The sequence below is a fragment of the Schistocerca cancellata genome, chromosome 2 (genome assembly GCF_023864275.1).
Source record: "Schistocerca cancellata isolate TAMUIC-IGC-003103 chromosome 2, iqSchCanc2.1, whole genome shotgun sequence".
NCBI classification, from domain to species: domain Eukaryota; kingdom Metazoa; phylum Arthropoda; class Insecta; order Orthoptera; family Acrididae; genus Schistocerca; species Schistocerca cancellata.
The window spans coordinates 239181936-239326114 of NC_064627.1; the positions used below are offsets into that span (position 1 = coordinate 239181936).

Sequence of the window (144179 nt, forward strand, 5' to 3'; positions counted from 1 at the left end):
TCGGGGAGAGGCTACAACCCTGTCTCACTCCCTTCCCAACCACTGCTTACCTTTCATGTCCCTCGACTCTTATAACTGCCATCTGCTTTCTGTACAAATTGTAAATAGCCTTTCGCTCCCTGTTTTTTACCCCTGCCACCTTCAGAATTTTAAAGAGAGTGTTCCAGTCAACATTGTCAAAAGCTTTCTCTAAGTCTACAAATGCTAGAAACGTAGATTTGCCTTTCCTTAATCTTTCTTCTAAGACAAGTCGTAGGGGCAGTATTGCCTCACGCGTTCCAACATTTCTACGGAAGCCAAACTGATCTTCCCCGAGGTCGGCTTCTACCATTTTTCCCATTCGTCTGTAAAGAATTTTGCAGCCGTGATTTATTAAACTGACAGTTCTGTAATTTTCACACCTGTTCGGTAGTTTTGACATCTGCTTCCTTTGGGATTGGAATTATTATATTCTTCTTGAAGTCTGAGGGTATTTCGTCTGTCTCATATACGAGTATCTTACAAACCAGATGGAAGAGTTTTTTCGCGGCTGGCTCTCCCAAGTCTATCAATAGGTCTGAAGGAATGTTGTTTACTCCCAGGGCCTTATTTCCACTTAGGTCTTTCAGTACTCTGTCAAATTCTTCTCGCAGTATCATGTCTTCCACCTCCTCTTGATCTATGTCCTCTTCCATTCCTCTAATATTGCCTGCAATTTCATGTCCGTTGTACATATCTTGTAAATACTCCTTCCACATTTCAGCTTTCCCTTCTTCGGTTAGGACTAGTTTTCCATCTGAACCCTTAATATTCATACAGCTCCAGCTGATTCCCTTTTCTCCAAAGCCCTCTTTAATTTTGCTGTAGGCAGTATCTATCTTTCCCTTCGTGATATATGCTTCTGTATCCTTACATTTGTCTTCCAGCCATACCTGCTTAGTTATTTTGCACTTCCTGTCAATCTCATTTTTTTGGGCATTTGTACACCCTTCCACCTGCTTCGTTTTCTCCATTTTTATATGTTCTCCTTTCATCAATTAAATTCAATGTCTTCAGTGTTTTCCAAGGATTTCTGCTAGGTCTTGTTCTTTTTACTTATTTCATACTCTGCTGCCTTCACTGTTTCATCTCTTAAAGCTACACATTCGTCTTCTACCGTATTCCTTTCTCCTGTTCTTGTCAATCGTTGCCCAATGCTTACTTTAAAATTCTCAACAGCCTCTGGTTCTTTCAACTTATCCAGGTCTCATCTCCTTAATTTCCCACCGTTGTGCAATTTCTTTAGTTTCTGTTCTACCAGGCGGCTTCCTCTTACATTCCTTTCCCCCATTGCATATTCATGTGCAATTTTTCCTCCTCTTCCTTTCTCATCCCTCCCCTTTCTCTTCCTCTTCCAGCCACCTATCACTATTTAATTTCATTTCCCTTGACTATCTGAATAATTTATTTTATATCATCATAAATTTCTTCCATTTCTTCATCACCTGCAGAGCTAGGTGGCATATAAACTTGTGTTACTGTGGTGGGTGTCGGCTTCGTGTCTGTCTTTGCTGTAATAGTGGGCCTGTCTATGCTGTTCATAGTAGCTTATCCGCGTTCCTATTTATTTATTCGTTATTGAATTCACCTGACCAGAAGTCCCGCTCCTGCTGCCACCGAACTGCACTAATTCCCGCTAAATCTGACTTAAACCTAACCGTTTGCGGATTTAAATTTTCTAACCTACCTGCTCGATTAATGAATCTAACATTCCATGCTCCGATGCGAAGAACGCCAGTTCAGTTTCTCCTGAGGACGTGAGTAGTCCCCGCCGAAGATTTTACCTCTGGAATATTTTACCCAAGACGTCATCCATCTTCTCTGCAAATGCATTGAAAATGCCCGTATAAACTGTAGTGTAGTATTAGTATTTTATCCACCTTCAGCAACTACGGTTGCTGAAGACGATGGATAACATAATAAACTTAATGTTAATCCAGACGCAAAGAACCATCTATCTGTACCAGAAAAACACAGTGAAGACTCTCAAGATCTCCAACCACATTAATTATAATAAGGAATGTATCGCCAATCAGGTAATACCCAAATATGTTTTTGCGTACATGAAAGAGCCTCCAAGTGGTCATTATGACAAGTAGACTCTGAAACTTATGAATTTCGTCATTAATATCAGGATAAAATATTGATTCATTGGAAAAAAGGAACTGAATATTAGAACTTACAATTTGTACAATAACATCACTAGTGAGTAACCAAGTGCCTGAAACTGGTTAAGAAATTAAATTTCTCTTAAGCAACTGGATGCTGGTTATTTCCATATTTAAACTGCAGTGTCTACAGTTGTATGGAAGAAAATGCGGCCAACAATCCTGAAAGCTGATGCCACGCATCACACTCCAAGCTTTTCACCATGCGGTGGTGTTTCGTGGATGATAGGGGGTTTACACTACCCCAGTATCTGTTGTTTTGGGTGTTGATGTTACCTGACAGATGGAACCTTGTCTCATCTGTAAACCAAGTTATGTAGATAACGTCTGGACGATGAATAAGAAACCTCTGAAATCACTGACAGTAACGCATTCTTTTCTCGTGATCTGTTTCTTGCAATGCTGCATGTGTGTGCACTCTGTGTGGTCGCAATGCCGATTTCTTCGGAGCTCTCTGATACGTGCCATATGAAATGCCAGTCTCGTGGGTCAATCGAAGCAACGATTGCCTTGGAAAGTTCCCCTGGCGTCTTGATTTTCATTAACCACTGCACTCAATGATGGTCTACGTTTGCCACCATCACTGTTTAGTACACTACTATTCTCCAGCTTTCTTACAATCAATAAAATTGGTGCCTGTTTTGGAACATCGTGCATACTGATTTCTCTCCGAAATGTCCGTTGTGTCGTAACCAGTGAGTTTCTGCCAGTACGTTTTCACATTAAAAACCCGCTCTCGAAATGTGTACTGCATGTTTCTGTCAGCTAAAGACTACGAACGAATCACTAATTTGCTCTTTGTTGTCACGCAGCCCGAACTACACACCACAGACTTCACAAGAGGCTACCGGCGGGGCTACGAACGAACTAACACGAGTCGGGGAAGGGTAAAGGACCTCATGCGTAGAAACAATAATCAACTTGCCAAAAAGGGAAGGTATTTCTGATTCTCCCAGAGTTACTGATATCATTAAAACAACTTTCCCGTTTCTGCTATCTTTCGGAGGGAAATTATGACCCTTTGAAGCAGTTCAGATTTACTGTAAGCATCATTCTGTAGTTTTCTCTTATTCCACTGATTATCTGATGAAGATTTAGTGCTTTACAATAGCAGACCTTATGGCTTACATGAGTCGAGCGCAGCGTTGACGTTGTCAGAAATGATCTCCCAGAATGTATGTAGTCTGATCAGAGATGGGTATTATTCGAATAAATTGCTATGTAGATTATCATCTGAATAAAGAGATCATTCAAATGAATTGATTCACAAATAAATTATTGACAGATAAAGGGAGCCGGCTGTTGTGGCCGAGCGGTTCTAGGCGCATCAGTCCGGAGCCGCGCTGCTGCTACGGTCGCAGGTTCGAATCCTGCCTCGGGCATGGGTGTGTGTGGTGTCCTTAGGTAAGTTACGTTTAAGCAGCTCTAAGTTCTAGGGGACTAATGACCTCAGATGTTAAGTCCCATATTGCTCAGAGCCATTTGAACCATTTTTGATAAAGGGATTATTCCTCTCTGTCAATACAAATAATTATCTGTTATTCATTATTCGTAGCTTAAATAACGAAAGACGTACAATGCCACCTCATTTTGTTTGTTTATTTCTAGTACTAGTGTTTGCTTCCTTACCTCAGTGAAAGTTCTATTTCAAAAAAATGGGTCAAATGGCTCTGAGCACTATGGGACTTAACATCTGAAGTCATCAGTCCCCTAGAACTTATAACTACTTAAACCTAACTAACCTAAGGACGTCACACACATCCATGCCCGAGGCAGGATTTGAACCTGCGACCGTAGCAGTCGCGCGGTTCCGGACTGAAGCGCCTAGAACCGCTTGGCCACCGCGGCCGGCTCAAGTTCTATTTGCTAAATAAGTTATTAATGATTTTTACATTAGCGTGCCCCGGTGGCTCAGTGCGTTACGTTCCAGACTGTCAGGTCAAGTTGCACCGTGTTTCGGAGTACATGTTGAGCTATAGGTCTCCTGTTGGGTAAGACGGATGAAGGAGCAAGAGCACCTTTTCTGTAACAGAACAATGTGCAATAAAGCACTGCAGTGTTAAAGCAACCTTCGGGTTGATCACAGCTTTACTTGCTTTACGGCTTAACAAAATAATGCAACATAAAATCGCTTTGTAGGCGGAAGGACTTCGCAGCTACACTACCGCCGCGGCCCAGCTCAGTTAACGCTGCTCTTTACCCACTGGCTCTGCTAACACGCGAAAGTACGCTACAGCAGCAGCGAAAGGAACAATGCAGCAAATAAAACCTATACATTCCTCCATTATACGAAGATTGCCAATGCTATCAGATAAATATATAATATAACGGAGCATTTCGTTGTGGTTTTTAGTGCTACAAGATGAATGAACAAAGTGAGAGCTCAGTGGTTGTTAATGTCTGATAGCAATAGACTTTAAATCTAAAATCTGAAACTGTTTATTAAATACTTCTGATTTCCGCAGTTAGAAGAGGGAGTAATTTCCTGTGAGACTGGTCTGTGCAGTTCCACCGAGCTTCCGGACTGAAAATTTTCGGAAGAGGCACTAGATTCGATTACATGAGAGCTCATGTAATTGCAGCACAATGGCGATTTTTTATGGAGAAAATGTCAAGAGATAACTTAAAGATTTTTTCGCCTTCAACACCAACCTTAAGTATCGAAGCAACGTTGTACCCACTTAAAAATATTTCTCATGTATTGCTATTCATAGTGGTTCATGGTGTGGGTTCCTGTAGTCATGTCCTAGTTCATGAACCACGGGCAACGTATGAGTGGCCGAGTAAGTGGTCCCGACAGTCGGGATACCAGTTACTTTGGAATAAGGCTGGGCATCTCGGACATATTCTGAGTCGTGGCCACTTTTGTGCTCATACGGCAAAGACTACCAAATCCACCGGTTAGTCCCTCAGCCGTTAGGGGTAAAACCCAATGGGACTCGGGGCAAGTAAGGCTAGAAACCTGCTTCCCTGGTACTTTAAATATGATGCTGGCAACAATCAGAGAAAAATGCCTCGGACCTTTGGAGGTGACGGAGTCCCACCTCTAACTGACAAACCAGGGACTCCTAAGATACGACTTGGCAAACAAATGGTAATGAGATGGGGAGCTATTAATATCAATGGGGGCTACTCTGGGAAGAAGGTAGAGCTGGCAGACGCTGCAAGTAAGATGGGGCTGGACGTTTTAGCTGTTAGTGACATTCGGGTAAGGGGTGAGAAAGAAGAGGAAGTGGGAGAATACAAGGTCTACCTGTCAGGAGTCAAAGCAGGAATAGCACAATGGGGTGTAGGGCTTTACATCAGGAAAGAAATGGAACCCAACGTAGTTGCAATAAGGTATGTAAACGAACGACTGATGTGGATAGATTTGACAGTGTCTAGCAAGAAAATTAGGATTGTGTCAGTATATTCGCATTGTGAAGGGACAGATCAAGATAAGATGGATAGTTTTTATGAGGCACTCAGTGATGTAGTTGTTAGAGTAAAGGACAAGGACAGTGTTCTGCTCATGGGTGATTTTAACGCCAGGATTGGAAATCGAACAGAAGGGTATGAAAAGGTTATGGGTAAATTTGGAGAGGATATGGAGGCCACAGGAACGGGAAACAGCTCTTGGATTTCTGTGCCAGTATGGGCTTAGTAACCACAAAATCCTTTTTTAAACATAAGAACATTCACCGGTATAGTTGGGAAGGCAGGGGAACCAGATCTGTCATTGACTATATAATAACAGATCAGGAATTCAGGAAGGCTGTGAGGGACACACGTGTATTCAGGGGATTCTTTGATGACACTGATCATTATTTAATCTGCAGTGAAATTGAGATTGTGAGGCCGAAAGTGCAGGAGGTCAGGTCCATATGTAGGAGGATAAGAGTGGAGAAACTTCAGGATAAGGAAATCAGGCACAAGTACATAACAGCGATCTCAGAAAGGTACCAGTTAGTTGAATGTAGTCAATTACAGTCATTGGAAAAGGAATGGACAAGGTACAGGGACACAGTACTAGAAGTGGCTAAAGAATGTCTTGGAACAGTAGTGTGTAAAAGTAGAATGAAGCAAACAGCTTGGTGGAATGATACAGGCAAGGCAGCCTGTAAAAGGAAAAAGAAGGCGTATCAAAAATGGCTACATGCCAGATCCCAGGTAGACAGAGAAAGTTATGTTGAAGAAAGAAACAAAGCCAAACAGATAATTGCAGCATCCAAGAAGAAATCGTGGGAAGACTTTGGAAACAGGTCGGAGACTATGGGTCAAGCTGCTGGAAAACCATTCTGGAGTGTAATTAGCAGTCTTCGAAAGGGAGGTAAGAAGGAAATGACAAGCATTTTGGACAGGTCAGGAAAACTGCTGGTGAATCCTGTGGATGCCTTGGGCAGATGGAGGGAATATTTTGAAGAGTTGCTCAATGTAGGTGAAAATGCGATCATGCGATCAGTAATGTTTCAGATTTCGAGGTAGAATGGGATAGGAATGATGATGGAAATAGGATCACATTTGAGGAAGTAGAAAAAATGGTCAATAGATTGCAGTGCAATAAAGCGGCTGGGGTGGATGAAATTAAGTCGGAACTCATCAAACACAGTGGAATGTCAGGTCTTAAATAGCTACACAGGATAATTGAAATGGCCTGGGAGTCGGGACAGGTTCCATCAGACTGGACAAAAGCAGTAATCACACCAATCATTAAACATGGAAACAGAAAAGATTGTAACAACTACAGAGGTATCTCTTTAATCAGCGTTGTGGGTAAAATCTTCTCAGGTATTGTTGAAAGGAAAGTGCGAGAATTAGTTGAGGACCAATTGGATGAAAATCAGTGTGGGTTTAGGCCTCTTAGAGGTTGTCAGGACCAGATCTTTAGCTTACGGCAAATAATGGAGAAGTGTTATGAGTGGAACAGGGAATTGTATCTATGCTTTATAGATCTGGAAAAGGCATATGACCGGGTTCCTAGGAGGAAGTTATTGTCTGTTCTACAAGATTATGGAATAGGGGGCAAACTTTTGCAAGCAATTAAAGGTCTTTACATGGATAGTCAGGCAGCAGTTAGAGTTGACGGTAACTTGAGTTCATGGTTCGGAGTAGTTTCAGGGGTAAGACAAGGCTGCAACCTGTCTCCACTGTTGTTTATATTATTTATGGATCATATGTTGAAAACAATAAATAGACTGGCTGGGTGAGATTAAGATATGTGAACACAAAATAAGCAGTCTTGCATATGCGGATGACTTAGTTGTGATGGCAGATTCGATTGAAAGTTTGCAAAGTAATATTTCAGAGCTAGATCAGGAATGTAAGGACTATGGTATGAAGATTAGCATCTCCAAAACGAAAGTAATGTCAGTGGGAAAGAAATATAAACGGATTGAGTGCCAAATACGAGGAACAAAGTTAGAACAGGTGGACGGTTTCAAGTACTTAGGACGCATATTCTCACAGGATGGCAACATAATGAAAGAACTGGAAGCGAGGTGTAGCAAAGCTAATGCAGTGAGCGCTCAGCTACGATCTACTCTCTTCTGCAAGAAGGAAGTCAGTACCAAGACTAAGTTATCTGTGCACCGTTCAATCTTTCGACCAACTTTGTTGTATGGGAGCGAAAGCTGGGTGGATTCAGGTTACCTTATCAACAAGGTTGAGGTTACGGATATGAAAGTAGCTAGGATGATCGCAGGTACTAGTAGATGGGAACAATGGCAGGAGGGTGTCCACAATGAGGAAATCAAAGAAAAACTGGGAATGAACTCTATAGATGTAGCAGTCAGGGCGAACAGGCTTAGATGGTGGGGTCATGTTACACGCATGGGAGAAGCAAGGTTACCCATGAGACTCATGGATTCAGCAGTAGAGGGTAGGAGGAGTCGGAGCAGACCGAGGAGAAGGTACCTGGATTCGGTTAAGAATGATTTTGAAGTAATAGGTTTAACATCAGAAGAGGCACCAATGTTAGCAGTGAATAGGGGATCATGGAGGAACTGTATAAGGGGGGGCTATGCTCCAGACTGAACGCTGAAAGGCATAATCAGTCTTAAATGATGATGATGATGATGATGATGATGCTATTCATAACCAAGGGACAAGGGCGCCAGTACAATAGTCTGTGGATGGGGGGTGGGGGAGCTCGGGGGGATGGGGTGGTATACCTGGAGATATTGAGTATTTTTAATATTTTGAGGCAACGGCCTTGCCGCAGTGGATACACCGGTTCCCGTCAGATCACCGTAGTTAAGCGCTGTCGGGCGTGGCCGGTGCTTGGATGGGTGACCATCCGGGCCGCCATGCGCTGTTGCCATTTTTCGGGGTGCACTCAGCCTCGTGATGCCAATTGAGGAGCTACTCGACCGAAGAGTAGCGGCTCCGGTCAAAGAGAACGACCGGGAGAGCAGTGTGCTGACCACACGCCCTCCCTACCCACATCCTCAGCTGCGGATGACACGGCGGTCAGATGGTCCCGGTGGGCCACTTGTGGCCTGAAGACGGAGTGCTTTAATATTTTGGAAGATGAGTGGCTATAAAAAGTTCCAGTTCTGCCCCTGTTAAAACCATACCGACTCTTTTAAAACATTTTCTTGAAAGAATAACACTTTATAACACCACATTTTTTTTTCCTTTTTCTGAGATCTAGCTAGAGGGAGCGGGCGGGAGAGTTCCCCCTTTCTCCCGAGTATGAGTAGTCTTATCAAGGGAGGCTTACAACGAACTACAGACACATAGCACCCAAAGAAATCACATCACGAGTTTCAAATGACGCTATGTCTCAAAAAGAAAATTTATATTTTCAATTTTGAACGTAATTTGAGAGGTGGTGCTAACATGAAATCACAATGAAGTCATCTGCCAAAAGCCAGAGCAAAATATAATACAACGTTACCCTCTTCGCATTTGTAGAACATATTTTTGTTTAGTGTGCCACAATCAAATAAACTTATTTATGAGATGTTGGAAAGAACAATTGCCGCGCGGGGTAGTCGTGCGGTCTAGGGCGCCTTGCCACGATTCGCGCGGCTGCCTCCGTCGGAGGTTCGAGTCCTCCCTTCGGCACGGGTGTTTGTGTTGCCCTTATCGTAAGTTAGTTTAAGTTAGATTAGGTAGTGTGTAAGTCTAGGGACCGATGACCTCAGCAGTTTGGTCCCATAAAACTTACCACAAATTTCCAATTTCGAAAGAAGAATTGTTTTGAAAACTGATTTAAAAGTATAAAGAGTACATTGTTCCGTACATTGCAAAGAGTTGGAGCAATACAGTGATGAGCCAAAACATTACGAGTACTGCCCGGTGCGAGATTGAATGCCTCGAGGTGATGCTGCGAGCTCGTGGCGCAGTGAGGAAAGAATGTGAGCGGAAGAGAGGCGAATGGGCAGTCATTATAGCGAAGTTACGGACCGCAAAGGCGGAAATACTCTGATATAAGAGGTTTTGATAAAGGGCACATTGTTAGGGCCCACCGGTTGGCAACTAGAATCTCTGAAACGGCGAAGCATCTATCGGAAGTACTTGAAGGATGGTGAAATAACGAGGAGGCCATGTGGTGTTGGACGACCACGTCTCATCACAAAATGTACGGGTCGGAGGATCCCACGCTGTGTAATCGAGGACAGGCTGCGATCTATGGTAGGCACGAGTGTACATCGTTCAAAGGCCATTGTTGAACATGAAGCTCCACGTCTCACGACACGTACGTGTTCCTGTCTTGACCCAACGACGTTGTCAGTTATGACTGCTGTGGACACAGCATCACTGAGTTTTCACCGTGGTTCAATAGAACCGTGTCACTTGTCGAATGAATCGCATTTCTTGTTATACCAAGTCGATGGCTGGTCCTCACACGCCGTCATTCAGACGAATACCTGCACGAAACACGGACCGCCCACAAGGTGCAGGCCGGTTAGGGCGGGATTACGCTGTGGGGTACGTTGAGCTGAGCTTCCATGGGATCTGTGGTGGTAATCGAAGGCATCGTGACAGCAGTGAACTACGTGGACATTATTGCCGCCCACCTGCATCGCTTCATGTTTGAAGTCTTCGCCTATAGCGATGACCTTTTCTAGCAGGATAGCCTTCCGTGTTGTAAGGTCAGAATCGTGCTACGTTTTAGGGGCATTATTGTGAACTCACACTGATATCTTGGCCAGCAACTGTGTCTCATCTGTACTCACTGGAACACATATCGGGCGCCAGCTTCGTTTCCGTAAACCACCGCCCCGTAATTTGCGGGAATTGCTTGACCTGTGCGTAGACATCTACTGCCACAAAGTTCTCGGATCCTGTCAAGGACTTGTAGAAACCATTCCAAGCAGAATCTCTGTTGTACTGTGTTTGAAAAAATGGAATAACACGCTATTAAACAGGCTGAAAAGATTTATGACTCATCGTCATCATTGTTTTCCAACTCCAGTTTCCTGGGTGTGGTGTGGAAGCGCTCGTCTTCATACATTATCTGTTCCAGGACATCTTCCCATTTGTGTCCTTTCTCCTCCACATCTGATCTTACATTCTCTATCCAGCGTATTCTTGGTCTTCCCCGTGGTCTTTTTCCTATGAGGTTCACGTTGAAACACTTTCGCTGTTCATTCTTATTATGTGCCTGCACTACTGTAGCGCCGGCCGTGGTGGCCGCACGGTTCTTGGCGCTTCAATCGGGAACCGCGTGACTGCTACGGTCGCAGGTTCGAATCCTGCCTTGGGCTTGGATGTGTGTGATGTCCTTAGGTTAGTTAGGTTTAAGTAGTTCTAAGTTCTAGGGGACTGATGACCTCAGATGTTAAGTCCCATAGTGCTCAGTCATTTTGAACGTTTCCTTATGTCAGTGGTACAGGAATCTCAATACCATCCACTTTTCTATTCACGGCATTTGTCCTTTCTAGTTGTTTCATACATATTTCTAATGAATCTCATTTCTGTTGCCTGAATTATGCTGAAGCCTTTGTTTAGTAGGCTACATGTTTCTAGACAAGATCTTTACGGTTTTCAAGCCGTGTCAATTCCACAAAATTCTCGAGGTTTCGATGGCTAGCTCCAAAATCGTCGTCAGTAGTAAAACTACTGACTGTCAGGGCTGTTTTTTTTCTTTTTTTGTTGTAGTTTCATTCCCCGGCATGTGCTGCGAATACATAAAAGAAAGATCCATTGTCATTTAGCTACAGTATAGCAGGTCAGCAACTGGAAGCAGTTAATTCCATGAATTATCTGGGAGTAGGCATTAGGATTGATTTAAAATGGAATGATCATATAAAGTTGATCGTCGGTAAAACAGATACCAGACTGAGATTCACTGGAATAATCCTAAGGAAATGCAATCCGAAAACAAAGGAAGTATGTTGTAGTACACTTGTTCGCCCACTGCTTGAATATTGCTCACCAGTGTGGGATCCGTACCAGATAGGGTTGATAGCAGAGATAGGGGGGATCCAACGGAGAGCAGCGCGCTTCGTTACATGATCATTTAGTAATCGCGAAAGCGTTACGGAGATGATAGATAAAGTCCAGTGGAAGACTCTGCAGGAGAGACGCTCAGTAGCTCGGTACGGGCTTTTGTTGAGGTTTCAGGAACATACCTTCGCCGAGGAGTCAAGCAGTATATTGCTCCCTCCTACATATATCTCGCGAAGAGACCATGAGGATAAAATCAGAGAGATTAGAGCTCACACAGAGGCATACCGACAATCTTCCTTTCCACGAACAATACGAGACTGGAATAGAAGGGAGAACCGATAGAGGTACTCAAAGTACCCTCCGCCGGAGTATGGACCTAGATGTAGATGTAGATGTAAAAGGGCAGGACAGGGCTGTCAGTGGCACAGCTGGGGCTATCACTATTTACCGCTTACATACCTACAATTACGCCGCTGGCACCAATCAGAGAGGGCCGAAACGACAGGTGCGGTGAAGGCGAGTAGGGCAGCTCATAGCAGCTCCTGTCCGCCATGGGACTGAGTGACAGGGTGGCGCAGGAGGCCAGCGTCACGTTTGGTACTGCTGCTCCCGCCTCCCTATAAGGGTCAAGCATCCGCCGTTGCTTCCTTTTGACATCCATCCAAAGCCCGTCCCCACGCCCTACCCAGGGTGTAGCCCCGGTCTCTGTTGAAATGATTGCTGTTCGTTCTGGTCTCAGCCGCCTCTTTTATAATGGTGTCCCAGTATCTTGACGCAGGAGCCAAGACTCTTGTGTTCTCAAACTGTATTTTGTGTCCGTTTTCGAGGCAACGCTCAGCTACGGTCGACTTGTTCAGCTTCCTTTCCTTAGTACATCGCTTGTGCTCGGTACAACGCTCTGCAACTGAGCGAATTGTGCGAGTACCCTGGTGTCAATCCGCGTCTCTGCTGTACATGTCCTTACTTGCTGCTCGTTGCCCCATAGTACGGCAGGAAAGCCGCTGGCTTGGCTTCTTCAGCCGATTCACAAGGCGTCCTTCTTCTGTGGCACGGGAAAGCATTCAGACTGTAGGTAGCCATCATCAGAAATATCTTTGGCTCTGTGTATTAACGTGTTTCAGGGCCGTTTTCTTGTGTACAGGGTGGTGAAAACTACCGGTGTTCAAATATCGATCAGCATGCATCGGTTTCCTGTACACTGCATGACAGAACCGGCCTCCTGCATTCCACTCCACTAAAACATCTGAGAATGGTAGCTTACCACCCTACTCAGTCTTAATGCTAAATCCTGAAATACTTCGGCCTCACTCTTGACACTCACCTCACCTAGACTCCCCATCTCCTTACGATCCAACACAACGCCCACTTTAGACTCCACCTCCCATAACTCCTGTCCAGCTGGACATTGAGACTGCATCCTTCCACATCCTCCACAACTAAAAATTTTTGATCCTCCCCATCCTTTGTTATGCCAGCGTCGCTTGAATTTCCTCTACCCTCAGATTCTATAAAGCCCTCCAAATCCTTGAACGCCAGTTACTCCGCCTAGCCTTCTGTATCTGCCTTCTGTCCCCATGCAGATCCTCTGTGACCTCATCCCTGATGAGCTTTGCTCCGATCTCTACCACTCCTACTAACTCTAACCCCACCTTCCTCCTTCCTACTCCTCAGAGCTCTCTCCCCCTCCTCTTCCCTTACCTGAGTGGTTTTCTTACCAACTACACCCCTTCCTTTTCCTGTGCCGCTCTGTGTCTCTGTGCTCCCTCCAGCCTTTCCTTTCCTTTCCTTTCCATCTCCGTCCCTACCCATCTCCTGCCCCTTGATGCGCCCCCCCCCTCCTCATCTCCCTTTCTTTTCAACCCTCACTCTCCAGTCCCCCTATACAAATACCCCCTCCACTTCCCTATTTTCCCTCCCCTCCAGCCTCCCCTATGTCGGTAGGTCCCTCCCGGCAGTTTTTACCCTTTATCATGTGTTCCCCATCCTGTGCAGTGATTTTTTAAAGTGTAATTGTTCTGGTGTGTTTTCACTGTGACCAACTTTTAACTTTTGTGTGTGACTTCAGTGTAATTTTATGTGATACACACACTGCTAAGTGTTTTTTATCTCTCTGTGGACCGTTTTTTTAACTGTCCTACAATCAACATTTCTGAGTAAGTGTATATTTTATCAGTCTTTCTCTCCCCTTATTTCTCTTCTTATGCCCCCCTCTTATCACCTTTTTTCTGTATTATTTCACCTTTTTGTTTTTTACTATCACTCAGCTGAAGCCCTCCCCTAACCATATGGGGCCAGGGAATGAAAACACAATAAAGTAAAAAATAATAAAATAAAAAAACCGGCCCTAGCTCCTCTCATTCCCCTGAGCAGGTTTTGCTCCTTCCCTCACCCCCGTGAGCCTCTGCATTCACGCATTGGCTGTTTTTCTCTCCTGTCATTTCCCTCCTTGGCCCTTTTGGTGCACCCCCCACCCCATCCCCCATCTGCCTTCTCTCCTGCTCTTCTAGCAACGCCCCTTCCCTCTCACCCTATTTGCCGGTCATTGTGGCCGAGCGGTTCTAGGCGCTTCAGTCTGGAACCGCGCGACAGCTATGGTCGCAGGTTCGAATCCTGCCTCGGGCATGGACGTGTGTGATGTCCTTAGGTTAGTTAGGTTTAATTAGTTCTAAGTTCTAGGGGACTGATGACCACAGATGTTAAGTCCCATAGTGCTCAGAGCCATTTGAAACATTTTTGAACCCTCCCCCTATTCCCTTCTCTCACTTATCTCCACTCCTGGAAGATCCTCCTAGATTTTATTCATCATCATGTGTGCTGTGTCGGTGTTCTGTTCTGTGCAGTGCTAAAGTGTCATCATGTGGTATGGTTCTCAGTCGTGTGCTCGACTTGTATATAGTTTTGATATCCGTTGTTTTTGAGTGGTGCACCACCCATCATGTGGCTGTTTTAATTGTTATGAGACTTTTCATGTTCCTTCTGTACTTTGACTTGTGTCTGGCTCTGCCTTTTAACTCTCACAGTGTGTGAGTTTTGTGCAAAAATTTTTACAGTCACACCTTTTTTTGTATACTTGCTCCCATTCTGTCCTCTCTTGTTTATATCTATGCTCCACATTGTTTCTCCTTTTTATTGTTTTAAATATCCTGCTGTCCCATTGTAAAATGTCTAAGCTGAAGATCAGTGCCCGCCCCTGATGGAGAGTGGAAATTACAATAAAGGAAAGAAAAATCAGCCCCAGCAGTCAATAGCTTTACTCCTGACTGCGATGGTGGAGCTAGCCATCGGAAGCTCGAAATTTTTTTGGAACTGATGCTGCTTGAAAACCGAGAAGATTTTATTCAGTCATGCTGCTGCGAAAGACTCCAAGGATATATGTCTCTTAACCGTATGTAAGGATTTGTTAAAATGGTTCAAATGGCTCTGAGCACTGTGGGACTTAACATCTGAGGTCATCAGTCCCATAGAACTTAGAACTACTCAAACCTAACTAACCTAAGGACATCACACACATCCATGCCCGAGGCAGAATTCGAACCTGCGACCGTAGCAGTCGCGCAGTTCTGGACTGAAGCGCCTAGAACCGCTCAGCGACAGCGGCCAGCCAAGGACTGGTACGAAATAGGTGTGGTACATGGTCGCTTTTGCTTTTCATGACATTTTATCGTCCCAGAAATATTTCTGACTTGTCTGTAAAAACTGAATTTTTGCTCTGTCCTGCTGAATACTTCTTGCTTAATGGTGTTCTCTTTCGAGATCTTGCTTCCTAGTTGCTTTAAATGGGGAACGGATTATACTTTGACTCCTTCTATAAATATATTTAAGCTTGTTCCTTGGCTGTTGATGGTCATTTCTACTGTCTTTGTTTTACATATTTTTATTCGGAAATTTTTTAATGTGTTCTTCCAATCACTAAGTTTATTCTGTGCATCAGATTCTGTCTCTCCCCACACTATCAGATCGTCAGCAAAACTCAGGGCATTTGGTTCGCTGCCTATTTTCTTCGTCGATTTAATGATCTTGTCCATTACTATTACAAACAGGAATGGTGATAGGGCACTTCCTTGTAGGACACCATTCTAATCGTCTGTTGCCTATCTGGACACAGCTGTAACACTGGTCCTAATGCCAGTATCCGAACGATACAAATATGCAGAATAATGTTACCCATAATCCTGCACATCTGAACTGCAATGGCAAACCACTAACCAGAGTTTGAGAATCGTAGATGTAACGGACAATATCCGTTCCGGAAAGTCTCAGTCATCAAACGAAGTTCGGCCGCAACAACATCTCCGTTTTTGGCCGTGAAATGGAGTGAGAGCAACATCGATGGAGCAGGTAGTAGTACTGTAGAGTTAAGATACAGCGAAGGTATCGAACTGCAACAGCAGCTGTTAAACGAACCTCGGTCTTGTCCACAGAAAGACAGTGAATTAGTGCAAACCGTGGTCGAAGTAAGTATTTGTGATGTACCACTGTACCTGATAATGGGTGTGGACTCTTCGGTTAATGTAATGAATCCAGAGTTCTTTAAGAGGATAAGTTAGGCCTATAAGTTACCAACATAGCCAATAAAAAATTGCAAGGTGACCGGTGCTATTGGCCGCTCAGTCACAAGCCATTAAGTATCTGGTACTGATGTAGGTTTTAATCCGAAAGGATATTACACACCTTTCTCGCAGTTAAAGGATTGTTGGTGGTCTGCGTACTGAATTGCGGGTTTCTCCGTGAGAGAAAAGCAAGTATTGACCTCTCTAATAGTGAACTCAACTTTTTGAATGAAGGTAGGAGAGTTTCAGTAAATGAGAAAGACGTACATGGTAAATAGTGTCAGCCTTTCAGGGTAACATGTAGGTGGCCACAAGTACAGTAAATTAGCAATAACTTATACGGTGGAGAATTCTGTTGTACTGATACGAAGGAAGACAATATTTCTGGTAGAACTGAATCGATTTCCTCAAAGATGAGGGACTCATTTGACCATTAGCCAGCAATCAGAGCGAAATCTGTTGTTAACTAAATATTTAAACGTATTTTCAAAGAAACCCGGTGTTGTCAAGGGCTGTATGAACCACACTGAGATAACACAACATGATACATTTTACCACACTACGTACTCTGTTCCGTGGACCAAAAAGGAGTCTGTTACTAACAGACAATGCGACAATGAACAGCTGACTGATTTTATTGTTCGGTCTGATGAGGCGACGTATAATTGAATGTGACTATCAATCGCCATATTGTATGTACTGGACAAGAGATAATCCCCATGTTACGGACGAACGAGCCGTTAATCTTCCTGGGTTATCAGTGTGGTGCAGTATATCTGCTACAGGACTTGCAGGACCATTCTTTTGTGAAGGGACAGTGACAGGTGTAATGGACCGTGCCACGTTGCAGAATTGTTCCACATGTTCAGCAACTGTACTGAGACGAAATTTTTTTTCAATAAGATGGTCCACCGTCATATTACCATCGTGACATGCCTCAATTCCTGGAAGAGACATTTGTAGAGAGGTGGATAGGCCGACAAGGCAGCATTGAGCTTCCACCCAGATCACCCGATCTAACGCCGCTACACTCTTTTCTGTGAGGGAAGAAGCTATTAGATTTGTTACCGGTATGGGGAATTATCGAGCCGTTCTTGTGGACCCACCATAAAGCGTCAGTCGTAAATAAGAGACATGAGAAGTCGCAGTTGCTACATGCAGGCCCTTCCATGGTAACCAGTATCCCACAAAGTGTGTAGTAATTTACTAGTAGACGTAGAAGGTAATAAAATCAATGGTTCCTACCCGCACAAGGATTTGAAGAAGTATTTATGATAATGACATGTACCTAGTAATTGTAAGTTAAAACATAGTACTTGTAAATAATGTTATTTTGCTCAAACCTTATTGTTGTCAATATATTTGAATAAACATGTGTTGTTTATGCAGACAAGTCAGCACTGCCTTCTGTAGTATACTACTAAATACTTAACTCAAGATAGTATACAACTTGGAGAGACATGACTAAACAAGTTTTAAAAGGAGTAATATTCTTAAAAATCAAATAACTTAAGTAATTAGATACATTTCTATTACAATTTTATGTTTCTATAACAAATATTTGTGGGTTATTTTGCATTTTATGTTATAATAGCAGAAAAATCTCAGCCTGCACTTGTGTCCCCGCCCCTTCCCCTCTCCCTCCCCACCACACCCCTCTCCATCCCCCAACCTACCCTTCTGGCAGAATTGTTGAATTTTGATGGGAATTTAGAATCTGGTGGGAATTTCGAATTTCGGACCGAATTTCTTTGTCTCAGGGCTGTGCTGACATCCCATCCCACTCCCCACCCGGGCATTGATGGGAAATTAAAACTGGCAGTGCCCTTTTTGGGACTCGAACCCGAGTGCTCCTGGATGGGAAGCCCAATTGCACTCCCCTGACACAATTATACTACAAGAGGCACTTCGAACTGATGGGAAATTAAAAATGGCGGTGACATTTCCGAGACTCAAACCCTGATTCTACTGGATTGAAAGCCCAAGTGCACCTCTGATAAATGGAAACTTTCCAGATGCGGGAGAGGAAGGTTATGTTAGTGTACTTTACTTATTTCGGTCGGAAAACTGGCGTAAACATCGATCCTAATTACATAATTACTCACAAAGATCGGGCCTAATTACCCAACCATATGCATAGTGCTACGCACGGATGAAATAACATGGCAATAAAGCTCAAAAAACGATGATACCATACAACTGGTGTTATCTCGATGGGAAACACCACTCGAAAGTAGCGACAGACACACTCAAACTATACCCTACACGTAAAAGCTGGTGGGGAAAAGGCAGGGGTGTAAAATACTATCTTTATTCTTTTTGATGATAAATACGTTCAACTGACGAGATGCTGGTGTTGGACACTGAGGACTTTAAAAAGTGTATTATCTGTAAGCATACAGTGTCTATCGTTTTTTGACGTCAGAGTTCGCTACAGATATCTGCTCAAAAACCACCCTGCAGCCCAGGTAATCGAAGCCAATGCACGATAGCACAACTGATGGAAAAAAATGCGTCACATATTTAATTGTACTTTGAAATTGTAAAAAAAAAGGGAGCATACATATGAACGAGTCATAATGCGTTAAATGTACTGGGGAAACTCGTCGTCCTTTTGACTGAAAAGGGAGCGGTAGTTGAATGTGAGTACTCCTCAATAGGCGTCCACAAACTGCCTAAAATGCAGGCCCTCTTCCTCCGTCCCTCTGTCCACACCCTTCCCTCCATCCACCTACAGGGGAGACACAGGATTCCTGAAAGAGCCGCTATCGGTACTCGGCTTTCCACCATCTGGCCGCCGCCTTAAGGCAACGGTATTAGACAACACAAATGGGAAATTTACAGGCATAACCCCACCCATCTGGAGAACAGTCCAGATGGCCACCGCCTTAAGGCAACACTCCTACACCAACACAGTAGTGTGTATAGTCAACTAAACAATAGGAGATAAAAGGACGGCCACCTCAAGTGCAACTTGTTGGTCTGAAGTATAGTGACACAGCCGCCCCTACTACTTCGTAACTGCGGCGGCGACCTGACACAGACTAGGCAGGCCTCCAACGCCTCCAATAGGCTTCTCGTTCTGCGAAGGAAAACACTTTCATTTGACTTCAATGGAGCTATAATCAAGCATGTATTGAAAAAATGAAAACACATTTGCGACCATTGTAAATGTTCTCCTTCCACGAAAATAGGCAAAGTCCACTTTCTTTTAGTTTTATGAGCAAAATCGGTACAGATTTTACATTCAACTGCAGCCGCATCTCATTACTTTGTGACGTGCAGCGATGTGTACCACCACCGATCACAAATAATCAGCAGAGACAAGACCATCCTGCGTAAAATCACGAAAAAAAATTACTTCAACTATTTTGATGCGAGAACTACCGATCACCACAGAATGTGCTTGCTGTTTCGAAACCGTCATCAGAGTAGAGAAAAAGCGAGAATTTAAACTCCAAAGAAAAAAACCTATATTAAGCAATTTCTCCCAGCTTGTTGTACAAATTACACGATCTGAGAACATCTCTTGCGTTCAGAGTCTGTAAATAAACGTATGCACATAAATAACATTAGAAATACGATCTTTAATGCCATTGGCTTACATGTAGGAAAAAAATTCATTTTACGTTCGAAAATAAGAAGCTGTAATTGAAGAGAACTTAGCTGTTTTGTACACTATGACAAGCCCCCTTTTACCAGTGCTATTCTATGTCGTACTAGCATTTACGAAACAAATCCTGACAGCTTGTCTCGCCATGTGTAGGTTGGAGATTAAAATTTTGTTAAAAGATATCGCCGCAACGAAAAAAAAGTAACACTTGCCAAGAATCATTCCATGCTGCCCTAGCAATCTCTTCCACCCGCCAAGTGGCACGTCATTGATATCAATTTGACAGACTAATTAATTAAATTGTCATGAGAGTCACTTTGCACGGCGAACAATTTTTTTTCAGCAGTCGGATTACACTCGCCAAATAGGACAACTGGGGATCCATGTCCTTTCGAGGAACACTGTTTTTTAGACAGTCCTTCTGCATTTTGTAACTGCTCCTAAGTCCTTCCCCCATCTTCCCTTCAGCTTAGGCCATGTGACCATTCTAGTTTATATCTGGCCTGTATGGATGTCAGAGAGCACTATATCTAAGACCTTCTGCATCCTGTGGGGCAACAGACGAGCTGATTTATTGCGACAGTTACGCGTTTTGACCATTCGGTGGAAATGGGAACATGTTGTCATAGCTCTGCCAATTGCGAACAGTGTGTAAGGTCAGCACCAAATGGAGCCTGCTCCTGCAATATAAGGTATTATAAAAGACAATACGAACAGTTACAGGGATGTTTCCTATTAGGAAAATTAGGAAGACTCAACCTCATACAGGTACTGCAGTCCGAAGCAGATCCGTGTCCCTCAGGATTCATTCCCGTCTATCACTCAAACATTCTATCACTGTTATTCTGGCCGGCCGGTGTGGCCGTGCAGTTCTAGGCGCTACAGTCTGGAACCGCGTGACCGCTACGGTCGCAGGTTCGAATCTTGCCTCGGGCATGGATGTGTGTGATGTCCTTAGGTTAGTTAGGTTTAAGTAGTTCTAAGTTCTAGGGGACTGATGACCTCAGAAGTTAAGTCCCATAGTGCTCAGAGCCATTTGAACCATTTTGAACTGTTGTTATGTACCATCCAGGACAGAAAAATTACGAACTATAAAAGCTCCGCTAATTTCATCCAATTGATTTTTACTGCATCTTCCCACTTGCATCCAACTTGCAACATAGAACACATCTCCGACGTAATGAGTGGTTGATCCACCTTGGATCCCTATCCCACATGTGATGTGTTATGGACCTGCATCCCAAAACCACTCTTGTTATAACGCTCGGCGAAATCCACACTCGAACTCTAAACCAGGTCAACTGTGAGGCCTGGGAACCATCCGTGACACATGCAGAATTACAGACATACAGAAAACAGAGCAAACGTGCTGCACCTGTAGAATATGCGGTTGGAGGTGACTGGTTGCTTTCGAGTAGAGTGCTATACTATGCACAATACGAACAGTTACAGTGATGTTTCCTATTAGGCCGCCCGACCAGAAAAATAGTGCGTTTGTGCTAGGTGTTGGCAGATGTACTACATTTACAAGCAAATTTAGAACACGGAACGAAACGTGATGGAAGTGCACAAAATCGATAAAATGACGGAAAATAGGTATAAATTGAGGGAAAATATGCCGAAATGTGGAGAAATTGAGGCAGTACTCGCATGTCATCTGACTGGTGCAGAAAAATTCTTGTACATGGGAACAAGTATACCACAGCAAGAGGAATACAGGATAACGTTGAGATTGAACCACCGGGAACTGGGGAAACAATCTTTTATTTTTCGTTGAGGTAGCATTGAACTGTATATGGATTGAGGTAATATTGACATGCGCGAGTTGATTGCTGTATTGGATGCTTTCCTGGAAAAAAGAGAACCATCTGCCTCTAGACTTACTTGCATATGCGTTAAAGCATGACAGAGAGTGGATGGAGTGAACGATTCGGATGGAGCTGTGATGAGATAGCATTTAATGGTAGACTCATGATGCATTCTAGAGAGAGAGAGGGACATGTTGCTGGTCATTTGAGCAGTTTTTTCAGTTGCTCTGTCGGGTTGCATCAGTTGTGTGACATAACCTGCGTTCGACTCGCATACAACTACGTTTTCTGTGTGTGACGTAGAGCACTGCCTACTTGCGATCGTTAACAGCAAACCTCTCGGCCATCATAGGACTTTCATCGTGTTTCGACACATTCCTCTAGACCAGGGCCGCACAAGGTGCATGCACCGGTGCATCGCACAGTGCAGAGTGCAGAAGACGGCTGCGCTATGTTGACGACGGTGCAGACCCCCCACTCCTCGGCTTTGCGCAACAGCGCTGCCTCTCACTTCCTTAGCTTGTGTCGCTCGCGCCGCCTGTCTCGACCTGTTTCAAAGCTTTTACCCTGTCGTCTTCGTCATTGCCAAATACTAATGTACACTAGGTGGAGAGCTTAGTTTGGTGTACCGGTACAAAAGAGATTTATATAATAACTGTAATGGTAACAATTTTAAATTTGGTTTCAACACAAATGTATCTTCCTATGTGCTCTTTATTTTGTTTGCAACTATGCTACTAAGATCTGGAACAAGAGATTGGCTGACAGCAGTTCTGAGAGAATTTTTAAATTACAATTAGAAATACTCGCACGAAATCTAGTTTTTTGTACGAGACAAAACAGAAAAAAACCTTTCACATATACAAGTGGAACCACACATAGAAATAATCGTCGCTGCTTCTCTGTATAACTTGGGAAATTCTGGTAGAGTTGGAGCAAACCTTTTGTATTGTAAAACACATCCTTTCGGTGAACATCGCTTTGCAAATCAATTAGATCGAAATGTAAATCTGAGACTGATGACCATAGATGTTAAGTCCCATACTGCTCGGAGCCATTTGAATTTGTAAATCTGAAGGCGCACTTTCAATATCCATCGAAAAAGGTTTCACAAAAACATCGAGAATTGGCTGCAGGTAGGTAATTTCCTGAAACAATACCAAAGCCAATGTTAATAAATGAAAGTAATGTAAGCCGTTGTTTCGAAGTACTAAAATGCGATAGATTTAAATAAACATGTAATGTGTACTATTGATTTTAATATAATGTTACACTTGCATATGTAACGCAATCTCCTTTATTTAGCTGTATGTCATATACCGGCACATTACCTGGAATCGGTCGTTAAACGCATTTTCAAGGAATTGTAGCACCTTGACGTATTTTTCAAAGCGCGCACAGATGCTGTCAAACAAAAACACAGTACCGTTTTGATTAGAGCGGTTATAAAAATCAGGCTGTTTTAATAAAGGTACAATTTATATCTCGATTACATAGTTCAGGAAAGTGTTGCGTATTTTTCTCTGAAAGGTTGTTTTTGAGGAGCTTCAGTTTATACTGGAAAGCGTTTATTTTGCTAATCATATCGTTGATGAGATTGCTTTCTTTTTGGAGTTTCAGACTTAAATCATTTAGGAGAGCCACAATGTCTGCTAAAAATCCTAAATCAGCTACCCATTCAGGGACATGAAAAATTGGCTCCGGACGTCCTTTGCTCTCCAAAAACTGAGCCACAGTGTGGCGTAGTCGAAAAATTCGGGAAATCACTTTCCCTTTGCTCAGCCAGCGCACATCAGCGTGGTAGGGAATATCTGGATACTCCTCTTCAAAGGAAATCAAAAATTCTTTGAACTGACGATGAGTGAATCCATGAGAACGAATGTAGTTCACGATACGCACCACTACCTTCATCGCATCTGAGGCCCGATAACTTTCGCACAAAGAGCCCCTTGGTGTGCAAAACAATGAACGGAAAGTAAATTCGGCATGTTAAGTTTTTTCCGCAATAGGCCAATAAACCCTTCTGCTTTACCGCACATTGCTGGTGCCCCGTCTGTGGTTACGGAAAACAGCTTTTCCCAAGGGAGTCCTATTCCTTCAGCTGCCATTTCAACAGCTGCTAAAATATCCGCCCCTGTAACAGTGTCCTTCAACGAAATAATATCCAGGAGCTCTTCCGTTACATGTAGGTCGTCGTCCACGCCACGCAAAAATATTGCTAACTGAGCCGTGTCGTTAATATCTCATCTAGTGCGATGGAGTACGCTAGGAAGTTTTCGGTTTTGGCTGCCAGTTGTTCATGCAAATTCTCAGCAATGTCGTTGATTCTCCGATGTATTGTCATTCTGGAAAGTGGTATTCTGCTGTACGCGGGAGCTAATGTGGGATTCATTGTCTCTACTACGTCCAACATAATGTTTTTTATTAATGGCCCGTCCATAAATGGCCTCCAAGCTCTTGCAACTTTGTAACTAGCTCTGAGAGTCCTTTCGCAACACCCCTCATCTTCTTCACCCTAAAGTAGAGAAAAACAGATATGTTAGAAATAATTTATGCGAAAACGAAAACTAAGGAATCCAAACAAATGTTTTTTCGTTTCGCATGACCTTTAACCAAAATAGACATGCTAAAGTACTTGCAACAAACCTCGTTTGTAGATACAGAATTCTCTTCTGCAAGAGTTTGCAACTTCCGTAATTCTTCCTCTCTGGCATCCCCTGTTATATCACTATACTTTTCTGAATGCAATTTGCTGTTGTGCCTTTCAATAGACGATTTTATGACACACGTAATTAGTGTACCGCAGATTAGACATTTGGCTTTATCGTCACAACGCACAAAAAAGTAGGAGAGTTTCCATTCCGGTTTAAATTGGCTTTCGACAATTTTCCCTTGTTTTGGAGCAGATAGTTCCAATATTCCGGTAATTGTCTTGCGCTTACGTATTCCAATGTTGACTAAGCCGTGTGGCAGCGCATTCGGCAGCGCACAGCGTCGGCCTCACCTGGCAAACCGAGTTGAGGCGAAGTATGCCGAGTTGAACCGATGTACTGTGCAGGCACTCGCTGCACCTCGCTTTGCACGCGTGGGGTTTTCCGTGTTTGTGCGGCCCTACTCTAAACGAACGAAGATTTGTGCGACGTACACCATTCCCCCGCCGCATCTTGGGCATAAAATCGAGTCTTCAGTTTCATAACTATGGTGATTCTAAGTTAGCGACAGGTATTTGTGAGGTATTATAGTCCTGTGTACATATCTGATTGACAGATGTCCTGTTTATGGAGTTAGTGGCGGAATGACATGCAGTTTCACACGTCAAACACCGATGCTATGCGTTTGTCCCTTTCTTCGTAAGAGGCATTCTCCGTTACTAACGATCATTTTATATAGGACTGACGTGAGCATAGTATAATTTCTGGACCGTGACCCGATGTGAATAGTGAGGGCTGTACACCCCTGGAAAGATATAGTGTATGTGCATCATAAGGAATCGATGTTTTAAGGAAATATTTTTTCATTTTACAGTTTGTCACCATAGTTTATCATAGAGAAACCTGCAAGGAGAATGTATGTCATGTGCTGAAAATATACTTCTTACATTGGGATAGTAACAGCGTTGCATTCAGTACGACTAACAGGTCAGAAGACGCAAACATCTGACACTATAGCGTGTTTCAAGTGCAGAGCATTGTAGCCTTAGGAGTGCATATGTTTGTGTTCTCTCTTATCAATACCTTCTTGGTAATGACCCCAGACACTAGAATAATGCTTTAGAATTGCTAGCGCAGTTCATTTACGTAACACGCAGCAGACTCCATCCATCTGGAACTCCATCATGCGTATAAACCACCGGTTTCTTGTTCTTAACCGTCTGTTATATCATCACAACAGTTTCATATCTATAGTACATCGATAAGGGGTGATAATCTCCATGACATTAACGTATCTGAAGAAATCAGGTGCTCTTGGATGGGTGCGGGACAGCAGTTGCAGTTTCATTTCGCGCTGTTCCTACACGAAACGTGGAATGTAGCGGTCTACTTCTGGTCAGCTGCAGGGAACTTTGGTTAAAGACAATGCGAGGAGATCTTTCAGTTTCTGACTTTATACTAATGCGTGAATGCTCTGTGAGTCCCATCCACATAGAGAAAGATCGAATATTATGCACTATGATAGAAGTGCCAGGTAGGTTGTTGTCTAGTATACTTTGACGACGTAGATGTTTGAGAATAAATAGTGAATGGACGTACTGCATAGTCATCTATTTGCATTCGCAATGGTACTCTCAAAGTAGTGGAGATGCTGATAAGCGATGATAAAGAAATTGCTAAGGATGCAGCTGCATCATTGGTGTGAAATTACGATAAAATTGCTAAAAGTGATCGCAGTATCAACTATAGTGCTTATTATTACAGTAAATCGATGGTGTGTTTTCCATCCCAATCGACCACTGGTATGCTATTGTTTACCACATAATGACTGATTGACATCTGTTGTTTGAGATGGAGAAAGAGTCTTGGTGGAGGGGAAACACCTTCCACGGATGGCTAAAATCGAAACAGTGATCGCATGCATGGCAGGAAATAAGGAATCAATTAAATGGAACACAGCGTCGTCAGCTATCCCGTCACTTTGAATGATGTGTTTAGATGTAGAGGTCGTCAATCACTTTCGGACAGCTGTTTGGAAATGCTCCACAATGACTCAAGACTCTTCCAGTTTCCTTACGTTGTGACTGTCTTTTACTTCAATCACCCAGTGCGTGGGTGTGTTGTGGAATCAGCAGCACCAACATGATTTACACCGTTTTATGTCTAGTTTTTTGGGGGAACCAATGGACCGAAACGTGTTAGTCAGTTTAGAACCAGACAAAGACATCGAAGTCATGGCGGAGAAAAACAAAATGTATGGCAGTACACAAAAGTGTGTTATAGCAGAAAAAGTGGCATATCAAACAACGAAACAGGGACCATCTACTGCGGCTGATAATGTATGGGAGGTGGTCCTCGTATAGCACAGGTGATGAAACCTCATACAGGTCTGTGCAAGCTGCGTCGATCACAGGCTGCCTTCTCCAATGAATTAACACTTGTAAATTTAATAGGGTCGCCACATATGCTCGATGCTGGCATATATGCAGGCTGAGGAAAACAGATGACCTTATCTGAGGCGTGTGGGTGGGCGTTGCCGGGGACGGGGATGGCCGGGGGTTGGCGGGGGTGGGGGTGATTAATTGATCTATTTAATTAATTGGCATATCAATTTGGTTTCAAAAGTGGAGTGACGACCCCGTGTCCCTACTACTCCTGTATACAGAAACGTGTTAATCGCTCTTTGATTGAGAATCTCCTAAGCAGACTTCCTTGTAAATAAGTGGTTATAGCATACACTAACATAAACTTTATAAGACAGTGTTTTGGGGGCTCAGAGCCGTGTTACACGTGCCAACTCAGACTGTCGAAATGGTGGTTAGTGAACATAGTGCGATGTTTAACTGTTTCTGGGACTGAGCTAAGACGATGTCGCCACGTCAGTATCAGCACAATACATGACCGTGACAATCAATGTTTCAAACTTAAGTGTGCGAAACTACTGTGAAGTGGCATTACATAGAGTATGGACAGAGGTTTATTGCATGAAGTCCATGATCAGTGCTTTTGGAATTGTTGCGAGTTTGGTGAAGTCAACGTCAGCCTTCCTTGCCAGCAACAGACTCGGCGGTGTGAGCAGTTCAAGGTCACGGCACTGAATATTTCCCAAACTGAGAATGGAAACGAACGCTTACAAGTAGACGGACTCAATGTGTGCCTACTTGTGTATAAACTGTTCAGTTATTTGTTTATTTACACAAGAAGTGCGCAAATGCTATAAAAAGCTGCGAGATATAATTACTACAGAATGTCAATATTCAAGGACTATGGACCAGTGATACCCAAGCCAAATAAAAATTTTCAGAACTGGTCCTGCGCCAGACAATAATACTGATAGCGCTGACGTCAGAGCTACTACTGGATGTAATGCTGTATTCTGGGTTTATTTAATGCATGCATCTGATGTAGTTGCCAAGCATAAGCAGAATACCATCAAGCGTGGATGTGACGAAGCAACACGAGAACTCCACGCTAGCAGCAAAGCAGACAGTTCCAGAAGGGGGTATCCCACGCCAACTGCAGTACACTCTAAAGACTGCTCAAACCAAACATAAACCCTAAAACTAGTAAAACTTTACAACAAGACAGTTTCTTTCTACAATATTTACGCAAACACTGTACCAATATGTTTTGAATGCATACTTCATGTAAACTACGTATTTCTAAAATTTTCAACATAATTCAAAGTAAAACCTAGAATAGACAGTAGTATGGATGCAGATGGGCACTGTCGTTTTTTTCTTGGGTATCCCATTGACCTTCGCTGGAATGGGGGAGCCATAGAGCAATATTTTGTTTCAAGCAGGTGAATAAAAATCTGTGCCCGTAAAACCTAGCACGTAAGATGAAGCCGCAATAAATGCGTCGTCGATCGACAATAATCTAATGTAACAACTGAACTTAAATGAATGTAAACGAGAATGCCAATAACAAACATTGAAAATGTGTGCCACTAGCATTCGAGGGGGCCATATAGCGATAGCCTCCCTGTACCAACATGAAATAATGTTTTCTTGGAAGTGAAGTGAGATATACAAAAACTATTAAAAAACTCGTCTGATATTGAAATGTATAAAGACAGAGTTTTATGCGAACAATTACGAAAATAATGATGTAAAAAACAAACACGATACTGATATATTTGAAAAATAGACGATTTAATTGTACTGACAAGTGTTCATCTGCGATCTTCAACGATTTCTAGATGTAAAGGTTCTCCTCCGGTTGTCTTAAGCATTACTACGCATACTGCTTATCTAAATCTGTAATGTAACATAATGTAATTTTATGAGCTGATGTAAAATAGATCAGGTAAGTTAAAGTGTGAGATTAGTTTTATTTGTGGAAGTGTTAAATCTATGTCAAACAACCCCAGTTTTCAGAATAATAGCATTGTCTGCAGTGGAGAGAAAACAGCATTGCCAGAGCACTGCAGGCTGCTGCCACATTTTAAATTTACGTTACTGTTCTACAGGCGTCCATTATTTAATAATTTTTCTTTTTGCCAAGGTGGAGACTGGACCGTACAGTTTAATGACGAATTTGCCAGTCATTGTAAGTTATTGTGTGGAATTAGTCCATTGCCTGCACTATGTCCAGAGTAGCACGACTTTCATTACAAAGAGCGAACATTATATTTGACCTAGCTCGTTGAAAATCAAAGTGAGAGCTAAAAGCAGACTTATTTTCGCAAATAATTATCATACTGCGTTTGGTTGTGTTTGAATGTGTTCCTAATATATCGATAGTATGTGGTTTAAAATTTGCTTAGTGTTCCTAGATTATTTTTAATGTTTTATAAATTGTAACAATATTACGCCACATACAGACAATTTCAGCGAAATAATAATAGCAATATGTAATTAACATAAAATAATAAACTGAAATATTAACACACTTTCTAAGAATACATACAACACAATTTAATCTGAGTACAAGCCGTCGCAAAATATTATTAGTCACGTTAGTATGTCTATCTGCTTGTAAATGGTGAAGAACTTCCACTTAGCTACGGCGAATGATTAATACCGAGAGTACAATAAACTGCCTGCGAGAATTAGACCTTCCGTGCTGCGGACGCATCTCTCTGGAATAAGTAACCAAAAGATGTATATTTGAGGACTCTATGTGAAGCGATTACAGAGATCGGACGTGTTTTATGTTGGAGGGATTTTGCTATTGTCGTGCTACGGTATTAAGCTCCATTGTGAATGTTTAGTTAGTCGATGACACAATAAACAAATTCAAGAAAATAATACGCATTTAAGGTGTCTATTTATCACTTTATAAAAGATTTGACAAACTTTCTTCACATATCACGTGACGTAGATCGATCGGAGGTGCAGTGTGGAATGATAGTGCGAGCCCGCCTCTTTTCACGGTCAATATTCTTCGAGAGAATATCTCAGAAGCAATAAACTTATCGTTGATAAAAAAAGTTACACACATCAATCCATATGCATCATACAACATAGCACCTAGTTGTGCCGAACGACCTTCGTAGCGAAATAAACATTTTAGAGATTTCAGGTGGAGCGGTTCCGACGAGGAGTACAAGCGAGATCGACGCTGTGAGACGTACATCTAGCTCTCCTGTGCTATTTAAAACCAAAAACTTATATTCTTTAGCTTTTAAAAGACTGAAGCTAAAACCTGAATAAAGCCACTGGAAATCATAATTAAAAATACCAAAAAATAAATAAGATTAGAGAATTTCCTTTAACAAAATTCTTAAATTAATTAATTAATTAACATATAATAACCTGCTGTTGTTAAAAAAGGTCATTGATTTGGGGCCAAAGGGTCTCTTTTTCCTGTAAACTTCCTCACTGTCTTTAATTTAATTTATAATTTATTTATTTTTGAATTCCATAATGTCTCATTTTGTTTTTGTTTTACTTTTTTACCTTATAATCATTTTCATAACAGTATTTACTTGTCACTCGCTGACTTTGTGAAGCAATTTACTGTATTGTTTGTTACGCAGCTTCAGTTCTTCATTGGAACCCTTCTTAATAAGTTTTTTAAGAACGTATTACTCTTCTCCTAAGAAAAAAACTAAGATCAAAATCCTTACGAATATATTTAAGAAGTTAACAAAATTTCCTTCTAAATTCCCTATTAGGTACACATCTTATCAAAAATCTTCTCATATTAATAATACCCTAACTAAGGATATATTTATTGTGCTTTCGATCAGACTTTTTGCTGTATTATCTGTGCATAATGAAACTGAATGTGTTTCTTTTATTATTTAATGAATGTGATAAGATAAAATTATTTGTTTTGTGTTAATACCCAAGCATTAATTATTGTTTGATCTGAAAACAAGATATCTCTTTCTTAGAACGGTTACTATAGGGATTAGACTAAAGCAGGACAAGAATAACTCCATGTTTACAAAAGCAGTCCTCTCTGATACCATACCAGCACAACATTTCTCACACATCGTAAATAAATCTATATCTGTAAGAAATTATTAAAATTCTCTCCAACTGCCTTCCAATGCTTGTCAAATGAATAACTTTCTTCTAAAGAAATATAAGTTTATTTAAATCTTTTATTATGCAATTACATTTTACCAAAGAGTACAATTACATTTCGTGAAATAAATTGACAATCAGATTCATATTACAATTCTGTGTAATACGGTAGTACTTACACAAGACAGTGTTGGCTTTTTCCAAAGACAGCGTCTCAGTTGTTCGTTACATGTCGAATTAAGAGTCCAGTGAATCTCTGGAGACCTTCCCACGACGTCTGGTGTTTTCGGTGTTACACCCGTACCATTTCATTATTGGATAATGGAGTTCACACACCACATTGTCATCATAAAGTCTTTAACATTATATCATTGTGCTCACGAACTATAGTTTTTTTTTCTTTGAGTAATTTATGCGATCACTGGAAGTCCGTTCAGCGCTTGAGGGCAACATCTAGCATGCTGGAGTGGTCTCGTGATTGTCACTTTTCTGTCGTACTGGTGAGTTCCGTCCGACCGTTTGCTGGCCACTAGCTAGTTCCATTTCTCTGTTGGAGCAGCCCTCTTCCCAGTTATATCTTAAAAATTTGTCTTTTGTGGTAGGAAGACAATTAGAGAACGTATTATATTGATTTCCTGGAATATGCGGTCTCGGAACTTCGTTTACATCCTGGACTGGAGGTGTGGACAACAACACTACTTTCCATCTCTCTTACCATAGAATCTTGTAACGGAAGACCAGTCTTTATCTGTGTCGTTCCCTCGATGGCACTAGATATTCTTTCGTAAGGCTTGAGATAGCGGATGAAACCTGCTTTCTTTCAAACGATGATTCAGAATCGTCATATGAACCAGGTCTGCTCTGCAACCTGTCTGTTTCGTTAGCAGCCTACTGTAACTTGATTATTAGGTATGAACGATGCCTCATTCGTGCTCTCCATAGTATTTGGAGGATTTCGTTCCTAAATTCTTCATAGTACTGAGCATGTGACGCCATAGCCCCCTCCTCTAGACTTGAAAACGTATAATGGACGTTGCCTGAAACCACACCCGTCTTCAGTTTAATGCGTTCCGCCTCAAGCTTTGTTGGACGCAGATAAAATTTGTTTCTTGCTGTACATTGCAACTGGAGTGACTTCGTTCTTGACCTCCTCTTTTAGCTGTGGAAACCTTTTTTAGGCGCTTTTTGGGTTTGACGTACTGGTTTTAACTTGTATTGTTTCAGGCTGCGGTGTGCAGTTGTGTCAGAAACAGGACCACGCAGGTTCATTGTCAGTTTCCTCAGAGTCAGATTCGCCACTAGGAACGATGATAGGTCTGTATCCTGCACCCTGTGAAGATTCCTTTGTTCTCTCAAACCGGAATTCTTCAAAAACTTTCTCTTTACCGTCAACCAGATCTCTGGAGTTTTCTGGACACTGAGCCTGCACGTCCAACGTAACTTTTACCGCGGAAGTGCCAGTTTGAGCAAAAGCGTCGCGGGTTGTCTTTCGAAGGCCTTTGCACGTCACATTGTGTAGGGCATCGAAGTCAATTTCCTCACACTGTGTCTGTGCCAAAATGTCTGTTACCGCCATGATCATCATAATTGAGAATTATTCCTTGGTTTTCTGGAGTTGCCAGTCCTTCACTTTCCCGTTTCCGCGGTGAGTGTTCTGCCGATTTCCTAGGTGTCGTCTCCTCTATTGAGACACCGGAGTCTGATGAGGAACTGGACCGTGGGTAAAAAGCCTGCTCCTGTGAGAACACTCGGCATTGTGGAACAGTCAAAACTAACTCAGGCTCCGTGTCACTTCCGTCATCTGGCATAAGTGACACAAGGCGGTCAAACTCCTCGATGAATTCCAACTGCCGCGCGGGATTAGCCGAGCGGTCTGAGGGCGCTGCAGTCATGGACTGTGCGGCTGGTCCCGGCGGAGGTTCGAGTCCTCCCTCGGGCATGGTTGTGTGTGTTTGTCCTTAGGATAATTTAGGTTAAGTAGTGTGTAAGATTAGGGACTGATGACCTTAGCAGTTAAATATCGTAAGATTTCACACACATTTGAACATTTTTGAATTCCAGCTGCCGCTGACGGTGCTGGTCCATCTTTAGCGTCCCCTAACTCGTGGTATTATCAAACACGAGCGTCTCTTTCTTCAATGGATGGTGCGTGGTGGGGTCTTCGCGATCGTCACCTGTCTTCTGTGTGTCTTTCACTTTCTCGCCTACGTCGCCCACAAATGATCCTCTCCGCTGCGGAGACCACGTGCGGCACATGTTGCCAGCAGCAGCAACATTACAGCTGCGCGTGAGTATTCTGCCACCTCTGAGACTAGCAGCCACTCTCCTTCGCTCGTAACACATGTGATGAAACAAGATTCATTGCTAAATACGTAATCAACTGTACGTAAACCGACATACTAACTTATATACTGTTCAAGAATGGCATCACGGAATATTAAAGGCTGCTGAAATGTGTCCTAATTTACATCGGTCAAGCGATCATCTTCAAGTCACGCATCACCATTACGTCAGGTAACAGGAAATTGCCTTGGTGTCAAATGTATAACTGAGGCGTTCCCTAGAATAACGACTTTAAGTCCATTAAGCGTTTTTCCGTTTCTTACAAATACTGAATCTGTACTAACAAGTATTTCTGTAGACGAAGTATTGGTATTATCCGACAGACACAACACCACCAGAAACATATGGCTGCTGTGCTGTATCTCGTCGTTGTTCCATAGACCGAAGAACCCACTGGAAGGGAACAAAATTCGGGAAGGGAAGTGGAAGAAAGTGATAGTGAAGAAAAAGAGAAATTCTGGACAGGGTATATTTTGTCAATAGCTAGCAAGAAAGTCAGTTCTAAGAAGTCTGAAGTTAGTAATAAATGTGTGAACGAAGGTTTTGGAAAAATAAACCCAAAAGACCAAAAAGATATCCATGAAAAATTTTGGGCTGTTAATGAAGAGAACACGAAAAATACCTTGACATTAAGGTAAACTGAAAAAGGAAAGAATATCTTGGGTAAGTCCGGGAGAGCTGGGCCACTTTTTTGCTGAGGGCAGCATGTTTGTATAAAGTATAATATAAACGTACGAGCAATATATTATTTAGGCACTGCCAGTTAAAATAAAACAGATGTAATAAAAGACATTTGGACCAGTCTACTGGGAGAGACGGACCGTATAAGAATGGTTATGAAGAAAGAAAAGAGTCAATTAAAATTTCATATTTATGTTTGGAATATGTAGTAATGAATACAGAATTATAATATTAAATATTTTAGTCTAAAAGAATTTCTTCAGTTTATTATAAACCTTGATTGAACATTGGCTTTTTTTAAAAAAAGGAGTTGTTGGTTTTCTTCAAGCATTAGCTTGTTTCCTCTCACCACAGCAACTACGCTTATTACCAGATATTGACTATCATGAACGGGTAACACACTGAATCTAATCGCAATTTTATTATTTTCGTAATAGATTTCACCACAGCCAACACAGTCATCCTCATCACATTCATCAAAGTTATTTTCGCAATCTTCTGCAATGTCACAACAATGAACATGGTGAGCAACTTGGAACCTTTTCGGCCAGTTTTTCTCTGCACTAGTATTTCTTTCTGTGATTTTTTGTGCCTTTTTCTGTTTACTTTATTTTTCTACCCTTTTGTTTTTAATGTTTAAATATTTTCACAGAGTTTAGTCCCTTGGATACAGTTGCTGCCATCCTCTTAAAATTCGTGGTTTTATTAATAGAAGGAACAGGTGATGTTTCTCCCGAAAGTTTTATATATGTTGGCTTAGGAGTAGTCACTTTTGAGGTGGTAATGAATGTTTTAGTCCGCAGCTCTTCTAGTGGCTAGATTGCTGCCTCTCGATTACGCGGTCCCGGTTTCGATTCCCAGGCGGATCGGGGATTTTCTCCGCCCGGGGCTGGGTGTTCGTGTTGCTCTCATTATCTCATCATCTTCGTGTAGTGGCAAGACTGGAAATGGAAAGACTAGAACTTGTACGGGCGCTTTTGACCACAATGTTGAGTGCCCCGCAAACCATCATCATCATCATCATCATCTTGTAAGTTTTAGGTTTAGTGGAGTCTAGTCCGAAGTTGCGTCAGTGAAGGAATTTGACTTGTGCAGATAACTCTGCTCTTTTGATGTGCCAGGGATCAGCAGGTCTTCTGATCAGCTTTTAAGTCTCTGGTTTGCCTGTGTGTGGGATTCTGCACTTGCAATTGTTGGCACAGACATATCTTCCGACAAATAAGTATATCCTGTGTAATGACACATTCCTATGCAGAGACATACAATATCTTAAAAGCTGCGCCAAAGATAAATTGAGAGGCATGTATATTATAATCTTTGTAAAGTTCACATTGGATTCTCTTTTGTTTCATACTCCAAGGAGCTAAGGGACACTTTCGATTGTTGCCTCGTGGAGGATGGACGTGATTTTTGGACTGTGCGGAAAGGCAGCCATGTAGTTAGTAATTATGGTTTGTGCGACGAGCAGAGCAAGTCTTATTGTCTTGTGAATAAAAAATAGTGAGAAGTATCGAAGTGTTACGAAAATTATTTAAAGCAACGTAGCATTGTATTCCCTGGTTTCCACCGTCTTCGTGAAGTGAACCGATGCCGACTTAGGAAGATACACACGGTCAACAAAGAGAAGAACTTCGATGGCGACTGATGAATTAATATTGTGGCAGAAGGACTAATTCTACGTCTAAGGTGAGAACTCTGATTAAATCAACAATGACGTAGAATTCAAAATGTAATTAATCGAAATGGTAAATTATATTACAGGCATATTTCACGCAGCACTGTATTTGTCCGCATTCAAGCCAGTCAATACGATCCGTCAAAAAGCCTTTCAAAAATTATAAAGTTAAAAAACACAATAAAATCAAATGTTTTTTTATTTATTTCGCCACACTGGCGACCGCTGACAGGGACAGTGCTGGTGGAACAAAGAGTAAGTACTTCATTGTTGTGCTACAAATGTACTTGTACTAATTACTGTTTCTCTGTTACATGACGCACATGGAAAATGATGAATAAGGTGAAACAATGTTAACTGTATAAACAGATGGCACAATAACCAGAAGGAACAAGGACAAGGATTTACAAAACTAACGTAATCGTGAGTGACGCAGCTCAGCCGGAATTAAGGTAGGAAAGCGCAAACGCATGCAGTGGCTGCACCTTGGCTTAGCTCCACTTAAAGCAGAACCTTTTCCTTTCCATATTAAAATCCTGGTAGTGTTTGTGGCAACACACAATTACACTTTGATAATTACTTTTTTATGTTCAACAATCGCAGAATTAGAAGACGTAGTGCGCCATCTTGTAAATTTCCGACGCGCAAGAAATAACAATCGCGAGATATTTCTATTAATTCAACTGCGAGAGAATTTAAAGATTTAGATTAACAGTAAAGTACAGATAAAAATAATATCTCCACAATGGAATCGGAGAACTTTAATTTGACAAATGTTCATGGACACGTCACCGATTCTGACAATAGTGACGTAAATGATGACGCAATTAGTTTTTCAGCACAACATAATGTAGAAGTAAATACGATTCAATTGCACTCCACAGGGATTAACAATAATGAACCACTTGCAAATGAAACCTTGTGCACAGTCGATGAAGCATCGATTACCAGATCAGATGAAAATATTTCGCGTGAAATCAGTGAACCTAGCCCGGTTTCGATTCAATCAGATCGTGGTAGAGAAACAATGGCTACAAATAATGGCATAAATACAAACACACAAGCTTCGTCAGTTACGCTTGAGGCATTATATAGTCTGATGTCAAACGTGAGCGAGCAATTATCTGATTTAAAGATCAGCCACAACACAACGAACACAAAACTGGCGAATCTAGAAGTCAGCCACAACACAACCAACACAAAATTGTCGAATCTAGAAATCAGCCACAACATGACAAACACAAAATTGTCAAACATGGAAATTGGGTTCCAACAGCAGTTTTCAAGTGTAAACACGCAATTTGAAAACATGCACAGACATTTCGATCAACGCTTAAATAAACTCACCAATGAAATCGATCAAAAGATCGAAGACAAAGTCATCAAAACCGTCAATAGTGTATACAATGTATTAGCAAATGACTTAGAAAAGAAATTGTCAGATCTTACAAACAAACAGGAACAGGAACTGTCAGAAATAGTAGAAACACACAATCAAACACAAACCGTACAAAAAGAAATACATGAAAACGTACAGGCTATTCAATTAAATTTAACAAGAGTACAGTCCGCATGTGAAGAAATACCTGACCAAGTTAATAAAGTTAACGAAGAAGTCGGTTTTCTGAAACAGGAGACTCGACGTATCAACGCGGACATTATCAAAATAAATGAAACTTTAGAAAACGGTAATGTAAATGAATCAATAACTGACCGGGAAACAAAACTTTTTGAAAAATTAGGTAATGAAATCAAAGTAGCCGAGGACAGAATACGTAAGGAAATTGCTGGTAGACTAAATGTTTCAAATGATTTGCCTACGTCAAGCAACAGGCAGCCTGACACTTATTCACCCGTGCCAGATTACGATGTCAATAACGCAGAACATCACGCGCCCAGTTCGGCGTATGTGCACGCACCGGCGCAGGCAAACAATGGCTATTCGCCAAACGCGGTGCTGCAACAGGCAGTAGGCGTGTCGCCTTGCATCTCGACGATTCTAGTCGATGAGAGCCTATTGAAACATAGACAGTTTCCAGTTTTCTCCACAGAATCCAGAAAAACTCATCCAGTCGTATTTGTAAGAGCATTTAAAAATGTCTTACCAAGAAACTGGACTGAGGCACAGAAGATTAGATATGTAGTAGGCTTCACACAAGGCGACGCACTTTCGTGGGCCACAGACATGGCTGAACAGTGCGTCACCTACGAACAATTTGAACGGGCTTTCTTGGAGAAATATTGGTCTGCTGGGGTCCAAGAAAGACTGCGACGTGAGGTATTCAACCCACAACCGTTCAACCTAAAAAACGGCGGGTTGAGAAAGTATTTCGAAAAGTACTTGAATAAGACGCGCTATTGGAATAATCCAATACCGCACGTAGACGTTCTCAAAATTCTGAAAAACAGACTACCCGCGAACTTACGCGAAAAATTGGTAACCATACCGGAGAACGACCTTGAATACTTTCTTTCCGTGCTTGACTCAATTGATCTAATATACGAAGAAGAGCCGAGCACAAGTAATCGGAATAAACACTCCGTAACCAATCAAAACAACGGTAACGGGAATCATTTTAATGGCAATGGACAAAACCAACACAGTTGGCATCCGTATCCGACAAGGCCAAGTAATGGAACCTGGAATTACGGAAATCGGAAGAATTCGGCGCCACAGAGACGTGAAGACCGAAGGTATCGTGCAGATTACGGTCCACGCCGGTATGGAAATGATAGAAATCACGTGAATGATTGGTCAGGCCCGCATGATGAAAGGTGGCACACAAATGAAAATTACAATAGTTACAGTAATAGGAATGACAGACCAAGGAGGAATAGCGACGGCCGGTCGCAAGAAAATGTTGCACGCAGCGGTCTGGAACCTAATTGGCGACAGAATAACCACTCAGTACACTTTGTAGAGGTAACGGACAGTACTGAAGCAACGCCGTTGTCTCCCCCGGTAAACAACAATCGGTCGTAATGAGCCCCCACCGGCCGACCGATTTGACGACAGGGGGCACAAACAAGCACACATTACATCTTAGACAATTATTTTTAAGATATGATCAGGATGCGACCGTAGAAGATGATCTATGTGAAGAAGAGATGAAAGCACCAGACAAGGTAAGTGACCTCGTGCAGGCTGTAATAACAGCAAAGATAGGAACTATAATTACCAACGTAATTTTAGATACAGGCGCATCTACGAATATTATTTCTAACAGTTTATTCAAAGAAGTTTCGAAAGCATTAAAAGTACCAGTGTTGCCAACGGAAAATTGTAAAATCTTGACAGCTGTAGGTAACAAGTCAAAAAGTATTAAGTGGCAGACGCAAATACCTGTTACCATTAGCGATGTCACGATAAACTGTACATTCTTAATCGTTGACAAGTTAATCGTCAATTGTATTTTAGGTATGGAAGTTTTCCGGCAGCATAAAGTAAACATCGAAACTAGTAACCAACTGGGGGCATATGCCAGCTTTAAAACGCATAGTTAACCACACCTAATGAAACGTGTTACTGTGAGTCTTAACACTATAAAATAAACCATACGGTACTTTTGTAGTCTAACTCAGTTATTTAAGAGAGAGGAACGAAGACAAATTAACGCGAAGGCCAGGGTTTGTTCGCTTGAGACGAGCAACAAGCCACGCGTCGAAGTTGCAATTCAACGCTCAGCTGATGTGCACGCGATAGCTGCATGTCAAGACAAGGTCATTGGCCGCGCTGTAGGCAGCGAGCCGGGGAGAAATCTTCCCCCTTCCCTGTCCGATCAGCTGAGTGTATACAAAGCGCGAAGGCGCATGCGCGGTCGAGTCCAGACGACACGTGACTCATATTACACGATGGCGGCTATCACGAATAATGTTCACCAACAATGCAGAGTTTTCTCCGCGCCTGCAGTCCAGTCATGGTACACAAGCGTGCATGCGCGGAACGTTTAAAAGTTTTGAGACCACGCTTACTATGAGACACAGTGACGAGAGCCATTCAAAAACAAGAAAGAAAAGGATACTCAAGTCTTGTAAATAGTAGCTTAGAAAATTTAATTATAAGCTGGTATTACGTAATAAAAGTGAACATACAAGGACATACTGGTCATGGACGGTATTGTAATATTATATTATATTGAGTAAAATCTTAGCTTGTACGGAAGGAGAAAGAAAATAAAAAAAAAAAATAAATAATGCAGATAGATAACCGGAAGAAAAGCTATGTACACGAGAACAACACACAATTACATATTGGGAAAAAGCAGCAAAGAGGAAAGCAAAGTGATAACGCATACATTTACATTACACAGTAGCTAGCGATTTTTAGAATGAACAACAAGGTAAACGTGTGAATTTTTGTGACTAAGGAAAAGAATGACACAAGCGTTAAAATAGGAAAATAATAAACAGATCTATGCAGCGTGAGTAATGAACTGAATCGCTCTCAAAGCAAATACCTAGGATTTGAAACACATTAACGTTAGGAAACACCTAAAGCACTCAGCAAACAACTTTGTAGAATATATAAGCTATACACGAGGTTATATGTACGAAGGCTAAAGTGTAAAGGAGGAAAATATGGAATGATTGCGCATTAATGGACCGTAAGGCAGTTATGTATGTAGGAAGAAATATTTAGTTGTAAGTATTATTAGTATGAAGGGACGATGCTCAGCACACCCTGAACTATTTTGGAATATTGAAGGAATGGTGCAAGGTACCGAAAAAGGGCCTCACCAGCAATGTGTAGATTAAGTGGTAGATATTTTTGTGTGTAGAAACGTATATATGAATGTGTGAAAGGCGAAAGAAGCTCTGTACATGTACGGAACTTAAACAACGTAGAAGTGTATAAGGAAAATTAAACTCTAAGACAACTTCGTATAAACAGGTATACCTAACGTCAAGAACCAACTTAATTAAAACCGTAAGACTCTACGAGTTTACGAGAAAATGCGAAAAACCTGATACAAAGTGCAACATTAGCGATTCTTCACTCATGTATGCAGAAGGAAGGTATGGATTACTTTACACACTTGAAACATGAAATGATAAATCACGTTAAAATTATATCTTACATACATATCACGATTTACAGTCACAAAGAATGAAAATGATATCGCCGCTGTACGAGAAACAGGTAAGTAGTGTGATCGACGACCTGTAAGCAAAGGAATCGTCTATAAAATAAACTGTGAAAAAAAAAGAACGTCATACAGAATTTCATGCTGCACTGAAGCTATGCAAGTCTGATTATTCGTGTACATAGATTTTCATGACAACCGATGCATTAAAATGTCTGTATTTTTTCTCCCATGATAACACAAGACGCCTATAAGCGTACTTAAATTGAAAATGATACACGCACACAAGGGCGTGCTGCTATTATGAAACACTGTACATATTAATAGTTGCTACACCCTGAACTTCAAGATTGTATGTTTATATGTCTATGTTAATGTAGGAAATTTTATTAGAGGTAACGATTTACAAGCACACCAGAACGTGCTTAAGCACAAAACACTGTACATATTAGGGTTATGCTGCATAAATGATTATTTAGTGCATTTTCAGATTTTATAGGTAAAAACAGTAGCATACACGTAGTCGTTGCCATTACCCTAAGTAGAAGGTAGAAAATTCCCTTCCCAAGGTGCAGTGGAGCGGCTACAGGTGTATTCTCTGCATGCTGATGCATGTCGTTGCGTATGAAGAATACGTAACGAAGGTAAACCTTAACTTACACTCGAGTTCAAGAAAGAAAACAAAGGACTTGTTCCTTCTAACTGATTAATGGAAAAAGGTGTGTGTGTCAGTAAAATCCAAGACGAAGAAGCCACTATGAGTGGTCAAAAATTATTTTTCAATTTTCGTCGATAGTTTTTTCCTGTAATTAATGTAACCAATGTATTGTATGTGTTTTATGTTATTCCATTGTATGTGATGTACTTTGTATTTCATGCCAAGTCCCATGACTTACAAATTTGTGAATATTTATGTACATTGACCAGAAGTATTGAGGGGAATGAATCCCGGTACAATAGATAAAAGAGGTTAATGCGAAGAAAAAAGTGTAGTGAAAAGAAAGTTTCGATCGCAATACTCGCGGTTAAAGTGGTGTGTGTAGAAATTGAAATTGTGCAAAGTAGTGCTACGTTGCAAGTGTCAGCGAGCCTAAACAAGGGACATCGAAAAATTGAAGCTAGTAAACGACCCATGGCGTCACAATAGGAAAGGACAATGCCAAACAAGTTTGACATGGTACGCTTCTTACCTGGAGCGGCATCGACAGGATCGTCCTCCACCTCGCACATAGTGTGGCGTGTTCTTCGGGGCACATATTCCAATGTACCTCGTCGTATCCAGTCTAAGTACTGGAAGGAACTACAAAAAGCACACTCATACTGAGGTTCGGAAGTCTCGACGGTACCCGCACGTCGGTGTATATTCAGTGCACTGGCGCGTGCATTCAACCAACGTCGCCAGCTAACGGACGACCAAACAATCAGGCGCGCGTATCACCCGCCCATATTCAACACGGGCTAGCGAACAAAGCTCGTCGCCCCAGAATAAATACAGAAAGCAATACAAGGACTTAATTTTCACCTCTGATGAGGAAGGAAACATTTGTAAATAACGTTGTATTCATTGTATATTTTATTGTACAAACTTTACCACATGATGTTTTCTCAATGTTAACCAAAACTTTGTATATTAGGATTAAGGTTTGTAAATATTAGCATAAGTATACCAAAAACTGACACACACTCAGTAATACCAAAGAATTCACAGTGCCATGAAAACGAGACAATAAAAATGAAGGTTGTAAATAAAAGACCCCCAAACCTATCAATTGCAAGGTCGACTACTGTATCCTGTCAATCAAATAAAATTTTCTAGTGACAGTATACAGTAGGGGGGCAGTTGTAATGACACATTCCTATGCAGAGACATACAATATCTTAAAAGCTGCGCCAAAGATAAATTGAGAGGCATGTATATTATAATCTTTGTAAAGTTCACATTGGATTCTCTTTTGTTTCATACTCCAAGGAGCTAAGGGACACTTTCGATTGTTGCCTCGTGGAGGATGGACGTGATTTTTGGACTGTGCGGAAAGGCAGCCATGTAGTTAGTAATTATGGTTTGTGCGACGAGCAGAGCAAGTCTTATTGTCTTGTGAATAAAAAATAGTGAGAAGTATCGAAGTGTTACGAAAATTATTTAAAGCAACGTAGCATTGTATTCCCTGGTTTCCACCGTCTTCGTGAAGTGAACCGATGCCGACTTAGGAAGATACACACGGTCAACAAAGAGAAGAACTTCGATGGCGACTGATGAATTAATATTGTGGCAGAAGGACTAATTCTACGTCTAAGGTGAGAACTCTGATTAAATCAACAATGACGTAGAATTCAAAATGTAATTAATCGAAATGGTAAATTATATTACAGGCATATTTCACGCAGCACTGTATTTGTCCGCATTCAAGCCAGTCAATACGATCCGTCAAAAAGCCTTTCAAAAATTATAAAGTTAAAAAACACAATTAAATCAAATGTTTTTTTATTTATTTCGCCACACCTGAGACTGCGGGTACCTTCAGTGGGATTATTGCACATGCCTTGAAGCTAAATTTAATTGTGCTCCATGTCTTTCACATTAAAACGAGTGCTGTATCTCTCCCAAATAACACTGATCCATCTCTCCTGGCTGTCTGGATGAGATGGATTACCCCGACTTCTATCTGCAGGCAGCGAACTCGGTGGTCTTTTTGGGTTAGTCTCACGCCTACACATTTCTCAAACTCGCAGTTAACACCTACATCAGTACTGTGCAAACTATGCGTTAGTAGTAAATTAATGTAGCTACAAGATAAAACTTTCGATATACCACAACACAGAATGTGATTTTTCTCTAGAACGCTTCTGCGCCATGTCTGTTCATAGAAGACTTTCCTCGCAAGTAGCGGGGATCGCTCTCCAGCGGCCCATTTGTGAAATACACCACTGATCACCCAGTGGTCCAGCTCTCCCGGAACTACCATATAATATCTAATCAATCGAAGTCTGGTCGGAACCATAGATTTTCGTGTATTTATCATATAAAATTTAACAAAAAAGTACTGTAGTCTGCACATGCCTACACTAAAATGTTTTGTAAGTTACCGAGAGTCGTATAAAATCAGTTTTAAGGGCATTGAATGTTCGTCTTCTTATTGTAGAAGATAATGGAAACGTAGTAATAGAGGGCGTAACGTAAAAACGGAAATATTGGAAATGCCCTTATCTCACGCGGACCAGTTTCCTTACAAATCATCGCATTACTGCTAAGGAAAATCTCAAACAGCCCTGAGTTTAGTGCTGCAAAATTATTTAGATCTTTACAAAATTATTTTCTCCGTGAAAATAACGCCGTACTCCAGATGAAGAACAAAACTTGTAATAAATTCCTTAGAGAGAACAGTCCATATTCATTTTGAAAACCAAAACTGATATCTGTGATTTTTGCCGGGAATGTAAAGTTTTATTCAGTGCCAACGCAGATAGATCTCGTAAATAAGTACACGTAGAACGTGATATATTACACAATACACTAAACTAAAGAAAAAGTATTGCAGATCGACCAAATTTGAAACCACATATTCATTAGTGCCCGCGTTCGACCAGGCAGAGAACTTGCCACTACCTAAACTGAGTAGTAATACGCAATTCTGCAAGAGGCTACCGTGGTTCTCTGTCTTTAATGTTCTCTGACACAATGACCAATCAAGTAAATGTTATTTTATAGAAGGTACTAAAGAATGACTCAGATTCTGTTAGTTGCTTTTTATATGATTTCATAAGCAGTAAACTCCAGCATCCAAACAATATGAAGACCATTACACTTCTATCGGTTTAGTGCAGAGGGCAAAATAAAATACGAATATTTTTAGATTTTGTATCTGGCTTTCAGAACCAAAAAAGTTTAACCATGGGACACCTGTTTGCAGTAATGGAACATTCAGACAGTTGATGCGACCGTAGCGTCAAAAAAAAAAAAATCGAGAACGTCCACAGCAATATGACGCTGTAGTGCGTAAGAAAAACTACGGGTATTCAAGGGAGGACAGTGCGCATTTGTTACAAAACCTGGCGTCTGCGCTTTTCAAGGATGCTGGATACAATTTACAGGATGTGCTTCATAATGACCTACTACCTTATGTACACCAAATAGCGTGCGTCATAGTTTACAGTGACATGTATGGTTGCATAACTTTAAACACTGCTAAAGAACTGGGAGACGTGAAATAACGGATTTTCAAAGAAAATGTCAAGCTGATAATGCACAACAAACTGCGAAATCGGCCTGAGAATTTGTAGATGAGGTAAACAAGCTATCGCATCGTTCAGCAAGGAATTTGTTTTCAACTCAGACCAGTCGCGATTTGAAGAAGAAATGCATATAAAAGGAAGCCTGGAAATAAGAAGCACCAAGAGAGTTGTATCAAGATCAACTAACATCAATGCCTTAACGTATTCGTATACAATTATGCTGACTGTTAATCTGGATGGTAATTGGCTGGAAAGATATTTATTGTGCTGCAAGAAGATGTTTGTGCTCTACCTCCTACGTTTCTTTCATGTCTGCGTGGTCCCGCAAAGGCAGTAGGGAATATTTGCCTCATAGAAAGCAACGGTGGGAATATGGACGTAGGAGAACTACAACTTCGGTATCAACACTGCTTTCAGCTAACTGCGTGTCTACTATCCTTCCTGAAAAGTAAATGACATTGCAATTCATACCACGTAGAACACTGGACAAATTCAGTCTTTGGTTGTTTATTTCTTTTTCTTGCCTATTTTCGCACTATTCACAGCTACGTCGAGAGGATCCGTCAGCCAGTTTCACAAGCTCCATGACAGACTATTGCATGCCATCAAGTTCCATCAGTTCTCATTACCCTGTTACACCAACATGATAATATATGCATTCCTTAAGAGTCGATACCTAGCTGAACGTCATGCACGATCTGTAACTCCCAAGGAGTTTACCTGCGATTTTGATGGTGCGAACCTTTTTTTCACTGTGGAGCGCCATTTTTCATTCGGAGTTGATGGTGCCAGTTAATGGCTTGTTGTGAACATTTCTTGAATCTCGACGATGCTCATTTTGTGACATGTGATACATACATCCCACTGTAGGCTGATCTCTGTACCTCCCAGCCACTCATTTTCTGGTGAGTCATTAGCAGCTAATATTTTTCCTGTCATAACAGTTAATGCAACACTTTCAAGTGAGCCTTACAAAAGTTTGAAATTTCGATCTCGCACTCAAGGGGTTCCTTTCAGTGATTTGTTTCAGTTTCACGTAAGAATTCCTTCTGTCCCTGTTGTTGACAATATACTGGCTAAGAATGGAAAACATTTCATTCCAGTCTACGATATCATAAGCTTTCTCCAAATGTACAAATGCAATTGACAGATACTGTGGAGCTCGAAATCGCTGCGACCGTGAAAACGACGCAGTCTGACCGTGAGAACGACACAGCCCACGAAGTTTCATCAGAAAACATTAATTTCTGCTTTCTTCCCCTTATAACACCTGCTAATAAATCAGTTCTTTTACTTACTATTATACTCACAGTTACAAACAATCTGTAAACAATAACTGTAAAATTCTTCCAATATTTCACATTTAATGGGTACATATTTATAAGGCCTATGAATTTTTGTGACCTACTGAGAGTCCAAAAACAGCTAGAGCAGGCTGAAGTGTAATACGTACGAGTTCTGTTCAAAAATTCCGGAACATTGATAATTTCGTACTACTGGTGTGTTGCAGCAAAATGCGGTTAGCACGCTTGTAGACATCTGTGTTTATTGTGTAACTGCCAGAAGTTCCACTGTTGTACGTCTGTTAGTTATTGTTCAGTGCTGAATTGAGTAGAAAGTTGTGTCGCACAGTTTGCGAATTTCGAGATGGTAGAGTTAAGGGAGCAACGCGTCTGCATTAAATTTTGTGTGGGACTCAAGAAAATCTTTACAGAGACACACCAAATGATGCAGGAAGCTTACGTTGATGAGTGCTTCACCGTACTCGATGTTACGAATGATTCACCCGGTTTCAAAATGGCCGGACGGAAGTTGAAGATGACCCTCGTTCAGGAGACCATTCCACATCTAACGACGATGCTCATGTCAGAAAAGTCAACGAAATTGTGCGTGCTAATCGAAGACTGACTGTCGAAACATTACAGAACAATGTAACATTTCAGTTTAATCACGTCCTGAAATCGTGGCACAGCATCTCGGAATGCACCACGTTGCTGCCAAGTTTGTTCCACGGCTCGTGAGTCAACACCAGAAAGAACTTCAGCTCCGCAATTTGTGAAGAGCTCTTGGATCGCGCAAATGTTCCTTAAGTGAATGATGACTGGTGATGAAACGAGGGTCTACGCTAATGATGTTGAGACACAGGTTCAATCTTCACAGTAGTAGTAGGGAGATGGGGCTCTCACTCCAAATTTAATGTCAAATTGATATGCAAATTAATTAAATTGATCAATTAATTTCCCTCCCCCAACCACTCCCACCACCACCCCCGACCACGCACACACCTATCATTGATGACGTCATATGTAGTTCTCAGTCTTCTCATGGGCCCCAGCTCCCTTCCCTCCCCCCATCCCCTTCCCCAACCTAAACTATTGCGGGAGTTTCGAATTTTGGTGGAAATTTCGAATTTTGGCGAGAATTTCGAGTTTTGATGGGCTTTGTTGGTCTCGGAGCTGCGCCGATGTGCCATCCCAACCCCTCACCCAGGGATTGGTGGGAAATTAAAAATGACAGTACCCTTTCTGAGACTCGAACCCTGGTTCTACTGGATAGAAAGTCAAAATGCACACCTGTAACGAAATTATAGCACCAGAGAGACCTGGAATTGATGGGGAATTAAAAATGCCCTTTCTGGGATTTGAACGCTGATTCTAATGGATGGAGAGCTCATGTGCAGCCCCAACACATGGAAACTGTCCAGATGCAGGAGAGGAAGGTTAGGTTGGTGTACTTTATTTATTTTGAACGGGAAAATGAAGTAAAGTTAGGTACTAATTATGTAATTAATCGTAAAATTTGGGCCTAGTTACACAACTATCTGTATAGAAATAATAGCGATGGCCTGAAAATGCAAAACAGCTCAAAAACTGGTGTTTTCCTGCTGGGAAAAAATTTCGCAATATCACTCGAAACTAGTGACGGACACACTCAAACTCTGCCCTTCACCTACAATCCGGTAGCAAAAAGGCGAGGGTATAAGGTACTACCTTTATTCTTTTTGGTGGGAAATACTTTCAACTGACAAGATCCTGGTGTTGGACAGAGAGGACTTAAAAAAGTGTATGACCTGCAAGCATACATCTGAGGACAGTATCTATCATTGTTTGACATCAGAGTTCGCTACAGACACCTGCTCAAAAACCACCCTGCAGCCCAGGTAGCTGGAGCCACTACATGCTGCCACATCTGATGGAAAAAATGCATCTCAGTTCTAATTACACTTCAAAACTGCCTTGAAAAACCAGCACTCGTAATGAAGGGGTCATAATGCACCACATGTACTGGGGAAAATCGTCATCCTAAAAGACTGCAGAGGGGGCAGTAGTTAAACATGCGTTCTCGTCGATAGGTGCCCACAAACTGCCGAAAAACGAGGCCCACGTATGTCCCCTAATGCCTCCCCTCCCTCCATCCATCCCTCCACCTACGGAGAGGGGGACACTGGCTTTTTCAAACGGCCAACTGCTCTGCTGAACAACTTGCAGCACGAACTGGCTGCTGTCCGCCTTAAGGCGATGGTCCTGCGCCAACACAATAGCTTGTATAGTCAGCTAAACAATAGCAGATGAAAGGACAGCCACCTTAAGTGCAACTTGTTCATCTGAAATATAGCGACATGGCTCCCACACACCACCTGCCTGATCAAAGCTCAGCTGTGTTTGGCGACCACCCCCAGTAGACATGACTCCCTCGTCCCAACAGCCCGCCTTCTGCGATGGACAACAATTGTATTTAACATCAACGTAACTCTTTCTTGCAATCTGTTAAATACATTTCTTGTAAAGACTGGACCCCTCTTGAACAACAAAGAAATTCTGGAGAACGCTCCTGATGGCTTCTTCAAAAGAACTGTTTGGGAAACAGGAAGCCTTCTGCCTGAAGTGACCGCAGCCTCACACCACACTCTTCAGTACAATGCGCTCCAGTGAGCACGCTGCTGGATGGTCAGCGTTATCGACGCCGACAAAATCTACACATACAACAGAGCGCGACGCCGGCATCCGTCAGAACAAAACTGTGACAAATGAGGCCTATCCTGACTGTGCAACACATGCACAGACACAGACATACTACAAACAGAGCAAACGCACTGCAACTGTTGAAGATGTGGTTTTAAGTGACTGGATGCATTCGAGTACAGTACTATACTATGCTGCTCCAACAGAAAAATTGTGGATTTATGCTGGGTGTTGGCAACTGTGTTACATTTAGAAGCAATTTTAGAATACGGTAGAATACGGAACAAGAAGTGATATCATGATCGCATGGGTAAAATCGATAAAATTACGAAAAAACAACTGAAAATATGTGTAAATAGAGGAAAAATACGCCGAAATGAAGGGAAATTGAGGGAGCACTTGCATGTCTTCTGGTTGGTGCAGAAAAATTCTTCTACATTGGGACGAGTATACGACAGCAACAGGAATACGAGAAAACGTAGACATGGGAGCATTGGGAACTGAGGAAACAGTCTTTTTGTTTCTTTTTCGTGAAGGGAACATTGTAGTAATATCGATACATGCGAGTTGACTGCTGTCTTTGATGCTTTCCTCTAAACTTACTTGCGTATGTATTAAAGGATGACAGAGAGTGGATGTAGTGATTGGTTGAGATGGAGTTATAACGAGGTAGGTTCTAATGGTAGACTGATGATGCTTTCTGGAGAGAGAGGGACCTGTTGCTGCATGTCATTTGACCATTTTTTCCGTTGTTCTGTCGGGATCATCAGTTGTGTCACATAACTCGTGTTCAACTCATATACAACTGCGTGTTCTGCATGTGACTTTGAGCACTGTCTCCCTGCGATCGTTAGGGCAAACCTCTCGGTCATCAGATGATATCCATCTCATGTGTGATAAAACACAACCATCCTGTTTCGACACATTCCTCTTGATTAATGAATATTTATGTGGAGTGCTCCATTCCCCTGCTGCACCTTGGGCATAAAATCGAGTATTCAGTTTCATAACTACTGTGATTCTAAGTTAGCGACAGGTGTTTGTGAGGTATTGTAACCCCCGTGTACACATCTACTTCAAAGATGTCTTGTTTACGGAGTTAGTGGCGCAATGATGTGTATCTCCACATGTCAAACAGCGCTGCTATGCGTTTCTCTCTTTCATTGTAAGAGGCAGTCTCTGTTACTAACGATCATTTTACATTGGATTGATGCGAGCATAGTATAATTTCTTAACTGTGATCGGATGTGAACAGTGGGAGGTATACGCCTCTGGAAAGATATATTGTACATGTATCACAAGAAATCGATGTTTTACGGAAGCATTTTTTCATTTTACAGTTTCTCATCATAGTTTATTGAAGAGAAACCTGCTAGGAGAATGACATGCTCTGGAAATAATATTTCCTACATTGTGATAGTAACAGCGTTGCATTCCACATGACTAACAGGTCGGAAACCGCAACGACCTAGCATTATAGCGTGTTTTAAGTACAGAAGCGTTTTAGCCTTAGGAGTACATGCGTTTATGGGCTGTGTTATCAATACGTTCTTGGTATTGACCTCAGACACGGTACTTTGTTCATCATAAGAATGAGCCTGATGTAAACATTACGCCATGTATTCTTCAGTGTTTGCTTGAATCTCGTTGGATTTCGTTTCACGTGGAGAAAAAGCCAAGTTGTGACCAGTACAGTCAAGTACGATCATAAAGATACGTTTTAAACTGTGTTACACGTACATAGGTTGAGCGATAATGTGCTGAACAATGGGTTTACCGGTGCATTAAACTTATACAGCACTGGCCAACCAACTGTTCAACTACCGTGCAATGATATGAGCACTTGTAGTTAAGACGTGAAAAGAGACTGGCAAAAAAACAACATATCTTCGAATGTCATTTAATTTTTAAGGAAGATGAAATACAAAACTGCAGCACTACCGCGAGCTTCTTAGGTGACCAGATGGAAAGCGCAAAATACTCTCATTCTCACTTGACATTGTATTATAATCACAAACAAGAGTGATGAAAACTCCTAACTTAAGCAGAGCGTAATTTTTCTGAGCGAACCTTGCGTGATGCAGTAGTATACTGCAGGGATATCACCGTACTGTTGAATACTGAAGCCACTGAAGGTATTAATTGCAGTCAGTCATCTGGTAATCTCTTAGCTCCTTCCTTACCCGAATCCGAGATAAACACTACAGCTCTGTAAATGTCACAAGCTACGTTGATAGCAAGCCTATCAATCACAGAATCCTCGAAGCCAAACAGGCGCCGCATTTTCTCTTCTTCATTTATGACGAGCTGTTTTATATCCTGCCAGCGTTCGGCACTGACATGTGAAAAACTGCGTGCGTTAGTTCCAGTACGTCCGGAAACTTAACAATCCTGTTACTTCCCGGGCCAAATTCCGCAACTCGGCTCCAGATCACTTCCGTTGGGTTCGTATTGTAATGGTACAGTAGCAAATGTAAAAATGCAGATTTGTACGATGTGCTCGATGCTGTGAAGATGATTGTTTTTCATATTTCTACGATACTTACCTACCTCTGCGATATAAAACGATGGACATAGTCCAAATAAAGAGGATATGGTTTTTTATTTTTGACTTAAAGAATAAATTGTCATGTTTCCGTAATTTAAGTGCTTTTTATGAGCAATCTTTCATGAAACATCGATAATTAAGAATACATATTTGAAATGAAAATAGGAATTTCGCGTCCAATATGTAATTAGAAACAAGAAGACGTGCATTAGTCATAAAAATGATGATGAGTTTCATAATTACGAGATGTAGATATTTCAAACTGAACGAGAAAAGAAACGATACTATGGAAATTTGAACCAACGCGTCATTAATGGTATATGTTTAACATGCCGTTACACTACCGAATGCGCTACACGTATGATATGGCCACAAAAATCAACTGTGTTACATACAATCGCTGGGAGAACTTCAAAGTCGATTATCTCTGAAAATTTATGAAAAACATTAAGAACAGCCTATTTCTCGGCGTTTTTAACCGTATTCGAAACGCGTATTTCACTACGGAACGGAAAGCAGCCTCAGCCATTTTCAGCGCGACAATCAGAGCACAGCGTTGCAGAAGCTGTGACTGTACACGATTTTTGAAATAAAAACTACGTATCTAAAGCGTGATTAAGAAAAACGTCGATGGCTGTTAATACATTTGAACACCTTAAAGTTTCATTTAACGCAACTTACTAATAATATACCTAAAACAAAATAGGACCTACTACCAAGAGCGTAACAACACCAGTGTACGCGTGCTACGGCTTCTGACCAATCATCGCGTTTGTGTTTGTTTACATCAGGTTTATTATTATGATAAACGGATTATAGGACCATAGAGTAGAAATATCTCTGGAGTGAGCACTGCGTCCTGCGCTTGTTGTCAACATTAAACTGGAATTGTCACGTGATCTAGGGACGACGTCGATTGTTTAGCGCCAATTCGCGTCCGCCATCAGGTAACGTCACGTCTCGTCACATAACACCAAAACATTCAACAATACCTTTCGAATAGAGGCATTCGCACAGGTCGTCAACGGAACGTCACGTCATTTCACGGTACGTCAAGGTTTCTCGGGAAGAAAATTTTAACGGTATCAGTCTGTTAACATCTTAAGTTAACCTATTTTCGCCACGCTCATTCTCCTTATAATAGTGGATTTTGTACTGTTGTATCTTCATAATCTTTATTTTACAACAGCGCTTTGTTTTAGTGACAAATTGGAGATGTTCCATGACGACTGGGATATTTTTTCCACTTTCTTACGCAACTGAGGTTGTATATCTGAAGGCGAAAAGTTATTTAGGTTTTACGGTGACACAACGGCGCTGACGCCCACAATGTATATGTGTAAGAACATAAGTAGACGAAGCAAATTCCACCATATGACATTTTAAGCAAAAAAGTCAGCTTTAATGAAGGAGTAAAACACAGTTGTTTATGACGTTATTAATTACGTAAGAAAAACATAATGGATAAGTTTAACAGGCTTCATTAATTCGTTTGAAGCTTTCTTTGATGTGTATGAATATACATATTTTCCCTAGCAAATAATTGTCGATGTTTTGAAACGTTGTCTCACTTCTCAGTAATTTACCAAACATAATTGATCAAGAACATAGGTTATAAAGTTTGCTTCGGCCATTGACAAATTTTGTCATTGTTAGCTCCTCGGTTCTGATACTATACTCTAACATTTTATGCATATTATGGATGGTGACTCAAAACCCCAATTCCGCCGTTCAGTACTGTGTTAAGCGACTTGACGAGATGTGACAGGAAAGACATTGTAAATACATGCTGACGTGAAGCTTCTATGACGTCATGCTCGTTCATTTTGCTCTTCAAAGCTAAGAGCCCAATTTATTTCAAATATCAGACGTAAACTGCTATGGTGCCTGCAAAACGTCTATACTAAATCCCCAGCACTTACGAAGGGAATCCGTCTTTACTAGCGATATGACAACATTCAAAATTTATAGGACAAATCTACGGCGTCCCGAGATCACGTGACCATTGTGGCAACGTATGTTGACAAAACACAATCAGTTCTGCGCTTCTGAATGCTCACTCCAGAGATATTTCTACTCTATGTATAGAACAATACTTTAGAACTTATAACGCAGTTGATTTACGTAAAATGCTTCGAATTCCGTTAGTCAGGAGCTCCATCATACATTAAAACCACCCTTCTTGTTCTTAACCGTCTGTTATATCATCACAACAGTTTCATATCTATAATACATCCAGATAAGGGCTGCTAGCCTCCTCGACATTCGCGCATCTGGTGAAATCTTGTGCCCTTGGACGGGTGCAGGACAGCAATTGCAGACTCGGTTTGCACTGTTCCTTCACGAAATGTGGAATGTAGCAGTCTACGTCTGGTCAGCTGCAGATTAAATCAATGCCAGTGCTGCAGTGAGCGTTGGCCAAAGACAACGCTAGGAGCTCTTACGGTCTCTAACTTAATCCTAAGAATGCGAGAATGCCCTGTGTCTCCCATCCACATAGAGAAAGATCTTAAATTACGCACTATGATCGAAGTGCTAGGTATATGTAGATCGCTATAACGTGTACTTTGGTGTAAATGTTCGAAATTAACAATGAATGAACGTACTGCACAGTTATCTATCTACATTCGCGATAGTACTCACAAAGTAGTGGAGGGACTGTTTAGCAATGATACAGAAACTGGGAAGCATTCTGCCGCGTCATTGTCAGTGTTTAAAGTATGGTGGAATTGCTAAAACTGATCGCACTATCAACTGTGATGCTTATTATGGCATTACATCGACGATGTCTTTTCCATCCCATCCATCCACCGGTCCGCTGTTGATTACCACATAATGATTGACTGACATCGCTTGTTTGAGATGGAGAAACAGTGTTAGTGAAGGGGCAACACCTTCTGGGGATGGCTAGCACCGTAACAATGATTGCGTACATGACTGCAATATGAGGATTTAATCGAAACGGAACACAGTGCCATCCGCTATCCCACCACTATGAATGATGAGCTTAAATGCAGAGGTCGTCAATCACCTTGGGTCAGCAGTTTGGAAACGCTCCACAATGCCTCAAAACACTTCCAGTTTCCTTACATTGTGCCTGTCTTTTATTTCAATCACCTAGTGTGTATGTTGTGGGAGCAGCAGTAACAACACGCGATGTCTAGTTTTCTGTGAGAGCCAATGGATCAAAACGTGTTAATGAATGTCAGTTTAGAACCTGACACAGACCTCGAAGTCGTGGCAGAAAAAACAAAATGTATGGCAGTGTACAAAGCGTGTTGCAGCAGAAAATGCAGTGCATCAAACATCAAAACAGGGACCCTCTCCTGCGACTGATAGTCTGTGGGATAAGGTCCTCGTACAGTACAGATGATTAAACTTTACACTGGTCTATGCAAGCGATTTTGATCACTGGTTGCCTGCTCCAATGGATCAGTATATTTAATAGTACCGCTGCATATGATCATGTCGATACGCAGACGGTATTTGTTTTCGTTATAAAGAGATGCAGTAAAAACCTTACAGAGTTCTCCATTGGATGAAGTTAGCAGAGCTTTTATAGTCCGTTATTTTTCTCTGTTGTATGGTACAGATTAACGATGACAGAATGTTTAGGTGATAGACGTGAGTGGACCCTCAGGAACACGGATCTGCTTTGGACAGATTGCAGTACCTGTATGACGTTGAGTCTTCCTAATTTTTGCGATGAGAAACACCACTGTAACTGTTTGTACTGTCTTTTATACTACCTCGTGTTGCAGGAGCAGGCTTCGTTTGGCACTGAGCTCACACATCGTACACTGTTGGCGGAGCTACGACAACATGTTCCCATTTCCACTCAGTGGTCAAAACACGGTCCTGTCGCATTAACTCAGCTCACTATGTTTTTACACAGGTTGCAGGATGTGGTAGATACAGCTCCCTCTGACTTCTGCTCAGTTCCGACTTACACTGAAACGTTCACATGTGGAGAGCTCCAGGGATGGCAGGGCAGAGCCTGAGGAGCAGTTACAAGATCCATAGGGACCATCTAAAACTCCTGGAATTTTACTGTGACAGATAGGTTCGAAAAAGGTGACTTATTTAGAGATATGACAGTGCCATGAATATGATTCACTAATGACTGTAATCATTAGAAGACTTCTCTGTAGGATCCAATGCAGGTATGTTGTTGAATAGAAAGATTCATTTCAAATCGCAGACATCATTTCTACCGGGAAGCGTAACACTAGAGATCTGAAAAGGTAGTGTACATTTCTTACGATCTCAGTCAACACACCATGTACTGTATGTGATAATTCTCAACCTATAGCCCAGTGTATATATCGCAGGTGCTCTGATGTGGCAATGAGACAGAATGCGTTACAAATACTGGAGAAATATCTAGCAGCGGCATCAGGGAAATGCAAATATCGGCTTCATACCACATTCCTTAGCCGAATCAGTTCCTGAATTCAGTGATTTTATTATGAGCTTACACCGTCGGCGACTTGAAAGCATACTGTTGGTCTGTTAATATACGATCCAGAAAATTTTTTTCCGACATGTGAGTAGATTGCGTGAAACAGGTTCTGGTGATCAAATTGCTTCCAAAACTAGAACGCGAGACTCTGCTGCTGTATGACAGAAGCTATACAGACATGTCGGTAGAGGTGAGCTATGCAAAAAAAAAAAAAAAAAAAAAAAAAAAAATAGCAAATGTAAGCATGCATACGCTAATTGGTTTCGATGTTATGGAAGAGACGTGTTGTAAAATCTTATAGGAGGTTCTATTACAAGACAGACTTTCACGACTTCTTTCGTAAATGGCTGTATGATATAGTGTCGCAATGGTGAAACTAGTGCTGCCACAGTGTACAAAACAGCTACAACCTCTTGTTGTTTTCATACGTAAAATGATCGTGCTTTTTCTGGCATGTGAGCTAATAGCGTGAAAGATTTTATTCACTAATATTATTCCATGTGTCTGAAATGTTTGTAACACACCCGTGCTCATCTGTGATTGGCAGTGGTGACCTTCACAAAATAATGAGATGCGAATTATACCCTACAGTTGAATGTAAGAACTATACCGATTTTGCTCATAAAATTGAAAGAAAAAGGACTATGCCTATCTTTGTGGAAAGATAACATTTATTATAGTTGCAATTGTGTTTTCCTTTCTTAATAATTGCTTTACTATAGGAGTTGTGTTGATGTTACATACAAACTTCCAGTGCTCAGAAAGACGTGGCGGCCGAGTTTCCTAAGAGGTCGCGCGTGTCCCTTAAGACAAACAACCCACGGTCAGAATAGCCGTCATTTATCACAGGCTTGTTCTGAGGGACGCCGGCATCACGCTCTATTGTATGTGTAGCTTTTGTCAGTGTCGATAACGCTTACCAGCCAGCAGCGTGCACGCTGGGGCGCATTGTAATGCGTTTAACAGACTGCAAGAAAGAGTTGCATTTATGTTAAATGCAATTGTTCTCGATCGCAGAACAGCGCATTACTGTGGGCGAGGGCAGTATGTCTAGTGAGGCTGCACTCTGACAACAGCGTGATGTGTGTGAGCCGTGTCGCTATATTTCAGACCTATAAGTTGAGGCAGGTATACTTTCATCTCGTATTGTTTACTTCACTATACATGCTATTGTGTTGGCATAGGACTGTCGCCTCAAGGCAGCCAGCGGGCAGCTCGTGCTGCGAGGCGTTCGGTAGAGCAGTTAGCCATACGAAAACAGCTGTCCCGCGCCCCCCCCCCCTCCCCCATGCGGGGAAGGATGGATCGAGGGAAGGGAGTCATGAGGGGAGGTATGTGGTCCTCGATTTTCGGCAGTTTGTGGCCGCATATCGACGAAAACGCATGTTCTACTAGTGCCGCCTCTACAGTCTTTTGGGGTGATGATTTTCCCCAGTACATGTTTAGCATTACGACCCCTTCATTAAGGTGCTGGTTTTTTCGTAACAGTTTTGAAGTGTAGTTAGAACTGTGATGCGTTTTTCCATCAGTTGTGGAAGCATGTATTGCCTTCGGCTACCCGGGCCGCAAGGTGGTTTTTGAGCAAGGTGTCTGTAGCGAACTCTGATGTCAAACAATGGTAGCTACTGTCCTCGGCTGTATGCTTACAGGTACTACACTTTTTAAAGTCCTCTCTGTCCAACACCAGCACCTCATCAGTTGAACATACTTCCCTCCAAAAGGAATAAAGAGAGTACCTTATACCCCTGCCTCTTTTCTGTCAACTTGTATGTGCAAGATAAAAGTTTGGGTGTTGTTAGTAGGTTCGAGTGATGTTGCGAAATTTTTTCCCAGTAGGAGACCACCAGTTGTATGGTATAATTAGTTTTATAGCTGTATTACGATTTTAGGCTGTCCTTGTGTAGTGTTATGCATATAGTTGCGTAATTAGGCCCAATGTTTATGATTAATTACATAATTAGTACCTGTCTTTACTTCTTCAGTTGAAACTTCCGGGCTGAGAGGCCGTGGTCGATGTATAACATTTCCGCCTAACGTTTCGTCTCCATCTGCGGCAGACATCTTCTGAGGTCGTCTGGCTACTGCTACTGAGTCTCCAGGTACTCTCGCATTTATAGAGCGCATAGAGGGCACCACCATTCGTCACATGATGCCGACGGTATGCCTGTCTTTGGAAGGCGTCATCATTACCCATTAAGAGTAATCGATTGTCATTCTGCTGGTGCAGCTTCGACATCCATATTTTGGCCAACTTTAAAACTTCCTCTTTCCTATTAAAATTTTTATGGTGTTTGTGAATCTCTATTGCTTCTCTATACATGCGCGCATGACAATGGTATGTTCGTGCTAGAACGTTTGTCTGATTAAATTTAATTTTGTGGTTCCCACCTCGAAAAACATGCTCAGGTACGGCCGATTTTTCGATGTGTCCTAATGTTTTGTGAAATAGCATTTTAACATATGCTCTTGCTTATTCAGCTGAACCATTTAATCCTAATTTTTCTGCTACCTTTAGAAAGTGATTGTTAAAACACTCGGAGCTTGTGAATATTAATAGCAACATTGGCATTAATTTAATCGTGACATTACCTTGCATATTGACTGATTATCCTATCACCCTTTTGACAAAGTCTCACATGGTTTTGATCTTATTATCTGCATTATTAATTTCTATCAGGACATTCATATTTCTGGACAGTTCAATGACTTCCCATAAAACTTTACAGTACATTTTGTAGAATGCATATAATGTAGAATCTTGAGTTATTCTGGTCTTTAAATAAATTACGCTCTTCCTCGTACATGAGATTTTAATCACTTCAGTTTTCCAGGACTCACTTGTTTTTTGATTGACTTTTTGGATAACTTTTTAAGATGCCTACATTCAAATACTGACAAACATTTACTGTAGAACATATTGATTCCCACACTAGCATCTCTTTCTACATACACCCCATCTTATATCACGTGTTTTAACTTACTCTTAAAACATAGTACCTTGTTCTCATTAATAAGCCTCACTGCTTTGTATGAACATAACTCAGAGCTGAAAGCTACATGTTTATTTCCATAATTGTGCCTAATGAACAGATCGTCCATTAACATTTGGGTGCACATTATTTGTCTCATTCTAAGCCCTGTCTATAAATCTTTTATCTGTCGTGGTCCTGCTATCCTGTTGCGCACAAGCTGGAAGATTAACTACTGAAATCAGTTTGTAACACCCAAAATATGATTCCAGGTCATTTTTACCATCAGTATCTTTCAAGAAATCCATTGTGAAATCTCTACAAACTACCAACTGTTTCTTCTTGTATGACAGGTAGCTCAGTAACGCATCTAGATTTTACAGTAATAACTGGAAGTTTTGTAGAGGGTATCTGTAGACTATAACAATTATGACAGAAGTATTCTGCAGTAACAACGTATAAGCACATGCTTCCAGACTTTGATTTGTACAAAAATTAGTAGATTCAATATTTTTTGCTGAATCTCCAACTCTTACAAGTGTTGCAACTCCTGCTTTTTCTATGTTAACCCTACACGAAAATGGTGCTGCTCTATAATACCTGATATTCAACATCTGTATCCCTGTGGTTACATGGTGTTCTGAGACACCCATCAATTCAGAATTTTCCACATCTTCTAGACATACAAGAAGATCATCTATCTTGTTATTCAATCCCCTAACTTCGATAACACTTACTTTACTTTTCTGGAAACTGTTACATTGTCGTCCAGTTCTTTTCTGCTTTCAAGTCATTCTGTCGGTAACATAATTCTAAACTAAAAAAATGTTCTCCTCTGACTCCAGTAACCACAGGGCTTTTGCTTTGTGTGCTTGTGGCCCCCGTTACCCTTTTTACAAGACGCTCAGCTAAGCTGTCCTATTCCGTCCTATTCTGTTGCAGGCCATGATTTGTGTATCCTCATCTCCCAGATTGCAACAACAGGTAAGAGGCAGTCTGCTCCTTGACCATACGATTGAGAGCTGTGTTAACCCAAGGCTGGTCAAGGTGCTGCAAAACCCCTGGATATCTCCCTGCCTACTGTCAGGCTACTGGAAGCTGTTGCAAATGAGTGTGTTGCGAGGACTCCCAAGAGTCACATACCAGAGAATCAGATGGAGGATAGTCCTCTCCTGTGGATGCTGTCTCTTCTACATTCTATAGGAGGTGCTGCATCTGTTACTACTCGTCTATTTGAGTATAGCAGTGTATTTCAGGTGACTGATTACGATACTGAAGATGACAGTGATAAGATGTTTGCAAAAGTATATGGAAAAATATATGTTCTTGTCAGCACATGGTTGTCAAGCATTCCAGATGTCTTCGTCGAATAGACAAATCCTATCCCCTGAATCAAGGTATGTTGACATACATCGGTACAAACAGTATAAGGTTATATATTAAGGGTAAAAATGTGTTGCTATATGTTCATTTAAGCTTATTATAATTAGGAACCCTTCTCTCTCTCATTGTGTGTGTTTATGTGTGTCTGTGCTCAACAGCGAAATTATCTGCGTTTAGCCTTTTCTTTAGCTTCAAAGAAAGACTATATCGATTGCAATGTAACAAAAAGACATTATTTATATTATGTGAGATAGTAGTGTATAACGTTCTCGAAACTAACATTACTATCTTTGTCATTATATATAAGAGAAAAAAGATATTTAAAATCACTTCGAGTCAGATCATTTCTTCTGCTGTATGTAAGGTACGCTTGCTATTGTAAAGCGGTAGCTTTTGTTCTATTTGTTCTCCTATGTAGCGAATAATGAAGTGTGTATTCTGTGCTTAGTGTAAATATATTTACAAAAAGTGAGTGCATTGTGTTACTTAAAGAACCCATGCAAACAATTCTTCCTGAATTAATAGTTGCAAGAAGTTATTTAGCATTTTTTCAGCTTCTGGGAAGCGAGCAGCAGTGATCTTTGAGTGGTAACGATTGGCCGCCATTACGCGGCGTATTGAAATTTATTTTCTTTGTGTAACACATCACCACAGCTGGAGCAGAAAGAATCATTTCAAGTTATTCAATTAACTAAAGTTCAAAGCTTTACTAATTTTATTTCATCAAGAAATGCATACTTTCAAAGATGCGGCTTATTCTAGGTCAGTGAACTTAGCTTGCATTACATTTCGCTGAAAGCATTTGAAATAATGTGTAGGAAGCCTGGCGCTCATTTGAAACATAATTTAATATTTATCTTTGGCCACCTACAAATCTATCTATCTATCTATATATATATATATATTATGTTATACCTTTCTTGTGTTTCACTTAGTAATAATAATAATTAATAAACACAGAAAGGAAGGGATAATATAAACGCTGCCTAATAATGTGAGGCGCGATTTATATATATGACCCAGTAATATTGGGGCAAGACACAGTGATTGTATATATATATATATATATATATATATATATATATATATATATATGTGTGTGTGTGTGTGTGTGTGTGTGTGTGTGTGTGTGTGTGTGTGTGTTTGTTTATTAACATGTATAGTATGTATTCTAATACCAAACAAATTTCATTTCATGTACAAATTTGACGAACGATAGTACCAGAGAAGAAAATTTTAGACCCTGAGAGTACGGAGATGGAAATAAGAACAGAAAAGTACAAAGGTAATGACCACTAAGCATCACGTCTTGCTACATAGACCCGTATCATCAGAGTACAGTATGGTAGATGATATGTGGTACATAGTGAAGTAGATAACAGTTTGTATTTGTAAAAACAACCGTAAGCAAAGTATGATTTTGTGATGTTAAAAGTAGTAACCATTCTTATTGAAGAAATTATTCTGCATTTGTAGCCTAGAGTAAGTTTTGTAGTGAGTAAAGTGACTTTATTGACTTTATGGGTAAAGTTGGACGAGTTTTGGAGTTACAACCAGATAATAATACCAATATTCCGAATAATGTTCAGTTGTTGAGCGAAATGGATAGGGGTACCGAGATGTTAGATGTTGACAGTGATTTAAGGGGTGAGAACGTAGATGCTGTAGTTTCCTGTGAAATGACAGAAAGTAGTGAGCACACTGCAGGATTAGAACCGGTAGCTGCTACTAGCAGGGCCAGTGTCAATGTTCAAAGCAGTGGAGTAACAACGACACCAGTATGTTCACCGATACCAGATCCATTTGCGGAATTTCCCCGAAAATTAGAAGAAAGAGATAGATTAAGGGAAGAAAAAGGTAGAGAGAGAGAGATAAGGCTTTAATGGGAAGTATAAATATTTAGTTTGAGAAGGTACAGTTGGAAATAAACGAAATAAAGAAAGCGTAAACCGAACTGCCGAACACAGTCAGCAACTGCAACGAGTCCTCTTATATTATTATGTTTTGCTGTTGTTATTGTTAAAAAAATCTTTATTCAGTCGGTCGTCGACAGGAATATTGGACAGCTGCAATACGAAGATCATATCTGGAAGAAAATAAAACACTCAATAATAACAGAACAAGACACTAACGAAACCTTACGTTATAAAATAGAGAACAATTTATTATATCACAGAAACGACAGAGACTCAGAAACCTGGTGTCTGTGTATTACTAACAAATGCACACAAAATTTTGTTTGGTACACACACTACGCATGGGGGCACGTAGGAATACAAAAGTTTGTAGCCATAATACAAAGATATTGTTATATTCCGAATGTTAAACGTATGGTTCAAAAAAAGTAAGAAGATGTGACATTTATCAGAAAACAAAAGTCAGCATAGAAGTAACAAAACCGTTCTATATTCGATCATTCCCATTCAGCCACTTCAGATTGTATCGGAGGTAGTCGTGGGACCACTACCGACCGCTCGCGGCGGAATGAAATATATATTGGCTATTTGTGACTCCTTTACGAAATATGTGAAATATTATCTGATGAAAACCACTACCGCCAAGCATATGATAAAATGCATGTTAAAAGATTTCATACCGAAAATAGGAAAACCACAAAATTTCTTGACGGACAATGCTAAATATTTCACTGGCCGCATGTGGAGAGCGTTTTTACACGACCAGGACATCAAGCATATATTAGTTGCTCATTTCCACCCAGAAGCAAGCCCCGTGGAGCGCATCTTCCCTGAACTCAACAGGTTTATCAGAACATATACCCACCAACAACACACAAAATGGCCAGAATTGGTATTCTTATTCGAAAACATACACAACAATTTGCTACATCCATCAACAGGCTACACACCTCATGAGTTGTTATTCAATACTTCAGAGCCTAATGAATTATTAACTCCACTGCCAAAAATACCACACAATGATAAAAGTCACGATGATAAGATAAAGGACGCGATCAATAACATGACCAGATGTGCACATTAGCAAAAGACACAGTATGACAAGACGACGAAGAAAATATTCCAGTATCAAGTAAACGACTTAGTTCTAATAAGAAACCATCCTAAGTCTTCAACAATAACAAAGAAAAATGAGAAATGGCAAATGCTATATACACAACCGTACAAAATTGTACAAATACTGCACAATTGTAGCTACCTGATAGCGAATTTGAATAACAGGAGGATAAAAGGATTATACCCTCACAAAGACCTAAAGAGATTTATTGAAATAGCATAAGTAATTTATTGTATTTTATGTCTATCATGTAAGTGTTGGAAACATTTCAGTATATATTTTGTGTAGTATAAGAACTGTGTTTCATGTCTGTGTTCAGTATGTAATATGTGTGATACATATGTAAACGAATGATCAAGCCATCAACATTTAAATGAATATGGAGAAGTTAAAGGACCTTAAGTCCAATGATGAAATTAGCTTAAAACAATACCTGTAAGTACGATCTGTCTTTCAACCATTAGTAGAATTAGTAGGTATATAGTTTGATATGTGGCATGATGAATATTTAATTAGTGAATGTAATGAATATCGCAATTTGTCACGGGAGTAGTGACAAATAAAGAAGAGATGTACGCATCATAATGATATAAACACCGTGTGACCTCTACGATGCTGTATTGTAGAATCATCGGAACAGAACATTTGAGAGTATAGCATAACTCAATTTCCGATCTTTTCAAATACCATTTCAAATGTCATTGTAGGATACGCGTTTACGCTGATGGTTTATGAAGCAAGAGCTTGCGCAGCGGTCCTAATCATAACATGAATATAAATTATGACAAATTTGTTAACAATAAGCGTAAAAAATATTGCAAAGTCAGGCCAGAGGTCATTCGACTTCTTTCTGTTCTGTCACATCAGTCACTTCGCCGACAGCCCCCCATCACGGAAACAACGTGTTAGTAACATTTTCCGTAGCTCTCTTTGCTAGATATAATGTTTAGTTGTTTACAGAACATGTGTTACTTGACAAAAGGAACCGCAGATCCCTCAAAAAGCGCAAAGTGAACGTGATTTTTCGCCCTCCACCAAAGACAGCGGCACTTCTGGGTTCCGTTAAAGATGACTTGATTCTTCGGAGGCCTGGGGCTTATAAGATCCCCTGTGAATGCGGTCGTTCATTCATCTGACAGACAACACGTATTGTCCAAGAGAGATGAACAGAGCACCACAGGTATACCCGGCTCTTACAACCCAACAAATCTGCGGTGGTAGAGCACTGTATCGACACTGGGCACTCTATGGTGTACGATAACGTCGAAATTTTAGCCTTGACTTCGTATTTCTGGGACTCAGTACTGAAGGAAGCCATCGAAATTGGATTGGTGACGAATTTAATTAATAGAGATAGTGGATCCAGTTTGAACAAATCATGGAATCCGGCAGTTTCTGTAATAAAATCACAAAGACGTCGCGACGGTGCAGCTCGCAGTGGTACATCGATTTCATCTTTCTTGTGTATCGACTGCGCAGCCATAGATCTAATTCCATGCATATGTCACACTTATTTGCCGCAAATCAACGTCTCTGGCGCCTTGTGTACCTGTGGCCGCATGAGCAGTGGTGCGGTCCACGGGTTTAAAGGGACAGAATGGGTGCTGGAGCATTCCCATCTCCTTATGATCCAATACAAAGCCCACAATGGACTCCGCCTCCTGAAACTCGTGTCTGGCCTGACATGGGGACTGCACCCTTCAACCATTCTTCACACCTACAAATCCTTGATCCAACCCATTCTTTGTTGTGCCAGCATGGCTTTCATTTCCACCCCTCCCAGATTCTATAAAGCCCTCCAAATCCTAGAACACCATGCACTCTGCTTCACCTTCCGTATCCACCTTCCATTTCCTACTCGAATGCTCTACAGCCTCATCCCCATCCCCCATCTTCTTCAGTTTCTCAGACACATCTGCAGCCTGTACATTGTTAGCTGACTCGATTCCCCCCCCCCTCCTTCCCTGGTGTCCTCACTCCTCTCAACCCCCAGCCCACTGCCGCGCCATTACTGTTGTGTACCACCCTATCTCCATCTCCACACCCTCCACCTCCTTTCCCAACGCAACGTCCAGCAGCTACCCCTCCTAGATGATGAACTTCACCCTGATCTCTACCCCTCCTACCAACTCCAACCCCACCTTCACCCTCCTGCTATTCAGGGCTCCCTCTCACCTCCTCTTCAATTCCCCTGAACGGTTTTCCTTCTTCCTATACTCCTCTCCCTTTCCCATTCCCCCCTTCTGTGTCTATGCCCTCCCTCCTGCCTTGCTTTCCATCTCCTGCCGCCCCCCCCCCCATTTTCTGCCTCTTGGTGCTCCCCCAACCCCCCATTTTCTTCTTTTCCTTCTACCCCCTCCAGCCTCCCCTTCCCCACTGCACCTTCTTCTCCCCTCTTTTTCTGTTCTCTCACACCTCCTGTCTCTTGGCAGGCCCCTACCAGCGGTTTTTTATTCTTCGTGTGTGTTCTGTTGCTTCCAGTGCTTTTTAAGTGTCCCTTGCTCTGTGTGTTTTTATACTGTGGCCGACATTTAACTTGTGTGTGTGACTCCAGTGTATTTCAAGTCCCCCATGAGTCGCAAACTTTATGTCGACTTTCTTTCTTTTTAACTGTCCCCCATTGAATGTCCACATGTCAGTGTCTATTTTAACGTCCATTGTCACAATTTACTGTAATTCTATATCCCCCTTTTACCTCCCTTTTTTATATGTTCCCATTTTATATTTTTTGTAATGCCACTCAGCTGAAGAGCAGTGAATTGTGCTGCTGCCTCTCCTGTCCATATGGGACAGAGGAATGAAATTACAATAAATAAAAAAACTGGAGTGTCAGTCACCTCCGCTCACTCTGAAGGTGGCTGGATGGTTATTCTGTCTAATTATTAGAAGAAGAAGTCGAATTTATGCGGCTGCATGTCCAAAATTTTATGGATCAGTCTTTGCGTCGCGAAAATATGAGGATGCAAAGCTTAAATTGGTCAGGAAACATGCACAGTACGTCAAAGATGCGTTAAAAGTGATCGCCACACTCTCATTTCGCAGCCCAGTAAGCCAGTCATATCGAAGTGTTGTATATACACAGGACTTTCTGTAGATTGTTCCACCAGAGAAATTTCGGTCTCAAGGAGATCTTTCTGGTGTTCACTTATTATGGGATTGGTGAAAATACGCGCTGCGCAAGGTCTTATTAATCGCGATGTGCTATGTCCAACTGGATAAGGCTTGGGTCCTGGTGATATCTTTAATTTATTGACATTTATAAGTAATGAAATGTCTGACAATAGCTAATTTTATCAATTTAACTTCTGAATTTTAACTCTATGAGCCCGCATTTCGGCAGGGTGTGCGCAGTGTTTACCACCATTACGCATGCGTCTGCGCTATACGTAGAGTAATGTTCGAACTGGGCGCCAAACTCGACAGAGGTTGCTCATATAGAGTCTGCCTTTGCGCATGCGTATGCCCACCAATTTTTGGTATGAAATAAGGGACGTGAACTAGCAATCTCCACCGAAAAATAATCACCTGAAGATCAGTCAATGGTTGCAAGCCGAAATGTCGTGGCAAGTAGTCGACGTCATCCGGCTTCAGTCCGAAACTTGATGGAATACTCTTTACGACGGGAAAATTGTGAGAATCACATCTGTTCACTCTACTTTATGAAAACAATAGAGTACGAGAAAATATTTTATTTTCCATAATATGATACTTAAATCCTTAAAAGGCCTCAAAAATTTCCTCTAATTTTGCGTATAATGAATTAGCTCAGTAGCTGAACCATGATCTAAGAACTTGCTTCTGAGCATAAGCAACCCTCAAATAGCAATGCTGTCGATCTCAAAGTATAATGTGAATGTTTCTTGTCGACGTTTCAACAGAGAAAGAGCGAACACCTGTTAATTTTATATTCTTTGCAACTAGTAAGACCGCATATGAGTCTGTCAGACTGGACTGAGTGAAGTAAGTAAGCATCTCTGTGTGGAGTATTTATTTCATGAAAAGTTAGTCGACGGCCTCCAAAGAACTGCTCGTTACAAATCGGTACTAGTTGCAACCTGTCGTGTCCTTGCGACACTTCTCCTGCCAACCTCAGCGATCTGAAGTTGTAGCGTTATTGTACTGCGGAAAAGACTTGTGTTGTGTATTTCAACTTGCTCTGTGAGCGGCGGATAAAGTTCGGTGGTTCAGTTTTACAGTTTTATATAATAGTGAAGCATGGATAATGGCAACTTTACTAAACTGAGTGCTCCACGTACACATACAAAGTGTGATATTAATCGTGAAACGTATGAAATACAATGGCGCAAAAAATCACTCTACTAAAAAAGAATTATTGTAGAATAATGAAATTTCGAGAATACATTCGTCAAGACAACATATGTGAGTGATAAACGTTGCAGGATCACAGGTTAATGTAAGCTCGAGATAAGCCATCGGATATGTGAAATGCTGGTACATTAATAACCAGTGTAACAGCCAGAATATAGAACTCAGGCATGCAAACGTGCATGCATTGTGCTGTACAGGTGTTGGATGTCAGCAAGTCAGATCGGGTTCCATGCCTGTTGCAGCTGGTCCGTCAATACAGCGACGGTTAATGCTGTTCTGGAAGACGCTGGAATTGTCGTCCTATGATGTCCCATATGTGCTCTATTCGAGACAGATGTGGTGATGGAGCAGACCAAGGCAATGTGTCGACACTGTAGAGTATATCGGGTTACAACAGCTGTACGTCGATGAGCGTTATCCTGTTGGAAAACTGCTCTTGGAATGCTGTTCATGAATGGCAGCGCAACAGGTCGAATCACCAAACCAACGTAAAAATTAGCAGTCAGTGTGCGTGGAATAACCATAAGTGTGCTCCTGCTGTCATAAGAAAACGTACCCCAAACCGTAACTCCAGGTTTAGGGCCAGTGTGTCTAGCACGCAGAGAGGTTGGTCGCACACTCTCAGCTCACTTCCTTCTAACCATCACTGCCATCGGGAAAAAAACAGCTTCTATCAGAAAACGCAACAGACCTTCACCCTGTCAACCAATTAGCTCTCGCTTGACGCCACTGAAGTCGCAAATAGCGGTGGTTTGAAGTCAGTGCACGCCACAGATCATGAGGCTCGGAACTATCATTGAAGTAACCGATTTGTGATAGTTCGTTCTGTTAGCGTGGTGCCAACTGCTGCTCAAACTGCTGCTGCAGCTGCAGTACGAAGCGCCAAGCCATTCTCCGAACACGATTCTCGGTAGTGTCCGAAGCTCTGTCTTCTTATGGCGTACATTCTAGTGACCACCGTGACCAGGAGTCACGTATAATGGCTACATTCCTACCAGGGCTCTCTGCAATATCGCAGAAGGGGCAACCAGCTTCTCGAAGTAGCCCTATTACACGACCTCGTTCAAACTCAGTGACGTGTTGATAATACGGTGTCCCCTTTTTTGAGGCATTTTTTACTAACATCAACTCACCACGTCCAATCTCAAAGGTAACTAACGCTCAGGACCGTTACAGCGTGTATTTAAAGCAAACACGATTGGCTTCCTCATAGTGGTGCTACGAGCACCGCTCTTATGCGACTGACCCGAAATCTGAATAGACATCAGATGTAGAAACACGCCTGCCGACTTTCGTTTCTGTCACTCTACTCATTCTTGGCGTGGTAATTTTTTTCCAGCTGCGTATATTGTGAATAGATTATACTGAAAAAATGAGACAATATATTGATAAGACCGTACTTTAGAAAAACGATTGCAGAAGTATAAACGTCAACAGGAAATTGAACAACTATTGATCCTTGAAACGAATACAGTGGAAAATTATGAAATACAAAGTCTGTGAAGTTTCGGCTGGAATGGGATAAGTGAGTAGAAAAATCGTTTGTGCTTGCATGTGTCATGTATATGCGTGTGTATGTTTTCTTATGGTTATGGAGGTGGCTGGACTAGTGTTAGTGTTAAATGAGGTGACGATTTGTTCATGTTATTTTCACGTTAAGCAACACATGGAAACAAAACAACATAAATCGAAATCGGAAATGAGAAAACATTTGAACTATATGAGAAATTTCTCGACTCTGCTTCTACTTCCTCATCTGGAAGTTCATCTTTGCAGTGATGCAGGAAATGTTACTGCTACTGAACTAGCCTTCACATATTACACTGTAAAATATATCTTATAACAGTATGGCCTTGATTGGGAAACTTACTAAAATCATTCAAATTAATTCAACTCCAGCATCAAGTATTTGTCTGGTTAGAACCAAAATCGAAGCTGTAGTCACAGAGGTGTTGGGTCCATACACTATTCAAAGTACGATAGGAGTGGTAAATACAGACAATTTACTTTACTGCTTACAAATGAAGGTTTCCAAAAATAAAAAAAAAACTGTTTCCATTAATAGTACAATACTTAACACTAAAAATGACATACAGAATAAATTAATACTTTTTTATTAATATATTAATAAGTCTGCAGATTACATGTGTCAAACAACTCAGAAGTCAATGGAAACAAGCAAATTGTCTTTTCATAATGTATATGGGCAAAGTGCTGACACACAAATGGTAATTTTGCAGTTAAGCATGCATTATTCACAAATATGAGAAATTTGGTATCAAATTTGATTAATGGAAATTGTTTCATGTATAGTGTATAACTAAATGAGACATGCAAGTTTTTTGTCATATAACATAGAAACTGTAGTTTTGAAAATATATCCTGATTTTCCCCACTGTGCTGTGAAGAGAGAAGAACTGAAAACATGAATATATTATGATTAAAGGGGAAAGCTATCAGAAGATCTTTATGACCTTCAGAGAAAATGTTCATAATTCTGCAAAAGTTGTTCAGGCTTCAATCTGACAATGACATGATTCAAATGATTGTAGCCACAGTTTAATTTTATTTAATAAATCTCTAGGTTTGACTTTCTTCTTCGCCCATTGGACTTTCTTCTTCCCCCATTTGACTTTCTTCCCCCATTTTCCTGTGCTTCTCTCGCCCGGCTCGTGTCGTTGGTATTTTCTGTGTACTGTTGTATGGTGTGCCTCTGGCAGGTGGGGGAGGGGCGTGGATGTCCCCCATCGCACTTTATGCCTTTGAGGGCCTCCAGTTGCTCACTGAAGGAGGCACCATGCCCGCATTTCTCCCTTTTCTTGTTGTTCCTTTCTCTAGGCTTTGCTGACCTTCAGGAGACCTAGTGGTTATCTTTCCTTAGGTTTCGTGCACTAGGCCAGTCTTTGGTGTGTATTTTTCTTGACTTTCCCGTTCCAGGTAGAAGGGACTGATGACATCGTAGTTTCGTCCTTTAATCACTAAACTAACCAGCCAACAATCTTGTGTCGGTCCGCAGTTCACTCCTTTCGTGCTTTGTTTTACTTTGTCTTACTGTTGTAACACTAAGCTCTTTGCACGGATTCGTATCTGGGAGGGAACTGGAAAACAATTTTGTATATGTTGATTACGTGGACTAACAAAAAGAAAACTTGAATTCTCTTTGGATACGAACAGGCTAAATATTATACTGATATCTTCACCTGCACTGACTAAAATTCAGAGAAATCTTTTATTATTTGTCGAAAAAGCTTTAAAATGCCTAAATAAATAGTGACACAGACAACTTAGTTACACTAAACAACATAAATTTAAAAAATGATGTCGTATTTGACCAATTTGTTAAGACAATGGAAAATTCAAAGCTGCAATAACAATTTAAATATCAATGATCTTTACAGGGGAAATGCGTTATCGAACAAAGTATACAATCAGTTTTTGCACAATTACCCACTGAACAGAAATGGTAACAGGTATGTAATGAGGCAAATGATGATTGTGATTTGTATAGTTTAATTTCATTTCTACTGTCGATTCCCACTATTTTAACATTCACAGAGAAAGTTTCTTTTTTTTTCTGCTGACTATTAACTGGTAAGATGAAAGAAACAAAGTGTCCCTGAGTTTGATGAAAATGAATTATTTATTTGCATTAACTTAAGTATAGACTGTAAAGATACTGTGAACCTGTTTAGCACTGAAAATTATTTGCTAAATATTGGTAAAGGCGGTAAAAATATTTTAAACAAAATAATTAAGCGAACTAAATAGTTCTTATATTAACACAACATACTCTTTTCCTACATTTAACAGCCAAAATACCTTAGTTGGTAAAAGAAGTCTATCCAGATTTTTGCAATAGGGGAGTGCTCACATACCTACAATCGATGATCAACGAGCTAGGAACAGTGAATTTGTGCGCAAACACATCACCCGTAAGAATTTTGGGCGACATGAGTATTATCATATTTTTTGGAGGTGTGGCATACTGCTTACCATTCAAAAGCAGAAGGAAATGAAAGTTGATGAAAAATCTAGTTCTTCTTTATTGTCGATGGGCTTAGACCTATTACAACGGAGTGCTTCTTCACGACTTTTAGTTCCGTTTGGTAAATTTGCCACCCTGATAGCATGACTGTCATAAGTAAGTAACTGAAGGCACATGGCTGAAACTTCACAAAACTCCATCTTAAAAGTTATACTTTCCAGAGACCACAGTATTTAGCCCCAGATGTGCGCCATCTGTGATAGGCTGAAAACTTATGGAATAAGTGACATACGTTTTCCTCAATCTTATATTTGTTTACAAAAAATCTTAAAGTCAATAAAAACGGGGATGTAGCAAAGGACTTTGAAGTTGGTTTACGTTAGTTGTGGGTACTTTGATCTAACTGTGATATGGTGTTGTAGCATAAGCCATCCAACTACTTGATCTGATTTTTAGATCACATCAGTCAACACGATGAGCCGGAACCCTTCAGCACCTTTCCTGAAGCGGATACCACTTGAGGACTGGATTTGAAAACAAACAGATATTCTTTCAATTGCTGCATTCTCCACTATTTCGCTATATGTACAAAAGTATCACATTACTTCCCAAATAACAGGTTTGAGTTCGAAGTTGTTCAAGTAAGCCTGGAGTCGGATGACTAGGTCGTCTCGTGACGTCACAAGTGAAAGCAGACCAAAGTACACTACTGGTCATAAAAATTGCTACACCAAGAAGAAATGCAGATGATAAACGGGTATTCATTGGACAAATATACTAGAACTGACATGTAATTACATTTTCACGCAATTCGGGTGCACAGATCCTGAGAAATCAGTACTCAGAACAACCACTTCTGGCCGTAATAACGCGTGGGCATTGAGTCAAACAGAGCTTGGTTGGCGTGTACAGGTACAGATGCCCATGCAGCCTCAACACGATACCACAGTTCATCAAGAGTAGTGACTGGTGTATTGTGACGAACCAGTTTCTCGGCAACCATTGAAAAGACGTTTTCAATTGGTGAGAGATCTGGAGAATGTGCTGGCCAGGGCAGCATTCGAACATTTTCTGTATCAAGAAAGGCCCCTACAGGACCTGCAACATGCGGTCGTGCATTATCCTGCTGAAAAGTAGGGTTTTCAATTGGTGAGAGATCTGGAGAATGTGCTGGCCAGGGCAGCATTCGAACATTTTCTGTATCAAGAAAGGCCCCTACAGGACCTGCAACATGCGGTCGTGCATTATCCTGCTGAAAAGTAGGGTTTTGCAGGGATCGAATGAAGGGTAGAGCCATGGTCGTAACACATCTGAAATGTAACGTCCATTGTTCAAAGTGCCGATAATGCGAACAAGAGGTGACCGAGACGTGTAACCAATGGTACCCCATACCATCACGCCAGGTGATACACCAGTATGGCGATGACGAATACACGCTTCCAATGTGCGTTCACCGCGATGTCGCCAAACTCGGATGCCACCATCATGATGCTGTAGACAGAACCTGGATTCATCCGACAAAATGAGGTTTTCCCATTCGTGCACCCACGTTCGTCGTTGAGTACACCACCGCAGGCGGTCCTGTCTCTGATGTAGCGTCGAGGGGAACGGCAGCCTCTCCGAACTGATAGTCCATGCTGCTGCAAACGTCGTCGAACTGTTCGTGCAGATGGTTGTTGTCTTGTAAACGTCCCCATCTATTGACTCAGGGATCGAGTCCGATCCATTACAGCCATGCGGATAAAATGCCTGTCATCTCTACTGCTAGTGATACGAGGCAGTTGGGATCCCGTACGGCGTTACGTATTACCCTCCTGAACCCACCGATTAGATATTCTGCTAACAGTCATTGTATCTCGATCAACGCGATCAGCAATGACACGATACGATAAACCGCAATCGCAATAGGCTACAATCCGACCTTTATCAAAGTCGGAAACGTGATGGTACGCATTTCTCCTCCTTACACGAGGCATCACAACAACGTTTCACCAGGCAACGCCGGTCAACTGCTGTTTGTGTATGAGAAATCAGTTAGTTGGAACCTTCCTCATATCAGCACGTTGTAGGTGTCGCCACCGACGCCAACCTTGTGTGAATGCTCTGAAAAGCTAATCATTTACATATCACAGGATCTTCTTCCTGTCGGTTAAATTTCGGGTCTGCAGCACGTCATCTTCGTGATGTAGAAATTACACTCCTGGAAATGGAAAAAAGAACACATTGACACCGGTGTGTCAGACCCACCATACTTGCTCCGGACACTGCGAGAGGGCTGTACAAGCAATGATCACACGCACGGCACAGCGGACACACCAGGAACCGCGGTGTTGGCCGTCGAATGGCGCTAGCTGCGCAGCATTTGTGCACCGCCGCCGTCAGTGTCAGCCAGTTTGCCGTGGCATACGGAGCTCCATCGCAGTCTTTAACACTGGTAGCATGCCGCGACAGCGTGGACGTGAACCGTATGTGCAGTTGACGGACTTTGAGCGAGGGCGTATAGTGGGCATGCGGGAGGCCGGGTGGACGTACCGCCTAATTGCTCAACACGTGGGGCGTGAGGTCTCCACAGTACATCGATGTTGTCGCCAGTGGTCGGCGAAAGGTGCACGTGCCCGTCGACCTGGGACCGGACCGCAGCGACGCACGGATGCACGCCAAGACCGTAGGATCCTACGCAGTGCCGTAGGGGACCGCACCGCCACTTCCCAGCAAATTAGGGACACTGTTGCTCCTGGGGTATCGGCGAGGACCATTCGCAACCGTCTCCATGAAGCTGGGCTACTGTCCCGCACACCGTTAGGCCGTCTTCCGCTCACGCCCCAACATCGTGCAGCCCGCCTCCAGTGGTGTCGTGACAGGCGTGAATGGAGGGACGAATGGAGACGTGTCGTCTTCAGCGATGAGAGTCGCTTCTGCTTTGGTGCCAATGATGGTCGCATGCGTGTTTGGCGCCGTGCAGGTGAGCGCCACAATCAGGACTGCATACGACCGAGGCACACAGGGCCAACACCCGGCATCATGGTGTGGGGAGCGATCTCCTACACTGGCCGTACACCACTGGTGATCGTCGAGGGGACACTGAATAGTGCACGGTACATCCAAACCGTCATCGAACCTATCGTTCTACCATTCCTAGACCGGCAAGGGAACTTGCTGTTCCAACAGGACAATGCACGTCCGCATGTATCCCGTGCCACCCAACGTGCTCTAGAAGGTGTAAGTCAACTACCCTGGCCAGCAAGATCTCCGGATCTGTCCTCCATTGAGCATGTTTGGGACTGGATGAAGCGTCGTCTCACGCGGTCTGCACGTCCAGCACGAACGCTGGTCCAACTGAGGCGCCAGGTGGAAATGGCATGGCAAGCCGTTCCACAGGACTACATCCAGCATCTCTACGATCGTCTCCATGGGAGAATAGCAGCCTGCATTGCTGCGAAAGGTGGATATACACTGTACTAGTGCCGACATTGTGCATGATCTGTTGCCTGTGTCTATGTGCCTGTGGTTCTGTCAGTGTGATCATGTGATGTATCTGACCCCAGGAATGTGTCAATAAAGTTTCCCTTCCTGGGACAATGAATTCACGGTGTTCTTATTTCAATTTCCAGGAGTGTATAATGGCGAGTAGTGTATTTTTGGGTGATTTTAACCATCATCGGGGTTCCCGCTTACTGGAAAAGTGTGTTGTGGCGTAGCAAGAGCCACGCCACTCTGAGGTAGCCGAATGGCACGCGATGTAATGCAGACGGGCGTGAATTCTGGAACAGGATAACTATTGAATGGTAGCAAGAAAAGTACGTAGCGTATAATATATACTTAACTTTAATTCTCTGATGAATACAGCGTTCTTCTTGAGACATTTATACTATAACTCTCAAAGTAGGTAAGGCTAATGGCGCCTTGCTAGGTCGTAGTCATGTGCTTAGCTGAAGGCTATTCTAACTGTCTCTCGGCAATTGAGAGGAAGGCTGCGTACGTCTAGTCGCTAGCAATGTCGTCCGTACAACTGGGGCGAGTGCTAGTCCGTCTTTCTAGACCTGCCATGTGGTGGCGCTAGGTCTGCAAGTACTGATGGCGGCGACACGCGGGTCCGACATGTACTAATGGACCGCGGCCGATTTAAGCTACCACCTAGCAAGTGTTGTGTCTGGCGGTGACACCACAAAGTGTTTGTGAGAAATAGAGACGTCGTTATCAGAAGCGTCCCCCGTCGACACTGACGGAGTCCGGACAATTTTCTCGTGCAAGTATCGCGTAGGCTGAGTTTCGCGGCACGACTTTGCCTTCGACGCTGAGCTTGTTCTACACGTGGGCTGCTAAAGCTGTCTGCAGGTCAGCCAGCGCGCTATTGGCATACTCCTCCGAAAAGAATTTCATCCACTCGTAGTAAGGCATTGGGTACAGCAGCGCCGGTTCTAGAACTCGGAAACCGCGACAGTCCCCCATCGGCACCACCTGCAACGGAAGTATGTATCAAAAGCCGCGTCGATGTCTGAAAGTCTGACGCTTTTGCTGTTTTTTCTCGTGTAATATCTACAGGGTAGGTACGTGGGAAGCATCCTGTCCAGTGAAACGTAGGACGTGAGGAATCGGTAAGCAGACTGGCACAGTTCTTTAACACCCCCTCTAGCATGAAATTCTATAACTTACGATCCGTTCGCCCCAGGAATGGCACTTAAATGTGGAGCAGATCGAAGGAAAATTATTTGCATCACCGAGTAAACACAGGATCTTAGGTCACAGCTTTGAATGGGATTCGTATCATATGAACAATTACAACAGCAGTGGTTTACTCACTGATCACCCAGAACTTCGTGACCGCCGACCTACTATCGACATAAATCTGTCCAAGCGATGGCAGCATCACCTGACGAGGAATGACTGCTAGTCAGACCCACACACGCGACGCATATACACGGAAGCGCCAAAGAAACTGGTATAGGCCAGCGTATTCAAATACAGAGATAGGTAAACAGGTAGAGTACGGCGCTGCGATCGGTAACGCCTGTATAAGATAACTGTCTGGCGCAGTTATCAGATCGGTTACTGCTGCTACAATGACAGGTTAAGATTTAAGTGAGTTTGAACATGGTGTTGTAGTCAGTGAACGAGCGATGGGACACAGAATCTCCGAGGTAGCGCTGCTTTTCCCGTACGACCATTTGACAAGTGTAGCGTGAATATCAGGTATCCGGCAAAACATAACATCTGTGACATCGCTGTGGCCGGAAAAAGATCCTGCAAGAGCGGGACCAACCACGACTCAAGAGAATCGTTCAACGTGACAGAAGTGCAACAGTTCTGCAAATTGCTGTAGATTTCAATGCTGGGCTATCAACAAATGTTAGCGTACGACACATTCAACGTAACATCATCGATACAGGCTTTCGGGGCTGAAGGGCCAATCATATACTGTTAATGGTTGCACGACACGAAGTTTTATGCCTCACCTGAGCCCGTCAACACCTACATTGGACTGTTGATGACTGGTAACATATTGCCTCGTCGGAAGAGTCTCGTTTCAAATTGTATAGAGCGGATGGACGTGTACGGGTATGGAGACAACCTCATGAACCCACTGACCCTGCATATCAGCATGTGACTGTTCAAGTTGATGTAGGCTCTGTAATGGTGTGGGGCGTGTGCGTAAGCATCCTGTCTGAACATTTGCACCCATTAATGGCCATTATGCATTCCGACAGACTTGAGCAATTCCAGGAGGAAAATGCAACACGCCGCAAGTCTATAGAGTGGCTCCAGGAACACTATTCTGAGTTTAAACACTACCGCTGGCCACCGAAGTCCCCAGAAATGGACATTATTGATTATATCTAGGATGCCTTGCAACGTGCTGTTCAGAAAAGATCTCCACCCCCTCGCACTCTTACTGATTTATGGGCAGCCCTGCAGGATTCATGGTGTCAGTTCCCTCGAGCACCGCTTCAGACATTAGTCGACTCCATGCCACTTCGTCTTGCGGCACTTTGATCGCAGAGGCCAAAAAAATGGTTCAAATGGCTCTGAGCACTATGGGACTTAACTTCTGAGGTCATCAGTCCCCTATAACTTAGAACTACTTAAACCTAACTAACCTAAGGACATCACACACATCCATGCCCGAGGCAGGATTCGAACCTGCGACCGTAGCGGTCGCGCAGTTACAGACTGTAGCGCCTAGAACTGCTCGGCCACCCCGGCCAGCTCGCGGAGGCCCTACACGATGTTAGACTGGTGTGCCGGTTTCTTTGGCTCTTCTGTGCAGTATCAGTGAGCGCTTTGTCCGCGTTTAGACTGGGGAAGCCGCGCGATCTATCTGACGAGGAGAATTGACGACGTTAGGATCACACATGTATCTCAAATCTTTTACACCTTTAGTACACCATTAAAACAACATAATGTGTAAGTACTAAGGCGCGCTACTGTTTAAACTCTGAGAAAATTGTAAGAGAAGTTTTACGTGTCTATTATGTAATTGATATATCAGTGCATACGATTCCGACGCTGGTATTCAGGGTGGACAAGTGGTTAGCGCTCGAGTTTCGTAAAACAATCGATTACGAGGCTACTGTTCGACACGCGCTCAATCGTAACTTTTAATCTGAAGTTTTTTAATCACTGGTCATACTATTTTATCTATATGACATTTAAGAGGTTGTAACCACCCCCTCAGTTATTGATCTTAATGCCAGATGCTCAAAACATCAAGAAAATTTAGCATTAGGCTAATTAACCATAAACCACTTTTTAGACCATAACAATTGAGTGGAGACACTCCTAATCTTATTCCACTCTGTCATCTTACACGAAAGAAAACAAGCTGACAACATATTAAAATTCATAGAAAACATAGAAAATGGTTTAGCTATTCAAAAAATCAAAATTCCTAACAGTATCAAGAAATGGAATACTAATTACAATATTAATCAGAGTACTGGTCATAAAAAAACAGGAATATCAAAATACGCAAATTAATAATTAATTACATAGAATACACATTTTATATAACCTTTTCATAATTAATATTCTCGTCATGAGAGTCCACTTAACGCTAAACAAGAAAATAATATACAGCAGATCGACAAAAACATAAATATTGACAGCAGAATTCTTTCACATCAGCTGTCTGGGAAGAAAAACTACTCAGCCTTCCGTACCCGCCAGTACAAAGAATGCCGACAGCGGCACAAGAGCCGACAGCGGCTCCGCCTCGCCAGTATTGTTGCGCCCGCCTGTGCGGCACGCTTGATCTCACTCGCCTGCGTAACGGCATTTCCAGAACGGTCGTTTCACTGAATTCTTTCGGAAAAACTCGCTCCCGAGTACTCTCAAGGAGCCCATTAACACTATCACAGTGGATAACTCAACACTGTCCATCATCACACGCATGTACTAGCCTGAAACTTAAAACAGCGTCTAAGAACATCGGCAATGACTAGTAAATCACATCTTTATGAAATCTTACAGCTAAGTACAAAATCATATTTACATTCTTTAATCTACTGTGACTCAGCTGAAAACTTAAACTAGCAGCTTGGATTTTTCAATTGATTAATAATCACTCTCTCTTTAATCATTTAGTAAAAATTAATTACTTATTAATTACAACTTCTTTAATGTCCTCTTGGTCAGGCAAAAGCATGGCAATCTAGCAAATCGTTTAAATCTTACACTCTATATTTACATACTGTACAAATTACTCATTCTGTGGTATTAATCAATCCTAGGTTGGTACAATTTCAAGTCTACAATGTTCCGTATATCTAATAGTTTTCCAGAGCTTGGATACTCTAAGCAATAAGCATTTGTGTGAGGTATACCAATGACTTTATATGGTCCATTACAAACAAAATTAAATTTAGGGATTTCATTGTCTATCTCGCTCGATTTCTCATGAGCTTAAAAGTACAAAGACTCCGATTGCAAACTTAGCAAAACGCGCCTTAGCGTCATGACGACGTATGCGACCATCGGCTTTTAGCTTCATTAGTTCTCGGAAACGATCTTTTTTCACACCAATACTAATGGCAATCCGTGGAGGGAATTTGATTATCTCTTCCACAAGTCTCGGTTTGTCTGAAAACACTCTCTTATTCCTCATTATTACTTCATACAGGCCTCGTATTTGTTCGTGAGTTACGTTTGACACACCTTCTACAATACTTTCCAATTCACTTTCTACACTATTGTCAATGCCGAGATTCCTCACATTACAGTAGTTCAAATTCACACCTACGTCAATAGCATCCAGCCAGTTAACAATGTGTATAGGCTGGTATCGCCTATGCACACCGTGTCCTGAATCGTCAACACAAACTACTATTGTTTTATCTTGGGACGTACATGTCAAAGTTTTGCTTTCGCAATTAATCACTGCACAATACTTTAATAGCCAATCTAACTCGATAATTACTTCCGTAGTTAAGTCTTGCACGACGATAATCTCTTGTTCAAATCATGCCCCAGATATCTCGAAGTGGACAAAAATCTGTTTTGTGACCGGTTTACTGGCCTTCCCAGTAGCACCGATAATTTTCCTCCTGTTACTGGCATAACTACGATGCCAGGTCTGTCTTTCAGTAACTCAAATATTTTCCCAGATACAACACTCAATTCTGCACCGGTGTCAATCAACACGTTTAGTTATAGATCGTGCATATTAACAGACACTACTATCTGTCATTACTTATCCTCGACTGTTTCTTTATTTTCCCACAATAAATCCTCGTCTATATCCAGGTCATTCCAGAAAAAACCATCCGGCTTTGATCCTAAATCTGGCTTATCTGGCGGCTTTTTCAGCCTCTGTTCACATACAGTTTTAATTTCAACACGTTTGTCCTGAGGCTTAGTCTGTAGCTTCGCCTCCAATACCGAAACCTTTTCCTGTAACTCGTCAACTAGTGAGTGTTGCTTTGCTATCAATTCACTAATTGTCACCTTCGTTGATTCCTCTTTGGTCAGATTGATCTCATCTGCCAATCTACCTGGATCTGCGCAACCCACACTGCTACCGTCCGACCGTGTAACGTCAGCTCTAACCTCATACACGCTGTAATCTACGTGATTTTCTACCAATAGTGTCCGGCTATCACTAAAATTTTCGTTATCTTTCTCCTTAATACTCTCGCAGTGTTTAAACTGGAGTTCTGCGTTGGATGGGTCGGCTACTTCTACCACTATAACTTTCGGTAAGGTCTGCCGGTTAGGGCCAGAACTTTCCGTTACTACTTCAACATCCAACTCCTGCGGGACGAAACACGACGAATCTTGCTCGTGCTCCCCATTAACATCAACTATTTCTGGTAAAGTCTGCCGGTTAGGGCCAGAACTTTCTGTCACTTCACAAACACTATCTTCCTGCGGGACGAGACGCGGCAAATCCTGCCCGCGCTCCCCATGAACACTTCTCCCGTACAGGCCCCTATAATCTCTTAGTTCGTCGTATAAGCGACCGAACTGCCTTAACCAGACCTCATCCCTCTCTGCATCCCCTCGCTCGATGACGGACGTGTTATCCGACATCTGATCTTCTCTCAACAATTGCGAATCATTCTTAAACTCAATCTCCAGTTCCGCTGTGGGTGTTACAGCTGCCACTTTATAATCGATTTCCGGAACACTACTTAAATTGTTCTCTTTGACAGTGAATGTATTTTCTGCTGCCGTGTCTACAGCTGATCTACTGCTTGTGGGCGCACTCCTTTCTCCTAACAATGGCACACTCTCCCGCCGTTGATTATTCCATACGGAATTTTCATAACGACGACACCTCGGTTTTCTACTGTTATTGGGCCGCCAAAATTTCTCCACGCCCGGTCGTCCCCTCACCGGCGCGGCTAATGGTTTCCTGTCTCGTCCCAGCAGATACGCTCCCCAGATGCTGCTGAGGCGGCTGATCACACCCTCTCAGGTGTGGTTACTATTCTGCGAAGCCCGTATCACGCTAGTATGATACTGGTTTCCGTCATTCCTGTTATTATTTGCATTGTATCGATTGTCATTGCGGCCCGAACCACTATTGTTATTGCTGCCAAGATTGCGGTATGCATTAACCCATAGTTATCATTGTTGTGGTTGCTGTGGTACCTGTTGTTGTTACCACGGCCTCTACCACTGTCGCGATTATTGCGCCAATTGTCTTCGTCCTCAACTCTTTCCAGGAAATCATTGATTGTCCTGTAATTGCTTCCTACGTAGCGTTTTGTATCATTTGGAAGCTTCTTGTAGAGTTCCCACACTATTTCGGATTCCGTGCGGCGATCACGCAAATATTCCAACATGCGGATCCAGCCCTCACAAAACTCCTTCATTCCTTCACTCCTTCATTCGAGTCACGCGAATTCGCATCGAAAGGCCTCGATACGACAAATTCGCGCCAGACACTTTGTTGTTTTTGCTCTGACCAGTATTCAGCCAGAAACAAATTTTTAAACTCGTCAAAAGCCAGGCTCGTAATGTTGAGGTTTAGGCCCCAACGCTTGGCATCACCAGCCAACACTTCAATAACCGCATTAATTTTTCTCTCATTGGTAAAACTCTTTCACAATTTTTAATGAAATCCGTCGCGTGTATACCGCTTTTTTTCAAGGGGCCGAACCGCTCCTCTTTCGTCAACAATTCCGAACTATGTGCACAGATTGGCACATAGCTCTGTTTTTCGTCAAGTTTCTTTTCTAATTCCGACACTCTCGTAATTACTTGGCAAGTGGTTGTCGCAAGCGTTTCTACTTCCCTTTTTTTCTCTTCGCAGGTATTAGCCTGCTTCGTCACTTTGGTATCTACTTCGGATACTAAAGCCTTTAAAGTTTCCTTCTTTTGATCCTCTTTTTTCACTAATTGAATTTGTTCCGTCACCTTATTCTCGATGATCGGATCAACTGCTTCTCCTACACTTTTCTCGATTCTGCTAATTTCGGAATAAATACGAGTATTTATGCTCGCAATTTCCGCCTGAACGCCTATCATTTCCTGTTTAAGATTACCGATTTCGGTATTAATCACAACAATATCTTCTTTGATTTTATCAACTTTTGTGTTAACAACTCCAACATTGTTGTTAACAACATTAACAGCTTTGTTCTGATTGTCTAGCTTCCGTTCAATTTTTTCAGACTGAGCTTCTTGCTTGGCAGACTGAGCTTCTTGCTTGGCAGCCTGAGCTTTAATTTCTGCCGATTGACTCTTGATTTCATTAATCAAAACATTCAATAAATCAGTTAAATCCCGGAAACTACCGGTTTTACTTCCGTAGCTGGTTCCTCTATATATGTTCTCCTGTATTCGTCATCAAGGGGTACAGATTTGATTTTCGCTTCCGATTCCGAAACATTTTCTAAAGTTTGGAATTCCATTTCTGCTCTTTGTTGCGTTTCGGCGGTCGCGTCTTTCATGCTAGCCGCCTGCCCCTGAACAATGGGTTCCGCGGTGCGTGTTTCCCACTGTTCGACCGATTGTTCCGTATCCAAGTCTACCAAATTTTGGTAATTGTTGCCTTCACTCATTTTAATAATTTTTAATAAAAATGCCAAATCTCAAATATAATTAGGATTACTCTCACTACTTATTCTCGCTGACGTAACGGCCTGTTCGTAACCAGTACTTTGTTACAAGATTTGCACAATGCAAAATTCGTGTCCAGAACAACCTCAAATCCGAAGATTGTCCTGTCACCAGGTCGCCACGTGTAACCTCCCCCTCACTTATCGACCTTAATGCAAGTGAAAAATTAAACCGTGTGTACCTAATGGAAATTTGGGAAAAGCAATCGTCACTGAAGTTAATCTGTCGGTAAAGAGGGAGGAAAGGGTTACATCTAAATGAAAGGAAAAATGCAAATGAAACTGGTGGAAATTAATTTTGAAAAAGGGTAAAGTTAATAAAGAAAGTAAATGTGCGGTCGTTACGTTAACAATTAACTAGCGGTAATTAGATATTTGAGATTTTGGGAAAATTACGGTCGCCAGTCCTATGGACAATTACTATAGTAACTGAAAAAGAAAGGTTATTGCACATACAATTAGCACTAAAAGCGTGGCAACTGAAGGTTGACACGTGTTGTGTGAAAACTGAATGTTTGTCAGAAGTAATAAATTTCGCTACACTCTGACTTAATTTAGCAAAAGAATTAATAAAACCGGAAAATTGAAAGTTAATTTAGTGACTGAAATTAATAGTGAGCTTTGTTTCTGAAGCACTACGAAATTCAATAAATTAAGGTTAGTGTTGGGCTACCTCAACAATCATTTCAAAAGCTACTTGAATCTACGCAATTTAGAAATAAGAGATTTAACTTTGAACTTGAATTAAATGATTCAGAACAATTAACAATAGTAAAATTTAGTACGTACCGAGCTGAGCTGCAGTCACAGGTAAGCTAAAATATGGTAACAAAACTCGCACTCTTAATTTGTGCTTGTGTAATCTAAATATTGTAGCCAGCTATGAATACTTTAACTGAACTTTGAAATTAAAGCAGTGAAATGGAATGATATTACTTTAATTCTGGCGTCTGAATTTCAACGACACTCGGGTTCATTTCGGAAAGGGAAGGGACCGTGCTTGGTAATGCAATTGGGACAATGAGCAACAAAGGTTCATGCTAAGTTGCTGTAATTTTGTGATGCAACGATTTTAAAAGCTGAGGTCTGCCATACAGTTCTAAAACTTTACGTGCTTCCAGTCTTCCTTGTTGGTTGATTGAAGGTTTGAAGTCGTCGGTCTAGGAGGTGGCGACAGTCACTCATTGTCGGCCGTCGCTGTTGCAGAAGCTGGATGTTGGCGCGCAATCTTCTCGACACTGTCACCAGGCGAAACGGGCTCTTGATGTGTGCCTGCTAATGTTTCCCGTCCGCGACACCGTGTCATAAACTATCATAGCAAGTCGAGCGCAATTACATGCTGCCAAACCCCGAAAGCGCGGCAAGTCGCGGGAGCGTCATACAACACACCTGCTCACCGCCGTACTCCAGCCAGACTCCCCTCTGCCCGCGCTCCACGCGACAGAGTTAACACTACCAAAGATCCTAAACACTTTGGTTCTCCACACGACCTATCGATGTATTCGTTCGATAGGATAGTTTTCCCTAGGCAAGACCCAGCGTAAAAATACAAATAGTATTTACAAAACAAACCAGTTATACATCGACATAAATGCATGTATATACAAATAGTAAAACAATTACAATATACAAAGACACAGAAACGTCATATCTTTAGGTAACAAAATAAGGAAAATAATTTGCAGTGCAATAGATGGAAATAGGAGGATATGCATTTCCGGCGTTACAAGGTGTTATAATGAAATACGCTATGTGTATTTGCATGAAGTTTTAGTGAATTTCGTGTTATGTGACCTTTTACATTTTTAACTGAAATCAATTCCTAGAACGAATATATTTATAACCATCAACAAGTAAATGAAGAAGCGCATAGGGTTTTCCTGAAAACATATACCTGTCATGATTTGCGGAATCCCTTATACATGCAGTCTGTTAAGGTACTCGGAACTACTTTGCACCTCGACGCTTCGAGCTGCAGACACTGAGGCAGGCCCCATTTGGCACTTAACCTGCGTAGCGGTGAGACGTTGCTAATGTAGCAAGAACGAATAGTGTAGGTGCAATTTTTTTTTAATATCACAGAATTTAAACTTGTACTACAAAAATGAATTTTTTAGCGAGAGTCGAAACATCGCTTCGCACGTATTCGTCTTGCGAGGCTCGAAATCTAACCACTTGACCTCCATTAACTCTTAACATCCGGCACGCTACGCACAGATACATGGGTTACATAAGAGACGAGTAAAATTTCTCTCGAGGTTTTCTAGGAATTTTCGGAGTAGTATACCCTACTACCTGCACACTATGTTGTTTTAATGGCCTACTAAAGCTGTACAGAGTTCGAAGTAAATCCACGATCCCAACGTCGTGGACTCCCCGTGTGAGTTTGACCGAGGGCAGATTGTGATGGCCCGCATGTTCGGCACGAGAATTTCGGAAGCTGCACGATTTTTCGGGTGTTAGAGGAATACTGTGGTGAGTGTCTTTAACACGTGGCGAAACCGAGGTGGAATCGCGTCCAGAAGTCGTGGGGTTGAGCGGCCACCCGTCATTACAGATGTCAGACGTCGTGGGCTGGACAGGCTGGTAAAATATGACAGGCGGCGAACTGTGGCGGAGCTAACATCAGACTTTAATACTGGGCAGACTACAAGTGCGTCTGAACACACAGTGCACCGAACACTTCTAACGATGGTCCTACACAGCCTCAACCCATGCATGTGTCAATGTTAACACCACGACATTGGCAACTACGACCGAAAAGGTCACGTGACCTTCGCCACTAGACGTTGGCGCTGTGGCAGAGCGTTGCTTGGTCCGATGAATCCCGATACCTTCTTCGTGATTCCGCTGGGAGGTCGCGAATCCGTCGCCTTTCAGGAGAAAAGTCCCTTTACACAGACACGGCTCCACTATGATCTGGGGAACGTTCACGTGGCCATCCGTGGGTCCAGCGTAGCTCGTGTAAGGCACCATGGCGGCCAAGGAGTATTGAACACTGGCTGCAAACAACATACACTACTTCGTGACGATCATGTTTACCGACAGTTATGGCCTTTTGCAACAAGATAATGCGCCATGTTACAAGGCTAAGAGCGTGATTGAGCAGCTCTAGGAACGCAGTGGCAAGTTCCAATTGATGTGCCTGGCCTCCAACTCCCCTCGAACTGAACCGGATGGAACACATCTGCGATGTGAATGAACGTGTCGTGAAAGCTCAACGACCTTCTCCCCGGCTCCCCGGAGTTTACGGGAATTAGGTGACTTCCGTGTGCAGATGTGGTGCAACACTCATCCAGCGACCCACCACGGCCTCACTGCCTCAATGCTACGATGCTTCGCCGCTCTTTTCCGTGCCAAAGGTGCACATATCGGCTATTGGGTAATTGGTCTTAATGTTCTGTCTGATCAGTGTCTAACTTCTTCTTTTTATTGTTCTCCAAGACTTGTAGAACAACAGACCATTCGTAGCCGCTTCTCTCTAATGGCGGAATCGAACAATCTAAAAAACAGGAAACCAACGGGCATACATCTTTTAGTACCCCAACTGGTGGACGAGTGTGTCAGCACTGCCAACAGAGAAGTCCAGTTGTGCATCGAGGTGTTTTTGATTGTGATCCGAAGATCACCTTGAGTGAGAGTGTCCGCACGTACTAATATTGCAGGAGCCACATCCGTGTGCGGCTGACCGGCACACAACAGATCGGACGAGTTTCAGCGACCTTCTTAGCAATGGTGACAGACGTCTCGTACAATGACTCGCCATACTTTCGTTCACTGCCACGTCTCTGTAGATATTTTGTAAGCGCCTATGAATATCTGCGATGCTTTGGTTTTCCGCCAAGAGAAACTCGATGACAGTTCTCTGCTTGCAACGCACTTCTGTTACAGACACCATTTTGAGGGCTACGTCTATGTTCCACAATTAATTCTGCATTTTTTCAACAGAAAATGGCCAAGAAAAAGTGTGTTGCATTACTTATTGGACGCTGTCGTACAATCAGAAAGATTCCGAGGTGAAACCAATGGTTTGGAATACGTATACCGCAAACATTTCATATTCCATCTCCGAATTTCTTCTAACAGCTCCTGGCGATTTTCTCCACAACAACAAAACAAAAGTACCTAGCAAAGTCCTTCTCTTTCACTAAAACTCTAACCGTCCAGCTGATTTCTTAGGAGTAAAACTTAGTTTGAGGATATTGCCTTCCGTCGTGTGCCATCTCGGTAAACAGAAATATTCTCACCAATCAAACCGCAAGACCGGCGAGCACTTTACGCCCACGAACGGGAAACGCCCTCGCCAGTCCGCCGAGTATTTCGCACTGGAAGAATCACTTCATGGGTCACTCTATTTCTCCGAACTCGGGAATCACTACTGTTCTCGAATAAGCGTCTCCATTCCAGAGCGCCAACGGCTCACACATCCAGGAGGACAACTGATCGACTACTAGATTTAGCCAGCTTCCATATCGCTCCAGTTTTGCGCATTTTCACTGGCCATTTCCCTCTCCCATTAAGAGAGCTTTTGCTAGCTGCTGCTTCGTGGCACACTTTTAGGAGTTTCACAGCCACTGATGTTGGAAAGCAGCGGTAGTCATAGGGATATTACTCGCCCTTAATATCAGTCATTCATTTAGGAGATTTAGGAAAAACCGGCACGTCGTCATCAGGCTGAAGAAAAACCCAGTTCGGCATGACGCTCGAAAGAGACCACAAATAGCCGGCCAAAAAATAACATTACGATAGGAGTTTCCAACTCCAGAAAGACTAATTCTCATTTTCACTGTGAGGACGAGAACTTTTCAGACCACTCATGTATATCAAGGCCACATTTCTTGTTGCTCTCCCGCCTGTGACTGTTCGCGGAATACAAATAATGGCGAAACTGCAAGGAGGGGGCAAAAATTCCAGAGCTTACTTTGATCACAAGTGAGGCTGCTCCACATGCTGCTCTCCTGGAATCGACAGGCCACATATTTTTGATCACTGCCAGGCTTGTTAATGGAAAGTAAGTGTATAAACGCCTCGACTAATAATAAGAGCAATGTATCTCAGGCACAGTCCTACCTAAATTTCTTCACCACGGCTCCTGATGGCGTTTTTCCGATTTACTTTACCGTACAGCGAAGTTATTGACGACCACATTATATCAAATTACGACTTTCTTTTTAATTTTAATTTCCTGATGTCTTCGTCTCATTTTGGAAGTGCACGTGCGTAGTAGTATTTGATTCTTGGCCGAAATCTCACAGACGTAAGGATTCTCGTTATTATTTATTTATTTAGCATATGGCATCTGCAGATTAAAATTGCACACAAACTATTAACATAATACACGAATTACTAATATACTATTAAATGATTGATTGCAAACAACAATATGCGAAAGATTAGGGAGACAGCCGCTGCAGCTATTACAAGTCGACATCTAAGTAGGTCACCCAATGAACAGTACGTGGAATAGCATTCATGATATCCCTCCATTCTCCTTGAAACCTCCTCGCAGGACATTCGAAGATCAGGTGAGGGATTGTTTGTTATTCTGCCTCACAGTCGCATCGTGGGTGATCAGTGAGTTTCCATTTGTGGTGAATGGCCTTACACCTGCCGTGGTTAGTCCTCACACGATTAAGTCTGCACCAAGTTCTTCTGGGCATTTGCATTTCTTCCACCGGTATCGAATGATCAAAATCAATGATGAGAGGACGGTGATTATTCAGCGATCAGTATTGCCTCCATTCCATTGCTACGGCGTACCTTTCTGGGAATTTGAGGACTCCGACTTCCCATATAGGTTTCCTGGATTTTAGGCGGGTAGCTGGTAGATGGTCCAATATTTTCCGGATAGGTATACCTTTAGAGACAGAGGCGTCATTAATTTTCTTCTATTCTCGGATAGCTGATTGTTGCCTTATGAGGGAGGGAGGAGCTATATTGCAAAGGGCATGAAGCCAGGGAAGTGTAGTTGATTGCAGAGTTCCTGAGACAATCTTCATGCTGGTATTAAACTGGACCTCTATTTTCTTCGTGTGTGTGCTCTTGTACCATACTGGGGCGCAGGATTCTCGTTATAAGTTCATAATTTCATTTTGTGTTTCTTGAATCACACGACTTACATTTTATATATTCCATGGACAGGAAACTCTAGTTTGTGAAAACATGTCAGAGATTTACGTGCGTGCAATAGCGTAACAACAAAACACGATAATATTAGAGAATTAACATTTTTTTTAGCCGGAAACCTTTGGTTTAAGAATTCCTTCGAAGTTACATTGCTTATTCGCGCTCTAAATATACTATACGTGCCACATGACCTTAAACGAGCTCTGACATATGCAGCCATGTATCGGTTCGTTACAGTATTGATGTTAAGCCTTTGAAATTTTGTTAGGCATTTCGTAGTCGTGATGATTTGTAGTACTGCTGAAGTGGAAAGAAATATCGACAGAAAGAAAACCTAATTACATATGTTTGAAACGTCGAAATATCAGGCTATTTAATGCGATCTCTGCGGCTCTAACCCCACATGCGTCTTCATCATCTCCTCCTGCTGTTCATCCTGCTCACTGAGGTGGCCTCATTCAAATTTTTTCATAATGCTGTCGTGTTGCCTGATAGCTTCATCTTTCAAGTCGTGTCTTGGCGTCTCTGTCCTCTTCCCTCCGCCTTCCGCTAAGTCAATGGCAAGAAATGGCAGGAATTACGAAGTAAGTGGCTAACTAGACACCATTCATCGAACACTCATGTATACACTGCCAATCTTATCTCTTCAAGTAGAGTGAACAATAATTTCATTGTGTAACTTCGTATTTCACTAGGGGTAAGATAGATACTGCCTACAGGAAAATTAAAGAGACCTTTGGAGAAAAGAGAACCACTTGTATGAATATCAAGTGCTCAGATGAAAACCCAGTTCTAAGCAATGAAGGGAAAGCAGAAAGGTGGAAGGAGTATATAGTGGGTCTATACAAGGGCGATGTACTTGAGGGCAATGTTACAGAAATGGAAGAGCATGTAGAGGAAGATGAAATGGGAGATATCATACTGTGTGAAGAGTTTGACAGAGCACTGAAAGACCTAAGTCGAAACAAGGCCCCGGGAGTAGACAACATTCCATTAGAACTACTGACAGCCTTAGGAGAGCCAGTCCTGACAAAACAATACCATCTGGTGAGCAAGATGTGTGAGACAGACGAAATACCCTCAGACTTCAAGAAGAATATAATAATTCCAGTCCCAAAGAAAGCAGGCGTTGACAGATGTGAAAATGACCGAACTATCAGTTTAATAAGTCACGGCTGCAAAATACTAACGCGAATTCTTAAAGACGAATGGAAAAACTGGTAGAAGCCGACCTCGGGGAAGATCAGTTTGGATTCCGTAGAAATATGGGAACACGTGAGGCAATACTGATCCTACGACTTATTTTAGAAGCTAGATTAAGAAAAGGGAAACCTACGTTTCTAGCATTAGAGAAAGCTTTTGACAATGTTGACTGGGATACTCTCTTTCAAATTCTGAAGGTGGCAGGCGTAAAATACAGGGAGCGAAAGGCTATTTACAATTTGTACAGAAACCAGATGGCAGTTATAAGAGTCGAGGGACAGGAAAGCGAAGCAGTGGTTAGGAGGGGAGTGAGACAGGGCTGTAGCCTCTCCCCGATGTTGTTCAATCTGTATATTGAGCAAGCAGTAAAAGAAACAAAAGAAAAATTCGGAGTAGGTATTAAAATCCATGGAGAAGAAATAAAAACTTTGAGGTTCGCCGATGTCATTGTAATTCGGTCAGAGACGGAACGGAATGGACAGTGTCTTGAAAGGAGGATATAAGATGAACATCAACAAAAGCAAAACGAGGATAATGGAATGGAGTCGAATTAAGTCGGGTGATGCTGAGGAAATTAGATTAGGAAATGAGACGCTTAAAGTCGTAATAGAGTTTTGCTATTTGGGGAGCAAAATAACTGATAATGGTCGAAGTAGAGAGGATATAAAATGTAGACTGGCAATGGCAAGGAAAGCGTTTCTGAAGAAGAGAAATTTGTTAACTTCACGTATAGATTTAAGTGCCAGGAAGTCGTTTCTGAAAGTATTTGTATGGAGTGCAGCCATGTATGGAAGTGAAACATGGACGATAAATAGTCTGGACAAGAAGAGAATAGAAGCTTTCGAAATGTGGTGCTACAGAGGAATGCTGAAGATTATATGGGTAGATCACATAACTAATTAGGAGGTACTGAATAGAATTGGGGAGAAGAGGAGTTTGTGGCACAACTTGACGAGAAGAAGGGACCGGTTGGTACGACATGTTCTGAGGCATCAAGGGATCACCAATTTAGTATTGGAGGGCAGCGTGGAGGGTAAAAATCTTAGAGGGAGACCAAGAGATGAATACACTAAGCAGATTCAGAAGGACGTAGGCTGCAGTACGTACTGGGAGATGAAGAAGCTTGCACAGAATAGAGTAGCATGGAGAGCTGCATCAAACCAGTCTCAGGACTGAAGACCACAAGAACAACAACTTGGTATTTCATGGAAAAATGCTGAATAAACTACAGCAAAGCATGGTTTCGTGGCGATATGTACTGATAAAATTCTCTAGAGCCACCAGCCACGTCAAGTGGTTAAAATTTAGGAGCTTTTGGCCGAGTAATCTTCGGCCGTTGACACAAAACGTTAAATCCGCTAGATCCTTCGAGTCCTCCTTATTACCCGTTTTCGGAAAGCTTGCGAAATCTGGCTGTTGTAGTCGTTTTATAACATTGCAAGTGTACTTACGTAGCTTATGCAATCAAATACCAAGTTTGGCTTATTACGTACTGTGCTCCTACAGAACAAATCAGTCCTGTCACGGGAAAGCCACGTATAACACTACTGTATGCTACTGATACACTGTATGCTACCTAGTTAAAGCAATTATGGTATAAAGCAAAAGAGCAGTGTTACCCTCTGAGAGGAATTTTGTTATGTTGACCGTGTTGTACCTAACGGGAGTGGCTTATCGGAAATGAAAGTCAGAATTACGTAAATATTTGAACAGTACAAACAATATTTTACCTATCTACACTGTTCAAAGAACAAGGAAAACGGTCGCCAGCCTAATTAGGCAAGAGGATGATTGACATTCTTATTCAAGAAATTAAGTATGAGTAACCTTAACGGACTAACACAACCTATATTTTGCCACACGTGAGTGCAACGAACTCTGACACCTGCATATGTTCACGGTTAAGACTGGAAGCTAACAGAGCGGAACAAACCATTTGTGTAAATATAACAGATAACGAAACACACTATTACTTTCAGGGCCTATTCAAACTAAATGGTCTTTATAACATTACTATTAATATTCACTGCAGAATCATTAATTGGACATAGGTTCACTATTATTGTTCAAATATTTTCCTAGCTGACATAAAATTATAAATGTAGTTCACTGCAAAATTATGAACTAGTCCCAGGTTAAATATCTCTCAACTAAACACTATTCTATTTACAATGAAAGTTAAATGGAATTCACTAACAGGTTACTTCTCACTGTCTTTTGAATAAAGAAATTATTGTTTTTATAAATAGTGGTAAAGGATAACCTGTGGACCTTATTACACCATTAATATGCACTTTCAATACCCAAAAGAAACAAGCACTTAGCAAGCATCCAACTTTCCACAACTGCAATTCACGACTTTTACTGCAGTGAGACACAATGTTGACAAATTTACAAGAAACTGACTCACCTTTTAAAATTTACTACAGTCTGCACTATGATCATTAACTAAGCAAAACTTTATAAGCCTCAGTTTTAAGAACTTTTAATCTTTAAAAGAAACAGCAAATTGTCTTTATTACCACAGTCTTCTACTTTCAAGTAAATGATGAAATAGGTGACTTTGAAATTCCACAAAACTTTAAATTGGACTGTTTCCATCACTGGGAGGCTTTCACAGAACTACATTTACTGCCTCCCACAATTTCACTAAATCCACAGTAAATCTGAATATTCCCTTCTTACCGAAGATCAAACAACATTATGTAATTAACTATTTGACTTTGAGGCTTTCATTTTTTCCACAGTCTAGGACACTCGGTAATCATAGTACAAATGGAGAGGACCCTGAGAGGTAGGTACATAAATTCAGTTATAAGTTACCTTATATTTGTGCACACTAAAACATCCAATAAGCTGATCCTTCACTGTACATTATTATAGTATTCCATTATAATGATTGCGCAGTGTGGTAGCAGCTGCATATTGGCAAGTGGATTTGCAGGCAGAATTGCTGGACTCAGTCCCTTCTTGGTGGCGATGATAGATACCAATTCCAGAATAGTTCCAGGTATTTACCCATCCATCCGAGGCATTAGCAAGCGGCAGGAAAAGCCTCTCTCGGAATCAGCACAATATACAGCTTTTACATGGGCTGTGCATAGTTTGGTAGCTCGTCCCCGACTGACTCTCAATTCCACCTTTTCTACCTAGGCCAACCACAATTTGCGCGCGCTACACAGTTCCGTTCCCGAGGGGAACCGCAACACCTTTTACATACAAAATAGCTTAGAACCCTAAGTGAAGCTCAGCAGTTTACATAACAGTGAACACACATTTTAAATAAAACAGAACCTTTGCACATATTGGCATTTCTAAAAAAAATTGTTTAAACAAATTCCAAATATATACAGTAAGTTTTGTCTCTCTCCAATTGGGACAAAGAATTTAAATGGCAGATACACTACATTGCATAGAATCAAATCATGACATCAAAGTTTTTACAAAGAAAGGAGTATACAATTTTGTGTTATCGATTCAATACAATAACCTTTACAGAAGCTCAATGATGTAACATTAAATAAAACAAAAGCAAAATAAATCAGTAGAGTATTAGAGTTACGGTGTCACAGTTTCCCTTGAGTAGTTTCCGTAAGTGTCTCAGTTCCTTCCGCAGTTTTTCGTCATATGAGACGGCTTCCGCTCGATGTACCAAAGCCATCACTGACTACCGTTTCTGCGACGGATTGCGATAACTGTTAGCGTGCATAAAACGGTCAGCAACAGGAAAGATGGGCCTGCTCCTAAAGGGGCTTAAATTCGATTCGTCCTTCACAGCTCCAGCAAAAATTTGATAACTCATGATCCCTGTGAAAGACGATGTAGGCTTCAGAACTAGAGGAGTATAAAAAATGCACAGCTTCATATTGGACAGACTGTATGTAGTACTGAAGAGGGCTGTGTCGAACACGAGAGAGATTTTGTCTTTCGGTACCCTGGGAAATCAGCGGTAGCAGAGCATGCTCTAGAGAACAGACATCGTATTGCATTCTCGGATAGTGCTATGAAAGAGACGACCAATAAATACGGCGGCTTACATTTAAGCACGGCTGGGGAACCGGTCATGGGAAGGTTGAAGCGGGCCTTGTGAGCATGCAACGAAAACATTACCTTATATGACGCTGGAGCCAGCACTAGTGACATCGCAGAAGGCAGTGCGGCTACATAAGGACGGTGGCAGCTACCAAAAGAGTCGCCACTTGACAATGGCCGAAGAGTACTTCGTGAAAAGCTCGTGGATTTTAAACCACTTGCCACGGCTGAAAGCTCGAGAGAATTTTGTCAGCTCAATAAATTAGTTCCTTCCTTGTTAAGTCAACAATGCCCACAATCACGCACACTTCAAATATAGCGTAACTGACGGGTTTCGTTAAGTGTTTGATGTTGCTTTTCTGAGCTGAGATGATCTATTCGTGGTCCCAACTATTTAACGTCGTATACTTCTTTAAACGTTTAATTTCGTTCCATCAGTAGGTAAAATTTAATATTTCTGTTCTTCTGCGAAAATCAGTGTGTTGTACGAGGACTGTTTGGAAAGTAAAGACCGATAGGTCGCGAAATGGAAACAACTGTTTTGTTTGCAACGGTTAGCTACACCTTCCAGCTACTTCTCTACACAGTCGACGCTCAGCGTTGTACCAACTTTTCAATACCCTCGTTATAGAAGACAGCCGCCAGTGCTTTTGGGTAATTTTCTGCTCTGGACTGTAGTTCTTTGCCTGTGTCAAAATATTGTCTTCATAGCCAGCCGTTCATTTGAGCAGAGATGAACCTCAGGGGTAGCCAATTACGGGTTGTATTGTGGGTGATCAAACACTTCCCATCGAAAACGTTGCAGGAGCATCTTCATTGCCCTGCAGAGTGCGGCGGAGAATTGTCGTTTAGAACGAACCGCATAACAGTTGTGTTATGTGGATTGCATAGCATCAGGCAAAATCTTTCGCCAGGCCCTCATACTTGGCTGGAGACGCTAATTTCTAGCCATCTTTATGTTCTCACTCTGAGCTCTGAACTGAAAACAGCGACATGGTGCGATCGACGGGTGTACTAGACACAGTGCCCAACGCATCTGTGCAAAGCTTCATCAGATTTTCAATGCATTTCCCATTTCGCGACCGATCTTTCCTTACTTTCCGAATAACCTTCGTATTTATTGGATGTTATCAAAGTTTAATAACTATTAGGTCGTCTAGTGTAATTTGTTGATAAGAGACATGAGCTATTTCCGGGATATCAAGTCTTCAGATAACTCAAGAGAATGGCAGCTAGATAGCGTCCTCGATTTCAATCTGTTGATACATTAAAAAGTTTGATGTTCTGTCATATCAGTAAGAAAGCTGTTATCTACTCGTATACTTGTGTCGTCTGCAATAATAACAAGATTATGATTTCGCCTGCTGTTGAATGAACCTGGAGTGGCAACTTGTGTGATAATGCTGCTATCTTAATATCCTCTCAGATGTTTAGACCGCTTACCATTATCAGCGACGAGCTACTGTGCGGTCAGATACGCTCACGTGTAAAACAGCATAGCATACAAAATTCACTCACTTATAAATGGAGTTACTTACCTAAATGGCGCACGTTGTCTCTGTGAAGAATATGTTGACAGCCCCTCGCTGTGGTTCGCTGCCTCCGTCATCTGGCCCTAATTTGTACTTAGGGTAACGAGCAATCGACCAAGTAACGAGGCTTGCAGTACACAGCAGCGCTGCCAAATATGTTCTACGTGTACATAGACGTTTGAGAATTCGTGAGTAGTACCCGTGGAACGTGAGAAACAAAGCATCATTACAAACAACCGGGTGATATTTATGAAGGTTATGGACCGTGGAGTATACTCATCCTTAGAAATTATTTCGGTCCAGCAGGTACACAATCTACAGCATTAGTTTGCATAATCATTTGAACTGTAGATAACTGGATCATAGTTACTACCATATAAGGATTATCAAATTTCTCTCTAAAGGAACTCTTGTAAGCCATGTAGTAGATGTGTGACAGTTGCTGAATTAGATATTCACTCTGCAGCGGATTGTGCTCCGATATGAAACTTACTGGCAGATTAAAATTGTGAGCCGGACCAAAACTCGATCTCGGGACCACTGCCTTTTGCGGGCAAGTTCTCAACCAGCTGGGCTACCCAAGCACGACCAAGTTCCTGTTGCGTAATGTGTTCATGCTGGAACTTTGAAAAATTACTGTTTTTAGAATGATAAGAGATTTTTGTACACTAGCAGCCACTTGTAGCACATGAGAGAGACGCAATGCTTGACCTCACATTATCATTCTGGTTAACCATTTCTGCAATAAACCACACATGAATGACTGACTGACTTATTGTGTTCTGTACGACGAAAACGTTTTTGATAATGTTGATATTCGGAGAAATTAGAGGCCACGCTTTTAAATCTGTTTTTCTTCACTGCATTGTTCAAACGAGTGAAGCACTGGTCAGGTGTAGCACCACGATGGGATAGAAGGGGCGAACACAGCACTGGCGTAGTTCATAGCTTTCTTGATCCACTAAACAACAACGATACTTTCTTCCAACTTAGTGTTATTACCACCTTGTATGTTACGTGGTATCTGTGTCCAGAGAGAACTGTCTTGGACTATGAAGCCTCCTGACCAAACCAGTGATATAATGTAATAGAAACTGCTTGTCAACTCACTGTAACTCGATTCTATCGTTTCAGAACATAATAAAATTCATCCCATACTCAAATGATACCAGATTGGGTAGAAATACTTCAGTGAAGCAGAACCGCTGCTTATTAGCAGGCGCCGTCATGTAAAAGCTTAATGTTTCTTCAATTTTTTTTAGTCACCATTCTTCCCACGCACGAATTCTTCTCTTTTGCCAAGCGGTTCATCTTGTTGTAGCTCTTTCAAGACACACCCTCAATTATTTGCGGGATGTATTCCAACCCTGTCCTAACTTGCAGTTTTTACCGTATACAGTTCTCTTTAGTGCCGTAACAGTTTTTCTCTTGTGTATTAATACTTGGCCTACCAACCTGTCCTGTCTTCTTGTCAGTTTTTTTTTCTATTTTCTACAGATAACCTCCTCGTAGCTTATCTGTCCTCCTAATTTTTAGTATTCTTCTAGAGCAACGTATCTCAAACGTGCCGATTGTCTTCTTTCCTGATGTTCCCAGAGTCCATGATTCACTATCACACATAGTTGTGCTCCAAACGTACAATTATTACACATTTCTTCCTCTAGTTAAAGCCTATTTTTCACAGTAGTAGACTTATTTTGGCCCAGAATGGTTTGTGTGCCCGTGCTAGTCTGCATTTTGTCTCCTCCGCGCTTCGACCCACGCATGTCATAGTGCTTCCAAGGTAGTAAAATTACTTAATTTCTGTAGGTTAATTCTCACAAAGAAGAAGACAGCAACGAGCCACTATTAATACTGCTATTTATTTAGGTAAATAGCGCCGTTACCGGTTTCGAACTGGCAAGTTCATCGTCAGACGGCTGTTCACATGATTTTCAAGATACACTTTACATTATCGTCCGTTTTCGATTTTCATTCTTCCACTGTGGCGAAGTATTTTTGGTGTGTTGTTGCCGTCGGAAATTCCGCGCGATTTTGTTGCGATGTTGCAGGATTGTATTTTTCGAAAATTCCAAAATATATCCAGCACTCATGTAATTTGCACATCACCATATTGTGCAAAGCACCACACACACACACACACACACACACACACACACACCAAAAAGAATTTGCCACATCTGAAGTTATCACAAAAGTTATCACAAAATCTGCAATCTTTGTGACAACTTCATATGTGGAAAATTCTTTTTGGTGTGTGTGTGTGTGTGTGTGTGTGTGTGTGTGTATGGTGCTTTGCACAATATGGTGATGTGCAAATTACATGAGTGCTGGATATATTGTGGAATATGTATTCGAAAAATAGAATCCTGCAACATCGCAACAAAATCGCGCGGAATTTTCGACGGCAACAACACATACTTCGCCACAGTGGAAGAATAAAAATCGAAAACGGACGATACCGTAAAGTGTATCTTGAAAATCATGTGAACAGCCGTCTGATGATGAACTTGCCAGTTCGAAACCGGTAACGGCGCTATTTACCTAAATAAATAGCAGTATTAATAGTGGCTCGTTGCTGTCTTCTTCTTTGTAATTTACATTAATTGTAGGCAGCCACGGTCTCACCAAGTCAGTTTTTGACAAAATAGCATCCTTAATTTCTTCTACATCGTGGGCACCAATTCTGACGTTAAGTTTCTTAATAATTTCATATCTGCAATTGAAGGATACATTTTTTTAAAGATGGGAACTACTATTACAGTTAAAAGTATCCGGATGATTTGAAAATGTTGAACTTGATTTGGATGCAACCCCTATTACATCGGTGTCCTACAAGTCCTCAAATCTGTTTGAGGTACAGGCATTTGGCTATACAAAGTTGATACAGCGAAGGACCACTAGAGAAAACTGTTCTTTATGGCAATTAGTCGAGTTGTAAAATAACATCACGATACTGAAAGTGCTAGGAAACGTGTTATTAAAGATGAGACAATTCTCAACGCATGTAAACTTTAATTCATTACAATAAGTGACAATTTAAAAATATTCCCCTACTAATTAAACCTGATACAAATAACTATTCTACAATATGACAGTGGGAAGTATTTTGCCTCTCTAAAATGTTTTCCCACACCTGCTAAACGTCGTACCTGTGGCAAGTGGTTTTGCGTAAACGAGTCGCCGAGCTAAACAGTTAAAAATACGCTATTAACAACTGCAAGCGCTCTATGGAAACTTCAACATTAACAGATTACCACCAGTAATTTCACTGTACTCGTATTCTTGAACAATTATTTGGGCCCATGTTTGAACTCTAAGTGACAAGACTAACTTTTTTGTTCCGGACCCAGCACCTATAGCCATTGCTGACCAAGTTAAGGTTTCCTGCCTAATCGAGACTGGGTCACGACACCGATCGTCATTGCTCACTAGACTGAAAGAGAGCGGTCACCTTATCATTTGGCTATCCGAGCATGACTCACAGCCAGACTCAGATTTCCATTTGTCGTCAACCCTCTGTCTACAAGTATGGGTCTGACAGTGAGGCATTCACAGATAGCTAAACGGAAATAATGTGGCGACCGTTCGCAATACGCGGGACATCCTGGTTCGAGTCCCCTTTCGGCATAAATTTTCATTCTGTCATCATTCTAATATACAGCTCACGGTTGTCCATACTCGCAATTGCGAACACATTTCATGCATTTCATAACGGCTGTAATCGTCTCAGTGCCTCTTCTTTCAGGCATGCATGCTTGTCTGAAGGAACATTGCATCGAATTTGGAATAATGCAGCCACTGCAATATCGGAAGAAATATCGAAGTTTTTACCGGAATCAGTTAGCAAATCTAAACTTAAAAGTAAATGACGGAAATTTTTGTACTAAACAGGGAATCCCATCAAGACCGTCTTGCAGAGCGCGATGAGTTCAACGGGCAGTGTGTGGGTTAGCGTTATCCTATTGGAACAACACATCACCTTCCTGTTGCAAGAACGGCAAAGTAACGGGTCTAGCAGCATTCTGCACGTACCGAGCGCTGGTTAGCCTACCCTGCAGGAACACCAAAGGTGAGCTAGAGTTAACAAAATCCCCTCGCTTCTAAACTGATACTGCTATTACTCAGCTTAACCGCGAGTCCGTAGAGGGTGGTATATGTGACGTACAGTATAACTGGTCAGCATTGCCACCCGGAATTTGCGAGTGTAAGTCGGACCTTCCTTGATCCGCCTTGGTGGGTCGTGTCGTCGGATTTCCTCCTACCCGTGCGCGGTGCAGCTCTCGTAAATGTCGTCCCGTGCAGATTCTTCATTGGCGCATTAGATGTCTCTGTCGGTGGAAGCTAATTGTGCGAAATTGCTGTCGATCAACTTTGGGTTATCTATTTACTCGAAACTAACATTCAGAATGCCGTAATATCACTTTTATTCCTATTAGATCACTAATGAAACACTCATGTCAAAAACTACTCGTAACCGAGAGCATGGCTACCATCGAACAAGACAGGAAGAGCTCTTAAGGCCGACTGCCGACTTTGGCGCGCAGTCAGTACCCCTTACTACTTTCGTCACAGTTCGTGGATTTCCGATCAAGTTCGTACTTACTAAGATAAGCATTTGTTATGAACGGGTGTGAATCTAACAAGGCACAATTATGATAAATACAGGGCTATTACAAATGATTGAAGCGATTTCATAAATTCACTGTAGCTTCATTCATTGACATATGGTCTCGACACACTACAGATACATAGAAAAACTCATAAAGTTTTGTTCGGCTGAAGCCGCACTTCAGGTTTCTGCCGCCAGAGCGCTCGAGAGCGCAGTGAGGCAAAATGGCGACAGGAGCCGAGAAAGTGTACGTAGTGCTTGAAATGCACTCACATCAGTCAGTCATAACAGTGCAACGATACTTCAGGACGAAGTTCAACAAAGATCCACCAACTGCTAACTCCATTCAGCGATGGTATGCGCAGTTTAAAGCTTCTGGATGCCTCTGTAAGGGGAAATCAACGGGTCGGCCTGCAGTGAGCGAAGAAACGGTTGAACGCGTGCGGGCAAGTTTCATGCGTAGCCCGCGGAAGTCGACGAATAAAGCAAGCAGGGAGCTAAACGTACCACAGCCGACGGTTTGGAAAATCTTACAGAAAAGGCTAAAGCAGAAGCCTTACCGTTTACAATTGCTACAAACCCTGACACCCGATGACAAAGTCAAACGCTTTAAATTTTCGGCGCGGTTGCAACAGCTCATGGAAAAGGATGCGTTCAGTGCGCAACTTGTTTTCAGTGATGAAGCAACATTTTTTCTTAGTGGTGAAGTGAACAGACACAATGTGCGTATCTGGGCGGTAGAGAATTCTCGCGCATTCGTGCAGCAAATTCGCAAGTCACCAAAGGTTAACGTGTTTTGTGCAATCTCACGGTTTAAAGTTTACGGCCCCTTTTTCTTCTGCGAAAAAAACGTTACAGGACACGTGTATCTGGACATGCTGGAAAATTGGCTCATGCCACAACTGGAGACCGACAGCGCCGACTTCATCTTTCAATACTTCCATCATGAAGTTCGGCATTTCTTAAACAGGAGATTGGAAAACCGATGGATCGGTCGTGGTGGAGATCATGATCAGCAATTCATGTCATGGCCTCCACGCTCTCCCGACTTAACCCCATGCGATTTCTTTCTGTGGGGTTATGTGGAAGATTCAGTGTTTAAACCTCCTCTACCAAGAAACGTGCCAGAACTGCGAGCTCGCATCAACGATGCTTTCGAACTCATTGATGGGGACATGCTGCGCCGAGTGTGGGAGGAACTTGATTATCGGCTTGATGTCTTCCGAATCACTAAAAGGGCACATATCGAACATTTGTGAATTCCTAAAAAAACTTTTTGAGTTTTTGTATGTGTGTGCAAAGCATTGTGAAAATATCTCAAATAAGAAAGTTATTGTAGAGCTGTGAAACCGCTTCAATCATTTGTAATAACCCTGTAGTTGTAAACATCCAGAGGCTCCTCCTAGTATTCATGTTGTCATAAATGACTTTAATTATTAAATATAAATAAACAAAATCGGTGACTTTGGCTGTAAACGCTAATTCAAAAGCTAGAGGATGCTAATGTCTTCCGTTAAATGTCGCGGTCATTCCTTCCAGATGACACGGTCGACATCAAATAGTATAAGGAAGAAGATTTCGCAGGTCAATTATTTTCGCTCAATCAACTCAACTTTTAGCATGCTATGTTGTCCAAGTTCAAGTTTTCGTGGAATGAGTTTAAATTTAGTATCCAAATCAACAATGTAGAAAATTTCCGAACTATCCAATATTCATATTGGATTTAGCGGCCTTGCAGTTTGTCGCCAAGTAGAAATTCCAACTCTATGGAACACGAGTTCCAGTAATCTGATGTATCGAAGACTGTTTTCAGCGCTCTTTCTCAACGGTAAATATGTAACTGGCTTATTGAGCTCCATTACTGCACTGTAGCAGTAGTTTCTTGTGCAAGAAATGGATACAGATTGTAGACATTAATAGAGCCGCGGTTTTATCTCCAGGAGATACTCATCTGACTTATTGGGCGCCGTTACTACTCTAATATCTTGTGCAAGCAATGGCTATAGACTGCAGACATTAATAGAGACGTGAGTTTCAGTTGCGTATATGCCTGACCTAAAGGGAGCCTGCATCAGCTCAAGCTCCAGGTAGTGCAACGTTTTACTGACGCCACCAAGGTACCCGTAATTTAGGGTGACCAAACGTCCCGGAAAACCGGGATTGTCCCGGTTTCCATCCCCGTGTTCCGGTATCCCGAAAATTTGTTTCGGGACGCTCAAAAGTCCCGGAATTCAGTTTTTAAATACATTTCGTGAAACTTTCTTAAATTTTTGGGATTTCGCTATATTAAAGGAAATACAACACAAGAAATTAATATATTTTAGCTTATTTGTCTAAAACCTCCATTGCCCCATACTAGTAATCACAGTATCAGTATTGATACACTCAGGCAATAATTTACTTTGAGCGGTACTTTGGCCAACAAGTAGTAAGTTGTATTATTGTAACAGAGCTATGAAACCGTCCGATTGTCGCGCCACTTACACACTCATTGTCACAACAGTGTAGTGGCTGATGTTTTGTCAGACAAATTGCAATAGTTTTTTCTCATATTAGTGTTATTATTGCTGCAGTACTGTGAAACGCAATGCCGAAACGTGCCTGCAAGTTCAGTGACTGTTCAGTGACTGATATTCCAAGGAATGGAATTTCATTAAGAAATTTCGTTTTGATTACGAAGCAGAGTGTTCTGTATGTAACTGATTTATTAGTATAAGTCATTAGTATAAGACACAGTTGATCACATCAGGTCAAAGAAACACATTAACACATACAGTGCACCGAGCTGTAGTAAAACTCTACAAAATTATTTTGTGAAACATCAGTCAATTGAAGAGACGAAAGTTCGAGCAGCCGAGCTTACACTAGCCTACCACACGGTAAAACATCACCAAACTTATAGATCTAGTGATTGTGCTAATAAGCTTAACAGAATAATGTTTGATGATTCTTCCATTGCAAAAAAGTTTAGTTCAGCAACAACTACAGTGTCAGTCTTAGTGAAAGGAGTTATTGCTCCCCAGAGTGTAAAGGAAAGCCTTGAATACATCAAAAAGTCTTCTTTCTACAGGATATCCACTGATGCCAGCAATCATAAAGCCACTAAAATATTTCCGTTTGTTGTTCAGTTTTTCGATATTAATCAGAGAATTCAGACCAAACTTTTGAAGGTGAGTTCCTACCCAATGAAACACCTGACGAAATTTCAAGATTTTGTGTGAATACTGCCGAAATGTTTGATCTTGAGAAAAATAAATGTGTGGCATTTTGTGGAGACAACACCAACACAGATTTTGGTGGTTTAAAAAGACAAGGCAAATTAAAGGCAACATTGCATGAAAACATTGAACGCATAGGGTGCCCTGCACATGTTTTACACAATAGCGTGCAGACATCTGCTGACAGTTTAAGCTGTGATGTTGAAACTATCGTCATGAAGGTATACTCACACTTTTACATATATACTGTTAGAACAGAGAGGCTTAAGGAGTTCTGTAATTATGTGGGAACTGAATATATGAATGTAACGTGTCACTCGAAAACTCGTTGGTTATCACTGTTTCCAGCAGTTGAAAGAGTAATCCGCCTGTTTTAACCGTCAAAAGATTGTTTCATTTAAATGAAGACAAAGCCCCCAAAATATTGGTTCAGTTTTTCAGTAACCCTTTAAGTCAAGCCTACTTATGGTTCATTCACAGTCAGCTTAGCACTTTGCAGCATGGGATAAAGGAAATTGAGGGAAGCACGAAAAGTGTAATAGAGGTAAATGATGTTTTGAAAAATACTCTGGAAACTGTTACTATGAGGATAGAACAGCAGTTCATTTCTTTTAATGTTAAATCTGTCCTTAAAAGAGCAGAAGTATCAGAAGCAGCGGAAAGGAGTTTTAGAGAAGAAGTTAACAAGTTTTATGACACTTGTGTAGAATATCTCAGCAAGTGGAGCGCCTCATATTTACCCTAATCGCCGGTGTTTGATTGGATGTTACTGAAGAGAGTGCCAAAATGGGAAAGTGTTGAAGAGACAGTTTCTTATTTGAAGGGTAAAGAGATTGAAATCGATGATTCCATTCTTTTTGATCAGTTCAGTATACTGACAAATTTTGTTGAAGAAAGTCTTCACAAGTGGAATGACGGAAAAGAAACACCATTGGAATATCATGAGAAGTGGGTAACTTTTTTTAAAAGCTGTGACTGCCTTCAGTCTCTGAGTTGGTAATAATTGCAAGATATTTATTTGAAATCCCAGCCCATAATGCCAATGTGGAAAGAATATTTTCGTTCACGAATATCCAGTGGACTGATGAAAGAAACAGAATGGAGGTGGACTCTCTTGAAGCAATCCTGCAGATTCTGTACAACTACAAAATGGATTGTGCAGAGTTTTATCACTGTGTCTCAAAGAACAGAGACATGATAAAGAAGGCTGGAGGCAGTGACACATACCCTTTTCTCCATCTACAAGTGCTCAGTAATATTAAAGCTCATGTTAATATTAATTTATTAAAAGTTGAATGGCTGTAAAATTTTGTAAAATCGTAATACATTTCTTTATTACTGTATACGTTTATTAAGTATCATTAATTATACAGATAATCTAGATTATATCAATCTTTTGTATCCTCTTATTAGTTGTAATAATCGGGTTAACAAAATGTATCAACAAAACATTAATATTTAAAACTAAGAAAGCTGGGTACATGTGGAATGAGGTGTCCATTGGCACCCGGGTGAATATGTCCCGGTTTTCACCGAAAATAATTTGCTCACCCTACCGTAATTCCACCTTCATTGCTCGTTTCACTTGATTTTGTAGTCACTGAAATAAAATCACATGACCTCCAAACATGAGAGGTATTATTCCGTTCCTATTATATGCAACGCAGTACGACTCCGATGCGGGTATAGAAGTACCGACATGTTGGAAAGGGATTAGTGTAGTATTCGTGCCTTTCCGAAGTGCTTGCGGTAAATACGACGTTATTACGTAATGCGTCAGATGGGATCAACGTGCTGTTGTTCTTTTCTTGGCTGCTGAAACACAAGCACCAGTACATATCTAACGGAGCATGAAGAATATTTATGTCGAAAACCGCCCTTATGGAATGATGTGCCCAGTTCCGCAGTGGTCGCAGACTGACACAAACGCTGGTCGATCTATGAGGTCAGCCTCATCTATTACGGACAAAACCCTACAGCACCCGCCCTGCATTTCTGTTCTCTCGTCATGCGACTATCACGCCTTTGGCGCCCTTAAAAATGACCGTGGAGGGTCGACGACTTCTGTTGGAGGAGGGCGTGCAGCAGAACTTCTCCACGCAGCAGTAAGCGGTGTTTTACCGAACGGGTATCCACAATGTGGTGCGTCGGTGGAATGGGTGCCTCGGTGTTCACGGCGAATTTGCTTGAATGGAATACCGATTCTGGGCTGTACGGTCTCCAAAGACTAACTTTTTGATCGCCCCTTATATTTTGGTAAGAGGTGTGCTAATGACTACGTATTTGAAGCCGAATTTATCAACTAATGTCACGGTACTGCTAAAAATACAGAACGAGTATCAAGAGAAGAGTTCATCCTCTAACTGAGGGGTATACAAGATGGTCCGTTGATACTGACCAGGCCAAATATCTCACGAAATAAGCATCAAACGAAAAAACTACAAAGAACGAAACTCGTCTAGTCCGCAGCTCGTGGTCGTGCGGTAGCGTTCTCGCTTCCCACGCCAGGGTTCCCGGGTTCGATTCCCCGCGGGGTCAGGGATTTTCTCTGCCTCGTGATGACTGGGTGTTGTGTGCTGTCCTTAGGTTAGTTAGGTTTAAGTAGTTCTAAGTTCTAGGGGACTGATGACCATAGATGTTAAGTCCCATAGTGCTCAGAGCCATTTGAACCTTTTTTTTTTTTTTTAAACACGTCTAGCTTGAAGGGGGAAACCAGATGGCGCTATTGGTGGCCGGATATATGGCGCTGCCATAGGTCAAACGGATATCAACTGCGTGTTTTTAAATAGGAACCCCCATTTTTTATTGCATATTCGTGTAGTAAAGAAACATGAATGTTTTAGTTGGACCACTTTTTTTCGCTTTGTGATAGATGGCGCTGTAATAGTCGCAAACGTGTAAGTACGTGCTATCACCAACAATCCGCCAGTGCGGACGGTATTTGCTTCGAGATACATTACCCGTGTTAAAATGGACCGTTTACCAATTGCGGAAATGGTCGATATCGTGTTGATGTATGGCTATTGTGATCTAAATGCCCAACGGGCGTGTCCTATGTATGCTGCTCGGTATCCTGGACGATATCATCCAAGTTTCCGGACCATTCGCCGGGTAGTTGCGTTATTTAAGGAAACAGGAAGTTTTCAGCCTCGTGTGAAACGTCAACCACGACCTGCAACAAATGATGATGCCCAAGTAAGTGTTTTAGCTGCTGTCGCGGCTAATATGCTCATCGGTAGCAGACAAACTGCGCGAGAATCGGGAATCTCAAAAACGTCGGTGTTGAGATTGCTACATCAACATCGATTGCACCCGTACCACATTCCTATGCACCAGGATGGCGACGGCTTTGAACGCCGTGTACAGTTCTGCCACTCGGCAAAAGAGAAATTACGGGAGGATGACAGATTCTTTGCACGCGTTCTATTTAGCGACGAAGCATCATTCACCAACAGCGGTAACGTAAACCAGCATACACTATTGGGCAACGGAAAATCCACGATGGCTGCGACAAGTGGAACATCAGCGACCTTGGCGGGTTAATGTACAGTGTGGCATTATGGGGGAAAGGATAATTGGCCGCCATTTTATCGATGGCAATCTAAATGGTGCAATGTGTGCTGATTTCCTACGTGATGTTCTACCGACGCTACTAAAAGATGTTTCACTACATGACAGAATGGCGATGTATTTCCAACATGATGAATGTCCGGCACATAGCTCGCGTGCGGTTGAAGCGGTATTGAATAGCATATTTCATGACAGGTGTATTGGTAGTCGAAGCATCATACCATAGCCCGCAAGTTCACCGCATCTGACGGCCCCGGATTTCTTTCTGTGGGGAAAGTTGAAGGATATTTGCTATCGTGATCCACCGACAACGCCTGACAAAATGCGTCAGCGCATTGTCAATGCATGTGCGAACATTACGGAAGGCGAACTACTCGTTGTTGAGAGGAATGTTGTTACACGTATTGCTAATTGCACTGAGGTTGACGGACATCATTTTGAGCATTTATTGCATTAATGTGGTATTTACAGGTAATCACGCTGTACCAACATGCGTTCTCAGAAATGATAAATTCACAAAGGTACATTTATCACACTGGAGCAACAGAAATAAAATGTTCAAACGTACCTACGTTCTGTATTTTAATTTAGAAAACCTACCTGTTACCAACTGTTCGTCTAAAATTGAGAGCCGTATGTTTGTGACTATTACAGCGCCATCTATCACAAAGCGAAAAAAGTGGTCCAACTAAAACATTCATATTTATTTACGTACTACAGGAATATGTAATAAAAATGGGGGTTCCTATTTTTAAAAACGCAGTTGATATCCGTTTGACCTATGGTAGCGCCATCTAGCAGGCCAAACACAGCGCCATCTGGTGCCCCCCTTCAAGCTAGACAAGCTTCATTCTTTGTAGGTTTTTCGTTTGACGCTTATTTCGTGAGATAATTGGCTCGGTCACCATCAGTGGACCACCCTGTATGTAGAAGCCAGTGGAGACTATTTGTTCCTGTCTTCCTCCGCCCAATCTTGGAAGCTGTATGCTCAACAACGTACAAAACTCCGAATACTTTGAACTCTACAATTGACGTTGTCCTCCTAAACTAGTAATTCTTGTTTACAACGAATTGAAATTTGTAGAAATTACAGGATTCGAATAGAAAGCGAAAGAGTACAAATTTACCACTTTAGCTATTACGCTAACTTTCCGTTTGTGTACAAACTTGTTACCAGCTTGTATGGCGTAATGCATGAGGTAACACATTTGACTATAAATATAAGGTAAGCGGAGCAACGTGACCTGAATCACTAAGAGTATCTAAATCTTACTTTTAACTTCTGAAAACGCTGTCGTTAGTAGTGAGTTTTATGTTTAGAGACAAAACACAATTGCACGATATACGGAATGATACTTACGAGGAATTTATGTATGAAATCTTTTTCAAAGAGTGTAGTCGGGACTGAATTTGGCATCAGAGGTGAAGGAAGTGCTCTCTACCTTGTACTGTGCATTGGAATCTCTTGCATGTCAGTAATTTCTTACCTGTTATATGTTACAGCTCAACGAATTTCACAGAGGTAGCATTCTTGCGCTTTATGAAGTTTGATACTGTATCCTCTCTATTTCCCGTGACGCAGGATACAGCAGATCTCCCATTCCTCTCTGTGTAAAGAACGTGATGGATGAAGGCCACGTGAACCATCGTCATCGCCCTTGACGTTCGCAGACTATCGCGAAGCTTCAAGATAACGGCGTACAATGATAAAGGCCGTTGCAGGAAAGGTACAGAAATAACTATCATTCTTCAGCCAAGAGTGAACGAGAAACGGAGGTTTGTACGGCGATCTGCTGTTAAGAAGATGTTAAAAAAAAGCAGCTTATAGGTATCAGATTAAACTTCACACTACCGTGCAGAAGGCAACAGCAACTTTTATTTACGGACAAGGAAGTGTTTTCTATTGCACCAAGTAGTTATCTCCATAAACAACGTCCAAGTGGAGTTAGGTTCTACAGGAAATACATCCATCAGAACCTCTGTCACAGTTTGGAGATAAATATCAGCAAGTGATTGCAGTATTTCTTGGGAAATGGACTGCCCACATTCTAATCATTACTATTACCAGATGGTGGAAAACATTGTGCTTCCGTCACTTCGTCACAGATTTTCTGGAACATGATCCTTCCGCAGTCTACACGGCGAATTGTGTAAAATATTCGTTTCAAATGAGCAGAGACGCTGAATTGCTGCGCTGGAATCCCAGAGGTGCTGACCTCAATCCTACAGAGCACATATGAGTGGAGACAAATTATTAGAAAACTTACACCAACAAACATGGCAGCGCTGCCCCACGTAGTTTATGATGCGTAACAGTTGCAGTAGTTGTTGTAGTTTAACCCATCCGTAGATCTCTTTGACAATGATACTGACCATGTCTGGATACTGGAATATAAGAAAAACAGCCGGCCGGTGTGGTCGTGCGGTTCTAGGCACTTTAGTCTGGAACCGCGTGACCGCCATGGTCGCAGGTTCGAATCCTGCCTCGGGCATGGATGTGTGTTATGTCCTTAGGTTAGTTAGGTTTAATTAGTTCTAAGTTCTAGGCGACTGATGACCTCAGAAGTTAAGTCGCATAGTGCTCAGAGCCATTTGAACCAGCCTATAAGGAAAACATAACTAAAGTAATTGACATATACAGATATTTACATACTTACTGCTCTAATGTAACAAGGATCGGGCAGTTACCTGGCAGTGGCCGTATAGTACGAACCATCCTGATATTTCCAAGATGTAATTTAGGAAAACCACCAAAAATATAAATCAGGGAAGACACACCGCAGAAGAACAAAAATGCTCAAATGTGTGTGGAATCTTATGGGACTCAACTGCTAAGGTCATCAGTCCCTAAGCTCACACACTACTTAACCTAAATTATCCTAAGGACAAACACACACACTCATGCCCGAGGGAGGACTCAAACCTCCGCCGGGACCAGCCGCACAGTCCATGACTGCAGCGCCCCAGACCGCTCGGCTAATCCCACGCGGCGCAGAAGAACACATTCATCAGCAAACTCTCAGTTGCAGAGAAGGATGGAAATCGGATACGTATTCAGTCTACTAGGGTGTAGTGAGAAAACAACCATAGATTTTGTTGATGAAAACAGAACGTGTTGTTTTTCCTTTGATTACTGACTTTTTTCAGCATTTACGTTATCATCGCAATTTTTTTCTTCAATTGTGTAAGAAATATGTGTGTAATGTAACAAAAGCTAAGGTATTTAATTTAATGAATTGCAGCAGAATATACATACAAATCTATCGCCGTACTTCACTCTCTTAATCGTTTATTAGACCCTTGATTTTAAATTATTTTGCGATCAAGAAGAACAAAACCAACATGAATTTTTGTTTTCATGTGCTGCATACCGGCGGTGCCGATAAAGGCATCAAAGACAAACTATTAACTCTTTCACATCAAGAATAAGAAATCATTTTAATTTGTGTTCTCTTCATTTACAAGCAGGCAATTGCGCCCACGCCGACTAAATTACAAAAGAATTATCATTTTCTTTTAATGTCAAGCAAAAAGCACTAAACATAAAGAGAAAGAGTGCCGAAATGCCTTTGGTGCAGATGCAAAGTCGAGCATAAAAGTCCACCACTTCCTCAGTTACATAATTTTGAATAGTTTAAACTCTTCAGTTGTCGTCCTACACTAATAACTATTACCAGGAATTAAAATTCTCGGAAATGACAGAAATTGAACTCACTACCTACAGACCAGATAGTTAACGATTTAACTACCACACCATTCTACCAGTACATACATTAATGTTTCCAAAGGGTATGATATAGCCTGTGGTGACACACCTTTGCTTAAACACATGCAATAATAGGAGAAACATAGGCTGAATCACTATGTTATTCTAAATTTTACTTCTAAAGCATGCCACTTCGAAAGGACTGGAAATAGTACAGTCTTTGACAACAAAGACCAGGCCACTGGCAGCCCCCGCAATGGCTAAGAAAGAACCTCAACGCTCTCTTTCATGCAGTCTGCACAAATAGGCCACACCTCAGAATGCTGAAGTTGCTAGAGGAAACGTGATCATCTGCTGTGGGCATCCAGCGCCTCGTCTGCTACTGGTCTGGTGGTAAAAAGCGGTAGTAACGAGCAAGTTGGTGTCTAGTCACTATACACTGACGTCACAAAACTAATGGGATACCTCCTAATATCGTGCCGGACCTGCTTTTGCCCGGCTAGTGCAGCAACTCGACGTGGCATGGACTCAACAAATTGTTGGAAAAATTAAGGCATGCTGCCCCTATAGCCATCCATTATTGCGAAAATGTTGCTGGTGCAGGATTTTGAGCACGAACTGACCATTCGATTATGTCCCATAAACGTTCTATGGGATTCATGTCGGGCGCTCTGGGTGGCCACATCATTCGCCCGAAATGTCCAGAATGTTCTTCAAACAAAACGCGAACGATTGTGGCCCGATGACATCGCGCGTTGTCCTCCATGAAAACTGCATCGTTGTTTGGAACAAGAAGTCCATGAATGTATGGATATGGTCTCCAAGTAGCAGAACATAGCCATGTACAGTCAATGATCGATTCAGTAGGACCAGAGGATCCAATCCATTCCACGTATACAAAGCGCACACAGTGCCTGCTGACAACTTTGGTACTTGGATTCGTGGGTTCTCTGTCACCTCGGACCCTTCCATCAGCTCTTACCAACTGAAATATGGACTCATCTAACCAGGCCACGGTTTTCCAATCGTCTAAGGTCCAACCGATATGGTCACGAGCCCAGGAGACGATTTCGTGCTGTTAGGAAAGGTATTCGCGTTGGTCGTCTGATGCCAGAGCCCATTAACGATTTCGCCGCACTGTCGTATCGGGTAGGTTCAACGTACATACCACATTGATTTCTGCTGATATTTCGTGCAGTGTTGTTTGTCTGTCTGCAGTGACAACCCTACGCCAACGACGTTGCTCTCAGTTTGTTAAGTGAAGGCCGTCGGCCACTGCGTTGTCCGTAGTGAGAGGTAATGAGTGAAATTTGGTATTCTCGTCACACTCCTGACACTGTGGATCTCGGCGGATTGAATTCCCGAACTATTTCCGAACTGAATGTTCCATGCTTGTAGCTCCAACTAACACTCTGCTTTCAAATTCTGTTACTTCCCATCGGGCGACCATAATCACGTCGGGAACACCTGAATGCAAATGATAGCTCCCACAATGTACTACCCTTTTACACCTTGTGAACAGGATACTACCGCCATCTAGGTGTGTGCATGTCGCTATCCCATGACTATTGACACGTCAGCGTATAGTACTACAGACTAACCTTACTGATTGGAAACCTACTCCAGAATCGAAGATTCTTCGTGCATTTTCAGGGACAGAGAAGCCGGTGGAGAATACAGAAAAATGGCCTCCCCCAAGGAAGCGTACTGAACCCAACACTTTTTAATATATATATACTAATGACCAGCCCCTCCCCCAAGGCACCGAAAGCTTCATATATGCAGATGATTGCGCCATTACCGCTCAAGCAGACAGCTTTGAAACTGCTGAACAGAATCTGTCAGAAGCCCTCGAACAGCTTGCCACATACTAAAAGGGGAACCATCTCAAATCCAACCCAGGGAAAACCCAAACCTGCGCCTTCCACCTAAAGAACAGACAATCTGCAAGAACACTACAACTTAACTGGGAAGGAGTGCTCCTGGAACATTGAGAAACAGCAAAATACTTAGGCGTCACCTTGGATGGAGCACTCACCTATAAAAAGCACTGCATGAACACTTAACACCAACTAGCCGCGAGAAACAACATTGTGCGCAAACTAACGGGCACTACATGGGGGGCACAGCCTGGAATAGTGAGAACCACAGCTCTTGCTTTGTGCTATCAACAGCGGAGTACGCGTGCCCAGTGAGGTACAATTCCAGCCACGCCAAGCAAGTGGACACACCGCTTAATGAATCCTGCCGCATCATCACAGACTGTCTGAGAACAACCCCGACTGATAAATTGTACTGCCTGGCAGGCGTGGCCCCACCAGATATTAGAAAGAAAGTAGCGGCCAGGAAGGAAAAGAAAAAAGGCGTTGACCTCACCAGCCCACCCGCTGTACAAACACCAGCCAGCCCACCGTCGACTAAAATCTAGAAAAAGCTTCCTGCACACAGCAGAAAACATCGTCGGGACAACGCAGCAAGTGAGGCTGGCAATGTGCCGAAAAGAAAACGCGCACCTTGGGGAATGGTTAGTCCCAAACGAAGACCTCCCTCCTGGCCATATGGAAGGATGGACGACATGGAAATCTCTTAATAGGCTGCGCTCTGGTGTCACACGATCCAAGGAGGATATGCGCAAATGGGGCCTCTCAAACGAACCTGCGCTGTGTGACTGTGGACACACTCAAACCACCACCCACCTCAAGCAAAGTGTGCTGTGCCCAAGCACCTGCACCATGAAGGATTTGATGAATGCCACCCCGGAAGCGCTGGACGTGGCCAGGTTCTGGTCCAAGACTTCATAAAATGAAAAACTACTTGACCCTGCTTATATATCTGTCTACTTTTATACTCTTTTGTGTTTGTTATATACTTGATATGTATGTGTCAATCAGTCTGATTTTATGTATGATGCTTCTGACACGATTAAATAAATAAAGAGTATAGTATTTCGTCTGTATACTAAAATTATACGTCTAACGGAAGTGGAATCATGAACTTCCCATTTAGATATGCCAATGATGGTAGTCCGGCACAAAAGTATTTTTGCGGCTTGGTTCGAGACTGGATGTCCACTTCCGAACGTTTTCGTGCTTCAGTGTCCGCCCTCAACCGATTGGGCGTGTGCGCTCGCAAGGTCCGCCAGCCCTTAACCTCCGAGGTATCCCCAGCGTGTCACAGCGACTACTTGCAACCTACCGTGTATGCTGCTGCTGTCGTTTTGGCTCATAAAATATTCTTTATAGTTGCTGTGTGAGTTCCCGTAAAAAAGGTTATATATACCAAGTTGGTTCAAATGGCTCTGAGCACTGTGGGACTTAACATCTGTGGACATCAGTCCCCTAGAACTTAGAACTACTTAAACCTAACTAACCTAAGGACATCTCACACATCCATGCCCGAGGCAGGATTCGAACCTGCGACCGTAGCGGTCACGCGGTTCCAGACTGAAGCGCCTACAACCGCAAGGCCCCACCGGCCGGCTATATACCAAGTGCAAGCCGCACAATAAGTCTCCGCTGGAAACGCTAACAGGCCATTGTGCTGTGCCAGGAGCACAATTTTATTTCGCCTTTATTCTTGCTCGGCACCCGACTATGTATGGCTGTCGAAACATTGGTTATGTACGGAAATTTACGTGTATGGTCACCTATATACGTTTGTTGCAAACCTGTTGTAGATGCGTGTTTCATATGAAGTCACGAGAAAGCTGACGCATGTCGTAACAGTGACGCAGCCTCTAGTCATCACGGAAATCAGCGATAACACAACACCACGCAGCAGCCGGTCACCAATCGGATTTACGGCAGATAAATATCGACAATGAAGCTGTTGCAAAAGATGGTGCTTCAAGTTTGCTCAATTTGATGGTTTCGAGTACCTTTTACGAGAGACAGACAGGCAGTACAATTTGAGTCACGGTAGAAGCAACTTCATCTTGAGGAGATAGATCATAGTCAGTCTTGGTTGAGGATGTAGTTAACTTACGTAGCTGTAAGGTGTCTCCAGAGATAAAGATATGACCGGTCATGTTCATGTAGATTTCTCTGGTGATGGTTTACACTTAAGAATTGGTTTGAGTGTGTAAGGGTGATCCTTTATTGGGAAGTAGTATTTAGAGGGCCGTAGTAATTATTTGCGGTTGATGTACACTACTGGCCATTAAAATTGCTACACCAAGAAGATGACGTGTTTCAGACGCGAAATTCAACCGACAGGAAGAAGATGCTGTGATATGCAAATGATTAGCTTATCAGAGCATTCACACAAGGTTGGCGCCGGTGGCGACACTACAACGTGCTGACATGACGAAAGTTTCCAACCGATTACTCATACACAAACAGCAGTTGGCCGGCGTTGCCTGGTGAAACTTTGTTGTGATGCCTCGTGTAAGGAGGAGAAATGCGTACCATCACGTTTCCGATTTTGATAAAGGTCGGATTGTTGCCTATAGCGATTGCGGTTTATCATATCGAAACATTGATGCTCGCGTTGTTCGAGATCCAATGACTGTTAGCAGAATATGGGATCGGTGGGTTCAGGAGAGTAATACGTAACGCCGTGCTGGATCCCAACGGCCTCGTATCACTAGCAGTCGAGATGAGAGGCATCTTATCCGTATGGCTGTAACGGATCGTGCAGCCACGTCTCGATCCCTGAGTCAACAGATGGGGACGTTTGCAAGACAACAACCATCTGCACGAACAGTTCGACGACGTTTGCAGCAGCATAGACTATCAGCTCGGAGACCATGGCTGCGGTTACCCTTGACGCTGCATCACAGACAGGAGCGCCTAAGATGGTGTACTCAACGACGAACCTGGGTGCACGAATGGCAAAACGTCATTTTTTCGGATGAAGCCAGGTTCTGTTTACAGCATCATGGCGGTCGCATCCGTGTTTGGCGACATCGCGGTGAACGCACATTGGAAGCGTGTATTCGTCATCGCCATACTGGCGTATCACTCGGCGTGATGGTTTGGGGTGCCATTGGTTACACGCCTCGGTCACCTCTTTTTTGCATTGACTGCACTTTGAATAGTGGACGTTATATTTCAGTTGTGTTACGACCCGTGGCTCTACCCTTCATTCTATCAGTCAGAAACCCTACATTTCAGCAGGATAATGCACGACCGCGTGTTGCAGGTCCTGTACGGGCCTTTCTGGATGCAGAAAATGTTCGACTGCTGCGCTGGTGAACACATTCTCCAGTTCTCACGCCAGCTGAAAACGTCTGTTCAATGGTGACCGAGGAACTGACTCGTCACAATACGCCAGTCACTTCTCTTGATGAACTGTGGTATCGTGTTGAAGCTGCATGGGCAGCTGTACCTGTACACGCCATCCAAGCTCTGTTTGACTCATTATCCAGGCGTATCAAGGCCGTTATTACGGACAGAGGTGGTTGTTCTGGGTACTGATTTCTCAGGATCTATCCACCCAAATTGCGTGAAAATATAATCACATGTCAGTTCTAGTATACTATATTTGTCCAACGAATACCCGTTTATCATCTGCATTTGTTCTTGGTGTAGCAGTTTTAATGGCCAGTAGTGTATAATGTTGAAGGAGCAGTAGGATCCGTGTATTTGTATCATACTAGGTCGGCGAGTATGTTCTAGGCACTCTTTTTGTATGCTGATATTCCGGTTGCCATAAATTTATTTACAGATTTTTTTATTTGTTGTTCACTGTTGGTATCTGAGTTTACGAACTGCCATTTTGTCATTTGGAAATAGTGAGGGGAGCAGTAGGCGCTAAAAAATGGAGCGCCAAGTGGAGTAATCCGAACATTTTCGACATTTTCTTCTGTTTGAGTTCAGTTGAGGCGTGACAGCAGCGGAGGCAGTCAGAAACATTCCCGCGGTGTATGACGGTAGTACTACTGGACAGAGCACGGCAAGAAATTTTTTTTCTCGTTTTAAGGAGGATCATTTTGTCATTAGTGACTACCCACGTTCAGGAAGACGTTCAGGGTTTGACGAAGATCCTTTAAACGCTTTAATTCACAATGATCCATGTCACTGTGCTCGAGAACTGGCAGATGTTATGAACTGCGGTCATTCCACCATCGCGTGACATTTGCAAGCAACGGGAAAGTCGGGTGTATGTGTACAGCATACTCTAAGCGAAAATCACAAAAGTCAACGGGTGACCACACGTAACCCTCTGTTTTTTCGTCTTCAGTTGGCTCGTGAACAACACCGACCATTCCTGTCCTGTATCGTTACTGGTGACGATAAATGGTGTCATTATGCTAATATAGGGAAAAGAAAGGATTGCTTGAGCTCACACAAAGCAAAAACTCTCCGTACAAAGTCCTGTGCGCATCCACAAAACATAATGTTATGCATCTGGTGGAACAGCGACGGTGTGGTGTACTACGAATTCCTTCGCTGGCCTATAACCGTCACTGCTGACATTTATCGTCAACAACTGAGACGCCCTGCACACGCAATCCAAAAACAACGACTCTTTGAATTCTCTCTTCCATATTGTTAAAATAACAAGTCGTCCGAAGAATATGATAACATTTTCGTGGACTAAAATGTGCGTAGCTGAAATGGATGTACCAAATGAGCTTATTAACAAAATCGTCTGGAATGCAAAGTACCCATAGCTTGTCAACAACAGTGCAGCGTTTGATGAGTATGTTGTTTCTAACCACATAATAATGCCGAATCTGAGTGTCTGTCTTTTCATGCCATTTGCTCTTGTTGTCTTTCCAAATCGGATCTTTATCTTGTTCATGAGCAATGTCCTTTAAAGATGTGGTGATGAAGTTTTCAAAGGCGACTTGCTGAATGTAAAGAATACTGAAATTTTTCTCGAGGTTGCCTTCTGTGTTACTTTTCTCAAGCCCAGCCGGTGCGCGTGACAGTGCGTCCGCAACAATGTTCTCCTTGCCGGGAATGTAGACTATTGTGAAGTGGAATTCTTGCAGAAACAATGCCCAACGTTTTAACCTGTCATGATTTAATTTTGAAGACATAAGAAATTGTAATGCACGATGATCACTGTATACTTTTACGTGTTTACCAGAAAGAAAGAAACGGAATTTGTTAAATGCCCAAACGATAGCTAAAGCTTCTAATTCAGTAACGGAATAATTTTTTTCAGATTTTGTTAGCACTCGGCTAGCAAAAGCAATGGTTTTATGAACAGTACTGTCATTTTCTGTGGCTTCCTGAAATAAATGGGCACTAAGACCGACTTTAGAAGAATCCGTGCTAAGGCAGAAATCTTGTGACAGATCTGGATGAGCTAGTATTGGCGCGTGAAGTAATGCTTCTTTCAAAGAATTGAATTCCAACTGTGCTTGTTCGTCCCATTTCCAAATAGTACTTTTTCCAGTGAGAGAACAAAGTTTTGGTGTAACTAGAATTTGCATATTCACAAAACGCCGGTAAAAATTTACGAGACCTAGAAAACTGCGGACTTGTTTTTTTGTGGATGGAACTGGAATGGCTCTGATTGCTTCTAACTTTTCAGGATCCGGCTGAATGCCTTCAGAAGAAATAATATGTCCCAAAAACCTCACCTTTGACATACCGAATTCAAACTTTTCCAAGTTAACTGTAATTCCAGATTCTGCAAAAATATGTAACACGCTGTTGAGGATGCGATTATGTTGTTCCCATGAGGCTTCTGCTATCAGAATATCGTCCACATATAAGGTGATGTGACGTTTTAAGAACTCAGGTAATATGGAATTTAGTCCGCGAATGAATGCTGCTGAAGAAATGTTCAAACCAAAAGGAAGTTTCCGAAATTGATAACAAACGCCGAAACAAAGAAAAGCTGGGCATTTTCTACATTCTGGATGAAGTTCGATCTAAAGCTGGATCTGAGATCAATAGAAGACAACACTTTTACGCCATTAAAATTTTGACGAATTTCTTCCAACGTTTGCGGCCTGACTGTTTCAGGAATGATGATAGTATTAATTTGTCTCGAATCTAAGACAAGTCTGATCGATCCATTTTTCTTCTCAACAACATGTAATGAATTGTTGTATGAGCTTACTGCAGGCTCAATAATGCCCTCGTCAAGCATAGATTGTATTTCTGTTCTAACACGGTCCCTATAATGTGGCAGAATTACGTATGGTCTAACACAAAATTTAGTATGCTCACGAACACAAAATTGGTATTGAAATCCCTTGATTGTTCCTGTTTTGTGAGTATAAACTGTGGAATGTGCTTGTAAAATCTCAAAAAGGTCCTGCCTATCAGTGTCATTACAATTCTCAATGGTTTGAATTTTATTCTGAATTAACTCATTAGTATCAAATACGCCATCGATATCATCCCTGTCAGTACTTCTCGAGTGATTGTTAGTGTCAAATTCCGTCGAAAATTCCGAACTGTTGTCTAACAGGAGGTGAAGCCGATTAATTTCCTCATCATAGTTTGAGAGCCAATCTTGAAATTTCATAGCTATTGACTTACCTTCTTTCTCTAAACTTATTTCAGCATCGTGAAAGTTTAAGATTGCTTTGTATTCGTTCAAAAAGTCTACTCCCAATATAATTTCCGTCGACAATAATGGAACAATAAGAAAGTTCATAGTGAATCTGTGGCTTTGACAAAAGATTTCTAAGTTGGTTTGTTGGCATGCATCTACACTTTTTCCAAAGATTGCACCTTGTAATTTAATCTTATGTAACGGAAGTGTGGGGCAATCGTTCGATTTGTTGCATTTGCTAAAGACTGTTTCACTAATTACTGAAATGGGACTGCCAGAGTCAAGTACTGCCGTAAATTTTACGTCATTTACTGTAATGTGAATCACAGGATATACAATGTTGTTATGTTTTACGTCGTGTTCCTGGAGTAAGATGTCCCTAATGTCTTCCATTTTTACGTAATTACTAGCTACGGCAGCTGCATCGTCAGTTTCAGAAGTAAGTTTTGTGGCTGCCAGCGGTATGAGTCATTGCCTGTTATCTCTTTGTTGGTGCGCATCGTTATTGGGATTTGGAGACCTAACTTCTACAAATTCACCTTGTCCAGAGGGCCCTGCCCTGTTTGAATCCCGCCAGTTCTGATGCAGTTCAGGTCTGTCGTTACGATTATATCGTCTGTCGTCATGTCGGTAATTTCTGTAATTAATTTCTTGTCGGTCACGTGGTGGAGAACTTCTCCCTGAGTTGTAACTGCGTGGAGGACCGTTGTGTCTGAAGTTATTCTGTCTCCCTTGATAATAATTATTGTGGTTCCCATATTGTCTGTTCCTCTGATTGTCACTGTGACAGTCATTACCGCAGAGAGGTGATCTTTCCCTGTAATTCTTACTACTATTCCAACGGTTGTCATACTGGTGGTGTCTGTTTTCGGAACGATTTACGTTGTAAGAATAGTCTTGTCGTGTCCAGTTATTATTTCTTTCATCGCGGAATTGTGACAGATGTAACCTGTAATTGTTGTGCTCCTTTTTTCGCGTTCCGCGATTGTCAGTGTCAATTGCCAATTCTTGTAACAGTCCCTGAAAAGATTCGTTGTCGTCTTTGCAACGTTTTGCCAAAATAATATGTCGTAAATGTTCAGGCAATTTGATTAAGCAAATACGGATGAGTTCTGAGGGGCTGTATGGGTTTGACAGGTACTGATTCCTGTGCAACATGTCTTCAAAATATTTCACAAGACTGGAAAATTCAGATTGTTCGAAATGTTTCATCATTATGATGCTATGTTTTACTCGGTCTTGTGTAGCTTGAGACTAATACGCTGAGAGGAAGGCATGATAAAATTCTCCTTCACTGTGGCAATCATGAATGACCGATCGCATTCTTACAGCTGGTTCATTCTCTAAATAGCCACACATAAATTCTAATCTGTGCTCTAATGACGAGTTGGGAGGAAAACAATGAGAGAATTGATGGAGCCATGCTTGTGGATGAATGTCGTTGCCGGAAATCTTAAATGTTTTGAATTTACGTGTAGTAATAAACAGCTTATAGTCAAAATCATTGTGTCGGCGAGTCGCATATCGGTCATTGCTACGTCGTGTCGGCGGTTCCGTCTCAAAATTCGGTGTACCTTGCCAATTTCTTTCAAAATTTCCGAAGTGCACTGTGTTATTATTTTGTGACTGTACCGTATTTCTATGTCCCTCTTCCCATATTGGAGCGCGAGTGTCCTCTGAAATATGTAATTCTTGTATGACTTGTGTCAACTGATTTTGTACTTCCCGGATTTCTCTTTGGTGTTGCGTATTAATTTGATTCTGATTTTGTTAGAATTTCCTAATTTGTTCGTACTCTTCTGTGTCAGTGAAGGCTAAAGGTCTTGTGTCATTAAGATCATCATCGACCATTGTAGGTAAGTTAGTGAACTGATCCGAAAGTTCGGCTACTTTCTCCGATAGTGTACTTATTTCTTCAGTGCGTTTTTCTGAACCAAGTTTCAGAGTGTCCATTTGTGTTGAAATCGTATCTACTGTGTCCTTTAAGTTTTCCTGAGTTTTTGCAAGTTGTGTAACCGAATCGGTAGATGCAACTGAGTCAGTTTTAGCTTGCAAGGTCTCATGATTTTCATGAACAATAGTTTGCAGTTCTTTTATGGCTGCTTTGTGATTCTGTAATGTATTTTCATACCGCGAAAAAATTGGTTGGAAATGCTCACAAATTTGTGTTTTTACGTTATTACAGACTTTTTGACATTTCGATTCGATTTTATGTAACTCAGTAGTTAAATCTTCACGTGTTTCTTCAAGTGTATGTTCCACTGAGTCTAACTTCTGAAGCTTTTGTTCCATTGCGTCTAACTGTTGCTGTGTTTGTCTCTGGTGTTGTTCCATTGTGTCTAACTTTTGAAGATTTTGTTCCATTGTGTCTGACTTTTGAAGATTTTGTTCCATTGTGTCTAACTTTTGAAGATTTTGTTCCATTGTGTCTAACTTTTGTAGCCTTTGTCCCATTTGTTGCATTAACTGTAATAACAATGCACTGGTGTCTGAAACATGTTCCTCAGTGCTTTTCGGCAGTGAAGTTGCACCGGCAACATTCACATTTTGACAAGCAGAAAATGTATCTTGACTTATTTGAGAAAACGGTGAGGACCCAAAACCTGAATCTGCAGTATTTGCAAGATTGTGTCCTGTCATTCCCGATTCCTGAGGCGGGTTGTTGCCGACCGATCGATCGATAATGCTTCCCTGTTCACTAATTGTTTCACTGTTTACACCATTGTTTGCCGCCCGCTCCATTTCCCTATGCACAATTACCAAATTACTATGTTTAACATTAGTTAATTCATTACATGGTGGCATCAAAAGAAAGATTTTGATTGAGAACAAACAATGTATTTTCCTTAATATTGTTCAAAAGTCATATATATCAGTCCATGAATCAAATATTATAAATTTACTCGTTCTGATGGACACACGTTCAGATCGTCCGCTTTCAAAATTCCGCCATCTCTCTCCCCACATCCACCACTGCTGGCGGCTCATCTCCAACTGCGCAACGCTACGCAGCTCCAGCTGCCCAACACTACAATGGCAGACAACAATGCAAACTAGCCACAGACTGCACATAGCACAGTCAGTGATTTTCATGCAGAGCGCTACATGGCGTTACCAATAAGAAAACCTAAACAGCCTACTTACATCTTTTCATGAGAACATCAATCACCCATTCTCTATGAGGTAGAGCATTATCGTTCGTCAGTACGAAGTCTGAGCCCACAGTATCTCGCAACAACCGCACATGAGTTCCCCAGGTCTCTTCACGACACCTGACAACAGTTAAATCTTGCCGGTTCACCCGTAAAATCTCGTGAAGAGGTGTTCGTGTGTTTAACATAATTTCTACCCACAACATTAGGGATCCTCCCCCTTATCGGCCTCTTTCCACGGCGTTTGGGTCCGAAAATCGAGTTCCACGGTCCCTCCAGATGCGAATCCGTCGAGAACCACTCTCCAGACAAAATCGAGACATATCTGTGAAAAGAACACTGTGTGATCGTTCAGGTGGCATTTTGACGACTCCAGGGTTAAAGAATTTAAAACTTGAAAGAACCACAGGGTTATCAGATCTAAAGACCGAAACGGCATAGCGAAAAACAGAGACAAATGCTTCCTTAAGAAATCTCCAGTTTGAAACTTATGCGGGGTTCACAAAAGTCCGCGAAGATCAGCAAAAATTACGAAAAGAAGTCAATGAACAGTTAACTGAAATCCGGAGAGAAGCAAGAAACTCGCGCGAGCAGATACAAGCGTAATGGCTGACCAGAAAGAGATGCGTTCTGACGTTGACCAGGTGCAGGATGCAGTGTCTAACGTTAATCAAAGAGTGGATAAGTTAGAAAGTAAGACGTCTGGTAAGGCGCAACAAATCGTGGAATGGCTCAATGTCAGAAAAAGTGTCACGCGAACCGCATTAAAAAGATTTGACACACGCATTGAAAACATAGTCTCGAAAAATCAGATACAGTTTGAAGACCTTCGCACAGAATTGAAACAGTGTATCGTACAGAAAGTAGTAGCGAGACACTGGAATCGGTAGTAACATCCGACATAGTAATAGAGAGTAATCCAGAAAGGAAAAAGTCAGTTGTACAATTTTCCGTAGCAGTAGCGGGAACACAACAATAATGTCATGAAATTCCAACCGTTTATTCACAAGAGGTTGCATCAGTAATCACCGAAGCGAAAAAAAAAAAAAAACAAATAGGAAAGGAACATTTAACACAGGGGAGCGAAGTAGGCGGTGTCAGTCACACCAGACATGGGAGCGAGAAACAATAGACGCGCACATTCCAGCAGAGCGGCAGCCGACCCTCCGAAATTACGCGGGTGACGCGAGAGCGGATTAAATTGCGACGACACATATATCAATTGCACAATTGCCGAGTCACATCACGACAGGTTACACACCACAAGCTAATGTGAATCTAATAGAAAGGCAAAACACGGAACCAGTGTTTTCTAGTCAACGGACAACCACGCCAAGGATGCCATCAGGTCAGCTGTCAAACGGGGTACTGTTTGCCGGCTAGTCCCACGTCACCAATCACAGTGTACACAGTCACAGATGTTGCAGTATGGCGCTGAGAAGACGTCTACCAGGCTTTCTGCTGTGGAGGCCATGGGAAGAATGGAAGCAGGACAGCCGCAAACTGACGTATCCCTATGACTTAATGTAAATCGTTGAGTTGTATCTCAAAGGTAGCAACAGTTTACAGAGAGTGAAACTGTAGCTCGAAGATCAGGACAGGGATAACCACGTATGACATCAGAAAGAGAGGAGCATTATTTTTCTGTAAGCGCACGGCAACTGGAATCTGACCTCGCAGCATCCACTGGATGTGTTGTATCTAGGCAAACTGTGTACAGAAGGCTTCGGCAGAGTGTCCTTTATTATCGGACAGATGCTGTTTGTGTACCTCTGAAGTGTTTTCACATGTAGGAACGTCTATACGTTCCCACATGTGAAAACGCATCAGAGGTACACAAACAGCATCTTCACAAACAGCAACTTCACGCGCGCCAGCGAGGTAATGCCACATCTACTTCTACTCAATGATACTTTGATTCCACGTGTCAATACAACCTTTGTACACCTTGGATTACATATTTACTGTATTTGTCCACTATACATTTACATATATTGGGTAACCTCGTCACAAAACAACGCGAAAAAATTTTTTTTTTCAAAATTGAAAAATTTTGTTTCTATTCCTAATTTTGACTAAGTGTCATCCAGGCAGACCAATTGCCATCCTGGCATTGTCGCCATTTGTATGGTTTCTGGGGTGTGTTTTTGCTTGCTTATACTTGAATTGAGAACAACTGTGTGAGGTGAAATGACAAGTTTAATGTCGTAATATTTGTCGCCAAATTACAGTTTTTCACACAGTTTTCAACTTGCCAACATAAAAACAGCGCAATTAATAACGCATCTGGCCAATATCAAAACGTGAAATAAGTTTATACGCAACAATGTTAAATATTAACTCTCTGAAAGAGCATTAATCTTAAGCACAATATTATGAAAGTTTAATTGGAAGTTTCTTTATATTAATCCTAATCATAATAGTATAAAAGTTTAATTGGAGGTTTTTTTACAAAATTGCTCCTACATATACATTATGATGTATATGATGTATATGACAATCGTCCGATTCCGGTTCAGAGTTCGGTACTATTTAGGATGACAATCAAGTCTACGGTGGATGGTTAGTCAAGTGACAAATTTGAGCGCAAGGTTACCCAAGGCCACTCGAGTTTACAGTGGACGCAAACTGGTGAACCAACAAAGTTTACACCTCTGCACGCTGTATTTACCTTAAGCTGCAACGTGCTGCTGTCTGCAAGGCTGCTCTCTCCCACTGAAGTTCCTACAAAACTAATCTGGCCTTTGCTGAACTTTCCAGCAGAAACTCTTCCTATGTTTCTCGTTATGCAAGAAAACATGTACCCAGCCCTAGTCTTTTTACGTGGTGATATACACTTGCATGGTTGGAGCAGTGTGCATAATATAGTGCCCTCTCAGCTCTCGCAAGAACAATTAACTAACTTGGCTGGTTCGTTTCCCCACAGGTGGAGCTAAGCATTGCTACAGCTAATTTTAGCTGGGGTGCAGCCGCTGTGAACGCAGTGTCCACACCAATTTCTTCTCTGCGTCGTATGGAGCGTTAAGTGCTCCGTTTTGCACTTGACGCCAGTTCAGAGAAGAGCCCTTTTACACAAAATTTCTCTCTTGTCCTACTCATGGTAGAACTGCCTCCCTCCACTTGGGTTCCTTTTTCATGTCATGGCTTCTTTCCACCAATGGGAGCGTTCCTCTCATTTTGTAGAAACACCCTCTACCAATCGCAACATCCCTTGTATCAAACTGCATCGAAACTTCAGTAGTTTCCTCCTTCCTAGTAAATTTCCACCAATCGGACGTTTTGTGCCCGTTCCAGTCGCCTAAAGTATGTTGACCTTCCCATGTGTCGCACTCGCTGGACGAAAATGCGTCACTTGCTTTTGTTCGTATCCCGTTGGAATTTCGAAACACAGTTTTCTAAAGCTTCTTATATGCTCTTGTACCGATACCCTCGCTACAGGCGGCCCTCCAGCTTCAATCACCTGGCCCGGCGTCGCTGGCCTCCTTTCTGCCACCCCTTTAAGTGGTTGCTGGAGTAACTCCCAGAGCATGGCCTCACTACAACTTGTGGAGCTGGCTTTTCAATACTAAAAGCGACTCGACTCGCGTTCCCTGTTCTATCTTCTGCTCAAAGACATGCATTGTATGGGAATGGTGTGTTAATTACTGTCGATTAACTGTCATCCCTTTTGCATTACGTATTGATAGGCAGATGTTCTCATAACTGTCGATTTACGTTATGTGTCATCTTCACCTTCTCATGTGATTTGTAAAGGTCTCACGTAAGGTGCTAATCTGACCATTTATTCTGCCACATTACAGAGTGAAATATAGAAAACTAGCAACTGTGGTAATTGGTGGTGTGTTTTCACCCCTGACTGTATCTCGAAATGTTTTTTGGAGTCCTGAACACAATAGTGATTCTTCTGTTAAGAGCCACATGTTCCGATAAACAATTAACACTGAGTACTTTGTACGCCTCTATCCGTTCTGGTGTACAAGAAGGCCGCTGTACCTGAGTATTAACGTAAGAGGAGACAAGTGAAAGGCAAGCGATGTCACAGAAATAGGGAGCGCTAGGGTTTTCGCGCCACACAGTACACCATCTGACTGTGAATTCCATGAATAAGATGGTTGGAAGTGCTTCAGTAAGTATTCTGCTACATGTTATCAGACCAGCTTGCTTTGGAGATGCCGAGCATGGGCTGGGTGTCAGAACTTACTAGCTTCTCATCAAGTCTCACATAATTTCGACACAGGGATGGCGAAGTTTTTCACGTGGCAGTTGCTTGTGCAGCATATGGCGTCAGTATTTTTGAGGCCTATAATCTACCACCATGATTAAAATGAATCAGAAAATTCAATTGAATTATTCACTTACCATATCTGCCTTACAACGAAAGTTTAATGTAATGGTAGAAAGAGGGAACTGTCTGTTTCAGTTACAGTAACGAATTGATTCATGAATATAGCACAATAATCAAACTGTGTATCCAGAAGTATCTCTTCTGATGCATATACAAAAATAAAAGGATGAAAAAAAGTGCCATTCTGCTGCTCCGTATTGTTTCTCACTTCCAGATTTATCTCAGTCTGTTTATTGCTGCCATAACTGAGTGATGATACCCTAAATGACGAAGAACTCACAAATTACTGTCGTTCATAGTCCCTTCAAGCATTTCCAGAGCGTGTTGTGAAACAGCTAAGTATTTGCAAAGCAGGACTTCTAGGAACTCGTACAAGGTACTGAATTGGGACTGTGAGGTGGCGTACAGTGCAGAGCTTCTCTTATATTTTGTTGCTTAATTTCGCTCTTGCTGGATGCATCTCGAATGAACTAGTAGAAGACTGATGTACCACAGCGTTTCTCCAGCGTGAGCTGAAACGACATGTACATCAACGAGTGCTTTATAAGTTCGCCGTGTTATCACTAAGCCAATAAGACATTGCTGCAGCTCACCTCCTCTCATTTCTTCCATTCTGACTAAGGTAGACTCAAATGGCTCTGAGCACTATGGGACTTAACTGCTGAGGTCATCAGTCCCCTAGAACCTAGAACTACTTAAACCTAACTAACCTAAGGACATCACGCACATCCATGCCAGAGGCAGGATTCGAACCTGCGACTGTAGCGGTCGCAAGGTCGAGACTGTAGCTCCTAGACCCGCTCGGCCACAGCGGCCGGCTAAGGTAGACTGCTCGGAACATCAAAGAAGAGTGCAACTGTAGCTGAGGAGCCAAACATGAATGCAGCGTTCGAACAATGTATTTTACTTGCGCATTGTCACAGCTTAGGTGGAAGTAATTTAATAATTCATCGAGATGACAACAAAGTATCATGGGAAAGACGGATAGTTCAGTGGACACCCAGACGTAAGAGGAACATCACAGCGCTGTCACTCTTTCCTGTGATGTTGCCAGTTCCTGTCTACACTACTTTCTATATCCAAGCTGCTAAGCCCCACATAGAGCCTTCATCATAAAACCTGCCTGCCAGACGGCTGCTGCAGACACGATACTAATGCAAATGAAACATAACATGATAACTTTAGAACAAGAATCTTTTTTTTGTTTGATAAAACGTGAAGTGTCTGTAACAAAAGTGTGTGTATTTTAGTATGATGTGTAAAAGAAATGATTTGTGTGTACTTGCTGTCATGTGTCTCACTTACATAGTATGAAAGCGTTGCATGTCGCCAGAAACGAAAAGAGACACTATCCATTGCCAAATATCATTAATTTCCACCTTTACACTGTGATTATTGTATGTTACAAGGCGACTTTTGATAGCGAAATTTTCTTAGGATTCCCTTACTGAATTTCGATCTGGCTACCTGTGGATCTCTCACAGAGCGGCTAAAAATCTGGCCGTCAGCGAGACTCGAACTGCGAGATACACCAGTATTCACTTTCCAGGCAACAACATTACTTCAAAGGTAGTAAACAGCTGCAGTATTTTCCTATCCCTTGTTAAACTAATGGTGGCTAGGATACGTAAATTGCAAAATAAAAGACGAGATTAGTTGTAATTTTCGCGAGAATGACTTTCCTGGACTGTACAACCATAAACTGGTAACCAAATCTCACATCTTAAGTGAAAATCGTTCGGATTTTTCAATAGAAGTGATGCGAATATATCAAGTGAATTAAGCAGCATAATTCCGTGCCGTTCAGGGAGTAAATCGTCGGTCACAGAGTTATCAAACAGATCTTGCATTGTTCCCAAGATTTAATAATGCTACCACCAGGAAGAATACAAGCGAATTAGTTCCTTGTTCCAGCCGAGAAGTGATTACAGCTTGTGTCTCAAAGACCTGTCTGCTGAGCGCTGGAATTTCTTTTTTCTTTATTGAATTTCGATCCCTCCCCCACTCCCAAGTGGAAGGGGTGGCGGGGGGGGGGCTGGCAGCAGCGTAATATGCTGCTCTGCAGCCTACAGAAGTTAAAAACATACATGAGGGGATAATTAAACAACAAAACCAGCGATAAAACGGTGACTGGTAAAAACTGTGACATGGCGAAAAGTTGCGAAGTGAAAATAAAAAGTAAAGGGTTGGTGATGGTGATTAAAACACATAGTAATTAGACAGACACAATTGAAAAAACACGGCGAAATTCTGGTTTCTGTTCGCAAGAATTAAAAAAAAAAAAAACACCTAGCGACTATATGGTGTCTGTTCGCAACAATGGAAGGGGATGTGTGAACACTTACTTAAAACAGCACCATAGAAGAGACACGATGGAAGATGAGGAGGGGGGGGGGGGAGGACCCTGACCGATAAGGGGAAAAAAGGGGGAGAGGAAAGAAAAGGGGGAGCCGATGGAGGGAGAGGGCACAGAAACACAAGGGGGGGGGCAAGGCAGACATATGGAGTGGGGAAGGAAGTGGAGGGGAAAGAAAAAAGACTTGAGGGAGAGAAAGGAGCATGGCTGACACAGCAACTGTTGAAATTCTTCATGGTAAATGGTAATAGCCAAACAGTTGCAGGATAATGATTTATTAAAATTATTGACGATGGTTTCGGTATATCTAAATATAGTTTCATCAGAAATAAAATACACTAAAATCACATCCTACGTTAAGGATACATAAAACAATTGCACCAAAGGCGTCGTCAGATGTTTTAACTACTGACGACGCCTTTGGAACAATTGTTTTATGTATCTCCACTACAGGATGTGATTTTAGTGTATTTTACTTCTGATGAAGGTATATTTAGACATACCGAAACTGCGGTCAAGAATTTTAATAAATCTTTATCCTGCAACTGTTTGGCTGTTATCATTTACCGTGAAGGCAAAGAGAGGGTAGGTGAGGAAAAAGAAACAAGTTACCGCCAGGTGCGGATCGAACTGCAGTCAGTTACGCATACCAGCAGCTGCGAAGGCCAACAGAGGCCACAGTGGCGTAGAACTGCTGGAGAGGGCACACAGTAGTTTTCATGGCGCAAGTCACAGGCAGAAAGGGGCCACTGGCCAACCTAAGTGTTATGCGTACGTGACACAAAGCGGTGCGTTTGGCGAAACAGAGGCGCACTGCCGAGTATAAATAGGTGCCATTTTCTAACGAGATTCATTCAAGTGTGGCAGCTCTCCTGGGTGGTGGGGCATGTCACACCACTGGCTACACACAGCAGCAGATGGGGCTCCAGCATTCCAGTCCATGGAGGGGCCCCGGTTCGACCTTCTGAGGCTGACATGGGGTCCGTAGCCAGCCAGCCAGCGGTGGGCTACTCCACGGCTCGCGACCGTGGGAAGTCGTCCTGGCTTCCAACACATGCCGCAGGCATCCAGAGGCGAGGGCTGCAGATTCAGACGCAGGATCACAGGCGCTTGGCGTCACCACGGCCTAAGCCGCGCCGGCGAGGGAACACAGCCCAGACCATCTTGCAGTTGTCAGCAGACCACTCGGTAGTTCCTTGGAGTGGTGCGGAGACAACAAGGACGGGGACAGCTGAGTCGGCCGCCGGGGCATCCTGACGATGCCCCAACTCTGCTGGTGTACAAGGCCGGATCGACACAGCATTGGATTGCACGGGCCACTGAGGTCCTTCCTCAGCATTGCGGGGCCCTGTGATGCAGACCAAGAGGAACGAGGGCACTGTAGTTGTAAACAATAAATCACTTGGAAAGTTCTCGCAAAGTTTTAATACGGCACATTCTACCTCCACCCACTACACCTCCTGGCATCACCAGCTACACTTGGTGTCAGAATAGCAGACATCGTCTGTCAAGTACAACATTCCAGCGCACTGCCTGCATTGAGTACTGGACGTTTTCTTGCCTTTTCGTGTTTTGAGTATGGTTCCTGGCAAGCCACATGTAAGTGTTTTGTGTAGGCTTATTTCTGTTTTTGTTTTTTTTTTTTTTTTTTTTTTTTGCCAGAAGAAAGTGTATTTGGGGCAGTAATATATTTTTTTTTTGTGGCATTTGATTCCTTTTGTACGGGATTATGATGATACTGAGTATGATGATATAGAGCTGTAGGAACTCACGTTATTCTTGTACTTAATTGTTTTGTTTCAGGACTAACTGGGAATGAAAGCTACACAATAGCAGAGTCAAGGATGTAAGGTGTGTCGGAACCTGAAGCGGTGCGAATTTTGATGGAAAATATAGCACAATTGACAGCGGACAACATGCAGTTGATAAGTGAGTTAACATCTAGAAGTGAGCGGGAAACTGCTCTGGATCAGTCATAGTTGCCTAGGAGGCCGCAACAGGTGATTGATCCAGCTGCCACATGTTTGATTACTCCGTTTCCTGGCAAGGCATCTGAGGATGTGCGTTCATTTGTGGAGGATTTGAAAATTTCAAATGTGATGAATGGTTGGTCTGATGAACAGTTGTTACATGTAGTCAAGATTAGAATACGGGTGAAGTGAAGACATATGTAAGGTGTTCTGAGGCCTAAGACAGGACAGTTTAAGCAGTTGATGGAGAGACTTTTGCAAAGGTACAAGACAAAGAATAGCTCTGGGTACTTTAGGGAGAGGTTAAGTACAATTACAAAGAGACAGGGGGATTCGATGGGGAAATATGCGAACAGCATAAGGGAAATTAATGAGTATACTTACGAGTTGGTCAGAGTGCTGAAGCGAATAGTGTTCTGTTGTAGAAGGGCGAGCAAAGGGCACTTGATGTACTTTATAGAGCGTTACCTGCGCATATGTCACGGAAAGTGCGTGCAAGGAAACCGACAGATTTGTATTCAGCCATTCATTTGGCAAAATGTTTTAAGTGTGGTTGTACGGGACATGTACAGAGGCAATATACCCAGTCACCAAGGAATAAAGGAAGGGGTGGAAATCAGCAGCGGGGAGGATGGAGAAGTATAGCTACTAGAGGTGGAGAAGCGTTAAACGGCAGAGGGGGCCCAAGACCCGGCCGGCGGTAATGATGTCCAACCCCTATATGCAAAAAAAGGAAAACAAAGAAGTTCCTCACGAGGTATCACAGCCATACCAAGTTGTTGAAACCACATCTCCCGTTAATGTTAAGCTTCAACTGTCAACTAGAACAACGACAGTACACATTGGGTAGTTACAGCCATTTAAGGATTGCCCGGGTGTGGTTCCATGCGTGTCACAGGTTCAAATGGTTCAAACGGCTCTGAGCACTATGCGACTTAACTTCTGAGGTCATCAGTCACCTAGAACTTAGAACTAATTAAACCTAACTAACCTAAGGACATCACACACATCCATGCCCGAGGCAGGATTCGAACCTGCGACCGTAGCGGTCGCTCGGTTACAGACTGTAGCGTGTCACAGGAAGGAAAGGGGAAGAAAGAGAGAGTGAAGAGAGGTGCTAAGCGCAGAGAAAACCTGGAAGATAGAGTACAGTATGCTTTGCGATCCAGAAAGCAGTAGAGTATTTGTAGTTTTTTTTTTTTTTGTCGTGTCATGTATCATTGGGTTTGCGTAGAGTAATTAGGCATTGTATTTTATATGTGTTTTCGAGTATTGTGAGCCTGCTAGGGACAGCAGTCTTTTTTTAAAAAAGGGAGGAACGGTGATGGTGATCCCTGTCCTCAGATCACTGAGAAGGGAAGTGTAGCATCTGATGTATGTGGAGTGTTGTTGGAGGAGAAATCAAACCCAGTTCTGGAGAAATAAATGCGTCAAAGTAAATTTTGCGGCAAAGCCGTAATAAATATGCACTGAACGATGTCAGAGTCGTACAATTTCCTGTTTAAATTTTTAGTTATCGATAGTGATGGATCAGGAATATCGTGTTTTTTGTACTAGTTCATATAATGTTAATTTAAGGATGAAAATAATCACACAATCGATGTTGAGTTTGGATCAAAAATAGTGAATGTTGGAGGAAAATCTGTGAAGTTACAAATATCGGACACGTGCGCGGTGCAGTTATTTTTAGCCAGCGGGAAAGGAATAGTCTGTCCATGGGACATCGTGGAACCAAAACTGAGCTTGCAACAGATCAGGTTGCATTGGATCTTCACCCCCTCGAGAATTTAGTAGTAGTGGCAAGTTGTTTTGAGCGGCGAGTATTAGCAGAAGCGAAACATATAGAGCTGTATGGGAGCGGAATTTTAATCAATGGAACTAAGTGTAACGTAATAGGACCAACATTCCACCTGCCAGCGTCAATTTCAGGATTCACGCAATTGAATGTTACGCAACGTTATGGCCAGAAACCACTTTAGAGTTTTTGGCAAGGCAGAATCTAACCTTGTTAAATCAAACTCTGAAGCCAGGTCTGTTGAGATCCGTAAACCAGTTCATTTTAGAGCAAGAGGGGCGCATATCAGCTGAACGACTTGTTCAACATGTCGCTCAGTATAGGTTCTATCTGATCAGGCGCAGAGCTAATTCCAGGAGCGAACCATGGGTAGTCCAATTCCCAGTATATTGGATACCGAAGGCGTGAAACGAGTAGGTAAGGGACTGGTAGAGTAGTGGTCGTCCAGTAAGGAATCTTTTAAGTTTTGGTTCATGTCATGGTTTTAAGAGCGCACTGGACCACATTTAAGTTTTCTGGTAGTAAGGAAATATGGCATAGGTGCCGACCCAACCCAGGTTGGTTGGCTTGTGGGATGAAAGGGACCAGACTGCTATGGTCATCGGAGTAGTGGTCGTCCAGTAAGGAATCTTTTAAGTTTTGGTTCATGTCATGGTTTTAAGAGGGCACTGGACCACATTTAAGTTTTCTGGTAGTAAGGAAATATGGCATAGGTGCCGACCCAACCCAGGTTGGTTGGCTTGTGGGATGAAAGGGACCAGACTGCTATGGTCATCGGACCCTGGTCGATCCAGGGTCCGGGTTCTTCTGAAGAGGGGAATAATGTAGTGGCACCACCGTTTAGGATAGGGAAGTTAGTTTTGTGCGGTATTCTGAGCACAAGTTACAGCCAGGTGTGGGCTGGATTGAAGTGAGTTATGCATACCAGCAGTTGCAAAGGCAAATAGAAGCCACAGGGGCGTAGAACTGCCAGAGAGTGCACACACAGCTTTTTTCATGGCACAAGTCACAGGCAGAAAGGGGCCACTGTCCAACTGAAGTGTTATGCGTATGTGATGCGAAGTGGTGCACTTGGCAAAACAGAGGAGCACTGCCAAATATAAATAGGTGCATTTTTCTAACGAGATTCATTCAAGTGTGGCAGCTCCCCTGGGTGGCAGGGCGTGTCACACCACTGGCTACACACAGCAGCAGATGGGGCGTTAGCAATCAACTCCACGACGGGTTGTTGTTTCGACCCCCTGAGGCTGACATGGGGTTCGTAGCCAGCCAGCCAGTGGCAGGCCACTCCAAGGCTCACTACCACGGTCAGTCGTCCTGGCTTCCAACACACGTCGAAGGCATCCTGAGGCGAGGGCCGCAGGTTCAGACGCATGATCTCAGGTGCTTGGTGTCACCACGGCCTAATCCATGCCGAATAGGGAATACAGAGTGGGCCATCTTGCAGTTGTCAGCAGGCTTCTCGGTGGTTCCTTGGAGCTGTGCGGAGGCAACGAGGACAGGGACAGCTGAGTCTGCAGCCGGGCCACCCTGGCAATACCGCAACTCTGCTGGCGTACAAGGCCGGCTCGATACAGCATTGCATTACACGGGCCACTGAGGTGCTTCCTCAGCATTGTAGGGCCCTGTGACACAGACCAAGAGGAACAAGGGCACATTAGTTGGAAACAATAAATCAATTGGAAAGTTCTCAATGAGGTTTAATACAGTACATTTTACCTCCACCCACTACATCAACTAGCATCACCTACTACATCATTATCAAATGCACCAAGAAAAAAATTATCCTTACCCATAGCTGCTTCTGAATCATCATTCCGGTCATAGTTTCTTGTGCCTGTTCATTAATTACTGGCTATGTTACTGCCTCTGCCTCAGAAGCTCCAGTTTCCTCATGGGAGTTACTTTCCCTCTCATGGTCTATTACTCTCATTAATTATTTTTTTCAGATCGGAACACATTTTGCTCTCCATTCTGTCTTCGCTGTACGTTCTCTACCTGTCCGTTTTCTTTCTAACTTTGAAACAGAGATGGTTGTCTTCCTCCTCTTCATCTGCTTCTGCCACGATGGTCAGAGTTCTTATTTCGATCTCCTAAGCTCCGCACATTCACGTTTCCACCCTGCTCACTCCTGTTGTTTACATTCCTGTTAGGCACCCTATTATTGTTACACACCTGTTCCTCATTTTCTGCCACTCTCTTTCTTCGTTCTAAGTGTTTGATAAACCTATCCACATTATCTGTAAGAGCTCAGATGATTCTTCTATGCCTATATCAAAGCAGTTTACCTTCTGAACTCATAATAATCGTTTCCGGTTTCATCTTTTCTGTCAGATGCGAATACGCGAAACTCACTTTCTATAGAATTCTTTGATAGATCTTCTACCAGGACCGTACTATTTACGATTGCAAAATTCCCTTGCAACATCGTTAAGTGTATTATGAGACGAATATTCACTCAGAAAAACGGATTTTAACTCAGAGTGTTTTACACTATAACACCAGCTGACCAAAGCAAAGCATCTTCCGACAAATAACTTTTAATACTAGAGATTTTCTCACTTTCAGACCACCAGTTCAGTAACGCGTCTTCAGAATCATTCCACAACTGTAATAGATGTGTACGCCTGTTTGGATCAATACCCAAAAACTGCTGATATCTATTAAAAGCAGCATCAACAGAAACGACATGTTGTATCGTAGTGCTACATGAGCTGTGCTCTCTCTCTCAACTATGCGTTTTGGTGAACTTCGCTGTCTATCTGTGTTTGGTTTCCCGCCCTTGTCGTGGTTACATTGTAGTTCTTCTTCCTTCTGCGTGTGGCAGCAGTGATGTTTATCGATATTTGCGCTATGTACCATCTTTGGTTTGGTGCATATAGTTTCCTGCAAGGGTGTCTGGAGTAGGTCGATCGGTTGTTGCGGACGGGGGAAGTTATCTCCGCGCGTTGCAGTCGGCTGGGGCCGCTGGCAGCCCCTGCGCAGTGTTGGAGCGTGTGTGGAGCTGTCCAGTCACTACGAGCTTCGTGCTTCGCCGACACAGGACGTAAAAGTTGAGTAGTAGTTTCAACTACCCGAGCCACGTCTCTTCATTTTGTGGTGGTTTGCTTCGGTGGTCTGCTGTTGTGGAGGTTTTCCTGTGAGCAACAATGAGTGGTTCTACTGCTGAGATGTAGCCGCCGGGCAGTGCAACTACCTATTTTGGTTGACTACAATTTGAGTACACCAGTGGAATTTTCTGTCTAGTGGCCGTTAGTTTTCCAGTTACCTGCCCTGGCCACTAACGTAATTTCAGGCAGCGTCTTTTCCTCACCTGTTGTCGCTGTCCAACATGGTGTGTAATTTTGACAGCTAATACATACTCCATTGTGAATTTTCACGATGGTAACATTGCCAGTTTCAGTTCTCATGTACTGATTGACGGGAAGCAAGTCATTGTGTCGGTCTGCCCATGGGTGCCCCCTGGTTGGGTTCCGACTGATCAAGTAAAGTTGGGCTCACCACCTATCTCACCTAAGTGAACGAGGGCATACCAACATCCCTGGAGGCTTTCTGAGTACCACCGGTGTTTAATTATCTGTTGTTAGCTGTTTTAAGTTTTAGGCTTATGGTTATTTGTTTTGTTTTCTTAAAATTTTGCAAAATCAATTTTTAAATTTATCTTTCGAGCTTAAACACTACGGCTTTCTGACTTTAAAGATTATGGTAATATATTTTAAAAATTTTGAAGTTTACTTGTGGCCCTTAGCCATAGGTATTGCACCTTGCATTTGTGGGTTTTCAACTATCTTAATTGAATTTTTGATTTTTTTAAGATTTCTTGTTGGCCTTCTGCCTTTAAAGGTCTGTGGTAATATATTCTAAAAGTTTGGAATTTCATTACGGCCCTCAGCCATTTGTATTGCACCTTCCATATGTTGTTTTTTGAATTATTTTACTGCTATCTGCATTGGATTTTTATCTTTTTAAGATTTCTTGTTGGAGACCTTCGGCCGTGAAAGAGTTGCATTCGGTAAAGATTCGGCTATGTGCTGCTTTGTTTATAAAGGTTATTAAATTACAGTAAATGGCAATTAGAAGCAGAAACTGACCTCAACCCTCGGCCCTTTCCACAATCCTACTACCTGTTCTGCCCAGCGGGTTTAGCGGTCGTTTCACTCTACAAAATACCAGAGTTTACTCTAGTTTCTGTAGTAGCACTGGAGGAATTCAAATTTTCTACTTGGAGCTTTACCACTTTAACTTTTTCAGATACCTATTTATGATCAGTTTTTACCTCTTTGACTCAGGTTTCCCACACGTTCACTTAAATATTTATTTCATAAAACTGACAACAGCAAAGTTAGGATTCCTTGATTATTACTTGGTTAACTTTTCCCTAGTTGTTTATTCCCTTTTTTGAATTCATTACACACTTCACCAGTTTTTGTTTTGATGTAGTTTTTATACAGTTTGGTTAACTATTGCTCTACCTCGACTTTCAGTTCGTTATAATCAGAATAAATTTTAAAATCTGGACTATCTTTCTCAGACTTCAATCCATCCCTCAGTGCATAATGATTCCCTTCCTCTCGTTGTGTTCAAGGAGTCGGTGGACAGCTTTCACTACTTAAGCTTTTCATTCGGAAATGACGCTGTTCGCACAGTTTACTTCAATGGATCCTGCCTCCGTATGTTCCGTTTCCTATTTGTACCTACTGAGTTCGTTTTTTATACCTGTTACTTTCACTGTTCAGTTTTAAGGACCGATTCGCATCACCTGGGGGGCGGCAGGTAGAAATTAATAACTTGTCTTCTTGTTGTTCATTTTGGAACAATTTTCACACGTTAAGTCTTGGAAAATCTTGTGCGGTTTCCGGGCACCATGGCCTTACACAAGAGCCTGAAACTGATTTATGCAAACAGCCAGAAAGCCATGGATAACTTATTGTTCATAGCCTTCAGTCCACAGGTCCACAATACAGCTCACTGAAACTGAGATGAAATTTTCTAACTCCCAAAGGATAAGGTAAACGAGTCAGGCATCACAACGAAAAATGAAAGCCTCCTGCCGTTTAAATGAACAGTATATTCTGACCAAAGTTCATACGCACCAGATTTAGTTTGGAAAACCATTATGGCTTAAGCGCAATTACGTGGACAGAATCACGGAACATTCTACAGAAGACCATGACACATTCCTTATGACAGACAGTAACTGAATAACTTCCTCAATGCAGGCACTTTGTTCTTTATATATTCTCGGCGCTGATGAAGGAACCACTCGTTCCAGTAATACTTCCAGCATCGGCGGCAGTGCTCACTTAATTTTTTAATGCAATATTATATATCTTTGTTAGTTTATGACCTACAACAATGCCAAATTTTCTCTAAGTGAAGCTATACTCGTAAAATTATCAACCCAATAACTTTTAAACCTTAACTTCCAGAATATTTCAAACTTAACCAAGATTAAATAGTTGCCCCTGAAGTGTTCCTTTCTAATTATCTGTACTTTTATTATGTAACAGTATCATAGTGATAGTTGGAACAATTTATTATTACTTACATCAACTACAATGCTGCGATTTTAACTTTGTATCTTATAAGCTAATCTGTCTTGTTTTTCCAGTTTTTGATATGAAAATTTGTTTTTACTTGACAGTTTAAAAAGTAGCTTCATAAAAACTTCTACCACATGTCATTATGATGAACTGGACCTAATTCCAAAGGTACAACTCCCTAACTTTAATGTTATGCTCTTTCAAGATTTCGTAAAAACTCGAATAACTCCATAAATAAAAGAGGTGGCTTTATGAAAACCTCTACAGAATGCTTTTGTAACTAAATGTACCTAATTCTATAACTACAGAATTTTAGGTTTAATATCACGCACTTTTAAACTTTGGAAGAAACAGGATTTTTGAAGAAACTGTATTTTTGAAGAAACTAATTATTGGATCATGCTGAGACTCGAATCTTTTGACATTGGCTTAGTTTGACATAATCTTCCCAAGCTTTGGAACAATATTTAAACATTTAATTTCACTGAAGAGTATTACGCAGTCCCTTTGTTCGCTCTTTACATTGGGCTTGGCCAAGTGATGGAGAAAAATCAATGTCTCGCTTGCCACACCAGACATATAAGTGTCTGCTTCCCAACAGTATGGTGGCATTAGTCAGCAGTTTATGGATACTCTCTGCAAATCCTCCTCATCTGTGCCACTGCATCACACCTCTATAATTCCCACACGCGTATTGTGGTAGCGTCGTCGTATGAAACCGTCAGAAGCTACATGAATAACACTTTGCGATATATATGAAGAAGTGCGATGAAAATTAGCACAATGCTTAGCTTGGTGGACTTTTGTTGAACCACGGTCTTGCTCAAAAATGACTTGTTCTAGACATTACTTTCAGCATTTTGCGTTCCTTGTTCCATGTTGTGACGATTACTCCTTCTCTTTTCATGTTAGCGTTAAGTTGGAATCGAACTTTCCTGCACACATTCGCTGATTTCATTTTCAACAGATTCTTCAACCCACTTTTTCAGTCATTGGATATTGTTTCCTTGCACAGTAAACGTTCTTCATTGGGAACTTAAATATATTCTCAGCTTATAAAGTCTGTCTGTGAATGCCCGCATTTTGCAATTAAAATTGTGCTGTAATCTTTCCATTTGTGTTCCTCTGTTTTGGGGTAATGCCAATGACAGCAATCTTAAGAGAAACTTTCCCCGTAAAAATTGATAGATTTGTTGCCTATTCATGAAATTTGCAGTGTAACCACTGGGGATGCTCCAAAACTATGGAGCACGTCTGGTTGGTAAAATTTTAAGTTGTCTTTATGCTTAAGGCAGAAAAAAAAAAATAATTTTGACGCTTATTCATTTATGAAGTTTATTTTTCAGACGGTGTGTCAGAGCGTTACTAGTAACTGTGCTCTAGTCACTAAATATACACTCCTGGAAATGGAAAAAAGAACACATTGACACCGGTGTGTCAGACCCACCATACTTGCTCCGGACACTGCGAGAGGGCTGTACAAGCAATGATCACACGCACGGCACAGCGGACACACCAGGAACCGCGGTGTTGGCCGTCGAATGGCGCTAGCTGCGCAGCATTTGTGCACCGCCGCCGTCAGTGTCAGCCAGTTTGCCGTGGCATACGGAGCTCCATCGCAGTCTTTAACACTGGTAGCATGCCGCGACAGCGTGGACGTGAACCGTATGTGCAGTTGACGGACTTTGAGCGAGGGCATATAGTGGGCATGCGGGAGGCCGGGTGGACGTACCGCCGAATTGCTCAACACGTGGGGCGTGAGCTCTCCACAGTACATCGATGTTGTCGCCAGTGGTCGGCGGAAGGTGCACGTGCCCGTCGACCTGGAACCGGACCGCAGCGACGCACGGATGCACGCCAAGACCGTAGGATCCTACGCAGTGCCGTAGGGGACCGCACCGGCACTTCCCAGCAAATTAGGGACACTGTTGCTCCTGGGGTATCGGCGAGGACCATTCGCAACCGTCTCCATGAAGCTGGGCTACGGTCCCGCACACCGTTAGGCCGTCTTCCGCTCACGCCCCAACATCGTGCAGCCCGCCTCCAGTGGTGTCGCGACAGGCGTGAATGGAGGGACGAATGGAGACGTGTCGTCTTCAGCGATGAGAGTCGCTTCTGCCTTGGTGCCAATGATGGTCGTATGCGTGTTTGGCGCCGTGCAGGTGAGCGCCACAATCAGGACTGCATACGACCGAGGCACACAGGGCCAACACCCGGCATCATGGTGTGGGGAACGATCTCCTACACTGGCCGTACACCACTGGTGATCGTCGAGGGGACACTGAATAGTGCACGGTACATCCAAACCGTCATCGAACCCATCGTTCTACCATTCCTAGACCGGCAAGGGAACTTGCTGTTCCAACAGGACAATGCACGTCCGCATGTATCCCGTGCCACCCAACGTGCTCTAGAAGGTGTAAGTCAACTACCCTGGCCAGCATGATCTCCGGATCTGTCCCCCATTGAGCATGTTTGGGACTGGATGAAGCGTCGTTTCACGCGGTCTGCACGTCCAGCACGAACGCTGGTTCAACTGAGGCGCCAGGAGGAAATGGCATGGCAAGCCGTTCCACAGGACTACATCCAGCATCTCTACGATCGTCTCCATGGGAGAATAGCAGCCTGCATTGCTGCGAAATGTGGATATACACTGTACTAGTGCCGACATTGTGCATGCTCTGTTGCCTGTGTCTATGTGCCTGTGGTTCTGTCAGTGTGATCATGTGATGTATCTGACCCCAGGAATGTGTCAATAAAGTTTCCTCTTCCTGGGACAATGAATTCACGGTGTTCTTATTTCAATTTCCAGGAGTGTAGTTACTGAGACAGGAATAAAACTCATTGGCCCATACTTTAGATATTTCAGTGTCCAGTGATCAGCGTGACTGCTAGGACCACTGCGTCTTTGATGTGTGAGCTCCCCACGTGCGAGCCAGCTCAAGGGCAACACTAGCTGCGGAAACATTCTATGTGCTAGTAGCATATATGAAACTCGGCAAGAATGCGGATTATGTTTGGCAACTATGTACCATGGAGTGACTTGACATTGTCTTGTCATTTTCACTTAATAATCTGAGTGATTTTCACTTGACGTGAGACGTCTGGTTATCAGTTCATAACCTTGAGTCTAGGAAATTCGTTCCACGCGCAAATGTAACCTCGTCTTTCATGTTCCAATTAATCTGTCCTAGTTGCCACATGAGCAATAAGTGAGAGACGAATGGTGCAGCTTTTCTTCCGCTAGGACTTAATTGGGTTGCACTGTAAAGTGAAGGCTCCATTGGCTTCGGTTCCAGTCCCACTGAGGGTCGTATTTGTACCTGTTCTACAACAGAACTGCAAGCAGCCAGATCGAAAATCAACAAGGAAATCTTAAGAAATCTTCTCCATCATTAGTCTTCATGCTACTTCCAGAACCCCATTGTGTAAGTGCGAAAAACATATGATATAAATTATGATATTACGCATTTGGAAATTTTTTTCTGCTTCTTATGACGTAATTTTTTGTTTTTGTCAAGATACAGTTTTATTTATGAAATGCCGCATATCCATACTACTGGAATATGACACAGGACAGTACGAAAACTAGGACTCTTTCGAACACAAATTATTGAACACGTCAATAAACATTAGAGAGGGATTAATTATCAAGTGTATATTCTCTCACATTATCTAACAGTCTGACATTGGTTAGATAGGTTATCGATTCCACACCAGCAGAGACCTACTGGATTTGAATTAAAGATGTGGTCAAGCCAGGTTTGAAATGAATTTTGGCACAGAAAGGTTTTTGTTTTTTCGTCTGCTGTTCGATATGGACTGGGAAAAGCAAACGCTTGAAGGCACAATATCAGAAGGATAAGTGTGCGAGGGGTATCTTTCCAAACGAACTCCTGGATAGTTTTGTTTGTGAAACCTTCGGAATTCGTTATTGTGCAGTAGCAGCACTTGACACTGTTTCATAGGTCGGTTTACCTACGCTGCAACCAAAAAGTACCTCAGTTGTTGGCTACAACGCACCCGATAGGGGAATTTCGTAGAGCAAAACACCCTTTTTCAACCACCAGATGTAAAACATTGTGTTCACTCTGTTGTTTGCTCGAATATATGTCTTTCGCTGGGGCTGAGTGATTAATTCCTTCTCAGGGAGTTGACATAAAGGAATCGTAGCTCATCGCCCGTAACGATATTGCATAGGTACGCTCAGTGATCGAACTGAAGAAATTGAACCCAAAATGCTGTAATAGTCATCCCTATGATTTTTCTTGCTTTCAGTTGGAACATGCAGTACTTCTACTCTGACTTCTTAACCTCGTCTATTGAACATAAATGTCGCATAAGCGTTAAATGGTTGCAGTTCATCACATGTCAGTTATACAGTCTTCCTGAATATGGAAAATAATTCATGCTAGAACGATCTTTCTTGAAAAAATGCAAATTCTTTTCTTTCGTGATATTCCCAATAGCAGTCTCTCCACACACAATATAAATATTTCCAGCTGACTCCACTGCCCTCAACCCTATAGTCAATTCATAGCGAACAATATGTCACAAAAGTCACACCTTTTTCCACTTGCCATTGTATTTTATAATGCAACTTTCATAAATTTCAAGTACTCAAAATCCATTGCGTAACTGCAAATGCAATGCTAGAACTTTAAATTAGGAAATGGCAGCTGATTGAAATACGCTCATAGCACCACACGTGTATTCCTGCTCGGATTTCACTCAGTATATCGAAGTTATTTAAAGCAGAAAATCGAACTATAACAATAAATAAGTTTATGCTTACCGATGTGAGAGCCCAACCATGCTCAAGTGCTCCTGGCCGCGTTTACATGGTCGGATTCGGCCTGTATACAGAAAGCCGCTGCCGGCTGTCCGGTAGCCACCGCATGGCGTTAAAACTCACGTGCAAATACTCTTCTGACCTTTCGGCAGCGACGAGCTCTTTCGCGGTAATGTTTCTGGATTTCTTGTTTCTACATGTGGGGTAAAAAATGAAGTAAATTATTTTCGAGGTCCCATCAGACATACCTTTAGCAAACAGCCGAAATGCGGCTTACAGAAACTACAGGAAGGAGTGGGCTCGAACTAGCGACTTTGTGTCTACACTGCGCGACTTCTACCACCAGACCACGAGCAGGTACAGAACTGCAACAGCTCGACTAAAAGACTGAACTTCCTCCAGAATCTTACACATCCTGCTGTGTTGGCAGATCGAGCAGATGTCCGGACTTTTGAAGGGCTGCTGGTTTTGTTGGCTCCTTATGTGAATGAGTCAGACTGTCTATGTGATGGCTATTCATCAGACTATTTTTAAGTCTGAGACAATACAAAGTACTTCCATCAACATCTCTACAATCATCTCACTTTTAGCTGTCTCCCTTTTCATTTGCAGAACACAGAAAACAATCACAGCCTAACTCGCTATAATGTGTCATGCAACGTCAAGCAAAATGTATGTTGCCTTTGCAGCGAAAGGAAAATTAACTCTCGTACTATGAGAATGAAAAATTTTGTTTTAGAAAACTACCTCAAAGTTGCAGTTTCTTAAATTCACCGTAATAAAAAAGATCACATGCCAATTCGACTATAAGAACATCAGACAGACACCGAAATGCGTATGTTATACTACTC

At 42.2% G+C, this 144179-nt stretch overlaps 1 pseudogene; it reads left to right on the plus strand.

The window, feature by feature from the left end:
• Positions 1-8366: 8366 nt before the first annotated feature.
• LOC126164262 (5S ribosomal RNA) lies at positions 8367-8484 on the plus strand (annotated as a pseudogene).
• Positions 8485-144179: the final 135695 nt, after the last annotated feature.